This window comes from Eleutherodactylus coqui, chromosome 7, assembly GCF_035609145.1.
Source record: "Eleutherodactylus coqui strain aEleCoq1 chromosome 7, aEleCoq1.hap1, whole genome shotgun sequence".
NCBI classification, from domain to species: Eukaryota; Metazoa; Chordata; class Amphibia; order Anura; family Eleutherodactylidae; genus Eleutherodactylus; species Eleutherodactylus coqui.
Window position 1 is genome coordinate 76,373,299 of NC_089843.1, and position 120,933 is coordinate 76,494,231.

Here is a 120,933-nt window from a genome sequence, read left to right on the forward strand (position 1 = left end):
CTGGCTTGTAACTGTAAAGTCTTTAGCATATCAAAGTTCAAATTTTTATCAAAGTCCAAGTTTTTATCAAAGTCCAAGTTTTTATCAAATTCTTCTTTTCTTCTTTTCTTCCACGGCTTCAGGGCCGCTGCTTTTGCTGTGTGGTCTGTGATGGCGTTGCCTCTTGCTTCTCTGATGTAGGAATTGGTGTGAGCTCTCCACTTTGTCAGGTAGAAGTAGGGCTTCCAAGAGACTCTGCACCGCTGCACCATTCTTAATTGATTGTCCTACTGAGATAACAAGCTGTCTGGCCTTCCATATTGGGCCATAATCATGATCTATGCCAAATGCATACCGGGAGTCAGTGTAAATGGTTGCCGCCTTACCTTCTGCCACTCTACACGTCTCAGTGAGGGCCTCCAGTTCCGCTTCTAGTGCTGAGACATGCGGAGGCATTCTGCTTTTAGGACATCTTGTTGTGTGACCACTACATATCCAGTGTGGAGTTGTCCATCCTCACCCTGGGACCATCTAAAAAAAAAAAAACAACTCAAAATATGCATTTGTTAACAGGGGCTTCAGTAACCTTTATTATGGCCACCCGTTCTGGCAACATAATGGCTTCCATTAGTAAACTTACAGCTTTTCTATTCTTGATGGAGGAAACACAAAAGGCTTAGTGATGCATTGAGGCAATTATTTGGGTCAGGAGCACACAAAAGTAAGTCATCAACATATTACAAGAGGGCGGTGCCCTTGGGAATTGGCCAGGCGTCTAATACCAGCTTCATGCTTCTGGTAAACTGGTTGTGGGCTATTCTGTGCCCTTTATGGCAGCACTGTCCAACAGTACTGCTTTCCTCTGAAAATAAATGCAAAGCAAATACTGACAGTCTGGCTGGCCCTTTAAACTCTTTCTCTTTAACGGGGAACAAAATGGGTATTGGCTGGGAAGACACATTCCTTAAGGGCGTTAAGTTAACATAAAGAAGAGACAGTGTCTGCAATTGCATCTTCCTGGACATGTGCCAGGGGGTACTGATGGACCAAGGGGGCTAAGAGCTTGTTCCTCTGTGTGCATAAGAGTGAGGACAGGGAGAGGTGTCGCTTGGTCTGCTGCCATCCGACAGAGGGTCGGGTGACTTTCAGACCCGGGGTGTATACGAGCCTCACCGGACGGGTGAAGTTTGATACAACATCCCAAGGGTCCCATCACGTCAGTTCCCAATATGCTTTCAGGACCTTCCAGCACAAGGAAGTGTGTGAGGCATCGCGACCCTTTAAACATTACCTCAAGCGGTTCAGTTTCTGCCAGCTGAATTGGCACTCCTGAAACCCCTTGCACCGATTACTAGGCTGGTATTCTATTTCAAAAAGATCAGAACCTTGTTGCAAAAAAGAGAGAAAGAAAAAATAAATTTAAAAATAGCTGACCTGCAACACCTAGATCACCTATGTCTTCTCCTCCCCCCCTTTGAACTAGGGTACTTAATTGGAAGAGTAGCCAGGTTCAAGGTAGTAGCAACATTGAAAAGAATGACAAGAGCACATTGTAGCTGGATTTGATGGGCCAGAAATAAGTGCTTGAGTTGCACTTGCGTATATATGCTCCGGGTGTCATGGGGGGGGGTGAGGACCACTAGGGGTAGTTCAATACCAACTCCGAAGATTTGTCAACCATTGCCTGTACTGCTGCCACCACACAAACACATGAGGGAGCTCCTCGAGCCACTGGATCTTGCCTCATGGAGTAGTATCCAAGTGGCCGTGGTTGTCCCCCGTGCTTTTGTGTCAATACTGTCGTCATATGGCCAGAAAATTCAGTACAGAAAAGAATAAAGGATAAAGTGTAAAAGGGTGAGAAATGAGTAGTTGCATAAGAGAGGAAACAGAGTGGATCCATGGGCGGCAGTATGAAACAAGGCCCAGAAAGGTGCGGAGTTTGGCAGCAGGTGTAAGTACAGGTATGGCCGTTTGCGCGTTTCTTCTACAGAACATTCTCTCAGAGACAGTATAATTGTGGCTTGTTGGCAGGCTTCCAAATTATCAGCTCACAGCGCCTACATGCGGTGGGTGGCTGACTAACACCTCATCAGCACACAACACCTACATCACACATTTCACATTCATTACAGTCTGAACACGGGTCATTAAAGGGGTTGTCCCGCGAAACAAAGTGGGGTTATACACTTCTGTATGGCCATATTAATGCACTTTGTAATGTACATTGTGCATTAATTATGAGCCATACAGAAGTTATTCACTTACCTGTTCCGTTGCTAGCGTCCTCGTCTCCATGGTGCCGTCTAATCTCAGCGTCTAATCGCCCGATTAGACGCGCTTGCGCAGTCCGGTCTTCTCCCTTCTGAATGGGGCCGCTCGTGCCAGAGAGCGGCTCCTCGTAGCTCCGCCCCGTCACGTGTGCCGATTCCAGCCAATCAGGAGGCTGGAATCGGCAATGGACCGCACAGAAGACTTGCGGTCCACCGAGGGTGAAGATCCCGGCGGCCATCTTCACAAGGTAAGTAAGAAGTCACCGGAGCGCGGGGATTCGGGTAAGTACTACCCGTTTGTTTTTTTTTATCCCTGCATCGGGTTTGTCTCGTGCCGAACGGGGGGGCTATTGAAAAAAAAACCCGTTTCGGCGCGGGACAACCCCTTTAACTCTCATCCGTTCATGCGGTCAAGTCTCATTCAAATGTTGGTAAGAGTTCACACAGGACGTAACGCATATGATGCAACTGTCCTCATCTTGCAAACAAATGCATTCAATCACTCCCACTTCCCCCTGGAATCAGTCAAACCTTAACTATTTGTAACACTAGAGAAGTATACTGGATTCCACAACAACCACTTCATCACTGATATTTTCCAAAAAAAAAGGAACACGCATTTAGCAATCATGCACACGTCCAACCAATCACAGAACTGACATTTACATAAAGAGCAAAAATATACCTTAAAATCCATATATATTTTCTACTTTCAAGACAATTAATTCACATAATTCATTACAAGTTTCTTATTTTATCAATGTCTTTCTTTTTATGACCTTAAATTTTATATCTCTATGGAACAGAACAACAACTAAGATTTTTGGAAAACAGCCAGAACATTCAGACTTCAAACAACACCAATCATTAGCAACAACAAAGGTATATTTCTCTGCACAGACTATCAAACCCGGACGGCAGAGGAATAGTTAAACACATAGAAAAAAAAAAAAAACAACATGCTAAGCGCTTCTAACAGCGCAACATTCTCCGCATTTTTAACCCTTGTATTCTTAAAAGCTCCCACAGATATGAGTGGGGTATAACTTTCTTACACTTTGTTGTAGAAGACTAAGACGTATAACAAAGATTAGATTACATGACATCAAGACAAACAATAATGGTTATTTGTCACATAATTGTCCACAGATTCTGCATGAACTTGCTTTATGTCCCAAAGGAACACAAACTATAAAGGATTCCCTTTCTCTGATAACTGCCGTATCTACACTTGCCTCAATCCATCTATCTAACATACTTTTATTCAACCTTCCACTATCTCTGAATCTTTCCCAAACTTGCTAGTTGAAGACTCCCAGAATTCTAAAACACCTGCTTTTCCCAACAATTCGCTACATTCTTTCCCCACGGCTAACTTGCTTTCTCCCGTACTATTGCCAGAACTCATAGTTAAAGGTTCCCGCCATTTTACCTATCTGTTTATATATTTTATAGGTCTTGCCTACAGATGTCCTTCCCTTCCCCCAATCTTATTATCTCAATGGGTGTCAGGAAAGTCTGAGACCCCATTCTAACTATGGACTTATCTCTCGATTTACCACTATTGTCCCTACTGCCGAGTCCGCAACTGGAAGGATACTATGGACTTTTAAGTCCCTTCTGCCTACGTCCGCAACGGGGCAGGATATTTGAGGGCCCTCCTGCCAAGTATTGGCAGGATATTCTCTTCTGCGAGTCCGCAACTGCAGAAATACTTTGGACTTTTCAGTCCCTTCCGCCACGTCCGCAACGGGCAGGATATTTTGGACTTTTAAGTCCCTTCCGCCATGTCCGCAACGGGCAGGATATTTATTCACAATATATTACGAATATCTTACTACTATACTTACGGGGATAGAGGAAGGACCACGGCTTGCCTTGCTGGGTGGCTTTTAGTAACCTTATTACAAATTACAGCTAACATTATGAGTCTGGCAAAAAGCAATACTTTCTACAGCACACAGCAGACAGCATGGCAATATACACAAGGGTTCTTCCATCTAGCATGGTTATTAAGAACACCGTAAATAACAGGCAGAAGCGTCCTATAAATATGCAGCGACTCACCTTCCCGTCGACACATGACTGAAGTCAGGGGAACCCAGAGCTGAAGTGGTAAGTCAAGGGCTTACCTTACACCGGTGTTTTGTAGATCTGGGGTCCCGTGGCCTCTGGTCCGGCTGGTCGGCAGGTAGGGTCGTCAGGTATCGGCTGCAGGTAAGGTGTTAGCCTCTGTCCCTCGTTGGTGCGCCAAGTATTGTGGGGGGTCACAAGGGGACCCATCAGCTGATGCTGTCTGCTTCCGAATTAGTCTTAGATGTGAGTACTCAGACGACGCAAATGGACAGCCACATGCACCATGGGATTGTCATAAGCGAAGTGGAAGTTTATTCAACAGAGGTTACAGGTATAGAAGAAATTTGCTTAGGTAGTTATTTAATTACTGCGCATGCCCAAGGTCGCTGGACATCTGCAAATTTTAATGAACAATATATCTTTCAAAGACGTCTCCTACATAAACAATATATCAACGCTCGGTGACGGTTGTATCAAAGCAGAACATGTCCTTGGATAAGATTCTCGGAACATGAATAGGGAAACAGGATATCATATGTGAAAGGACAGATAAGGCAAGTTTCAGGGTCACATAACCGGAACAGGACAGATAAAGAGTAAGTTTGGAAGAGAAATTAAATGTATTTTTCTTATTTATTCTAAGACAAGGGAAAATCTAGAATTAACCCCTCACATCGCCATGTTGTGTTACTCCCATTTGTTGTGCTACTCTGTGATCACTATTACTATATTGGTGCTGTTACATACCGTAGTAACATAGTATGTTAGGCTGAAGGGAGACAATGTCCATCTAGTTCAGCCTGTTTTCGCCCCCCTTGTTGATCAAGAGGAAGGCAAAAAAAAACCAATGAGGCAGAAGCCAATTAGCCCATTCAGGGGAAAAATTCCTTCTTGACTCTATAATGGCAGTCAGAATAATCCCTGGATCAACCTTTAAAAGTTCCTACTAGAGATGAGCGAGTATACTCGGTAAGGCACATTACTCGAGCGAGTAGTGCCTTAGACGAGTATCTCCCCACTCGTCTCTAAAGATTCGGGGGCCGGCGCGGGTGACAGGTGAGTTGCGGCGGGGAGCGAGGGGAGAGCGGGGGAGAGAGAGGGAGAGAGAGATCTCCCCTTAGTTCCTCCCCGCTCTCCCCGCCGCTCTCTGTCCCTCGCCGGCCCCCGAATCTTTAGAGACGAGCCGGGAGATACTCGGATAAGGAACTACTCGCTCGAGTAATGTGCCTTACCGAGTATACTCGCTCATCTCTAGTTCCTACCTAAATGTAAGACCCGGATAAACAACCTGCTGGTCACCTAATATCCATATCCTGTATTATCATAGCACTCTAGAAAGACATCTAGTCCCCTCTTAAACTTTGCAATAGATTTTGCCATCACCCCATCCTCAGGCAGAGAGTTCCACAGTCTCACTGCTCTTACAGTAAAGAACCCCCTTTTGTGTTCGTGATGAAACCTTCATTCCTCTAGACGTAGAGGATGCCCTCTTGTTACAGTCACAGTCCTGGGTATAAACAGGTCATGGGAGAGATCATTGTATCGTCCCCTCATGTATTTATACATAGTTATTTGGTCGCCCCTTTACCGTCTTTTTTAGGGTGAATAATCCCAATTCTGATAGCCTCTCCGGGTATTCCAGTCCTCTCATTCCGTTTATTAATTTAGTTGCCCTTCTTTGAACCCCCTCAAGCACTGTGACATCTTTCCTGAGCACCGGTGTCCAGAACTGTACACAGTATTCCATGTGAGGCCTGACAAGTGCCTTGTATAGTGGAAGAATAAATTTCTCGTCCTTCGCCTCTATACCTCTTTAAGGCCTCCTTCCCACAAACGGATTTCCACCGCGTAATTCGCGGCGGAAATCCGCTGCGTTGCCCGCAGCTTTTAGGTTCTATTGAACCTAATAGCTCAGGGCTCACGGTGCGGAATTCCACCGCGGAATTCCGCACCGTGAATTCACCGGTCCTCACCCGCGGCATGCTCTATTTGCCGCGGGTTACGCGCGGACGGCTTCCATTGCAGCCAATGGAAGCCGTCCATTCACGCTATCTTCCGCTGTAGCACAGCGGAAGATAGCGTGAAAACGCTTCCCCGCCCACCGCCGCCGCGTCATATGATGCGGCCGGCGCGTCATATGACACGGCCGGCCGCGTCATGTGACGCGGTGGGCATGTCACATGACGCGGCGGAGGTGGGCGGGGAAGCCTCATGCAGGAGCGAGGACGCCGGATCCGCAGGTAAGTATGGGGTCTCCTGGGGGGCGCCGTGACAGGCTCCGCCGCGGAATTTCGCGGCGGAGCCCGTCACACTCGTGTGCAGCCAGCCTAATGCACCCCAAGACTTTATTTGTTTTTGCAGCAGCTGACTGACATTGATTGCTACAGTCAACTAGGTCTGTTGTTCCCCTTACCACCTTCTGCTGTGACATCATTGTGTGCAATATCCTCTAACTGTAATATCACTGCTGTGCTTATTATCCCTGTCATAAAATACTATTGCAGTTTTTTTTATCCCTGTACTATGACATCACTGTGTAGATACATAGATAGATATGAGATAGATGAGTAGAAGTCTCTGTACATCTCAGGATTACTAATCATATGTAACTGGTGAATTAGTGAAGACTCTATTGTTTCTGCTCTAGTGCTGTACTCAATTGGTGCTGGTTACTTCTGAGATCTCCTTTATGAAGTTCATACTCTACTCGAGTTTGTCACCCTCTATATAAAATTCAGTCAGTTGCTCCTTAAGGGCTCCTTCACACTTGCGATTGCGATATCACTGCATTTTTTTAACAAGAATGTCAATAGAACTTTCTAATGTTAAAAACGCATTGCACAAAAATCACAAAGCACAAACTAGTGAATTTTTGTGCAATGCTTTTTAATATTAGAAAGTCTTATTGGCATTCGCGTTAAAAAAACGCAGCAATATCATGATCACAAGTGTGAAGGCACTCTAAGGGAGTCATCCCACTTCTAGCTGTTTTTCTGTGGGAAGCAGACAGCTCTGTACATTGTATAATTGTCATGGTAGAGGGCAGGTGACACAGGGTACGATGCGGACACCAGGCTTTCAAAAATATATACTTTTATTTTAAGAAACAAACTTGGAGATGAAGTTGCCGTAGAAGCTTCTGTTAATAGACAAGTAATATGCAGTTATTCAGAAATGTTAGACAACCTAACTGGCCTTAGCTAAGAGTATGCTTAACTCTAACATGAGTGGGATATGGTAACAACGTGTTATAAATGACAAAGATCAGCAACACACTCCAACTGCAGAACACATGGTAGTGCCACCCAACGTTCATTTCTACCCAGCAATGCAGGTCACCCGCACACAGTCCGAAAGTAACGCAAATGTTGTCCAATAACTTGTCGGCAACTGGCGGATTAATATGTGCTCCTCTGGTGTCATCTTGAGCTTGTGTATTTTAACTGGCAGGCCTGTGTTTAAGTCACTACCAGAGGGCCAGCCTCACTTACGTATCCCCAGCATGTTCAGTACCACAATGCGGGTGATGCGTCCTTGGATATCTGTTGGGGGTACCCTGATTTTCAGAGCTGCATTATGATTTGAATTGTTTGCAGCAGTTACTCTAACTGTAGTTACTCAGCAACATTATTTCTGGCACGTTATGGAGCTGTGCTTCTCAAACACCAATTGTCTCCTTCATGCCACTGTTTTTCTCTAACAGGCACAGATTGTCCAGGAAGAGTCGTTTGCAGACTCCCAAGCCAGCTCCTCACTCCTTTGGCAGCTCTCTCTCCTGGCAATGCAGTCTTTCTGAAGGCTCAGCAGCATTGGAATTGTTCTTTTGCTTGCAGCTCTCTATGATCTCAAGTCCTCCAGATCTCTGACCTCACCTCTGCAGCCAATGGGAAGTTACATACAAAACTCCAAAGAGAAATACACAAACTGCAGTAATGCATGACGGCAGGTAGAGGTTGGCCTTATACCATCCAACTTACATAGCTATAGGAATAGGGGATAGCTTGTTGATCAGTAGTGGTTCAAGCAATGGGACCCCCACTTATCCCAAGAACAGGGGTCCAACCGGTTCAAAAGAATTAACGTAAAGTTGGTGTGCAAGTGTGCCACTGCTCCATTCATTTCAATGGGAGTGCCAAAAATACAGTGTAGGTTCCAGCATTCAAACTCCCACTGATCAGCAAGCTATCCCCTAACTTGGGTATAGCGGATAACTTGTGATTTTGGGTAATCCCGTTTAATACCAGGGTATAAATTCGTCACTTATCTAGTAAGAGTACATTCTGACAAAGTAGTAGTTTGCAGCATCATGCAAAAAAGTAGTGATGGAATATGAAATGTCACAAAGGAATTCTCAACTGGTCTGTGCTTAAAACACACAATACTAACTACCAGGGGCTTAACTAAAGGCTCAGGGGCCCTGATGCAAAATGTGAGCTGGGGCCCCCCTCTATCTGTTTCTGTACCCGTACCCATACCTAAACCATGCTGCGCAGAGACATAACTTGAAGCTTCTGGGCCCCAATGCAAAACTTGTAACAGGGCCCCCAACTATAATGCTTTATTCATAGTACTGGGCTCCCTATATGGAGAAAAGAGGCCTTATGGGCCTCCTAAGGCTCCCGGGCCCGGGTGCAATCGCATCCCCTGCACCCTCTATAGTTACGCCCCTGCTAACTACCATGCAGATGGACACTTGCGGCCATGGCTGGCAGGATATGATGGGAGTTGTAGTTTCGCAACAGCTGGAAAGCCACAGGTTGTGGGGCTATTTCCTAGACTCATGAGTCTGACCTGTTTAGGTCGTACGCTTGATATTATAAACAACTACTCTATATCTTCAGACCAAAATATGTGATGATGGATGGTGGAGAAAAACACGGATATACCAAGTGATAGTTCCCTTTATTGTTCTTGTTTATGACCCATAGTGCTTGGCAGCATGGGTTGATGGTAACAACACCTTAATAAACTATGCTTTTATAATACAAGAGGTATACCATAAATACCATAAAATAAAGTAATACGTAATGTTGTTAGGTGAATGTTATAATGTACAGCAGAATGTTAAGACGTTTGCTGAATCCCTTGGAGTGTACTGCGGTCATAACTTGCAAGAAAATGTCTGCTATTCTTAGCATAATTAAAAGTTAATTGTTATTATTGTAAGCAGTAATGGAAACAGTAAGTGCTTTAAAGAGAGGATATAAAAACACAAAACGCATCGCAATGAAAATGATCGGCTAGCTGATTCAGCTGACAGGTAAATGGTATGCAAAAGATGCTTCGAAATAAAGGCAATGATATGTAACAGTGTAATCACTCAGGACTTGTATGTCATCAACATTTCCTTCTGTACAAGATCACGTCTTTCTTCACTAATATACTTAGAGTCTTAACAGGGGTTCTGTCCCCTGAAGATAGGCTGATTGCATGGTGTTTTGCTACTGTGGCCTCAACCACCAGCTGTAATTTGATGGAAAACTGGAAGAATGTGGTCCATTTCTTGGGGTACTTTTACATGGACTCGAGTAATTGCTCAAAAGAGCGAGTACGGGCGACTATCGTCCCATGTAAGCATTAGACGCAACAGGGCAAGTGAGCGACAATTGCTTACTTGTCGGAGTTGTTTGGTTTTCAGCTCACCTAAAAACTAAGTGACTGCCTGCCCATGTAAACAGGCAGTCGTTCATTTATGAATGACTGCCTGTTTACTCTTAATGGAGATGGGTGGTCGGAAGAGATCTCCAATGCTCTCCACTTCCAGTGAATGACTGAGTGATAACTGTTGGGTTAGCTGTAGGGCGCTTAAGCTTCCCACAGTTGTCCTGTGCAAGAGTACCTCTACAGTACCACTGCAGGAGAAATAAAGGATCACACAGAGACCATTGTGCTGGAAATATTGTGTGTAGCCTGCATATTATGGGTCTGTTTTTGTCCCTCTCCAGATTTTTGTAAATGTACTTTTATGTTGCTTTTTTTGAATATTTGCTGCCTGGGTTGGCTCTTCCTGTTGTGATGTCAGAGCAGTGCTGTGTGCTTGGAGCCAATCAGAAATCTGCCTCTTGTTTCTCCCCCATCTCTTCTAATAGCATGCAGTCTCACATACACTGAGGAAGAGATACTGCATCTGCATCCCCTCCTTCCTGACTCCTATTTATTGTTTTACACTAATAAGATGTTTAAGGCCTCAAGTCCACGGGCGGGTCGGATTCTACCCGCGGTAGCCCGCAGCGGGATCTGACACAGCCTATGGCCATTTTTTTACCTGTCCAGATCCTATGCGGGTCTTCTCTGTCCCGGCCAAATCTTTTTTTCTTCTGCACAGTGAATGAGTGGGGGGCCCCCGTCTGGCGCGCGGCGCACATGCACAGTATATTTTTGTTTTAAATCTCCTGCTTCCCTGCAGATCTGCGGGACTTCTGCAGAGTCAGCTGCGGGTGTCCTACATTCCGCGGATCGGATGGCTTCCATTGATTTCAATGGAAGCCATCCGTGTGGGATCTGCAAAAAATGGAGCATGCTGCCCTGATGTCCTCCGTGCCTGCAGAGCATTTCTTTTTGGAAGCGGGGCTTGAATTCCCTGCCTACAGCAAAGATACTGCTCTGATTGGCTAGCCAGCACCGCCGTCAGCCAGTGCAAGCCGGCGCTGGGGTAACCAATCACAGCCATTCAATTAAGTCATTGAATGGCTGTGATTGGTTAACCCAACGCCTGCTTCTAATTGGCTGACGCCGGCGCTGGCTAGCCAATTATATACTTTTTCATTAATCAGACACATATCTTAAATGTTGCACTTCAGTACAGAGGCAATATTTTGTAAGTTTACAGCAAAACAGTCTCTTAACACTTTAATGCAGATGGAGACAGAGGCATACAGATTGACACAGTCAACTTCTAGTAAGTGTTTTATTTCATGTCAGTACTAGATTCACAGCTACACTGCTCAGTATTGCTGTATGGTGCCCTCTGTGCTGCTGTTGCTGCTTCTGTGTGTGTAAGCTAGGATAGAAGAGAAGGATCTCCTCTTCTCTGTGTGCTGGGCATGGGAGACATCATAGCAGTTAGTTTACACGCACTAGCTTAGAGACAGAAGATACAGAGCCTGCAAAGAGAAAACTGTTGAAAAGTTCAGGATACAAGTCATATAATGGGAAGGTATAGTGTTATGCCTCATGTACTGATACTGTTATTAATCAAAGGAGGAATTAATAACTGAGATTATGGGATATCCAGAGGATCAAGCCCATCAGTGGTTATATTTTCGGAAAATCGACTCTACTGCGGACCCAGTGCATTCACTCCCGACACTGTGCAATCCTTATAACCTATGGAACCGCATACCTACACAGCTAATCATCTGTTACATATCATGTCTGGTATCCACTTATAGGTAAGTTTATGATATGAAATATGGCGTCTATAAATTCCCACCCCAGCGCCTCCTGGGGTATTATGGCCAAAATATTAGATTGGGTTTCCATCCGAAAGATCTGTGTGTATACTTATTCATGCCTTTGATGGTGTCACAAGGGGACAGTGGTGGTGTGAGTCAAAGAAGGCTTTAAAACTAAGGGGGATTCCCTCCCTGAACCGTCAGAACCAGGAGTTGCATCTAATGCAGGACTGTTCACCTTTCCACGCATGCCTCACACCAGGACTATTTCAACGAACTCCATAGACTGATATTTTCTATTATTTTATTTATTTTCCTGCTATTTTGTAGGTATTTGTATGCTCCTTAACCCTTTGTAAATATCTTCTTTTGTATATTTTTACCTAAAACTCTATAAGCCAGTCCTTGACTTTTTAAGTGATCCATAATCTCGAAGTGTGTTAATTGTGTGTCAGCAGGTGGAGACCGAGGAGGCTCCTATCCACGCAGTCAGCAGAACTGAGGTGGCTGACCTACCTTTCAGAAACGGTCAGTGGTGGCAGCAAACTGTGTTGGGGAGTGGTAGGCCATTCAATTTGGGCTCCACCTTGCATGAGTGCAGAATCCAGGGAGCTAGAAATAAGTTAACCCTGGCTGCCATACGTCACAGGTTGGTGACTGTCAGACCCGTTAACCCCGTTACCATGACAGGAATCATATTTTTTGCAGATGGTATCTCTGCTGTCTATGTCCCCCCCTGCATTCGACTCAGCTGTTCAATTGGGATGGCACTAAGAGATACGGAAGAGGCTTGGTTGCACTTCTGTCATTCCCTATCTGGGCTTCTAGTATCAATCATAGTTTTTTAATAATAAATGTATACTTAAACCTCTTTAAATCTCAGTAACTCAAACCAATTATAACTCCATTCCATATACTATCACATCACAATCAAAGTGCCAAACCGCCAGCTGCACTAGTTGTATTACAACTTCAATGTCTCTCCATGATTTAGTCTGCAAATTAATAGCAGCTTTTGTTTGAACATTTCTATATTTGTCAAATCGTTTGCTTGAATAATTTATGTTGTTAAACTAATAATATTCCAGAGAGAACTTACATTTATCCTGATGTCATTTCCTTTCCATTTTTTTTGCAGTTGAAGCTGTAAAACCGCTAACAGAATTTCTTGATGTGTCTACAATTAGCAGTCTGGAAGGGACAGTGTTAAATACAGAAATTGTACCCGTGAGCAGCACACTATCTATAGAAATGGGGAAGCTGCAGAAACCTCTTATCTGCAGAATCAGAGATGCAGCACAGATGAAAACATGGAATATCGTGTTCCAGAGTTCTGTAGCGTCAGGATACTTACAGGACGTCGTACTTTCATAATTAACTGCTTATATGTTCTTAGGGTCCACATGGAGAAATGAAAGGGGTTTTACCAGAATTTCAAGTAATCATGGGATATCCTGTGGATAGGGGATAACTTGCTGATCAGCGGGGTCTCACTGCTGAGACCCCCGCCTATCTCGAGAATGGAACTCCCATGTCTGGCTCTCCTGTCACTGCAGGGGTTGCTCTTCCCCCTGCAGTGTCATCGCTCTAAGGCCTCATTCACATGAGCGTTGCCAATTTACACCGGCCGCATCGCAGCTGAAAATCTATCAATGAAGAATAGCCGGAATCGAGTCCTAAGATTACTTAGCGCATTCTTGTCCACTCATAAGTATGTATCACGTGAAAAATACGCTGCAGCGCGGAATTCAGTTGGTTGGCAGAAATCCTTGGAATGACTTCTGTTTAAATAGAGCCAGCTGTCTTAATTTCTGAGCGCAAGTAAACTCCCTCACCCTCCCTCTTTTTTCAGCCCTTAGAGGAATCTATGGGAGCTTCCGGAGATTTTCGTAAAAAATAGGTCAAGACCTATCTTTTGACGCAACAAAAATGAGCGCCGATTTGGCGTTTTAACGGTGTGATTTTTTCACATGCCTGAAAATCACCCATGTGAATGGATGCATTGAAATCCAATGCTTGACATGGTCACGATTTTTGGCCAATGGTTTATTTCGGCTAAATACTCGTGTAAAATCACCCGTGTGATAAAAGACCTAAATGAAGCGCTGACCAAAATATTTGAGAAGTTGCTTCTCATCTTGGCAGTCCCATTAAAACGGAATAAAGTGTTGGTCTGCTTGCACAACCAGGGCCTCCTTCAGTTTCCTCCTGCGGAGAAGACAGTAACCCTGCAATTAGGACAGGGAACATGGGACCCCCGTTCTTGGGTTTGATGAGGGTCTCAGCAATGAGATCCCCACCGATCAGCAAGTTATCCCCTATCCTGTGGAAAGGGAATAACTTGCAATTGTGATTCAACCCCTTTAAATAGCAAGGTCCTTAAGTAAATGCAGTCATAATCGAGGGACGCACAGTCATAACTCGATGACAGTTTAAATCTAGAGATGAGCGAGCACCAAAATGCTCGGGTGCTCATTACTCGGGACGAAATTTTCGCGATGCTCGAGGGTTCGTTTCGAGTAACGAACCCCATTGAAGGCAATGGGCGACCCGAGCATTTTTGTATATCGCCGATGCTCGCTAAGGTTTCCATTTGTGAAAATCTGGGCAATTCAAGAAAGTGATGGGAACGACACAGAAACGGATAGGGCAGGTGAGGGGCTACATGTTGGGCTGCATCTCAAGTTCCCAGGTCCCACTATTAAGCCACAATAGCGGCAAGAGTGGGCAACCCCCCCCCCCCTCCCAACAATTTTTACTTCTAAAAAGCCCTCATTAGCAATGCATACCTTAGCTAAGCACCACACTACCTCCAACAAAGCACAATCACTACCTGCATGACACTCCGCTGCCACTTCTCCTGGGTTACATGCTGCCCAACCCCCCCCCCCCCCTGCACGACCCAGTGTCCACAGCGCACACCAAATTGTCCCTGCGCAGCCTTCAGCTGCCCTCATGCCACACCACCCTCATGTCTATTTATAAGTGCGTCTGCCATGAGGAGGAACCGCAGGCACACACTGCAAAGGGTTGGCACGGCTAGACAGCGACCCTCTTTAAAAGGGGCGGGGCGATAGCCCACAATGCTGTACAGAAGCAATGAGAAATCCAATCCTGTGCCACCTCCATCTGGAGCTGCACACGTAGGCATAGCAATGGGGAACCTATGTGCCACACACTATTCATTATGTCAAGGTGTCTGCATGCCCCAGTCAGACCGCGTTTTTTTTATAAACAGTCACAGGCAGGTACAACTCCGCAATGGGAATTCCGTGTGCACCCACAGCATGGGTGGCTCCTTGGAACCCACCGGCTGTACATAAATGTATCACATTGCAGTGCCCTGGACAGCAGAGCTAACGTCAGATTAAATGCAGGTGGGCTTCGGCCCACACTGCATGCCCCAGTCAGACTGGGGTTCTTTATAAGTAGACACATGCAGTTACAACTCCGTGTGGACCGACAGCATGGGTGGGTGCCAGGAAGCCACCGGCGGTACATAAATATATCCCATTGCATTGCCCATCACAGCTGGGGTAATGTCATGTTAAATGCAGGTGGGCTTCGGCCCACACTGCATGCCCCAGTCAGACTGGGGTTCTTTAGAAGTGGACACATGCAGTTACAACTCTGTGTGGACCGACAGCATGGGTGGCTCCCTGGAACCCACCGGCGGTACATAAATATATCCCATTGCATTGCCCATCACAGCTGAGGTAATGTCATGTTAAATGCAGGTGGGCTTCGACCCACACTGCATGCCCCAGTCAGACTGGGGTTCTTTAGAAGTGGACACATGCAGTTACAACTCCGTGTGGACCGACAACATGGGTGGGTGCCAGGAAGCCACCGGCGGTACATAAATATATCCCATTGCATTGCCCACCACAGCTGAGGTAATGTCATGTTAAATGCAGGTGGGCTTCGGCCCACACTGCATGCCCCAGTCAGACTGGGGTTCTTTAGAAGTGGACACATGCAGTTACAACTCCGTGTGGACCGACAGCATGGGCGGGTGCCAGGAAGCCACCGGCGGTACATAAAGATATCCCATTGCATTGCCCATCACAGCTGAGGAAATGTCATGTTAAATGCAGGTGGGCTTTGGCCCACACTGCATGCCCCAGTCAGACTGGGGTTCTTTAGAAGTGGACACATGCAGTTACAACTCCGTGTGGACCGACAGCATGGGTAGCTCCCTGGAACCCACCGGCGGTACATAAATATATCCCATTGCAGTGCCCAGCATAGCTGAGGTAATGTCATGTTTAATGCAGGTGGGCTTCGGCCCACACTGCATGCCCCAGTCAGACTGGGGTTCTTTAGAAGTAGACACATGCAGTTACAACTCCCTGTGGACCCACAGCATGGGTGGCTCCCTGGAACCCACCGGCGGTACATAAATATATCCCATTGCAGTGCCCAACACAGCTGATGTAACGTCAGCTTTAATGCAGGTGGGCAAAAAATTAATTGGATTACACTGTAGGCGAGGGCCCCAAAAAATTGGTGTACCAACAGTACTAATGTACGTCAGAAAAATTACCCAACCAAGAGGGCAGGTGAAACCCATTAATCGCTTTGGTTAATGTGGCTTAATTTGTAACTAGGCCTGGAGGCAGCCCAGTTAAAATAAAAATTGGTTCAGGTGAAAGTTTCAACACTTTAATGAGCATTGAAACGTATAAAAATTGTTTACAAAAATTATATGACTGAGCCTTGTGGGCCTAAGAAAAATTGCCCGTTCGGCGTGATTACGTCAGGTTTCAGGAGGAGGAACAGGAGGAGGAGGATGAATATTATACACAGATTGATGAAGCTAAAAGGTCCCCCTTTTTGATGGTGATAGAGAACGATCCTTCCATCCGCGGGTGCAGCCTACGTATTGTTTAGGTATCGCTGCTGTCCGCTGGTGGAGAAGAGAAGTCTGGGGAAATCCAGGCTTTGTTCATCTTGATGAGTGTAAGCCTGTCGGCACTGTCGGTTGACAGGTGGGTACGCTTATCCGTGATGATTCCCCCAGCCGCACTAAACACCCTCTCTGACAAGACGCTAGCGGCAGGACAAGCAAGCACCTCCAGGGCATACAGCGCGAGTTCAGGCCACGTGTCCAGCTTCGAAACCCAGTAGTTGTAGGGGGCAGAGGCGTCATGGAGAATGGTCGTGCGATCGGCTACGTACTCCCTCACCCTCCTTTTACAGTGCTCCCGCCGACTCAGCCTTGACTGGGGAGCGGTGACACAGTTTTGCTGGGGAGCCAGAAAGCTGTCAAAGGCCTTAGAGAGTGTTCCCCTGCCTGTGCTGTACATGCTGCCTGATCTCCGCGCCTCCCCTGCTACCTGGCCCTCGGAACTGCGCCTTCGGCCACTAGAGCTGTCGGATGGGAATTTTACCATCAGTTTGTCCGCCAGGGTCCTGTGGTATAGCATCACTCTCGAACCCCTTTCCTCTTTGGGTATGAGAGTGGAAAGGTTCTCCTTATACCGTGGGTCGAACAGTGTGTACACCCAGTAATCCGTAGTGGCCAGAATGCGTGTACCGCGAGGGTCACGAGAAAGGCATCCTAACATGAAGTCAGCCATGTGTGCCAGGGTACCTGTATGCAACACATGGCTGTCCTCACTAGGAAGATCACTTTCAGGATCCTCCTCCTCCTCAGGCCATACACGCTGAAAGGATGACAGGCAAGCAGCATGGGTACCCTCAGCAGTGGGCCAAGCTGTCTCTTCCCCCTCCTCCTCATGCTTCTCCTCCTCCTCAACGCGCTGAGATATAGACAGGAGGGTGCTCTGACTATCCAGCGACATACTGTCTTCCCCCGGCTCTGTTTCCGAGCGCAAAGCGTCTGCCTTTATGCTTTGCAGGAAACTTCTCAAGAGGCATAGCAGAGGAATGGTGACGCTAATGATTGCAGCATCCCCGCTCACCATCTGGGTAGACTCCTCAAAGTTTCCAAGGACCTGGCAGATGTCTGCCAACCAGGCCCACTCTTCTGTAAAGAATTGAGGAGGCTGACTCCCACTGCGCCGCCCATGTTGGAGTTGGTTTTCCACTATAGCTCTACGCTGCTCATAGAGCCTGGCCAACATGTGGAGCGTAGAGTTCCACCGTATGGGCACGTCACACAGCAGTCGGTGCACTGGCAGATGAAACTGATGTTGCAGGGTGCGCAGGGTGGCAGCGTCCGTGTGGAACTTGCGGAAATGTGCGCAGAGCCGGCGCACCTTTCCGAGCAGGTCTGACAAGCGTGGGTAGCTTTTCAGAAAGCGCTGAACCACCAAATTAAAGACGTGAGCCAGGCATGGCACGTGCGTGAGGCTGCCGAGCTGCAGAGCCGCCACCAGGTTACGGCCGTTGTCACACATGACCATGCCCGGTTGGAGGCTCAGCGGCGCAAGCCACCGGTCGGTCTGCTCTGTCAGACCCTGCAGCAGTTCGTGGGCCATGTGCCTCTTCTCTCCTAAGCTGAGTAGTTTCAGCACGGCCTGCTGACGCTTGCCCACCGCTGTGCTGCCACGCCGCGTGACACCGACTGCTGGCGACGTGCTGCTGCTGACACATCTTGATTGCGAGACAGAGGTTGCGTAGGAGGAGGAGGAGGGTGGTTTAGTGGAGGAAGCATACACCGCCGCAGATACCACCACCAAGCTGGGGCCCGCAATTCTGGGGGTGGGTAGGACGTGAGCGGTCACAGGCTCTGACTCTGTCCCAGCCTCCACTAAATTCACCCAATGTGCCGTCAGGGAGATATAGTGGCCCTGCCCGCCTGTGCTTGTCCACGGGTCCGTTGTTAAGTGAACCTTGGCAGTAACCGCGTTGGTGAGGGCGCGTACAATGTTGCGGGAGACGTGGTCGTGCAGGGCTGGGACGGCACATCGGGAAAAGTAGTGGCGACTGGGAACCGAGTAGCGCGGGGCCGCAGCAGCCATCATGCTTTTGAAAGCCTCCGTTTCCACAAGCCTATACGGCAGCATCTCAAGGCTGATCAATTTGGCTATGTGCACGTTTAACGCTTGAGCGTGCGGGTGCGTGGCGGCGTACTTGCGCTTGCGCTCAAACACTTGCGCTAGCGACGGCTGGACGCTGCGCTGAGAGACATTGGTGGATGGGGCCGAGGACAGCGGAGGTGAGGGTGTGGGTGCAGGCCAGGAGACGGTAGTGCCTGTGTCCTGAGAGGGGGGTTGGATCTCAGTGGCAGGTTGGGGCACAGGGAGAGAGGCAGCAGTGCAAACCGGAGGCGGCGAATGGCCTTCGTCCCACCTTGTGGGGTGCTTGGCCATCATATGTCTGCGCATGCTGGTGGTGGTGAGGCTGGTGGTGGTGGCTCCCCGGCTGATCTTGGTGCGACAAAGGTTGCACACCACTGTTCGTCGGTCGTCTGCACTCTCAGTGAAAAACTGCCAGACCTTTGAGCACCTCGGCCTCTGCAGGGTGGCATGGCGCGAGGGGGCGCTTTGGGAAACAGTTGGTGGATTATTCGGTCTGGCCCTGCCTCTACCCCTGGCCATCGCACTGGCTCTTCCAATCTGCCCTGCTGCTGCACTTGCCTCCCCCTCTGAAGACCTGTCCTCAGTAGGCTTAGCAAACCAGGTGGGGTCAGTCACCTCATCGTCCTGCTGCTCTTCCTCCGAATCCTCTGTGCGCTCCTCCCTCGGACTTACTCCAATTACTACTACCTGAGTGATAGACAACTGTGTCTCATCGTCATCGTCCTCTTCACCCACTGAAAGCTCTTGAGACAGTTGCCGGAAGTCCCCAGCCTCATCCCCCGGACCCCGGGAACTTTCCAAAGGTTAGGCATCGGTCACGACAAACTCCTCCAGTGGGAGAGGATTCGGAACCATTGCTGCCCATTCTGGGCAGGGGCCCAAGAACAGTTTCTGGGAGTCTGCCTGCTCCTCAGAATGTGTCATTGTAATGGAGTGAGGAGGCTGGGAGGAAGGAGGAGCAGCAGCCAGAGGATTCAGAGTTGCAGCAGCGGACGGCGCAGAACTCTGGGTGGTCGATAGATTGCTGGATGCACTTTCTGCCATCCACGACAGGACCTGCTCACACTGCTCATTTTCTAATAAAGGTCTACCGCGTGGACCCATTAATTGTGAGATTAATCTGGGGACGCCAGAAACGTGCCTCTCTCCTAATCCCGCAGCAGTCGGCTGCGATACACCTGGATCAGGAGCTCGGCCTGTGCCCACACCCTGACTTGGGCCTCCGCGTCCTCGCCCACGTCCACGTCCTCTAGGCCTACCCTTACCCCTCAGCATGGTGTATTACCAGTAGTGCAGAAACAGAACGCTGTAATTAAATGTGCCGCTTATTGGCCTGTGGTTGGAGGCTGACTTCGCTTACGGAACGCACAGCAGAGCCAGGAAAGAATTTTGCGCAACCCTGCTGTAACACTTAGCTGGCTGCGTATTAATTAGGACTACTACCCCCAGCAGAGACGCAGTACACTCAGGACGGTCACAGGCAGCCCAAATATATTTTTTTGTCCCAAATTTTTTTGGAAAAGCCCACTGCCTATATAGACAGTATATGTCTTTCACCTTTTTCACTGTCCCTGCTTCAGCACTACTGGCCCTATACTATGTAAAATTACTGCAGACTGTTTCCCTCTGGACAGGATGACAGCGGTGATGTAACGGCCAACGCAGAGCCAGGAAAGAATTTTGCGCAAGCCTGCTGTAACACTTAGCTGGCTGCGTATTAATTAGGACTACTACCCCCAGCAGAGACGCAGTACACTCAGGACGGTCACAGGCAGCCCAAATATATTTTTTTGTCCCATATTTTTTTGGAAAAGCCCACTGCCTATATAGACAGTATACGTCTTTCACCTTTTTCAATGTCCCTGCCTCACCACTACTGGCCCTATACTATGTAAAACTACTGCAGACTGATTCCCACTGGACAGGATGACAGCGGTGATGTAACGGCTAACGCAGAGCCAGGAAAGAATTTTGCGCAAGCCTGCTGTAACACTTAGCTGGCTGCGTATTAATTAGGACTACTATCCCAGCAGAGATGCAGTACGCTCAGGACGGTCACAGGCAGCCCAAATAGAATGTTTTTTCTCAAATTTTTTTGGAAAAGCCCTCTGCCTATATAGACAGTATATCGCTTTCACTGTCCCTGCCTCACCACTACTGGCCCTGGACTATGTAAAATTACTGCAGACTGTTTCCCTCTGGACAGGATGACAGCGGTGATGTAACGGCCAACGCAGAGCCAGGAAAGAATTTTGCGCAAGCCTGCTGTAACACTTAGCTGGCTGCGTATTAATTAGGACTACTACCCCCAGCAGAGACGCAGTACACTCAGGACGGTCACAGGCAGCCCAAATAGAATGTTTTTTCCCAAATTTTTTTGGAAAAGCCCACTGCCTATATAGACAGTATACGTCTTTCACCGTTTTCACTGTCCCTGCCTTTGCACTACTGGCCCTATACTATGTAAAATGACTGCAGACTGAGGACGCAATGCTCTGCACGGCCGATATACAAAAAAAAAAAAAAAAAGTGCAACACTGCAAAAAGCAGCCTCAACAGTACTGCACACGGTCAGATGTGGCCCTAAGAAGGACCGTTGGGGTTCTTGAAGCCTAAAATAACTCCTAACACTCTCCCTATAGCAACTCCAGCAAGACAGCACTTTCCCTGAACTATGTCAGAATGCATCTGTGGCGAGCCGCGGGAGGGGCCGATTTATATACTCGGGTGACACCTGATCTCGCCAGCCACTCACTGCAGAGGGGTGGTATAGGGCTTGAACGTCGCAGGGGGAAGTTGTAATGCCTTCCCTGTCTTTCAATTGGCCAGAAAAGCGCACTAACGTCTCAGAGATGAAAGTGAACGTAACTCGAACATCGCGTGGTACTCGCCTCTAGTAACGAGCATCCCGAACACGCTAATACTCAAACAAGTATCAAGCTCGGACGAGTACGTTCGCTCATCTCTATTTAAATCCAGAGTTTTGGGGTTACTCTGTTTACTTTTGTCAAACATGATATTTTGGTTAAAGATCAGAAACCGTATAGTTTAGCAGATATGCAATAGCAGCCGACTTCTAAAAAGGGGGCAAATTCTATATTTTATAGCACTCTACTGGCATCTCTCTATAAGCGGCGGCATCTATTGACCTGTTAACTACTTTAATGATTCCCTTTAAAATTAACGTTTGCCATTTTTTAGACTTCATCGATTACCGGTGGAGGATGGCATTTTAAAAACTGCGGAATAATTTTAATCACAGTTAACGATGAGCTGCAGAATTCGACTGCAATACATGGATTATATGTCAGCCTCACGTATGCTTTTTTTGTGCGTTATCGGTAAATTCTGTGAGGTCTGAACACATGGCAGATCAATGGCATTGAACAATCTGAACGGATTTTGAATAATACGTAAATAGATGTTAAATATAAAGTATAGTACACTGCCAGATCAATCCCGTCCTCGGAATCCGAGCTGCAGAAAGCGCTGACTGTGCATTTACATAATCTAAAACTTATAATTAATCATCTGCTTCCACAATTTGCATTAATCTAATGTAATAGTTGAAAAGAAATTACTGTCCGATAAACATAGATTGAATCACCAGTGTGATTTATTTTGTCTTTTCATGTGAATTCTGGCTCTAGCGCTAGTATAAGGCTTTTACGGCTTTTAGAAGGAAACATGATTTGAATATTACAAATAATTGCTGTGGATTTTATATTTAGTTATGGGGATTTCAACGGTAAATACATAGCTATTAACTCTCCCTTATACGAGCGCTTTCAATGGGGCTCAGAATTTATTTAACCCGTTAAGGACCAAGTGCCATCAATATATAGCACTTGGTCCTGGGCTTTAATTCTGTCTGATAGTAAAACTATGGTACTGGTTTAAAGCACCTGCAATCTAGCAGGTTGGGTGCTTGGCTGTCAGAGACAGCGGGGACCCCCAGGAGTTTATAATCACTCATACCTTCTTTTTTTCAGACTACATAGTGATCAATGAGACAGGGGCATAGCTAAAGGCTCATGGGCCAAAGCGCAAAGGTTTATCTTAGCCCCCCCCCCCCCCCCCCCAATTTCTCTTAACCCCTAAACTCAGAGGCATAACTTGATACTGCTGGGCCCCAATGCAAAACCTGTAACACGGGCCCCAATTATAATACTTTATTCATAGTACTGGGCTCCCTATATGGAGAAGAGAGGTCTTATGGTCCCCCTAAGGCTCCTAGGCCTGGGTGCAACCACATTACCTATAGTTGCAGTGTGTAGAGAATAGAGGAAGCGTCAGTGCCATTTCCTCTATTGGACGTGATCACCCGCAACTCCCAACATAGCAGAGCTGCTGGGTATTAGCAGACCCCAACCTAGCTCTGCCAGTAACTATTCTCTCACTAGGGGAGTGTTTTCCCCTGTAACTTGTGCTCCTATTAATGCTGCTGCTATGGATGACGTAGATATAGTTGAAAATGGTGAAAAAAAAATTGTGATTATCCCCTAGATGTCTTAAATGACATCATGGGGGACATAGATGTTAAAAAATAGTTACAAAAATAAGTAAAAAGAATGTCCAGAATAAAATACAAATATATTAGAGGAGAAAAAAAAGAAAACCGCCCACACCAACCTAAACTATCACTACATCTGCCCTGTAACCTATAAAATTATATATCAAATATTTGAAACAAAATGGAAAACCCATTCCTGTACTTACGTATGTATGCGTGCTTTGTACTGCATATTTGTGCTTCGTATTTGCGCAATGGGCATTGCGTTTTTGTACGCATGTGTGCGTATTTCAGGGGCGTAGCTAAAGGCTCATGGGCCCGGGAGCAAAAGTTTATCTTGGGGCCCCCCAACTACTCTTAACCCCTCAATACAGAGGCATAACTTGAAGCTTCTGGACCCCAATGCAAAGCCTGTAACAGGCCTTCAACAGAGTGACGATCACACTATCGTGGCATGGTACAGTTGTAGGATACCGCAAGGCAATTGATGGCTTCAATTGATGTTGGTTATGTTGGAGTGTGAATGGCAAGACTTTTATATTATTTTAAGCTGTTGTAGCAGGTGGGCAAGATGAGTGGTGCAGCAAAGTGCTCTCACGAGAGTCAGATGGGAAGGCATTAAAGGGGTGTTCTGATAATGGACAATTATTCCATATTCCTATGGTATACCATATTAAACAGTCAAGCACACAAGCAAAAAAGTTCAATCACCTTTTTTTTTTGCAATCCAGTGGAATTAGCTTAAAAAAAATGGCTGTTTTCCTCCAGATGCAGTACCACACATGTCCACAGGTGGCGTGTGGTATTGCAGTTTTGCCTAATTTAGTGCTTGAGTGCTGAACTGTAATACCAGACACAACCCATGGACAAGTATGGTCCTTTTTTTTAGGAAAAAAACACTTTTTCTTCTCCGGTGCAACTACTTTGAGGTAAATAGTTACTTTTTTATATAAATATTAATCTTAGGTAAAACTCCTTTAGGGACGGCCATGTAGTTGATGTTGATGGACCCATAGATACAGATAGAAAAGAGAAGCTGCAGATGTTCTCTATAACATATCTTTATGAGGTTATCTTAAAAAGATCTCCCTATATTAATGTGTCTGGTGATACCATAAAGCACAATAAATGTACTTTTATAACCCTATAACCATTTGTATTTAATGTCACTCAGCATATTAAAAATCATGGTTTAACTCAGAAAGTAGACTAGAAGAAATCAATTGGAAGCTATTAATTCTGACTCAATAAAAAATTTGGCTGAAAAGCAGCAAATTTATAATAAAGTGCTTTGTAATAGTCTTTATTTTTACTGTCAGTTTAGTGAGTCTTACTCGGGCTCCTCACATCTGGGATGAGAATGGTGATTTCTGGTCAGATTTTGGCTTGGCTCCAACAGCAAGAACTGATGGATTGTATAAAAGCCTGAGTCTTTATCAGGCAACTCAATATTTTTTCCATCAGATGAGTATGTGGGTAATATTTCATGTCTAATTGTGATAAACTATATCATGTTGGCTTGATAATTCTCTCTTTATTGGCATAGCAGTACAAATGGGTCATTTGTGTGGTAGAATTGTAGAGTTTTTTTTATACTACTGCTTTCAAATAGAAAACTAAAAGATTCCTTCATTTTTTTTGGAAACATAGTTCTCAAAATGATTATCTAGCAGCAAGTGTTACAGGAAGTGAGTGACAACACTGGATCTCCTTGCTTTATTGGAAGGCATAGTATCACCTAGTAGACTGCCAAAGTATTGGTGATACATGACTGGCCAAGTAAAAGGGGTCGAAGTTGGGCCCTCTAGCAGGTTCGGCGTTGTGGCGCTGGTGACCACAGAAGACTCCAGATTCGAACACACTGCTAGTGGTGGGGTAGAGATTACCAGTCGCAGACCAGACTCTGGGCAATGGCTGGCATAACATTCCCTACCGCAGGAGTGCCTTAAAATAGAGAGTGGCTTCTGATAAATGATGTGCTGGAGGCCCGCCATCTTGCTTCTCGATTTAAATAAACGTAAAACAAGTAACTAAAACAGTTTCTGAATTTTTCTAGTGGTGGTAGGGCATGAATTGACAGCAGGTATTGAGCTCCTCAAGCAATTCAGTGTTTATCTGTTCGGGGTTCCCCACTAGGCAACCACTCCTTCTGCAGAGCTCACAGGCCGGATACCAGCTCTGGTATGAAGGCCGTACCAGAGAGTCTGGTACAGAACCCAGGTGGAAGCCGTTTCTTCCTCTCTCTGCAGCATGCAAGGCCATGCCAGGGGACCTGGTACAGAATCCCTACCAGCGGTCGCTTCTTCTCACATCTCCACTGGAGTACTCTGCCCTAACACTGCATAAAATCACTTTATCTAGTGCCCCTTGGGATTTTTTTAACGAATTTCCCAACAGCCTATCACAAAATAGTATACATTTACATTGCAAAAGGAGCCAAAAGCAGTAACACTGAAGGACCAGTAGAGGTTGGCATTTGCCCAACACGAATATACACATACAATATCAGAAAATAAGAAAACAAGATAATAACAAATATGGCAAGTTTCTTCACAACCACCCCTTTACATAAGGATATGACAGGTTGTCTTTAAAGGAAAACTCCAGTCAGAAATTAAAAATCAACTTCAGACCTTTTAACAGGCCTTATAACAATGGTGACTAGGTATATAAACCAAAACCTTCTCCAAAAGGAAAAGATTACCATGTACAGACAGACTGTTTCTGGGGTTTTGCCCCTCATCAGTGTACTGTAAGTTGCTGGCGGTACTGGTGTATCTTGTCGACACCAGAAGCTAAGGGTGTGACAGGTGTTAGCAAGAGTGAACGCCCCTGTCATGCCCCTAGATGCCGATTGGGAGACAAGATGCAGCAGTAACAGCCAGGGGGCCAAGTAGCACACTCTGTATCCCAACACATAGTGAGAGCACTGCGAGGCAGACGGGGACAGTGAGCAGCTGCGACTCTTCAGGCTAATGGCAGCAGCAGTGCTTGGAGTGGTGGTCGGGCCCTCGCCCACCACCACTGCCGGAGGCCGCTGTCAGCTTCCATGCTGGCTGCAGCATCCCTTCCGCCATCCCATCAGGACTGGAGTCCCCCACTACAGAACACGCTGTGAGTCTCCATGGCGACCGCAGGATCCCTGCCGCCGTCCCATCATCGCAGGAGCCCCAAGCCACCACTGCCGCACCTGGGGTCAGCCTTCATGCCGCCCATGTATCCGGCATCCCTTGCCAATGCTGTCCGTCTCTGGCTACGTACACTTTCATCAGCGCTACCGTGGGCCGCAGGGTGATACACAGGCGGGGCTCACGTGTAGGCGCTACAGCCCCTGGCACTACTGCTGCTGGGATCATGAAAGCTGGATAACCAGAGGGATAACGGAGCCCATAGCCCACTGCATCCGCTGCCATGTCTCTGAGGTTGGAGGAGGCTGGCCACCGCAGGAAAGGTATGTCTGTGGCAGTCAATCACCACCTTTGCCTGTCACATAGCCACTCCCTGAACTCACTAGGTCTCCACCCACAGTTATGGTGGAGACAAAATACACCAGTACCATTGCTGGCTTGACTAGTGAGAGGCCTATGATGTGGGTCAGCAAGGGTATGGATTCTCCTTAGGGAGAGCACCTAGTGAGTGTTAAGGTTGTGTGACTGGGACCTTTGTTTCTACAGGCTTCCTTGTGCACACCTTCATAGGCAGGGGTTAATTGAGCTGGCTGGGTGTGGTATTCTCCACCAGCCAATCCCTCTCATCTGCGGGAGATAAATACCAGCAAACTCTTCTGATAGATTGCTGGTCATTTTAGTGCTTTACTGTTGTACCCTATGTTTAGCTCACTCAGAGCTGGTGTTTGCATGCTTTGTCTGAAGTGTCTCTCTCCTTCCCTAAAGATGGTTTGGACACCTGCTGCCCCTCCCCTCCTTGCATTCTGGGGTGTGTGCATTGTGTAGTGTGTGGCACGGTGACTGCACAGGTGCATACATCCACAGGTTTCTCCCTACCCCTGGGCAGGTGCGGCCTCCAGACGTCTTATATCTTTTGTGTGTCAGATTTGTGATGTCTGACACTGTTCCCAGCAAGGTGGCTGACTTTCTATTCCTCTGGTGTGAGGACACTTGGACTGGCAATGTTTAATCTGTATGCATGTGAGCTGTGGGTGGGGTTCTTGTTATATGTTACATGCACAACCTGGAATGTTGGTGTGAATAGTGACAAGTGCGGTATGTCTGTGCAAGTGGCTAGACATATGCTTTATGTGCAGTCCTGTTCTGTGTTCCATGTGTGTGAACAGTGTCGTGTCCTATGTGTGTTTTGTGCACTTCTGCAGGTTCCTGATCTGGGATAGCTAGGTCCCAGGATGAAGACAATGGGGCTGACCTTATCAGGACAATTACTCTGCTTTTAGGCAGGGGTGCCCCATTTTCATTGATTAGTAAGTCCTTTCATCTTAGCCTGGAGAGGTGCAATTGGTCCTTGCCAACACAATGTAGGTGTTTGCGGTTTTAAATGGACACGTTTGTGTCCGTTCTGTGCCAGGCAGATGTAGCAGTCAGAAGACTTAGAAGGCCATGCATAGAAACACAAATCAACTCAGGCAACGCTCCAGGGGTATGGTAGAGAGCACCATATGGAGTTCTCCAGAACTTTCAAAATATAAGGGGGTGAGAAGTAAGTTCTAAACTCACCCTAGCGTGTCCGGACTCGCTCTCCAGGGACAGTCCAGCACATCTCCAATCCCAGTGGGCAATACAGAAGATTAGTCAGCCCTGGTCATCCAGACATCCGAACGAGGAGAGCTTCAGTGGGGGTTCCGAATAAGTGCAATTGGAGAGCAGATACAAAGACTAGGCAATGGTCAGATCATAAAAAAGCCACTCCATGTAATGAATAAAATGTATGTAAAGGTATAATATAAATGAAGAACTTACTTCACAGGGGCGTCTCAACAGGCAGCACCCCTAATCCTGATGCGCAGAATAGTCCTCTTAGGGACTTCAAATCCCAGGTAGAATCCAACCAAAAGTACATATTATGTCAGTCTTATATTATACCTTTACAGAAGTTTTATTCATTACCTGGAGCGCTGGCGCTTTTTTATGGTCTGACCATTGCCTATTATTTGTATAAGGCCATGCATGCTCCTCTAGGAAATTTATGCAAATTGAAAGATGATACAATGCCTCTACAGCACCACCTAATGTAAAGCAGCATTCCTACAAGTTAATGTCTGAACTTTTAACAAGTCTTGTAACAATGACTAGAAATATAAGCCACAGCCATAGTCTTCTCTAGAACGCATACAGACATAACACTACTGTGTTACCCAATTAACAGTCTCAACATTGCAACTAAAGCCCCATTTACACAGAGCGATGATCGCTCAAAGATCACTCTGAGTGATCATTTAGCATAAACTATTAAGTAGCTACTCAGCTACTTAAGAGCAATTAAGTGTGTAAATGAAGCCTTCGCTGAAAGCAGGTAATTGTCTGAGGGCTCTTATCAGCTTTCAGTTCTTTTGTTTTCCATCGGGAAACAATGTTATCAGCGCTACCCGTGGAGAACTCCTGATAAGGCTGAATGATGATTTTTAGGTTGGACTGAATTTAACGATCAGCTAGCAGTGCACAAAAAATGCATGATGGCCACGTGTTTAGACGCAACGATTATAGCTCAAACGATCGCTTTTTAGCGATTTTTTTTTAATGATCATCACTTTAAGCAAGTGCCTTAAAGGGGTTGTTCCGCGAAACAAAGTGGGTCTATACACTTCTGTATGGCCATATTAATGCACTTTGTAATCTACATTGTGCATTAATTATGAGCCATACAGAAGTTATCAGAAATTTTTCACTTACCTGCTCCGTTGCTAGCGTCCTCGTTTCCATGGAGCCGTCTAATTTTCAGCGTCTAATCGCCAAATTAGACGCGCTTGCGCAGTCCGGGTCTTCTTCTTTTCTCAATGGGGCTCCGTGTAGCTCCGTGTAGCTCCGCCCTGTCACGTGCCGATTCCAGCCAATCAGGAGGCTGGAATCGGCAATGGACCGCACAGAAGCCCTGCGGTCCACCGAGGGAGAAGATCCCGGTGGCCATCTTCAGCAGGTAAGTAAGAAGTCACCGGAGCGCGGGGATTCAGGTAAGCGCTGTCCGGTGTTCTTGTTTAACCCCTGCATCGGGGTTGTCTCGCGCCGAACGGGGGGGCTGTTGAAAAAAAACAAAACCCGTTTCGGCGCGGGACAACCCCTTTAAGCAAGTGCAAGATAAAAAAATGTCTCTGACCAGTCAGATATACCTCACTATTATATAATTAATCTTGTCAATCTAATCCTGACAGCTACACAAATATTAATATTACAGGGCCATGTCTATAATCACTAAATAAAGACATAGCCTTTATGCAGGTGACAGCTATCCTTTAAATCTGCTTTCTTTCCGCCCTACCCCTTCAACAAATTGTTAAGAAGAGAGGTGCTACAGGCTATACAAATAATACCATTTTTGTATATTTTGAGCAAAAGGCAATAAACAGAAAAATCACTAAATTAGAGTCCAGAGATCGAAAGGCAAGCTACTGTTTTTATGTCATTCATCTTAAATCTAATTGACTAACTTAATAAGGTTTGACAAACATATCCATCCTGGGCCTCTCTGAAGTACATGCTTGAATAGGTAATTGTGTTGCACTTAGGAAGGGCGTTACTTTGCATGCTATCAGTGCACAATGACAGGAACTCCTCTACGAAAATTTTATTCCGTCATGTTTCTTTTGAGGCCGCTGGACAGCAAAGAGTTGCATTAAAAATGATTTTCTGTCAAAGTTGGAAAGTGATCGTCCAGAGCAACATCGTAATACATAAGAGTTCTTAATATTTTACAGAAGGAGAAAAAGTAAAGGGGAAACAAAACAACTCCAGACAGTGGTAATTGGATTTGCTACTTAATTATAATCCTGCCACAACAATGTTGTCATTCAATATGAGAGGAAAGTTACCAAGAAAATTGTACCATCTGATATTGCACATAAACTCAGGAAAGTGGCAGAACATTCTTTACAAGAATACAATAATATAATTGTGAGGATAAATCCAAGAAAATGTAATAAAACTGTACAACTAAATCATTATTGGCTTACTTTATCGACTTGTTTCCGTAATATTGTGTCAAGTATTTTGGCAAAATGACACAAAGGACTTACTCAGTACCTTCTCACTCCCATCATCATTCAACTACATCAGGGACAATTATAATCATGTAGTGTGACAGTTCATCGTGAGCTCTCCATAAATTTACCCAGTTAAAATAGTTTTCTGTTACTATGCAACAAACTGTAACAAAATCTGCAGCTTTCTAATATATTTTGTTTCAGTGTCTTAACAGTTTCAAGACTTCTTCTGCTTGCTGACAGTGAATGGTTGAAAAAAAACATGGCATGATAAGGTTTAACTGACACAGGCAGAGGGCTAGTTACAAGAGAGCACTTAAATGTGCCATTTGCCAACTATATCCTTTTAGTTGTTTCCGACTTTTGGATACTGTGTAGGTCAGTCCTCTCCATGCTTCTCTACAGCTGCTTTCAATTGTCCATTCCCGTGTCCTTCTTGATGGTGTCCAGACAATGTGTCTTTTGTCTTCCCTGTTTCCCTTTACCACTGACCATTCCAAGTAGCATCTCTTTCTCTAGCGAAGTAAGTTAGTCTCTGTCTCCTGATCTTGCTTTCCAGAAACACCTCTGGGTTGATATGGTCCAGGGCAGGTTTGTTGGTGAGTTTAGCTGTTCAGGGGATTCGTAGAAGTTTTCTCCAACATCACAGCTTGAAAGCGTCAATTTTTCTTTAGTCTTCTATCCTCAATGTCCATGTCTCATAGCCATATGTTGCAATGGGGAAGACGCTGGTTGTGATTAACCTTCATTTGATGGTGACTGCGACATCCTTCCACGTCCACTTTGGATCCTGTTAGGGCTCTGGGTGTGGACTCACTGTGCATTTAGACCAGACCTGATTTGGCTGGCAGCTGACCGCAGTGGGCAGAGGTACCAAAGCAGGAAAAACTCAGATGGGTAATTAGGCCTTAGCTAAGCACCGAAAAGCACTGCTTATGAGCAGTGTAGGCATCCTGCCCCATGCTGGAACCTTGGGACTAACTGTCCCTGACAGGAAAACAGGGACAGTATACACAAAGCACAGAACAGGACTGACTACCTCAGAAACAGGAATGATGCACAGATTAAACAGAAATGGACAAATGCACACAGGCTAAAGTATAAGGCAAAGAACATACAAAATAATACAAATACAGATACTGGCTGAAAAGACAGAACAGTCTTAAGACAGACGACCTAGATGTGCTGGGTGTCTGAAGCAAACACATATCAATTCTGAAGCAAAGAGGGAGGGTTCCCAGCTCACTTAAATAGGAGTGCAATTGCTATTTAAGCTGCAGCTGGCCTGTGAGCACTGAAAGGGGTTAACTCCTTCATTGCTGGTAGAAAATAGAACAAAGAGTACATTCAAACAGAAAAAGCAGAGCGATGCCCCCCGTCTGTCTGCAATAACAAGGGAGCGACAGACACAGATAGCAGACCTAACAGATCCATACTCACCATGGCTGTATGCCCCAGTGCTAATTGACACTTTATTACGCCTGTCGAGCTGCTACTATGATCGATGAGGGACCCAAGTACTACGAAACTATAAACCACTTTGATTTCCGCATTGTTGACCGTTATGTGGACTTCCATGTTGGCAGCAGTCATGATCTTGATCTTCTTGATGTTCAGCTGAAGTCCCATCTTCACATTTTCTTCTTTTACCTTCAGTATAAAATGAGCACTGCACTTTAAATAAGCTTGTGCTTATGATAGCCAACGTAATAACTTGCAAAAGGGCAAACCACTTTATTTACTTACAATTATGTTTTTCTGCTGAAAAATCTCCCTAAAGTGCTTGGGGCTAGGGGTCTCCCTTCTTTCAAATATACTGTCCACTGCCTGTTGTTAAAAGGAGTATGTCAGCTTGAACATACTGTCCAAACTGCAGGCATGATGTTATACAGCGGGAGGAGCTGCGCCGACTGATATATAGTTTTATGGGGAAAGATGCCGTATAACTTGCTTTATTCATTCCCATCTCTGATCATTCTGAGCTGAAGCGTCCAATGGGCGGTTCTATCAGTGATTGATAGCCTTCCCCATATGTACTGTCACACACACATAGCTGTCAATAACTGATATGGATCTGTTACTTCAAGCTTTATTGTAGACAGGTTTAACCCCGAAACGGCCACTCATGCGTCTTTTGACAGTGACTATTAAGGAGCTTTATTCTGCAGCGCCATTTTCTGTATAAATTACAGATTCTGTATAAAATACAGGCTTCGTCACTAAGGGGTTAAAATTTATAGTCACAAACTGGAGCAGTAACGCACAGAGTTCTTCGTCACCCTTCCAAAAAAAGTGATGCTCAAGAATGTTCCAGTTACCCCACCATCGCCCTCATATCTCACGCGAGCAAAATTCTTTTAAAGATCATACATAAACGCATTGCGAGGATTGTTGAAATGGAACTTCCAGACAACCAAGCTTGCTTCCGCAAAGGATGCGGCACCAGAGACCAAATCGCGAACCTGAGCTGCATCATTGAGAAGACCTGGGAGTATCAATAGTTTTTGACGGTGTCGAACATGACAAGCTTTGGAAGTGTCTGAAGCAAATGGGCGTCCCAGAACATATTGAGCAGCTTATAAGGTCCCTTTACAACAAGAAAGAAGCAACAGTCAGGACAGCTTATGGAAACACGGATTGGTTTGGAATCGAGAAAGGCGTACGGTAGAAATTATCATAAGGCGATGAAATCTGGACAAATTAGAAATAGGAGTCAAAATTGGTGGCAGGAATGTCAACAACTTTCAATATGCAGATGACACCACCCTGCTTGTGGAAGGTGAAAGGGACCTGGAATACCTTATCCAATGAGTGCAAAAGGAAAGCGAATGCATGGGACTGTATCTCAACAGCACGAAAGTCATGACCACGGTAGGCAACGGTACAGTGAACATAAAGATTAACAACGAAGAAGTCGAGTCGGTTTAAGATGTCATCTTCCTTGGATCCAAAATCGATTGCAATGGGCATCCTGGACCTGACATCAATAGATAGGATTGCAAAGCAAGGAATGGAAAAGATCTGAAAATGCAGGGATATTTGCATTACAACAAAAGCCAGACTGGTCAATGCAATCGTCTTTCCCATAACGACCTATGGTTGTGAAAGTTGGACGCTCAGGAAAACAGACAGAAGGAAAATAGATGCATTTGAACTATGGTGCTGGAAGAGAATGCTATGGATACCTTGGACTGCCATGACAGTGAACAAGGTAGTGTTAGATCGCTTCAGACCGAAAATATCACTAGAGGGCAAAATCACCAAATAGCGTCTCTCTTTTTTTGGCCACATGATGCGCGCCAACTCACTGGAAGCAGTACTGATGCTTGGCAAGGTCAGTGGAAAGAAAAGATCAGGACGACAAGGAACAAGATGGCTAGATACAATCAAGGCCACAATGAACATGTCAATCGCCGAATTGAAAGAAGCCGTGAAAAACAGAAATGCGTGGAGAACATTGATCCATAGAGTGACCGAAGGTCGGATGCAACTGACCGGATAATCATCATCATCCACATCAACGCACAGCACTTACGTGTTTTGTGCTAAAGTACAGTCCTTGAATTTCTGACAAAGGACTGTACATCACTCCTAAATGTTGTGCGGTAATGCTGCAGTTTGTGACTATGGATTTTAAACCTGTCTACAATAACGCTTGAAATAACAGAATCCTATGTGTTAGTGCAGCGAGGCCAGACGCCATCATCAGGGACAGAAGCGGAACTGCCATACCGGGTTTCATTCCTCTTGAAATCAATCAGAGCTGAAGTGGCTGTTACACTTCCATGTCTGACCCTGTCATTGGAGGTGAAAATGCCGGAAGTGTAATAGTCACTTCAGCTTCCATTGATTTCAATAGGATTGAAACCAGTCATGGCACTTCTACTCTGTCCCCCCATGTTGAGCCCTGCTGCACTAACAGTAAATAATAACAGGCCAGGTTAACAGCTGATCGCTAGGGATTCCGAGAAGTTGGTCCGATTAATGCTTGATGATCTATCCTGAGGATAGGTCATCAATAGTTTTTACCTGGAAAACCCCTTTAAAGCATCTTCTCAGATATGACTTTGACTTGTATGAAAACATCAATGATGGGGAACTATGCTCCTGTATAAGTAGAATGACAGGGCTACTGTGCTACTTGAGTACTGTGCACTTGTATTTTCTCATTTCAGTATGTGGAAATCTCCTATTCCCTGCATTAGGATAGTAATACACATGCAAACCTAGTGCGAACAAAAAATTCAGACTGCAGACACAGATATCAATGCTCAGGTGAGAGTTGTGGTCTTTTTAAGGGGTTTTCCAGGACTAAACTGCACTAAAGTGCTAATAACATGAATAAACTGTTGATGACCTATCGTAAAGATAGGTCAACAGTTGCCTGATAGGGTCTGTTGCTCTGGTGAGCACCGTGGCCTCTTCTCAAACATGTCATGCTCTGCCCATCGTCACGTGGCTTGAGAGCAGCTCAGTCTCATTCAAGTAAATGGCAATGAACTGCTATACCAGGCACAGCCACTATACAATGCATGGTGCTGTGCCTGGTATAAACTGAAGTGGCCAAGGTCCTCACTCAGGTGCCGCTGTCACTTCAGCCAGCTGATCAACGGGGATCCTGAGTGGTGAACCTCTGCCAATCAACTATTGATGACCTATTCTGAGGATAGTTCATCAATAGTTTAGTGCTGGAATAAGATGTTATATAAGGGGAAGCATGAGAGGTGAAGACAGTTGATTGCTGACACACAAGGGGTTATCTAACCTTTTAGTATAGTGGATCCGCCACACAAGGTGAATAGCCAGTATGCATAGGACAATGCTGCAGTCAACCAGGTACACATGATCACTAATAGGGAAGGATAATTAGTGAAAGCGGAGAACCTCATCTGAGCAATTACTATTGTAAGATGAGCAAGGTTGCACTATATCGTATACTGAATAAGACAGTAATGGTCACTTCTGAAATGGACAAACAGGCCGGCCTAAAACTGCTGCTCCATACTTGCTATTTTTATAATTTTCTGTGCTAGCAACACTTCTAGGACCATAGTGTCACTCCAAAGCCATTTCATTTCTCTTTGTTCCCAATCTGTTAAGATGTATCCAGGCAGCAGCACGTTCCTGACTTTGCTGATCTGCTCATTTCCTTAACCTTCGCCTGTGCTGACTACAACACCTACTGTCCCAGCCTGTGCCTGACTTTTGTTATATTACCAAGTGGCACATCTGCATATGTTCCTAAATGTGTCTTCATCTTTTTATAGATGAAACCAGGAGTCAGCATCCTTATCCAATAAGACAATTCAAGCATCTTCCCTTTTCTTTCTGTCATGTGAAAATTGCACTTTCATAAAGGAGACAGAAATGTGAAAAGAAATATTTGTTCCAACAATACAGTATATTCGTCACGTATACTTAGACTTGTCGCTGAAACCAAAGCTGATACCCTCTGAAACAAAGCACCAAGACAAACTGGGCAATGAGATAAAGGGGTAACAAAGGTTAAAAGTAGGGAACTAACATGTACTAAGATAAAGGACCGTTGTAATTGCGATAAGGGATAAGGTACCACCCTTACCATACCAGCAACTCAAGTGGAGCTCCCGCCCTGAAAAGGGCAATCCGGAGAGTGGCTTAGAGTCCTAAGTCAAAAAAAAAAAATGACTCTGGCCGCTAAATGCCAAACACAGTACTTGAGAACAAACCACGGAATACAGTAAACTGAGCACAGAACCTCCGAAAAATGACCAGAACATGACGTATAAAAAGAGCTGGCTGAAATACAGTCACAGATAAGTTGATAGGCTGACTAGGCTGCTAGTCTGCTTCATGACGTCACCCAAGACAGTGGCAGTAATCAGTAAGTTACAGCACAATATCAAAATTACTGAGGGTAGAACAATAGATGAAACCTGGACACAGCCGGATACCACTGCGGGATCCTGCATGTGGGATACAGTTCATCTGTGTGCAGCCATCTTCAAAGTGACCCTGCGGGGCTGGAGAATCAAAGATGGCCAGACCGCTTCTCTGACTACCTTATGCACACTCTACATTAGTATGCATAAGTAGTCTAAAACAGGGGTCCCCAACTCCAGTCCTCAGGGACCACCAACAGGTCATGTTTTCTGGATATCCTATGGTAAGAACACCTGTGGCAATGTCTGAGGCACCAACAATAATTACATCACCTGTGCAATACTGAGGGAATCCAGAAAACATGACCTGTTGGCGGTCCCTGAGGACCGGAGTTTGGGAATCCTGGTCTAAAACACTACATGCTCCTCTGACTGGTCAGTACTGCTCATATTAAGCAAAATTGGTGTAGAGTCTTAAACTAATGATGCATACTAATGCAAAAGTGTGCATCACGCAGTCAGAGAAGTGGTGCGGCCATCTTTGTTTTTGCAGGCCTAAAGAGTTGCTATATTGAAGTCCCATAGAAACTGCCAGCAGAATTCAGTCTGCTTGGAAAAAAAGGACCTAAGAGCAAATCAGCTGAATGTCTGCTAACAGGGGAGCTATTCCCCAAACCAAGTATATTAACGAACTTCTGTTCAAGTGTATCATAAATATACATTATTGTCCATAATGAAGTTAGCCCAGCAGGACATTCTTGTTTCCATATTTAATTAATGGTAAATAGTTGTAATAATATAAAGCCGCCTTGTAACGCACTGACCACCGTACACATATCTGCTATGAAGCACTTACATCCCATCAATAAGGCATCAAATCCTATTTGCTTTACCATTGACAAGCTATTTCTTTTTCAATTGCTAATATGATTAATTAAGAATAAAATGAACTGAAATACTGCAGGGACTGTTGGTTTTTATTATTTTAACCTCATGGCAGCATTAATTTATAGCACTAATTACTGGACTGTCCTTTGTATTATAAATCTTTGGCAGGAAAAGCTAGCTTTAAACAACTTACACTGATACAGATGGCCAATTTCTTGCAGTATCTCGGCATGCTGCTATCACAAATATATCATATACTACAACCAACTAATAAATAGGGATTGCTTTAAAATATGCATTTGGGGTTCACTTAAATTGGATCTACACGAGCTGCTATATTGAGGCTGACTTACATTATGTGCTCATTTTAAGATTGTGGACTGGGAATATGCTTTAGGAAATTACCTTATGTGTACCATTGAAGAGTATGATCATACATGTTGAGTACATTTTCCTTTCTGGCTGCTATCATTTGCAAAATCTGTAACTTGTCACTGTGTAACCGTTCCAGAACCAGGGCTGTGGAGTCGGAGTCAGGGTCTCATTTTGGTGCAGTCGGAGTCAGTAGGCATGTACCAACTCCGACTTATAAAAATATATTATAAATATAGTATAATTAATTTAATGCAGAATTTGTTGCATATTTTCTTTCATAGGACTTTAGAAAAGTTTTGAAATGTCATATAAATGTATGCTCTATTCATCTAACCCAGAGTTCCCAAACTCCAGTCCTCAGGGACCGCCAACAGGTCATGTTTTCTGGATTTCCCCAGTATTGCACAGGTGATGTAATTATTGTCAGTGTCTCAGACATTGCTACAGGTGTTCTTACCATAGGAGATCCTGAAAACATGACCTGTTGGTTGTCCCTGAGAACCGGAGTTGGGGACCCCTGATCTAACCCATATTTATCAAAAACATTAATATCTAGGATGTAGAAAGGGCAACAGCAAATTGTTATTGCCTTTCCTCTCCATTAGACTAATTATCCTTATGCTGATCCTTCAAGGCTTTTATTTGGGATCAACCTGTACTGCACTATCTGCACATGCTCAGTAGTGAAGCTTCTTCCTTACAGACCAGAGAAAGAAGGCTCTGGGCAGTGGGTATGCCTGCACTCATCTCAGAACTGCCAGAGTGAGCAAGAAGACATTCATCAAACTACTAACGAGCACTTGTCTGCATGTTTGTGTGTGAGTGCTTCTTATGCTCCGCCCCTGGTAACATTATCGCTCCTCCCCCTAGTGACATCATTGAAGGTCCTACAACATATATAAAACACAGAGTCTGACTGACAGACGACCAACACAGTTAGGGCTCTTGGAAGGGGAGGATAAAAATAACAAAATGAGAATACAACTAAGCCGCTATTATCTCAGAAGACACAACTCAGCGGTTGTGACAGAAGACAACAACCTACCACCACCACAGAGATCCGGTGGGCTGAAAGTCCTGTGGTGATGTTACTGCTGTTGGAGGAGGCAAGCTGTGTTTGTCTTTTGTGGTAATCAAGCTACTGTGTGTGTGATGTGCCACCAGAAACACTGGCACTATAAAGTTCTAATAATTGCTAGTCAAAGTACTAATGATGACCTGTCCGTCTGTGTGCGAGAAGGTTGTGAGTGACTTACATGCTCTGCCTCGAATCACATGATGGTAATGTCATCAAAGGTCCTTCATCCCCAGTGAGGGAGTTACATGCCCCGCCCCTGATCACATGACAGTGACATCATCACAGGTCATGTACACACACAGCTGCTGTCCCGCTAGGTGTTTGTTAGTATTCCATAGCAACTGAGGCTGCAGGGGGTTTATAGTCAATCCATAATCTGCATAAAGATGCAGGCTCTGTGATAATGTCACTGTCATGTGATAAGGGGCACAGCATGTAACTCCCTCACTGGGGATAAAGGACCTTTCATGACGGCACCGTCATGTGATCAGTGGCGGAGCATTTAAGCATTCACTCAGGATGAGCATGACCGTCATGTGATCAGAGGTGGAGCATGTCAGTGACATCATCACAAGTCCTTCATCCCCAGTGCTTTGCTGCTTCTGATCCCTGTTGTATGGGACGATCAATTTATGTAGGAGCGCGGTGTGTGTGATGTGTGGCGCATTGAAAATTGAAGAGTTGTAGTTGGAGGTTTGGCTTACCGACTCCACAGCCCTATCCAGAACCAAAACTCCTAGCATACTCTGATGGTCACTGATAGTGGCTGCCAGAGCAGCTTGAAGTTATGCAACAGTTGGTAAGCCAGAAGTACTTGACCACTGCTGGACATTATAGTTTATATATAACATATATTGGCTAATGATGGGTGCAGGTTGTTCCTCTCTACCACTCTGAGGCCATCTCTAGATTTGAGATCAGCAGTATAACACGTTTTCAATACCAGCTAGGTTTTTTTTAGGTTTGAGCTGTATGAGTTTTCATACATGGAGATGTCAGTGAATAGCAACATCAATGCATGTACTGCGTTATTGTGGTTTGAACAATCTAGAGAAAATGAGACAGCCTCTATTTATATAACCCATCAGGATATATGATTGTTAGAGAGGTTGAGAGCCTCTGGTGAATCCTGCTTGTATCTATCTGTGCGTTACACAAATGACCCATTAATTGCAATTGGCATCATGTAGTGCTTTGTGCGCACTAAAGGATATGTCATTGACGTACTGAATTTTACTATTCTAATGTATATTCACACTGAAACTGATCCATGGAAAACCTACTCACTTGATTCTATGCATTTTCCTAATTTCCATACAGGGAAGATCCAATCATGAAAGGGCTGGTGTCGCTAATAAATTGGTTTTTCAGTATATATGTTAAGATAGGCTCTGTGAACAGGCTTGTCTTAATGAGATACCATCTTTAATTACTATTATTTTATATATCATAAATGTAGAAATAGCAAAATTTTTTATGCTTGAGAAAGTCGCCATAGGAGCGACGAAACGCGTTGCATATTTGCATAATTTGCTTTTGGCATTTTGCTATTTGCCATTATTTTAGGTTTCCTTGTAATAAATTTAGCAGGAATTTCCTGCGTTCATATTCAATGTGTATGTTCCTTTAGAGCGCCTAAAATATTTTTGCATATTTTTTGCATATTTCTACATTTGTGTTCCTTTTGAGGAGTTGTATCCCCTTGTTTTTGGGAGATACAACTAATTTTTGGGCAAGCTCCTCCCCGAACCCACAGGGGGTCTTTGAAGGAATACACATTTTTTCGTTCCATCTGGATCCTGCGGACATTTGTCCTCTGTTACTACGTGCAGACCAGGACTTGGAGGTGTAGAGTGGATGGGTTCTCCCCTCATGGGAAGCATCCTCCACCTACACCGGGTAAGTCATTTTTTATCTTCTAATCTACACTTTTCAATAATGCTTGGCTGTCTCGGATATTCGTAAGAGGAGCGCTGTCCTTATTGTTTTTCATTTTATATATCATAATCATTATGACTGTACACCCCATTATAAGATTCACTATGCTTCGTCTATCGGGTAGGTCTGATCAATCTTCACCCACCAAAAACTCTACAGATGTCTGGGTGACAACACTGGTCACTAAGGGCTCATTCACATGGGCTACAAAATCACGCAGGTGTTAGCTGCAGAAAAAAATGATGGTTAACTCGCGAGAAAATCGTATGAATGGATGATTTTCCACTATCGAGTCCAGAGTAAATTGTGGTGAGCTGCTTTTTGCCTTAAAAAAGCACTGCTGCTTTGAGGATTTCCTTCATCGCTGGGGACTCCCTTCATCTTAGCGGGATGGAGGGATTCCCCATAATGGAGATCGAGGGGTTCCCCTGCAGTAGAGCTGGAGGGATATCCCCATAGCAGGGAGAGAGGAATTCCTGAGCAACAGAGCTAGAAGGATATCCCCACTGTAGGGATGGAGGAATTTCCCCATAGCAGTAAAGAAGGAGGGCTTCCTTCCCCCATAGTGGGGAGAGAAGGTTTCCATAAGAAACCATTGGTTCAATTAGACATGATTTTCTGACACATGTAACTTTGCTGCAGAAAATCGTCCATGTGAAGGAGGCCTAAGAGGTAGGGTGTGTGGCCATTGATTTCTGGCTCTACCTCTTTTTAGGCAGTGACCCAAAAAGATTAATAAAAAGCATATTGAGGATTTTCTATTGATCAGCAGTCCCGACTTTGAAATGAAACTGACTACACTGTGAATTGACACATCATTTATTTTTCTTCATTAGGAATGTATTTCTGGAAATATGCTGTTACATTGCATTGTCTTCTTAACACAGATGACACAAATGTAGTAGTGTGTTTTTCAATATACAAAAAGAAAAACAAAAACATCCTAGTACGAGGATGTTGGCACAAATGCTGCTTCTAAATCAATTCATTTCCTTTTACTATTTTGGCATACTCAATCGCTGAAAAGTACGGTGTTCTTGGAAGATTTGGCTGGTTATGATCCACATGGAACAATCCAAACCGAACACTGAAGCCAGAAATCCACTCAAAGTTGTCAAGTAGGGACCAAGCAAAATAACCTTTAACCTTCACCCCATCTTGTGTGATAGCTGCCAAGAAAACAGATGCAGTGTGTTAGATATAATGAATTATTATATTATTATTGTACACATCAGTCTATTTTTCCTAGTTGTAAAATTCAAAAAGAGTATAAAAGTATATCGGCGGTTTCACACAGAACTGTTTTTTTTTTTTTTTTAAATACAATTGAAGTTTTTGATGCAGTTTCTTAAGCCAAAGCCAGAAGTTTATCCAACAAGAAGCAACAGTAGAAGTCCTTCATTTTCATAAATTTGTCTTTAAAATCTACTTCTGGGTGTGGTTCAAAAAACTGCCCTAAAAATGTTGTGTGAAACTTCCTCACGGCATATAACAATGAGTAGGTAATGCAAATCTGTAAGTTTTCATGATGGCCTTTGAATAGTATAGTAACATAGCCATTAATAATAATAATAATAATCTTTATTAATATAGTGCCAACATATTCCGCAGCGCTTACAAGACAGGGGAAACAGAAACAAAACCACGGTTACATGTAGTAATCAGTTGATGGAAACAGTAGGGGTGAGGGTCCTGCTCCAACGAGCTTACATACTACAAATAATGGGGTGATACAGAAGGTAAAGGGGCTGGAGATGTGCACGGTATGGCGAGGTGGAGAGTGTGGGATGCTATACACATAGACAACAGTTAGACTGAAGCCGCATAGTGGCTGAATCGGTATGATTGCAGGGAGCGGTTGATTACGGTTAGCAGGGATTGCAGTCGGTAGGACAGGTCACTAGGGCAGAAAGAGACTATAGTAAATTAAAGTAGAAGCCCTTCACAGTTATAGACGACCTAAAACAGTATTTTATTGATTCTCATTAAAATAGGGCTGACAAAGACAGACACCAAAAACAAAAATTCTCGGCACTGTTTTGGTATTGATCCGGAACTGATCCGTTAGGGATTGGGCTCTTTATTATAGCTGTTTGGTTAATACCTTATCAGAATAGACCGTTAGCTAAAAAGGAAAAAAAAGCGGTTAACGCTCCATTTTTTGAGACTTACTTTGAGGAAAGAAGGTCTAGTAATTAATCAGTAAGATCACTGATTGCTGTGACACTATATGAATAGAGACTATTGTCAGCTTTTGTTCTGGCAGGCCTCTGCTACATATCTATTATTACATCTGGGGTCATAATAAGAGAGATTAGGTTGAGAGTTGTCTACAGCTATATAGCGCTCCAGTGGTTCAGTTATCATCACACAAAAAAGCACATACAGTACGTATCAGTACACTACCTGTACTAGTATACTGTATGGTTGGTGAAAATGTACTCAAGTTCCTGATGAAGTGCCTACACTTGGCATGGAAACGCATTAAACCAACTGAAAGTGTATAAATCATTGAACCAACTGAAAGTGTATAAATCATTGAACCAACTGAATGTACATAAAATAAAATATTATAAAGCATTAATCAAAATTGTATATAAATCATCATAAATACAATTTTGATGGACCAAGTATTAATTAATAACTGACGAATCATCATAACTACAACTCTGATGATTACAATTTTTAGTAACAAGTACAGTTATTACATGAGCAGTAGAGATGAGCGAGCGTACTCGTTTAGGACGATTTCGCAATCGAGCAGCGCTTTTTTCGAGTAACTGACTACTCGGGCGAAAAGATTCGGGGGGCGCCAGGGGGCGGCGTGGTGGAGTGGGGGGTAGCAGTGGGGAACAGGGGGGAGCTCTCTCTCTCCCCCCACTCCCCTCTGCAACCCCCCGCTCACCCCTGGTGCCCCCCAAATCTTTTCGCCCGAGTAGTCAGTTACTCGAAAAAAGCGATGCTCGATTGCGAAATCGCCCTAAACGAGTACGCTCGCACATCTCTAATGAGCAGGAATAGAGGGATTCCTGCAATCTTCTCTGTCACTGTGCATCTTAGATGCTTTCATATTAGGTATTGATGATTAATGATTTCTACATTTATTGTCTGATAAGTCAGACTAAGTGTGCCATCCAATAATGTTCTGAGAAAAATTGGCACACTACTCAATTTCATTAATGCTCATTCCAACCCAACAAGGATTGATTAACTATATAATTTGTGAGCAAGAAATCTTCATCAATACCAAAACAGTGCCGAGACTTTTTGTTTTTGGTGTCTGTCTTTGTCAGCCCTATTTTAATGAGAATCAATAAAATACTGTTTTAGGTCGTCTATAACTGTGAAGGGCAGTTGGTAGGACAGGGAGCATGTTATCAGGGGAGTAAAGAGGGGTTTGGTTTAGGAGATACGGTATGCCTCCCTGAAGAGGTGCGTTTTTAGAGCACGCCTGACGTTGTCTGAGTCATGGATTGCTCGGATAGTTTTGGGTAGCGCGTTCCAGAGGACTGGTGCTGCTCTGGAGAAGTCCAACTATTTATTTATCTGACTTACAGTCCCGTTGAAGTCAGCATCATGACACCTATTTGTACTCATTCTAAATTACAACCTATTTTATAATCCAGAGCTGAATTCATCATTCTACTACTTGCTATTAGAATCAGTCAATAAGCTTGTTGACAAAAGGCTTAGTTAAGCTCATATAACGTTTTCCTACATCAAGATCATCAGATTGTCGTAGAATACTTCACATAAATAATACAAATAATCAGAACAAGCTTTGTGCAAATGCTGAATAATTAAGGATTGCTGGTAGATTTCTGCTCTGAAGCCTACAGAATGCAGCTATGTGCTATAATGCCGGATGTAATTCAGATTCAATACAAGATAATACAATAATGTTGCGATTTTCTATGTAAATGAATTCCAGGCGTAAAATGGTGTTGTCATTGTGTAACATAAATGATACAATAAGTGGAGTTACTGTAACTTTATGTAAATTCTTTTCGAGAAAAATGTTTATCCAACAAATAAAAGTACAAATACTCCACATTTCCAAATACTGTAGAAAAAACACATCCAGTAGAACTTTTATAATCCATCCAAAGAAACCAAGAAAAAAGGCAAAGAAATGTAATAGCGTGATATGCCAATATGATTTATGAAGCACTGAAGCAGTGAAAGTAAAGTAAAAAGCAACCTTTGTGCGCTCAACTTCTCCTTAAAACTGAGTGGAATTTTAAGATAACAGACAGAATGGAATGACTGTGGATCCAAGGAAACTGGAACAAATGCGATAAGCGCCGCTCTTCTTAAGTTTCAAGAACATTCACTCGTACCTGAAGACTATATTAAGAAGAAAAGAGCAGGAGCAAACAGGCAAGATGTATTGCGCTATTCTTAAGGCGTCTCACTAGCTACACATTACTTAAGGCATTTGAACACTTTACAAGAACCCCGGCTATAATTACAGCATGATTTAGAGTATTCAGAGATCGCTGCTCTGGAGGTGCTCAAAACCCCATTCAATGAAATACATAATATAGCTGTGACAATGCAGTCTACCTGTCACCAGCAACCAGAGGGCTTGACCAATATGCCTTGAGAATTGCCTCAAAAGATTAGCTACTTTCTCATAAATTAAAGAGGTATTCCATTCTTCCCATGTCAAGTTAAAGAGGATGTCCAGGATGGCATAAAATGGCCATTGTCAATACACTCTGTAGAAACCCGGAATAATGCATGTGTAGACCGGAGGGGGAAAAAGAGGAATAGCCAAATTGTACACTGTGCTGAACAGTGCGCCACAAGGGTCCCTGTTTGTGGTCTCGCCCCTTTCACCTCTAGAGATAATAATTCATGTGCAGACCGGATGGGGAATGGGACAGGGCCCGTACCTATACTGCTTAAAGCACTGTAGTGTTAGGTTTTGCCCCCGCCCACTTGATCTGCAAGTGCGGAAATGAAAGGCTTTACACCAGTCGGGTGAACAAATAATGATTTACAGAATGTACCATAAAGAATAATATAACACTAACACCAAACAATATTATTTGGATGCAATGCAAACAATTTACGAATGTTCAATTAATGCTATAACTTGGTCTGTACCCTACAAATAGTCTTCACTGGATTGACCATTGTGTTCAATATTCAATAATTACCTATCCTCATATATCCAAAAGGAGAACAGGGTTACTCAGTTAATTAATGAGAGAACCACAAAGGGAATACCGTGACATAAGCTTCTTCAACCAGTGATTTTAATTACTCATGTTCGGTGAATCAATGAAACACCAAAATGCAATTCCATTTGGTTGGAGAGCTATAGTGTTCCCCATTAATTGTATTCTTCAACCATGAGTGTATTAGACATGTGGATGATGTGTTAGCACTGTATTCAAGTCCATTAAGTTTTCCTCATAGGGATAAAAACACCCATAGATCTGGACTCATTCATACAAATAGGGTTCCGCTTATGTTAGTAGGTGGCATGCACCAGATTCCGGAAACATATTAGCCTTTTACCCCCCAACTCCACACCATTCGCAACCTGATTGGTTGTTTGGATTTACTCATTCATGGTGATTGGTTATTTGGGTTGGCTGATTCACGGTGATTGGTTATTTGAGTTGGCTGATTCACGATGATTGGCTGTTTAGGTTGGCTCATGTAGAAGTGGGGAGTAAAAGGCTAATATGCATTCCGGACACCCCTTTGAAAGGTCCGATTCATTCCCAAGCCGCGGGTGATGGACTAATGCTTTAGACTGATCCAGACCTCTGTTTCCGCCTTAGCTCTTTATAGAACATACTAACATCAGGCACTCATGTTCTATAGTACCCTTCCTTACCTAAAATTTCTCTTAGTAGTGTATCTAACTAACATAACCGGAACCCTATTTGTATAAGTGAGTCCAGATCTATGGGTATGTTTATCCCTATGAGGAAAACGTAAAGGAATTGAATACAGTGCTAACACATCACCCACATGTCCAATACACTCATGGTTGAAGAATACAATTAATGGGTAACACTATAGCGCTCTAACCGAATGGAATTGCGTTTAGGTGTTTCATTGGTTCACCAAACATGAGTCATTGATATCCCTGGTTGAAAAAGCTTGTGTCACGGAATTCCCTTGGTGGTTCTCTCATTAATTAAATGAGTTACCCTGTTCTCCTTTTGGATATATAAGGATATGGAATCATTGAATATTGAACCAATACATAACAGTGGGTGTTGTGGTTCTCATGGAATAACAGACTTGCCAGTGTTAAGTGGGAACCACTGAATATCACATAGGAATGGTGGGAGTTCTATACCACTAATTTATGAAACAATGATTTATGTTCATTTGTCTTGAAGCTTCAAATTTTAGATGAATTAAAGAAAAAAAAGTTACGTTTTAGGAGTCAATCCAGTGAAGAGTAATTATAGCTAGTAGAGATGAGCGAATATACTCGTTTCGAGTAATTACTTGATCGAGCACCGCGATTTTCCAGTACTTCCGTACTCGGGTGAAAAGATTCGGGGGGCGCCGGGGGGAGGCGTGGCGGTGCGGGGGGTAGCAGCAGGGAACAGGGGGGAGCTCTCTCTCTCTCCCCCCCACTCCCCGCTGCAACCCCCCACTCACCCACAGCGCCCCCCGAATCTTTTCACCCAAGTACGGAAGTACTCGAAAATCGTGGCGCTCGGGCGAAAAAGGGGCATGTGCGAGTAGGTTCGCCCATCTCTAATAGCTAGTCTTTGATTCCTCTGCCTCGGTGACATCTCTTTGTACTCTACAAATGGGGTGCACTTAATATTGCGCACACAGTGTAGAATTATCACAGCCAATTTAGAGGGGTAAATAGTTCCACAGATGCTGGCTGAAAATAAAGATCTGTGAAGAGGCTGAGGGATGGTACTCCCGATTTCACACCATAGAAATTTGAATATCCAGATACTGACTGTCAGTCTATCTGCTCTTATTGGTTGGTCTCTCTCCTGGTGACAGCTCGGCACATGCAGTTGGTAAGTGCAGCCAATGTTTTCTTGGACGGTTGGCAGATCTCCCTCTGGCACTTACGTTGAAACAGACACTCTAGGAATCTAGGTAGCATTTCTCTGGCACAGAAAAACCAAGCTCTCCAGAGGAATTGGGGCAGCTTACTCCTCATAAGACTCTCTGCGAAAAGTGCTGAGTCACATACCACAGGCAGGAAACAAGACCTGCTTTTTATACCAAGCCCATCAGCCATTTAGCAAGCAGCTCAGGTCCTATTAGTCCACAGCAGCAAAGCCAGAGTAAACTGGCTAAACTGGTAAAAAAAAGTCATCTGACCTCTTGCTGAGGGTTATTACAGCAGTAATATTCACAGATATACATATGGGCGTTTAAGCCCTTATATGCACATGAATTCTCCCATCCAAGGACAGGTTTCCACAGGCTGCACTGACAGGAGTTATTTTATGCTATTCCTGTAAATAAAATAAATAAATAAATCTTGGTATTTGTATAGCGCCAACTTATTCCACAGCGCTTTCAGGTAATAATTACTTATTACCCCCCACCAAGCTGGGTTCTCATTTTACCGACCTCGGAAGGATGGAAGGCTGAGTCAACCTAGGTAGGTTACCTGAGTCAACCGGCTACCTGAATCATGCGGGGATCGAACTTGCAGCCTTCAGGTCGTAGGCGAGAGTTTACACTCTGCACCACACGAGGCTCAGTACAACTGCTTTAATAGAGGACATGCCTGTAACTATAGGGATGACTAAGCCATTCAGAGTTTGTAGACAGCCTGATGACAACTCCTATCCTATGGTCACTAGAATGGCAACAGTGGTACTAGAGCTGATGCACACGGCCATATTACTGCTCCTATAGAAGTCTATAGGACCATACTACACTTCCTTATGTATTTGTATTCCAAATTAAGGTTTGTTTCTTTTTAAAGTTACATTTATATGGAATCTGAGTAAAATAGTGCCAGGGTATGCTATGTTATAGGGTATTCTCTTTCCAAGGAAGGACACTTTAATGATATGATGCTATATAGAGGCATCATATGGAGTACCTACAAGTCTGTATCCATCATACAGGATCTGTGCACTTGAGCTATAAGAACAAGATAACTAAAAAGCAAATGAAATGAATATTACTATACGAAGCATGAAGTGGACACACACCCGTTGTTTTATTTTGTGGGAAATGCCCTTTCAATCCATAATGGGATTTTGAGCGCATTTTTATTTTTTTGCAAAAATGTGAATCTATGGAGAACAGTGACACCTGATGGCTTTAGAAGAATGCTACTCTACGCCATAACTATAGACATCATAAACAGATAAATACACTGCACTGGTTAATGTCTCGGCTGTGAAGGGCTATATAAATGTTGCTGTATAGTAGGGAATGGCCTGTAGTCCAACCGTATCAGATTTAGCAAGGCAGTCATGACTTAGGAAATGTGCAAAGGATTGCTAGAGTATGATTATGATCTTATATATTATGCCAAGGCTGCCTGGGAAATTGTTTCAACAAACCCACTGACAGATTTGGGAGGAGGATCAATAGATGAATCCCTTCCCCCTGTGGCATACCGTTAGTCAGTGGTGGGTGCAGGATAAATACTCAGCCACTGCTGTCTGACAGTGTGGTTCTGTACATAGCCAGACTCTACTTTCTCCACCTGTTCTCGTGTTTCAGTATGTAAAGGACATGGGGAAGGAGTCAGGCTATGTACAGAACCGCGTTGTGTCTGACAACAGCGGCTGAGTGAGTGATAAGTTTGTTCTGCACCCGCCACTGGGAGTAGGGAGGGACAGGCACTATTACTTTGAAGGCACTGAGGGGACACCATTATTTTGGGAGACTCATTTCAGCAAAATTACTTTGGGGTAATATCACTTTTCAAGGACACAAAGTAGGCATTATTACCTTGTGGGGGACACAAATGGCTTCTGCCTCATTGTTTTGTTTTTGCCTTCCTCTGAATCAACAAGGAGGGGTGGAAACAGGCTGAACTGGATAGACCTTGTCTCCCTTCAGCCTAACATATTACTATGTATGTTACAAAGGAGAATTAGTACTATGTGGGGCATTAGGGATGCATTGTTTATTATAGTGAGCATTATGGAGGAATTATTACTGTGTGGGAGCACTGGTATAGTGTAGATGGAACTATGGCACTGGAAGCAATGGCGATAGCAGCAGGTTGTGGAATTTGTGCAGAGAGATGAGTAGTGGCTTGAAGAAGTCTTTATGGCAGTCTGGACCCAGATACAAAAGAAAAGGGAAAGTAAGTAATAATGATTAGAGAAGACATCACTTGTGATCACTGGTGGTAACTGCACTGCAATCATTATCACTGTGTAGATCTGATATCTGATCATTGTCCGGAGAACATATTAGTAGAAGTATATTAGCATCGGGTGGCACATCTGGTATCTCAATGGCATGCCACAGTGGTCCAACTGATCAGACAGTACAACAGTGGGAAATTTAGACAAACTTGTCCCAGAACTGGACACAGTATTCCAGATGAGGTCTGACTAAGGAAGAATAGAGGGGGATAATTACCTCACATGATCTAGACTCTATACTTCTCTTAATACATCCCAGAATTGTGTTTGCCTTTTTGGCTGCACATTGTTCACTCATGTTCAGTCTATGATCTATTAGTATACCCAAGACTTTTTCATATGTGCTGCTGCTTAGCCCAATTCCTCCCATTCTGTATGTGTTTTTTTCCTTTTTCATGCCCAGATGTAGGACTTTGCATTTCTCCTTGTTAAATACCATTCTGTTAGTCGCTGCCCACTGTGCAAGCTTTTCTAGATCTTTTTGAATACTCTCCCTCTCTTCCCTAGTGTTAGCTATCCCTCCTAGCTTTGTGTCATCAGCAAATTTGATCAGTTTCCCATCAATTCCCTCCTCCAGATCATTTATAAAAATGTTGAACAACACTGGGCCTAGGACAGAGCCCTGTGGTACCCCACTTGATACATTCTTCCACTTGGATGTGCAGTCACTTATGACCACTCTTTGAGTACGATCACTCAGCCAGTTCTGAATCCACTTAACAGTTGCCTTGTCAATCCCATAATTGGTTATTTTTTTAATAAGTATGGTATGAGATACTTTGTCAAATGCTTTACTAAGGTCAAGAAAAACTATATCCACCGCATTTCCCTGATCAACCCAGTCAGTGATACTATCATAGAAGGAAATTATATTCGTCTGGCATGACTTGTTTGTTACAAACCCATGCTGGCTCTGATTACTCCATTTTCATCCAAGTACTTGCATACATGCGGTCATCACCAACAATACCTCACCAAGTCATGACCAACAATACCTCACATGGACCTTCAACACATGACAGAAGGTCATCTGGAGTGATGAATCCTGTTTCTTGCTGAAGCATATGGATGGTTGGGTCCGCATCTGTTGTAAACAGCATGAAGCCATATCCTATGGGTGTACCGTTGGGGTTTATCAGCCCCATGGTGGTTGTGTAATGGTCTGTGGAGCATTTCCCTGGCATGACCTAGGATTGTTGCTCATCATACCACAATCCATAAATGGTGAACATTACAGGGACCTGTTAGCTGACCATCTGCACCTATACATTAGCAAGTGTGATTGGAAACCACACAATAAATTCTCCACACTGTCTTGGCCCTCAAATGTATCAGACTGTAACCCTATTTAATACGCTGGAAAGGGCTGTAAGATCTGCTCCGACGTATCTGCAAAGTCTACACCAACTGAAAGAGCGGCTGCAGTGCGTATGAAAGATGTTCACCAGTTTGTGGAATCTGTTCCCTGATGTTTAAAAGCTGTTATCGCCAAGAAGGTGGACCAACGTGTTATTGAGTAGGTGTTCCTACTGCAGTGATCGTTCAGTATGTATCCTACATTTACAAGACTCCCCACTAGCTTTATCTCTGCAACGAGAATCAGTTCATAATGTGAGGCAGTACACACAGTGTTTCACACAGATAATGGGGTTGTTCAACGTTTCATTGTTCTGCTCTGTTATAGATGTGAATGAAACCTAACCAAGACCCTACTCTGAAATGATGAGTGGCAATAACTCCAAAACATTGCTGTCTACAGATGAAGATCTCTGGTTTTGTAGATAACTTGATGGAGTCAGAAACTTAGTTTCTACCAAAGAACAGGTCCATACATACAACATCAGAGACATAGGGAGGAAGAGTAAGGCTATAGGTCAAGAGCACCCAAAAAGTGTGTGGAGACACCTATGGGGTGAGTGGGTTGGGAACTGGTATAGTCTGTCCCCAAGGAGAACACCCAGAGGAGGTGTGAGAAAACACCTGAGAGGTGAGTGAGGAGACTTGCCATGCATGTTCCTCTGGGTAATTTATGCAAATAAGGAAGATGGAACAGTAACTCTGTAGCACCACCTACTGGATGGCAGCCATCCAATAGGTGACGCTGCAGAGCTAGTGTTCCATATTCCTTATTTGCAGTAAGGCAATATGCACATCTATGGGAACCTTTTAATAGCACCATACAAAATAGAGCTGTAATATAGCTGTGTGCATGAAACCTAAGGCCTTATTCACATGGGCATAAATCACATCTGTGTGCCGTCCGTTTATTCCACATACAATGAGGCTAATCACACATTAGATTTTTTTATACGGAGAGGTTAACCATGTGAGAAGAAAAAAAGCAGTATGCCCTATTCTCATCTGTTTTCATGGATGGAATAAGTCAAGCAAAGTGTGGGTTTCCGTGAAAATCAGACAGCAAATGTACGGCTCTCTGATGATTCTTGCACCCTATTTTTATGGGTGCGTCTACATTAATTCACCCTAAAGGCAAGTTCACACAAAGTGGAATTGCTGCAGAATTTCAGCTGCAGACGGCGACTCGAAATTCTGCAGTAATATACAGTACGATGTAAATCAATGGAGTTTTATAAAACCTCTTTCACTTACAGCAGATCCTTTTCTGATTTTGGTGAGCATTTACTCCCCAATGTGCGATCATACTCTTAAGCTGGAGCTCCTTGGTAACTAATGGTATATGATTTTACATGAAATTTTCTGTAATTCAGCAGAGGAGTCTATTGCACACGCTTAAAGAGGTTGTCTCGCGCCGAAATGGTTTTTTTTTTTTCAATAGGCCCCCCGTTCGGCACGAGACAAACCCAAGGGATGGGAAAAAAAAAATGTATATTACTTACCCGAATCCCCGCTCTGCGACGACTTCTTTCTTCCTTCTCCAAGATGGCCGCCGGGATCTTCACCCACGATGCACCGCGGGTCTTCTCCCACGGTGCACCGTGGGCTCTGTGTGGTCCATTGCCGATTCCAGCCTCCTGATTGGCTGGAATCGGCACACGAGACGGGGCGGAGCTACGATGACGACGCGGGACCAGCTCTCCGGCACGAGCGGCCCCATTCACCAGGCAGAAGACCGGACTGCGCAAGCGCGTCTAAAAACGCCAGAAGACAGCGAATTTAGACGGATCCATGGCGACGGGGACGCCAGCAACGGAGCAGGTAAGTGAATAACGTCTGTATGGCTCATAATTAATGCACGATGTACATTACAAAGTGCATTAATATGGCCATACAGAAGTGTATAGACCCACTTGCTGCCGCGAGACAACCCCTTTAACTGTGGCATTCTGATCAGGCTGATGTGAAATTGCAGAGCCTCCCAGTCTGATTGGCCTAAAGGCGCCAAATAGTCGCAGCTGCAACTCTTTTTGACACACACGAGAATAGGAAATTGAAAAAACTCTCCCATGTGCCACATCAACCAAAAATAACCACTAACCAGTGGTAATAAATTGATCAAAAGACAACCCATCGGGCGTGTGGCATCGGAGGATGCCACACTCTATCCACTAAGATCCAAACCAATTAGTAGTCACTGATACAACTCCTCAAGGGTCAGCAGCCACTCCGGTCAAACATGCCCAATGGCAATTCCATGAAGACCTTTAAGGACACACTATAAAAACCACAATCCACTGTGAGGTTAAGAAGTAGGCAGATTTTCAATAACATGTATTTGATAAACAAAAATAAGCATTTCGACACATTTTGAGGCATTCCAAGGATAAATTCTTGAAGCGCGTTGAGATATTTGTGCGAGCTTCGCCCCCCCCCCCCCCCCCTCCTACAGTAAAGTACACATCCTTCCTTGATTGGATCATTGATATGGACACTTTTTACATTATCCTTTAAAGCGCCTCTTTTTTTTTGTGTAATATATGTTTCTTTTTGACACAGAGATCTGTATAATGTAAAAACATACAGGGAGACTTGCTGACAGGACCGGAGGTGCTAATGCATCTGTCACATGTCGGTAAGGACTGTCAGAACAGTAAATGCTAGAAATGTAATGATTTTCCTCTGCTGCATGTCGTGACTTTTAAGTGTATAAATACTTTGTAATACTTTGGCGTTATTAAGAAGTTTTCGGGATCATTTAGCTGAAGTACAGTTGTCCTGAATTCTCCTGCCACTCCAGCGCATTAGCTAAATCATCCTTGGCTGTAATTCAAATTCTCCAAATTCTAAACTTATTACATTGTAGCTGGGTGACAGCGAGCGGCGGAGCTCCTTGTGACTCAGCACTTCCTGAGCCTCAAATGTCTCTTTTTCGGATTCCCAGTTCCAGTACATGTTCTGTTCCCATCCGCAGAAAGTAGGAGCTGTGTGTCTGTCTCCGATTGTAGCCAGGGTTCGTGCCGTACGATCTATGCATCTCCGGGATTTAAAAGGATTCCATGAACAAAGCTGTCCTTGCTGAATGCAGAGGAGCTCCCATCGCGTATTTTAACCTTCATTTATATACACTGGCTATGTTAATAAATAGAAAGTTCTGGGGAAAAAAAGCTTTTTATTTAAGTGAAGACATTTTTCATATCAACTTAATCTTCGTTTCCTAGAACAACTTTTGAACAGGTGTACATGCTTAGCATCCAGAAGTTGGGAGAATTCTGTAGGAATCTCAAAGACGTTGGGTTAAATCATTTAACTATAGTGTTACAGATGTGGAAGAACACTGCCCTCTCCAGTCTATGCTGAGGCAAGTCCAGAGATGTAACGGGAGATAATCACACTACATCACAGCTTTAGATTACTGTATGGTTAATGATGATGTGAACATAATGGGTTACAGTGTGTCTGGCAGGTCATGCTGAGATATATAGTTCCACAGCTGACTTGGTCACAAGATTCCTGTGTTATACTAAAGCTCAAACATTGTACAGTTGCAATCAAAACTATTCAACTCCCTATTACAAATTAAGTTTATTTGCCAAATTTACAAACTTTTATCTGTTTGCAAAAAAAACAAAATCAAACAAAAACAATTTACGCCCCTACCGTTTAGGAGAAGCTCAGTACAAGAAAATGGCATTACGATTTTGGACAAACTCATCTAGTTCTACTTCAAATGGCTGTAGCTCCAGTTCTGTCAGTGCTACCGATGTGCTTTCGGGGTCATGTTAAAGCCAGGAGTCTTACAGAATCAGAGTTACAGCTGTTTGAAGTAGGGGTTGGGAATGCTGAATTTACAGCTATCACTTTTCAGTGGGTGGGTGTGCAGAGCAGAGAGGAAGGGAGAGGGGAGACAAGCAGCAATAGAGAAGCTCTCTGATTCTCTTGTATATCTCCCTGTCCCAGGGAAGGAATAGGATAAATTTCTGTTCATGTTATCACCCCCGCCCCTCAGAGATCATATTTGCTCTCTAACTGTCACATATGGGGTTTTTCCCAGGAAAGGAGTAAAAAAAAAGTAAAGACTTGCTCATCTAATCACTCCTCTACATCATTTGTGGAAGTGTACAGATAGCCTGTATACCTACTGAACTCTGTGGCTAGTTTGCATAGGATGGGTTTCTAGGAGGAATTTTAGAGAGATTGGACCTGTGGGAATGAGCTTGTGTTGGCTGAGAAAAGCCACGAACGTGACGGGTAGACGGCCCCTAGGTTGACGCCCTGGATGGGTACAATGGTCATGGACTTGTCTTTAATGCTTTGTGTTTAAGCCACTAGACCTATGATAGAGTAAAGAATGTTTTCTGTATCAGCCAGGTGGCCAGGATCTTGTATATATTATGTGTTCACTGTGACATATGACAACAGTGTGAAGATTGTATGATGCTGTCCATTGATATGCCAAAATAAGGGATGGATTTGTTAAGTTTTACCAAACTTCTGGCCTAGACATGGGTTACTGATGTGCGGCCAGTCATCTAGGTGGAGGAAAGATGGTGATTCATTTAGCAAGCAATCCCCAAGTTGCCACACAATATTAACCCCTTAAGGACATGGCCTATTTTGGGCTTAAGGACGCAATGATTTTTGGCGGATTTTCTTCTCCATTTTTCAAAAGTCATAACTTTTTTTATTTTTCCGTCGATGCGGCCGTATGAGGGCTTGTTTTGTGCATGTCGAACTGTAGTTTTTATCAGTGCCACTTTTGGGTACATAGACTATATTGTAAAACTTTTATAATTTTTTTTTTAATAGCAGGGAGAGAAAACGCATCAATTCTGCCATAGATTTTTTTTTGCAGCGTTAATCATGCAGCATAAATGACACAATCCATTTTTGCTGCAGGTCAGTACGGTTACAACAATACCAAAATTCTTACATTTTTTTTAGGTTTTTCCCTTTTTCTGCAATAAAAAACCTTTTTTTAGAAATCTTTTTTTGTTCTAAATCGCTGCATTTTTGTGAGACGAGCTGTAGTTTTTATTGGTACCATTTTGGGGTACATACGGCTTTTTTGATCACTTTTATTGTGTTTTTAGGGAGGCAAAATGCTAAAAATTAGCATTTTGCCTCCGTTTTTTTAGTGTTTTTTTAAACCCTTTTTTTCTTGCACAGTCAAAAGCATGTGCAACTTATTGTATGCGTCGTTACAGATGCGTCAATACCAAATATGTGGGATTTAAATTATTTTTTAACCTTTTTTTTATGCTAATATAAGAAAAATCATTAAAAAAGCGCTCCCTTTCTGAACCCATCCCATGCCGCGATCTACATCACGGCAGGGAAGGGGTTAACAGTGGGATGCACCCCCGCTGTTGCAGCAGGAGGCCGACTATGACTGACAGCCAGCTCCTGCTGTGGGATAGCGCGAGATCATAAGTGATCTCGCGCTATCCCCAGGACGTAAGTTTACGCCCTGTTGCGGGAAGTACCCCGCTGCCAGGACGTAACTTACGCCCTGGAGCGGGAAGGGGTTAAATCCAAAATGAGTTATATCATTAAGGGGTTAAAAATGCATGTAATGCAACCAAATTCTGCGTCAAATATATTTATCTGAGACATAAATTGGAATCATCGTCATTTTACCATCTCAGTGAGTTAAAGGGGAATTGCGCCGTATGAACAGTTTCATGTGAAAAAAAGAATTTACATGTCAATTCCTGATGCAGAATTTGCACTACATGAGGCTAATCTGTGCGGATTTGTCAAATGGAAATCTGCATCAGAGAACATCGGTATCCACACAAAGTTCTGACACGGATTCCTATTGAAGTGCCTCCTGATGGTTTTCTACAATATATCAGTGCAGGTAAAATGTATCAATCTGGATTCCACGCTGTCTAGTTGACAGAATATTGACCAGACTGGAGCAGTTTTTGATCACATGGCTTTTACAGGTGAAGCATATGGTTTTAATGTACTTCATCTATACGGATGAAAACAGCATTGCAAAATGATGACAGTTTTCTCTTGCGGTATCTGGTGACGTGGCAGAATTCATAATGTAAACGGGAATCCTAATACAGAATGCATTTTAACTATTAATGAGTTAAATATTTCTCAGATACAGCATATGTTATAGCCTGTGCAATGTATTGTTATTCACTAAGGCATTTTTTTTATCCATATAGTCTCAGACTGATCTGTTATATGGTGCCCATAGATTGTTATGAGCCCATAGAGTGCACATATGATTGTATCCACATTAGAGATGAGCGAGCATACTCGTTAAGGCGATTTACCCGAGAGAGCATCGCCTTTTTTGAGTACCTGCTGGCTCGTCCCTGAAGATTCGGGGGGCTGCGGGGGTGGCGGAGGGGATCGGGAGGGAGAGAGAGAGATCAGGAGACAGGATGACACCTCCATCTGCTAGACCTAACAGCTGCATTCTATCCCCAGCCCTGTTCAACTTGTATGCCAAAATGACCCTAAGGCAATGTGGATGAATCCCCAATTGGAGTGAAAAATTGGTGGAAGAAATATAAACAATCTTCGATATGCTGACGACACAACTCCACTTGCTGAAAATGAAAATGACCTTGAACACCTAATTTGAAGAGTCAAAGTACGCGAACACATGAGCCTGTATCTGAATACTAAGAAAAGAAAGTGCTGACATCAGCAAGCAGTGTTGTACAACACAAAACAATCGGCAATGAAGAAATTGAATCAGTCCAAGATTTCAATTTTCTTGATCGACCATAGTGATGAATTGGGGCCTGAAGTCAAACGAAGTCTCTGCCTTGGCCCTAGTGCAATGCACGGAATGGCGAAGATATGGAAGAGCAAAGACATCAGCATTACAACAAAGATCTGAATAATGAATGCAATCATTTCCCCAATAACTACATATGCATGCGAAAGCTGGACACTCAAGAAAGTAGATAGAAGAAGGATGGAGGCCTTTAAACTGTGGTGCTGGCAGTGTAGGCTGTCCATATCATGGACAGAGATGGTCACAAAGACCGTGTCAGACCAAAAGTATCACTAGAAAACAAAATCACCAAACAACGTCTTCCATACTTTGGTCATGTCATATGAGCCAATTCTCTGGAAACAAAATTAATGCTCGGCACAGTCAGCGGGTCTAGAAGAAGAGGACGCCAAAGACCACGCTGGCGAGACACAATCAAGGTTGACACGAACATGACTGTGGAAAATCTGAAGGAAGCGGCCAAAGACAAGGAAGCATGGTGTATGCTGATCCACAAGGTGACCGAAAGTCGGCAACCACTGAACGGATAAATCATCATCTTATCTTTGAAGGGTTTTTTTTGTCTCTTTCAAGTATATTTATACATACTTACCCAACACTATGATAATCTAAAATATCTGCTAATTTGACAACTATCAAGTGCAATTGATTGAAGGAGTTTTATTATTATATACCTACGAACAATATTTGGCCAAAAGTATTTGGACACCTAACCATCATCCATATACAGATGGGTTACTCCTTAAGCCCTATTTACATGCAACGATTATGGATTCACTCAAATGATGGCTTTTGAGTGATAATTGTCATGTGTAAATGCTTCCATCTTTCACTCTTCAACTGAACGATGATTTTTAGGTGAGCATAACATCCATCGTTCAGCAGGAGAGAAGATAACACAGAGAGCACGCTGTGTTCTGCACTGAGCAGCTGATTACATTATATTCAACTGACAGCCCCATGTGAGACAAAAGAGCTGTATGCAGCTCCTGGAGGCTCATTTACATGCAAATGATGCTGATAAAGTGCTAATGGGTATTAGTGATGGTGAAGGTCTCACAATCATTTTTTTTCATGGAATTGGCGTCAGGGCACTGTTCCTCCACTCCAAACTTAGCATCCCGTGTATTTATAGCCCGCACTTTGTGCACAAGAATTGTAGTCATGTCGAAACAAAAAAGCAACTTCTCCAAACTGTTCCCACAAAGCTGGAAATGACATTTATCTAAAATGTCTGTATATGCCGTAGAAGATCATACCCTGAAATCCGCCCAGACCATTATCCCACCTCCATTTATCATTAACAGTCCTATAGTATGTGGCCTATGGCCCAACACGTCTGTCCCATTTCTTTGTCAATGGTCACCACAAGAACACGATTAGCTGGCATATAAAAAGTTTTTTTATACAGTACATACATCTACTAACTTTAGAATGATTTCTGAATCATTTGAACAATTCTAAAGATCTAGAAATACCGTTAGCATTTTATATGTTTTGTCAGGTTGCATTTAACTTAGTCACCAGACCAATTTTTACACTTTTTACGTCAGTCATTATGCCAAAAACCTGATTGAAATACATCCAGGTAATAGCTAAAGTGCTTGCAATGTTATGTGGTAACGGGTAATTACACTCAAATGTTCCAGAAAGGACAATACAAGGGATGATGATGCTATGTTTAGGGATTAGCAAAAGTGTTTTTCTGCATAAAGCATAAACTACATAACCAGCCTTATTAGCTCAGTATCACATGGCTTGAATACGGTCACATTTTACCCATATCACCCACAGTTCAACGGAACATACAGTAGATAAACTGTAAAAAGTTGAGTGTAAGATCCCTTGTTTTACAGAATCTGAAGGATTCACTTCAATTTACTTCCTAAATGTGGTAATTTACATAAAAAACTTATGAAATTGCTTTTTTTTTAACTGATCACATAGGGCATGTAAACCCAAAGTTTGAAAAGTCTGATGTACTAGAAATCACAGATTTGTAAAGGAGGTTATTGGTTATTCCAGTCCCAGATAACAAAGAGTATACTTTGTGTAATTTAAAGTCATGTGTTGTGGAGCGTTGGTCACAATCAGGAAGTGAAGCCGGGGTTTTGCATGCTACAAATAGTCTTCAGGCATATTGCTGCTGCTACTATACAATGTACCTGCAAGTTCTTCTCATCAACTATTATATTGTAACGAAATATGAAAATGTTTCACCTTTCCAAACTTCCGCCAACGTTTCTTGAAAATATCCCCATCTGTGTGTGTCCTGGAGGACCGGAGGTTCACTCTGAGCAAATCCATTCTCGGTAATGTAGATATCTGGGTCACCAAACGTGTCCTAGAAAAATACATGACAACCATGAATTTCCAATGCTTTACTGCATAACCTTAAATGCTAAATGAATAGTATAACAATTGGAAATGACACAGTCCATTAAACACACCAAGGTGGCATCAGGTAATGCCTGTATGGAATTGTGTGACACTTGTGTATCTCAAGTGGTGCAAGAAGATCAGAAAACAGTGGAATGAATGCAGCGATTACGTGGATGAAAGAAGTGGAAATTTACCGGAGCACGACCAATCAAGTGGCAGGAGATTTAACAGGTAATGTCTTTATTTTTATTTTTTCATTTTCTAATATTTCCTGCCGGCAGTATCATTTCTTGACCTCTCTAACTACTCCTTTAATGGTAGTCTTACAACTTACAAGTACAGTGAAACTTCTTCCAAACATCACCTCTTTGAGAAGACCATTATGATCTAGATCAGATTTTTCTGTGATAGATTTTTAATTCCCTTTATCGTAGAGGGAACCTGTCAGCAGGTTACGTGGGTCAGTTACAATGTGAATCCAGATTACAGAGAGGCCTGGTCATCGGTATTAGGCTATCTGTGGTAGCGAATGTACAACTCGTCGTTCCTTAGCACAGATGAACTGTAACAGCAGACTGCCGGTTTGAATGCCATTGCTATCTAAGAAAAAAAGACTAGACTCCAATGGGCAAAAAAAGAACAAAAATTGGGTCAATGAACAGTGGAAAAACATTGCCTGGTCAGATGAATCCAGATTTCTGTTGCACCGTGCTGATGGGAGGGTCAGAATTTGGTGCAAGCAGCATGAATCAATGAACCCGTCCGGTCAGCTGTTCAGAGCATGTCTGTTCATCCATTTAATCTACAGCTACTGTCTAGATTGGCCAATATTCCTGAAGAACAACATCATCTAGTGGAATCTATGCCACAAAAATTGCTGTGGTTTTGCAGGTAGATAGATATGAGATAGATAGATAGATAGATAGATAGATAGATAGATAGATAGATAGATAGATAGATAGATAGATAGATAGATAGATAGATAGATAGATAGATATGAGATAGATAGATATGAGCTAGATAGATAGATAGATAGATACCGCAGATAGATAGATACCGTAGATAGATAGATAGATAGATAGATAGATAGATAGATAGATAGATAGATAGGAGATAGATAGTTAGATAGATAGATACCGAAGATAGATAGATAGATATGAGATAGATAGTTAGATAGATAGATACCGCAGATAGATAGATACCGTAGATAGATATGAGATAGATAGATAGATAGATATGAGATAGATAGATTTATAGATAGTTAGATAGATATGAGATAGATAGATAGATAGATAGATAGATAGATAGAGAGATATGAGATAGATAGATAGATACCGCAGATAGATACCGTAGATAGATAGATAGATAGATAGATAGATATGAGATAGATAGATAGTTAGATAGATATGAGATAGATAGATAGTTAGATAGATATGAGATAGATAGATAGTAGGGATGAGCGAACGTGTCCGTTACGGACACATCCGCACCCGGACACCGGCTTTGCCGAACACTGCAGTGTTCGCGCGTAAGTGTCCGGGTGCCGCCGGGGGGCGGGGAGATGCGCGGCGGCGCGGGCGGCAGTAGCGGGGAACAGGGGGGAGCCCTCTCTCTCTCCCTCTCCCCCCCACTCCCCGCCGCACCCCCCCGCGCTGCCACGGCGGCCCCCGAACTTTTTCGCCCGAACACTGAAGTGTTCGCAAAGTTCGGTGTTCGGGCGAAAAAGGGGCGGAGCCGAACGTGTTCGCTCATCTCTAATAGATAGATAGATAGATAGATAGATAGATATGAGATAGATAGTTAGATAGATATGAAATACATATAGATAGATAGATATGAGATAGATAGATATGAGATAGATACTGCAGATAGATAGAAACCGTAGATAGACAGATAGATAGATATGAGATAGATAGATAGATACCGCAGATAGATAGATACCGTAGATAGATAGATATGAGATAGATAGATATAGATAGATAGATAGATAGATATGAGATAGATAGATACCGTAGATAGACAGATAGAGAGATAGATATGAGATAGATAAATACCGTAGATAGATACCGTAGATAGATAGATAGATAGATATGAGATAGATAGTTAGATAGATAGATACCGAAGATAGATAGATAGATAGATAGATAGATATGAGATAGATAGTTAGATAGATAGATACCGCAGATAGATAGATACCGTAGATAGATATGAGATAGATAGATAGATAGATAGATATGAGATAGATAGATTTATAGATAGTTAGAGAGATATGAGATAGATAGATAGATATGAGATAGATAGATAGATAGATAGATAGATATGAGATAGATAGATAGATATGAGATGGATAGTTAGATAGATATGAAATACATATAGATAGATAGATATGAGATAGATAGATATGAGATAGATACTGCAGATAGATAGATACCGTAGATAGACAGATAGATAGATATGAGATAGATAGATAGATACCGCAGATAGATAGATACCGTAGATAGATAGATATGAGATAGATAGATAGATAAATAGATAGATAGATAGATATAGATAGATAGATATGAGATAGATAGATACTGTAGATAGACAGATAGAGAGATAGATAAATACCGTAGATAGATAGATAGATAGATAGATAGATAGATAGATAGATAGATATGAGATAGATAGATACCGCAGATAGATAGATACCGTAGATAGATAGATATGAGATAGATAGTTAGATAGATAGATATGAGATAGATATAGATAGATAGATATGAGATAGATAGATAGATACCGCAGATAGATAGATAGATACCGTAGATAGACAGATAGAGAGATAAATATGAGATAGATAAATACCGTAGATAGATACCGTAGATAGATAGATAGATAGATAGATAGATAGATAGATAGATAGATAGATAGATAGATAGATATGAGATAGATACCGTAGATAGATAGATAAATAGATATGAGATAGATACCATAGATAGATAGATAGATAGATAGATAGATAGATAGATAGATAGATAGATATGAGATAGATACCGTAGATAGATAGATAGATAGATAGGATACCGTAGATAGATATAAGATAGATAGATACCGTAGATAAATAGATACCATAGATAGATAGATATGATAGATAGATAGATAGATAGATAGATAGATATGAGATAGATATTAGATAGATTGATACTGTAGATAGATACTGTAGATAGATAGATAGATAGATATGAGATAGATAGATATGAGATAGATACCGTAGATAGATAGATAGATAGATAGATAGATAGATAGATAGATAGATAGATAGATAGATTGGATACCGTAGATAGATATGAGATAGACAGATAAATAGATAGATTGATATGATAGATAGATATGAGATAGATAGATAGATAGATAGATAGATAGATAGATAGATAGATAGATAGATAGATAGATATGAGATAGATAGATATTAGATAGATAGATAGATAGATACCACAGATAGATAGATAGATAGATAGATAGATATGAGATAGATAGATAGATAGATAGATAGATAGATAGATAGATATTGCACTAAACCTTGTAGCTAAATGTTACTATTCAGTTTTTAATACTTTTTCCAAACAGATTGATTTTGTTCCATCTACTGTAACCTATTAAGCCAATGTCTTGCATAAGATGCCCATCTCGGCTATTTTCAGTATATAAAGCGCTAGCATATCAGGTTAGTTCAATAGCCGTCTTTTGGCTGCCACCCTTGCCAATTAGACCAGTACATTTTTAGATATGAATCCTAAAATAATGACAATTATTAGCAATATATGGTATTTTACAAGACGGCAAGTTGAATATTACGTCTTAATAGAACCACAAATAGTCTCGGCTATTGATGCTCATCTTATAAACCTGCAATTTTCTGGACATCCTTTGGTCCACGTTGTAAATGATGCAGAAACAGCATTTATACTTTTGGAGTAAAAATCTTCTAACAATGGAGTCTGGATCATTAGGAGCAATACACAGAAGAGCATCATTAACATTTGTGAAGTACAGTCCTTATCTGCGGCAGCTAGAAGCCATAGTAGATGGGCTTACAACTTGCATTCGTTATTTTATAATTATTTTGCCATTGTGTGTATGGCCTGTTCTTATCCTTATCCAAAATGTGGTGGCATAGCAGTAATTAGAAGATGGAGAATCTGGTCTGTCTTAGGGATCATTACAGTCACATTCCCCATTCAGTAAGTTGATGTAGCTTTTTATAATTAAAGATCGAATATACAGATAAAGGAAATGTTATCTTGCACAGTGTATTTAAGTGTCAAGATAACGCCCGCTACATATGTATACAGAGTCTTTATAAAATCTGCACATCTACGATATGATTCTTGCTAAAGAGCTTTTCCCATTAAAGACATTTATTCCCTATTCACAAGAGAGAGGGTAAATGTCTGATCTCTGGGGGTCCAACACCTGGTGCTCCTAGCGATCCCAAAACTGTGTCCTTGAATGCTTCTGTGAATGCTTGACCGCCACTTCTATGGGACAGGCGGAGATTAATGAGCTCAGCAATTGCTGTACATCCCATAGAAATGAATTGAGTGGTGGGCATGTATGCAGATCGCTGCTCAATTCAAAGTGGTCAGATCTCCAGGGATCAGATGATTATCACTTATCCTCTGGATCAGCATAAATGTCTTTGGTGGTGAAACCCCTTTAATCCGACAGAATAGTGAATTCTAAGACTCAGGAGCCAACATAGGCACAATGACTTCAGGGTTGTGGGCTTTGGTCTAGGGTGACGTCATCACATCATCCCTGGATCATGAAACATATCAATATAGAGTCATTCTTCTCTGGAAAACCAAAGAAGTAACATCTCCCTTCGGTTCCAGTGCTGACAGGCTGTCTGGGTTGTCTGTCGGTCCAGTCAGCCTACCAGTTGTCAGTAAGGACACTTAAATCGGCCCCTCTGTATTAATGATGCCAGTTAAACTTCCTGTATACTGACTATACTCTAAGCCAGTGTTTTCTGCGCTCTGTGATCATAGTGCTCAGTAGACTTGTGCTTCAAGTTTTGTCTAATGTTCAACTCTCACTTCTAAACACAAATAGTCTGGGATTGGGTGAAAAGAGATCAGTATCACCAGTTCATTTCGGACCGGGTTCTGGCTTATCTATCACAGTGGGGTCGCCCTTTTTAGGGGTGGATGCTCCATCTGAGAGCTTGGTCCAGTTTGGGAAGTTCTGGTATACTTGTTTGCCGTTTTCACAATAGTCCATTGAAGTCTCTTATGTTAGACCATAAATATTCAGTTTATTTGTTCACCGACTAGACTCCGCATTCAACTATAGAATTTTCCACCATCGGTTGTATTATCTAGTCGTATCAGACGTGACAAAGGTATAGATTATGCTTTCCATAAAATTCCATTGCAGAACAGTTGACTGGGGGCTCGTAGTGGTAAGATCCCCAGTAATTAGCTTCTCGGAGCAGGACTGACAATTTAGAGGTTAATAATTTACTTTTCCACTTAGCAGTGCATAAACCAGGATACAAGTGGACATTTCCAAACCTATCCATATTCCCTTATAAAGAGAATACATGGTTACAGCTATTACGTGCCTCAACTAATCTAGTTGGTCAAGTCTACCTAGAGTAAAGCTAAACATTCAGTAGGCACCGGCTGATTCTGTCAATTTCAGCAGGATGGTCAGCCATCTAAACATGTACAGAGGTGTTCTGACTCCCCCTATGGCAGATATGAGGGAAAAGTAGGATCGAGCACGTTGAGTGTCTAAATGCCCAATCCTTTGCTCTGATTGGAAATAAGGAACTGCTAGCTTCTGGCAGTGACTTTTTCACCTCTCCCCATTAAGAGCACATGCATGCTCACACGGCCCAAGCATACATGTGTATGGAAGGGTCAGGAGAAATAACTGTTGGTCAAGAGTTATCTATGATGATTGGCCACCTTTAGTACTCAACATTTTATTAAGGCCTCATGTCCACGGGGAAAATCAGGCCCGCTACGGATTCTACATGGAAATCATGTCCACGCTGAAAATCAGAATTATCTCACCCGCAGCGGACCGGCAAATCTTCTCCTCTTCACGGCCGGATCTTCTTTCTTCGGCCGGCGGATGTGCTCGGCACGCCGGCTGCGTGTCGCGCGCATGCGCCGGGCACATCCGCCGGGCCGAAGAAAGAAGATCCGGCCGTGAAGAAGAGAAGAACTTTCCCGGTCCGCTGCGGGTGAGTTATTCTTATTTTAGGTCTCCCGTGGATCCGGACGGCTTCCATAGGCTTCAATAGAAGCCTGCGGGAGCTGTCCGCGCGGGAGACCCGCATGAAAATGGAGCATGTCCATTTTTTTTCATGCTCCATTTTTTTTAAATTTACTTTTATTGACCATCCGCGGGTATTTATCTACCCGCGGGGGGTCAATGCATTCCCATGGGGTGCGGATCTGCATGCGGGCGATCCGCTGCGGATCTAAAATCTTAATTGCCCGTGGACATGAGGCCTAAATGTTATAGAATTTGGTTGTATCAAGGTGTATAAAGTCAGTGGTTCCAATCAAGGTTTCTCCAGAAGAAGCCAACAGGAAGAGCTATCACTTTTACATTAGGTGTGAGATGATTGTTAGTGTTTCCAAAGAGGCCAAAAGAATTGCAGAGGTTTCCCCACGGTAAAGAGGTTGGAAACTACGAGTGTATGTTGTGGAAGGCATAACTCATTAGTTGACTAAAACTACGGTAAGAGGTCCGTTAGTGAGATGTTATACTGGCACATTAAAACTGTTGATCCTGAAATCTCAAGCGCTTGGGTTCTCAACCTGTAGTATGTGTACCCCAGGGAGCACAAGTCATTTCTCTGGGGGTGTACTAACACAATGTATGATCATTGCCCTGGCAGGTAATTTAATGTAATTTTTCAGAGCAGAGGAGACTTGGTTGATGAACAATGATAAAAAGTACTGTAGAGCATATTGCAGTTGTGGACTGTAACTGAGTTTAGCGACTAGTTTCTAAAATGACAGGGCTTTTTGTCAAATGCCCAGAAACAGTGGACTGTTTGTCTATCTATTTATTTGATAAAACCATCTTAAACCATATCGTTCCAGTCTGTGTCATAAGAATATGAGCAGAGCATATGTGTACATATGTACTTTTCTCTACATCAGTGGTTCTAAACTTTTTTTAGGCATGGAGTCCTTTTTGACACAAAAGTTTCTCGTGAAGCCCCACAGAGGGTGTGGTCGAGGGAGGGGTTAGGTGCGTGGCTTATCACAACATATGATTTTTACCTCCATAAAAAGGACAGGGGCGTTAAAAAAAAAAAAAAAAAAACAGGGAGGAACGCTTAAGATTAACATGCTGAGGAATTAAATCCCACACCACATGTCAATATCCGAACAGATTTTGTGCAGATTTTTTCCACAACTTTGTTGCTGCAGCTACTGTAACTTCCGCAGCAAATCCGCCCTGTGTAGTAATAATAGTGACCCCCTATATTGGTGGCCCCAGTAGTAATAGTGTCCTCTATATTGTCCCCAGTTGTAATAGCATTCTTTATATTTGCCCCAGTAGTAATAGTGTCCCCTATATTGGCCCCAGTTTAATAGAGTCCCTTATATTGGCCCCAGTAGTAATAGAGCCCCTTATATTGGCCCCAATAGTAACAGTGTCCCCCATATTGTCCCTAGTAGTAATAAAGTCGCCTATATTAGCCCCAGTTGGAATTGTGTGCCTTATATTGGCCCCAGTAGTAACAGTGTCCCTGATATTGGCTCCAGTATTAATAGGCTCCCCCATTGTGGCCCCAGTAGTAATAGCGTCCCCCACAGTGGCCTCAGTAGTAATAATGCCCCCCCACAGTGGCCTCAGTAGTAATAGTATTCCGCATATTGGTGGTCACAGTAGTAATAATGTCCCCTATATTGGCGGCCCCAAAAGTAATAGTGTCCCCTATGTTGGCCCCGTAGTAATAGTGTCCCCTATGTTGGCCACAGTAGTAATAGGCTCCCCAATGTGGCCCCAGTAGTGATAGCTTACCCTATATTGGCCCAATAGTAATAGTGATATATAGTGCACCCCCAGTAATAATAGGCTCCCCCATTGCGACCCCAGAAGTAATAGTGTCCCCTATATTGGCCACAGTAGTAATAGTGTTCCCTTATATTGGCCCCAGTAGTAATAATGACCCCTATATTGGGTCCAGCAGTAACAGTGTTCCCTATATTGGCCCCAATATAAATAGTGTCCCCTATATTGGCGGCCCCAAAAGTAATAGTGTCCCCTATGTTGGCCCCGTAGTAATAGTGTCCCCTATGTTGGCCACAGTAGTAATAGGCTCCCCAATGTGGCCCCAGTAGTGATAGCTTACCCTATATTGGCCCAATAGTAATAGTGATATATAGTGCACCCCCAGTAATAATAGGCTCCCCCATTGCGACCCCAGAAGTAATAGTGTCCCCTATATTGGCCACAGTAGTAATAGTGTTCCCTTATATTGGCCCCAGTAGTAAAAGTGTCCCCCATTGTGGCCCCAGTAGCAATAGCGTCCCCTATATTGGCCCCAGTAGTATTAGTGTCCCCTATATTGGCCCCAATAGTAATATTGACCCCTATAATGGCCCCAGTAGTAATAGTGTCCCCTTTATTGGCCCCAGTAGTAATAGTGATCCCTATATTGGCCCCAGTAATAATAGTGTCCCCTATTGCAGCCCCAGTAGTAATAGGCTCCCCCATTGCAGCCCCAGTAGTGATACCGCCCCTATACACTTGCAATATAGTTTGTGCTAATTTCTAGAGCAACTTAAAGTGAATCTGTTTGGACACTGGAAGCCCCCCCCCCCCCCCCCCCTGCTAAACTTCACCAACTTTTTGCAAACCCGTGCCCTTTTCTAGCTACTTTTGAAAAGTTGTGAGTGGCTTAAAAAGTTGCAAATATGGTGTGTTTCAAAATTTTCAATTTTCTATGCCATATAAGTGACATAAAGCCTTTTATAAATTCCCCCATTATATCCTCTTATGTAGCTGAATTATAATATTACTCAATATCAACATCCAAAGTCTTAAAGGGATTTTGTCACCAGGTTCATGAAGTTTGACTTGTAGCTGAACCCTGAGTCATGGAGACGGGCTGCAGCAGTCTCTCCCTACCTGCAGCATGCAGATTGACAGCTCTTTCCCTATACACAAAAGGGGAGAGAGCTGTCAGTCTGCAAGATATGGGAGTGAAAAATCGGCACAGCCCACCTATGTGACTTGGAGCTCTGCTCAGAGTTAAACTTCATGAACCTGGTGACAGAATCCCTTTAAAGGGGTTGTGTGACAATAAGAATTTTTTGAAGGCTGGACATGCGTTAAAATTAAAAATGAACGCATCCTTACCTACTTTTGGTTCCCTGGGGCACCACTAAATGGCTCCTGCTGCTCCATCCCTGTCATCCGCTGCACAAAGTCACGTTACTGCTGCAGCCAATCAGAGGCCACAGCAAACTCATTGCATCATAGCGCCCAGAATGTGAACACTGATGCCAGGAGTTCAGATGGTGATGCTCTGGCCTCTGATTGGCCACAGTGCTCACTTGACTTCTGGTGGCCATCTGCAGATGAAGAAGAGGATGATGCAGCAGGTGTGGCTCACCTAGGCCCTGAAGACTGGTGAGTATATTGTCTTTTTTTAGTTTATCCTCTGCTCATCCTTTAAAAAAAATGTCTTATTGTCAACCCCTTTAAAGAAACTAGCTAATACTGAACAATGCTCATATAACTGTTGTCTTTTATTTTGGAAAGCAAGTTGCAAGAAAATCTCCATACCTTTATATAAGCCAGCAGTTTACGGAGACCCCAAGGAACGACAGCTAGCCATTCCACTCCAGCCTCAGGCCATTCTGGATCCTTTATTTGTTCTGCTCCCATGTCAGAATCAAAACTTGGCCCTCCCTGCTTTATATGGAGAGGTTTGATTTTTCGAGTAGTATAATAGTTCAGGCAGAAGAAATCGGCGGTGCCTTTTATCATCTTTTTCTCTTCGACTGTGAATTCTGGGAGTCTAGATGTCATCAATCCTTCCTCTTTACTCTTCCTGGAAATTTCTGATTTCATCACTGCAGGATAATCCCCATCAATATAGATAGGTTCTGCAAACCAATTGAGGCGAAACTTTAAATATCGTTCGCATGCTTCTTTATCATCCATAGAATTGGGGTCGAAAGGCTCTGCCCAATCAGAATCCAGAGCAATAGAGACAGCTCCTTTTTGCTTTTCTTTGAAAAAGTTGTTGTATGCATGCCAAGCTTTGGCATGGGCTTTTATCATGTTATGAGCAGACCGATATCCACCAAAACCTGGTTCTCCGTTTCCTGGGGCAATTATACCTTTTTCATAGCCAAGCTTGGCCATAATATGTGGCTCATTAATGGTAATCCACATTTTAACTCTGTCGCCAAATGTAGAGTAGCAAAACTTTGCATACTGTTCAAAGACGTTTATCGTCTTCTCAGAGTACCATCCACCTTGGTCTTCTAAGGCTTGAGGTAGGTCAAAGTGATAAAGCGTCACCAAGGGAGTTACATTTATGGCAAGTAGCTCGTTGATCAACTTGTTGTAATAGTCAACTCCTGATGTAAGAACAGCATTCCGTTAATAAATTATGCAATATCATTGTATAACAATAGTATTATTCTACTATTTAAAAGACATTTTTGGTAACAGGAATGCAGATCATTGACCGAATAAAGGGAGTCCTTCAACTTGCAGCAGAAATGGCCAGATTGACACTATCCTACTAGTAGGAAGGAAGAAGGGTGAAGCAAACCCGATGGTATCCACATCCCTTCAGTCCCAGAAGTGATGTCCCACCCAGCTTGACTGATGAAGGGGATCATCCTGAAATGCATCTCCTATGCCGGTTTTTAAAATGTCTAAGAAGTTGGATATTACGTCCTACCATCCCACTACCTTTTTGGGAGAGTTGTGCCTATTCCCCAGTCTTTCTTCCTTTAGCTTTTCACATTATTGTACTAATGACATATTGCATTCAATATGACATATTATGGGGATATGCATAAGGCTGCTCATACAGTTTAGATGACTATCGGTCTTGCACTACACCCCTGTACAGATGCACACTCCGGTCAACCGAACGTGCATGTGTTGTGAATGTAGGGAGGAGAGAATGCTGCTGTCAACACCTCTGGTGGTGACTTATCATTTAAGAGCAAATAATCAGGCAGTTGAAATCCATCTGCTAGATCCCTAGCTTCCTTGATGTTTAGCAGTGGGGGAGATTCAGGAGGACACAATCCGAATTAGCTGAGGATAGAGTCCTGCTGAAATTGGTGGATTCAGCCAATCTAGATTTAATATGTATGGCCACCCTAAGGGCTAATTCCCACGGACGGATCTCTGCCGCATTGCCCACGGCGTAAATCCACGGCGGAATAATGCAGCTAATAGGTTCTATTGAACCTAATGGCTCAGTCCTCACGTTTTTCCGCGATCACCAGCGGGGCCTTTTTTTATTAACCCCGCGGCATTCCCGTGGCATAAAACCGCGGGCATATTCCACTCTGTCCGTGAGCAGGAGGCCTTAGTTTAGAGAAAGAAAAGCGAGTAGAGTTGTCCATGTTGCTCATTTTTTAACCTTTAATCTGATTGAAATCCATTTTCCTAGTTTTAATACATGACCATACCATGTTCATATTCTACAGTTCCAGCCAACTCCTATATATTGAATACTCTCCCACAAACATGCCTGACCAAATCTAAGATCAGTATATTAAAAAAGTACAGCTTGTCAAAAGAACTGCTAATATCATTCACACAACCATTACATTTCCAAAAATATGCTATCTTCTAACTAGTGGGTTTGGCCATTTTGTCTACAACCAATGCCAATAGGTGCAACCACTGAAGAGTTTATTGGGATGTAGGATGTTGCCTTTTCAACAAGCTGCCCAGTTCAATTGTATATGAATAAATTTGAAGAGTAAAAAAATATTTTACCAAGTTTAGCATGGAAGGTTAAAAAGAATGTGACCACTCTCCACGGACCATATCCTCAACTCCACTGAACACCCTCAGCATGTAGCCTGAAACAGAGGTTCCTACACAGCTCTTCAAACTCCTGAATACCAAATGTGTCTAGTTATGCATATACTCTGAATTGTCACTTTATTAGAGAAGCTGCCCCTTTCACAATTGGAGGTTTCTCGTATGGAAATTAGACACATGGCCCCGGGGTGCGGCATAAAATCATGTGACCTAGTTTTCCATGGATCACCTTCAGTCTCAGTGTGGATCCACATTAGACTCTGAAAATCCAGCAATCTGAGCAATGTTCAACAAGTCCTGGTCATTAGTTCTAGACTAGCCATTACCGTCTAAGAGAAACAGAAAAGTGAGACTCCCGTGGGCAAAAAACTGTGAAAATTGGATCACTGAGCATTGGAAAAACATCACCTGATTAGATGGATCCATATTTCTTTTGCATCATGCTGATGTGAGTGTCAGAATTTGGTGCAAGGAGCATGAATCGATCAACTCTTACTGTCAAGTGTCAACAGTTCAGGCTGAACAGCACTTGGCAAGGCTACCCTTTCTTCCCTTTTATCTTTGCACTAGGTGCAGATTCTTTGGTAGCAAAGATACACCAGTGCCCTGACATTAGAGAGGTCTTGGTTAGAGACCATGAATTCAAAATTTTCCTCTTTGCAGATGATGTTCAGTTTATCTTAACGAGCTTACATACTGCTCTCCCTAATCTACAAGCCAGAACCCATGCACAGACAGCTGCTTCGGGGTGTCTGCCCCTCATCAGTGTGCTGCAGGTTTCTGGCTTGGCTAGTGAGAGGCCTGTGACATGAATCAGGAGGGGTATTGTCTCTCCTTGAGGAGAGCACCTAGAAGGTGGGTGAGGAGACTTATAAGACATGCATGCTCCTCTGGGTAATATGCAAATAAGGAAGACGGAACAATGCCTCTGCAGTGCCACCTATTTATTGGCAGCATTCCTTCAAATCAATGTACAACCCTTTATACAGGTCGTAATTAGAGATGAGCGAGCGTACTCGGTTTGGGAGTTTTTGAACTCAAGCACCGCTTTTTCCGAGTAAGTCACTACTCAGACGAAAAGATTCGGGGGCGCCGGGGGTGAGCAGGGGGTTGCAGAGGGGAGTGGGGGGGGGGGAGAGAGAGAGCTCCCCCCTGTTCCCCGCTGCTACCTCCGCTCCACCACGCCGCCCCCGCCCCCCGAATCTTTTCGTCCGAGTAGTGAGTTACTCGGAAAAAGCGGTGCTTGAGATCAAAAACACCCGAACCGAGTAGATTCGCTCATCTCTAGTCGTAATCCTTATCTGAATGTTTTCTTGCCACACCCTGGGCCTAATATTTTCCTGCAGAACGAATTCAACATCTAGCGGAATGTATTCCACGATGAACTCCTGCAGATCTGAAGCCAAAGGAGGTCCAATGTGCCACTAGATGGGTGTCTCTAATAGAACGCCCATTCATATATTTGCATCCTAGCAGCACTATCCCTATTATTATGCTTTCCTTATTTTGCTACGTCTGTACATAGTCGTCCCTGATTTATAAATCCATATGTCCTTGCATTGAGGTGTAATTATCATACAATTTTGATTGAAATGTGGCTACACAGACAACACAGCAGTTGAGCTAAGTCAATAGATGACATATAATTCTAATTAGGGCATGTTACTAATAGACAGGAAATATACCATAGAGCATTTATTGGATGTGTCGCATGTACCCATACTTGGATTGATGCTGGTGAACACCCAGAATTAATTATGCCAGACAATAGCAATAACCTTGATTAAAGCTTCAACCTTGTATCCGTAAGAAACAATTACCTTTCTGGTTGATAAAACCTGTCGTCCCATCAGGTAACAGACGTGACCAGGAAAGAGAGAAGCGGTAATGAGTCAATCCAAGCTGTTTGATGCATTTCAAATCTTCTTCCCACAGTGTGTAGCTGCCACAAGCTACATCTCCAGTCTGGTTCTTAAAAACTCGATCTCCTCCCTGATGAGTGAAAGTATCCCAGACATTGAGGCCTTTCCCATCTGCATCCCATCCTCCTGGCGAAAGGCAAACAGGCAGTGCTTTATTATAGGTCTTTGTGTAGACTAGAAATGCAGAATAGCCACTACGGCTAGACACAACCCGTTACATAGCAGATAGCTTTATACTTACTTACCAAACAGGTTTAATGGATTTTGAAAGACTACAGAGCTAATACAAGATTATTTTCCAATATATGGTTTCTATATAGACCAAAAAAAAGCTACTCGGCACTTAGAATTATAGGGACGCTACATAAAGGGAAACCATCATCACAAAATGACTTTATTATGGTTATAACAGGCAGGATTAAAATGAAATAGAACACTCGTAAAGCTGGAAAATAATAACACAGGATCACATAATTTACAATAGTTGATGGCCACAGCTCACCCCCTCCCCTTCCATGCACAATGACCTCTGCACAGGTCACAGAGCATGCCCACAGTACTCTCCTAAATAACTTGCTCTCTTTGACTGAAGTTTCTGTCCAGGAGACTGCTGTAAGGCCTTGTTCACACGGGCAACAAAGTCAATCACAGACATTCATTGAGTGCTGGCTGTGATTGGCTAATCGTCAGCCAATCACAGCCAGTGCTTTCAGGAGGCAAGGATTTTTCAATCCCCGGCCAGAAGATGATGAAGAGAAACAGTGCCGGGGACTGAGAAGAAGCTGTGGCGGTGCCCCAGACAGCGCGGGAGAGATGATGTATATTTATTTTTTTCTGCAGCCTCATCTTATTTTTGGGGAGGGATTATATTTCAAACCCCCCTAAACCCCCACCCGAAAATCCTCGCATGTGGTGCTACAAAATCGCGTGAGTTTGCAGCACCACATGTGACTTTGTAGCGCTACAAAGTCGCAGTTTCACTGCGAGAAACCACAGTAATATTGCATGTATCAGCGATGTGATATCACTGCAAGTTTCTAGCAGCGATGCCATGTCGCTCATGTGAACGAGGCCTAAAGCAAATCTCTGAACTACTATTAAATGGTCAAAGCTGTCGTTCACGTAAGAAGATATAATAAAACAATATACATTTAGAAAATAAAAACAGATTGGAAAATAAGTAGAGATGAGCGAGCTTACTCGTTAAGGACAAATACACGAGCGAGTATCGTCCTTTTCGAGTAGCTGCCTGCTCGCCCGCAAAGATTCGGGTGGCGGCATGGGGGAACTGGGGGGAAGACCTCTCTCTCCCCCCCCCCACGCCCGCTCCCCCCTGCTCACTCCCGCAACCCACCGCTCTCCCCCACCAGCACCCGAATCTTTGCAGGCAAGCAGGCAGATACTGGAAAAGGACGATACTCGCTCGAGTACTTGTCCTTAACGAGTAAGCTCGCTCATCTCTAAAAATAAGAATGTGTTTTATTATTTGGTTTTGATTAGTAACATTAAAAAACATTAGCAACCGTTATGATACCCTGTCCTCCTTTAACGCTTTCAAGACCTGAGATTTTTTGACTTTTCATTTTTTCCTTCAAGGGCCATAGATTTTTATTTCTCTGTCGACATAGCTATATGACTTCTCGTTCTTTGAGTGGTGAGTTATATTTTCAATGACGTCATCTAATATACCATATGAGGTAGAGAGAAATTTATAAGTGGGGTGAAACGCAAAAACAGTAGCACCATTTTTGGGGGGAGTTTTCGTTTTTACATTGCGGACAGTGCACTAATATTGAGGCGCTCATTTTATTCTGCAGGGCAATGATACCAAATGTATCCAGTTTTTCATGTTGTAGCACTCGAAAAAATTCCTACTAAAAAAATTGCTTTTGTTGCCTGCTCATAGCTGTTTTTGCTTTTCCGTTCATTAGGCTGTATGAGGGCTTGTTTTTTGTTGGGGGGAGTTGTAGTATTTACTGGTATCATTTTGGGATATGTATGACTTTTTGATCACTTTTTATTCAGAGACGGGGCACCCCCACCCCCGAAACAACTAAATCATGGTGTTGTGTTCTTACAGTGTTCACCGTGCAGGACAAACAGCGCAATACTTTAATACTCCAGAATCTTAGGGATGTGACAATGGCTTGCATGGCCGTATACGGAATCTGCTGTGGGCCTCCCACAGCGGATTCCGGTTGTGAGCCTCGCATGACCCTGTGTACGCCTCTGTAATTGTACCGCCCATGACCGTGTACTCACACAGGCGGTCATGCGCCATACACTTTTTTCTTTATATTACCCAAGCTGTCACTTAGCGTTGACGCAGATACCTGTAGCCCATGCACAATGTAATTGCGCATGGGCTGCGGGTATATCCGTGACCATAGAGAACAATGGGCTCTGTGTCGTGGATATCTGCAGTAAACTAGAAGATGCTGCGTTCTATTTTCCGCGAGTGGAATGAGCAATTTCAAAATGCTAATGTGAGCGGAACTGTGCAATTCAAAGCATTTGATTGATCCGCTTATTACGGCGGATCAAATGCTCACGGAAGCTGCAGTTAGAATCTAGTTGTGTGAGACCGGTCTTTCTATTACAAAGACAACGACTTTTTTAGTGTTATAAATCTGCTGCTCTGTGGCGATCTGATGCAACTGCAACTAATTAAGAGATCAGGAACTGCAGTTTACAAACACCCTGAATACCTTCAGCCAGCAACACTTCCATGGCGGCTGCCCACATTTCATTGATATCCTAAATACACTACGCATTGGGGAAATGAGACCTGAGCATTTCAACACGCTGATGGAATAAAATATAATAAAAACATTTTTTTTAATTAGATGATTTTATTGAATTTGATCACTAATGCATTAAAAGGTACGAAATTACTTATACCTGTAACATATATAAACTTTCCATCATGTCTCCCCATCTCCCTTCTTTCCTCCAGGCTGTACAAATTAAGTACCTTAGCTCTTTCCTGGTAAGTTTGGTTCTGGTGATCGTCCACCATTTTTGTAGCCCGTCTTTGGACTTGTTTTGTTTTATCAATGTCTTTCTGTAGGGGAGGTCTCCACAACTGAACACAGTATTCCAGATGTGACCTCACTAGACCTCCATACAACGGGATCACAATCTCCCTCTTTCTACTGGTTATACCTCTAGCTATGCAGCACAGCATCTTGCTTGCTTTCCCTACTGCCTGACCTCACTGTGGACTTATTTTGAGGCAGTCAGAAATCAGAATCCCTAAATCCTTCCCTTCTGAAGTCCTGGGTAACACAGAACAGCCAATATGATACTCAGTCCAAGGATTTCTTCTCCCAAAGTGCCTTATTTCACATTTGGAAACACTAAACTACAATATCAAATGTTTTGACGATTTCTTCAGTAAGGGTGCCTACTAGTGATGAGCGAGCGTACTCGGTTTGGGTGTTTTTGCACTCGAGCACCGCTTTTTTTGAGTAACTGACTACTCGGACGAAAAGATTCGGGGGTCGCCGGGGGTGAGCTGGGGGTTGCAGAGGGGAGTGGAGGGGGAGAGAGAGAGAAAGCTCCCCCCTGTTCCCCACTGCTACCCCCCGCTCCACCACGCCGCCCCCCGAATCTTTTCGTCCGAGTAGTCAGTTACTCGGAAAAAGCGGTGCTCGAGTGCAAAAACACCCGAACCGAGTACGCTCGCTCATCTCTAGTGCCTACCCACTAGCATTTTTTGTTTCCACTGCAAATCGCTGCGTTTTTTTTTCCAATTGTCAATGGGACTTTCTAATGTTAAAAACGCCACGCAACACTACTTGCATTTTTGGTGCGTTGCGTTTTTAACATTAGAAAGTCCAATTGGCAACAGAAAAAAAAACGCAGTGATATCGCAGCGGAAAAAAAAAAGCTAGGGGGTAGTCACCCTAAAGCTGAATTGTTTTCCGTGTTCAACACGTTACCAGGAGTATCAACTTTATTGTACACTTTTGCGTCAACAGCAAATATCACCAACATTTCAAAAAATAGGACCCAGGACAGACCCTTGTGGTGACCTCTTGTAAAGCATCCCTATTCAGAATATTCTCCGTTACCAACAAATAAAGAACACTCTGATATCTATATTCTAACCAATTGTGAATCCATCGGACTATCAAAGGATTAAGTCCAGTTGTCAATAACTTATCTATGAACTCTTTATGTGGAGCTGCAGCACAGGCTTTACTGAAATCCAGATAAGAGATATCCACAGTGCCAACTTAATCCACCACTTTTTTGACATAGTGAAAGAAATAAATGAGAAAACCATGCTGTCTAGGGTCCAACGGGTTGTTTGTTTTTAAGTGGTCAAATATCCTCTTTTTCAGGAGAGTTTTCATTAGTTTAACTACTACAGATGTCAAACTAACTGGTCTGTAGTTCACGGCTTTTTCTCTACTACCCTTCTACTAATCATTTTATAGTATAACCATGACAAAAACTGCATGCACTTACATACGGTTGGCCGTGGTTCAGTAATGGTGCAGCTCTCTATTGTTGCACTACTGCTCCATCGGAATGCGTCCTAACGGTACCTTTACACAGGCCAATAGTTGTCTGAATAAGCATTTCAAAGAGTGATTATGGACGACTGTTGGCCCGTATACACACAGCTCACAACAGGTTACTGTAACGGAATGACTACTGAGCCGCTTCTCTCTCAGTGTAAACAGAAGTCGCTCAATCTTTGAACAAGTCCAGTTTACTATGAATGGGGGCCGGCGGTGGGAAGGGATCTTCGGCCACTCCACCTTCATTATCATACTATCGCTTCTATGTAAAAGTGTATGCGCCTGACAGTCGCACCGTGTAAAGGTACCTTTAGGCTGGGGTCATATGGGACGCATTCCCGGCGGAAATCTTGCAGTCTTGCCGCAGCAAAAAAGATTTCCGCCGGGAAAGCGCTGCTTCAAAACCTACGGCACTTTTCCATTGCGGCCGGCACTCCCTTTAAAAAATAGACATGCTGCAGCAAGGGAATCCGCGCTGCATCTCCGGATTGGCCATCCCATGACAAATCTCATCCACATGGCTGGGTAATCACGGGATTAGCAGCCGCAGGTGGACTTGCTGCAGTGAAATACCGGACTAAATTTCCACGGCTGGCCGATATACGCTACGTTGGGGGGAGAAAAAACTGGTGAACGGGCGCACAAATCAAACATTTGTGCGCCCATTCATGTGGCCCGGTGAGTCCGGAGCAAATGCGCCAAGCTCACCAGGTCATCACCCATTTCCCCTCCCTCCCCATCGCAGGCTCACCTCTCATTCCTCGACGCTTGTTCTGCGTTCTGCGCTATATTGGCTTGGCCGGGCGTCTTTACGTCTCAGAAATACGCCCATGTGATCTGATGCATTGGAATCCAATGCATCAGATCACAGCACATATGGGGCAGCCGTGAAAACGCCGGCCTATATGCACTCGTGTGAAAGAAGCCTTAGGCAACCTTATGAAGCGGAAGCCTTCCTCCAGCAGAAACCTTCCTCCATTGTTCAGTCAACACTACTGACATGGCAAACTAGACTTTAGTTAAACACCCCTCCCTTCTTACTTCCAATCCAAAGGCAAAGTAGACCAAAGACAATTAGGCCCTCCTAATTGAGAATGATAAATAAGCAATATGTTTCTTTTCTACTTATTTCTAGATTTAGTGTCCCTTTAAGTGTATTAACGAAATGCTTCATCTGCACTAAATACAGATGAGATCCACAATCGTTCTTTAAATTATTTATTTCCCAGCAGAGGGAAGATTTACATATGTCAGAAAACTAATTGTGTGTGCAGCGGTTGATTAGAAAATGATATTTTTGGACAGGATGGACATGAAATGAGTAGCTGAGGGATATTCCTGTTAAAAGTCAGTAAATGACCTTCATCAGTAGAAGTACAGTTTTCTATAAAATGCGGCTCCTTATAGAATCCTTCTCACTTTTGCTGTGATTGCTCTCATCTTTCCCCCAGGCTTTGCGCCTCTGTATTAATGGCTAACTAATGTTTTCCCTATATTGGCAAGAAAGGTTTCATTAAAACAGGAGGTCACAAAAAAAAATAAAAAGGAATTTTTTAATGACTTAATTATGAACTGATACAAATAATGTTCAGCTTGCAGCACAAGAACAAGTCTTGTTTCAACTGTTTCTCAAATGTACTTTCCATATAACATGGTAGTGATATTATTAGTGTACATGATACAAAGGAAACCTTTAGATAATGGTAAAAAATGCTTACAAATGACACAGCTTGTAGAGGGGAAATCTATGAAATGTTTGGGCCTTGGGTTATGGAAAGGACTGTTCAGCAGTTACCCATCCCATAGAGAAATGTGGACACATCACATCTATTGAAAGTTACCATTATACATAGATAATGACATATTGTAAGCAGGATGTTGGACCTAAGACACAGGAGAGGCTGGAGACTGTGCCCTGTGCAGCAGCATGCATGTCACAAGCAGTGAGCAAACTCCAGTGCACTGCAAAGAGGGACAAAGATAATTGGTTGGTAATAGCTGTACATCATCAACAGGAAGCAGCAAGGAGGATAAACAGTGGCAACAGCAAAACACTAAAAGATCTGCCCTTGCCACATTCTTGAACTGTTCCCCTGCCACATCTCTAGAACATTCTGCCTGATGATTTCACAGCGGAAAGTTGCTACAAAAAGAGCGACTCTTGCTCTAGATTGTTCGGCGTGGCCATGTATTTTATGAGCAACCGTTACATTCAATGGGATCATATTAAAGGGAATCTTTCACAATTTTTTCACTGCTGGTGGAAGCATAAGATAGTGACAGTTATGCTGCTTACAGTAAAAAAAACTTTCATTTTATTAGTAGCAGTGACACATAGAGGACTACAGGAAGTAGTCCTCTATATTCATGAGCTCCGGTTACCCTGACCCACCTGTGGGGCTAGTCATGCCACCTCAAGGTGCATTTACACACAGAGATGATCGCTCAAAATTCGTTGGAAACTGACAGTTTAGAGCGATCATTTTGCATGTGTAGTAATGCGCGAAATCAGCCCTTTAGTACTTAATTGCATGTGTTTAGAGAACAGTGGGCGGTCTGTTCTCTAAATACATCGCTATTGTTCTCCAGTGGGACAGCAGCTGTTAACAGCTGTTAAAGAATGTTATCAGCGCTACCTGCAGAGAACACAGCGTGCAGTCTGTCCTATTTTGTCATTCTGAGGGACAAGGATTTCATGCGCACCTGAAGTTAGCAATGGACGAAAAGTGCACAGTAAATGCTTGATGGGCGCACATTTACACACAATGATTAATGCTCAAAAGATGGCTTTTGAGCAAATTTTGAGCAATCCTTTATTTTGTAAAAGGGCCTTCACCCTCCAGCCACTGATTAACAGCTGTCTCTCTATTAGTATTTCAACTTGTTTTTATTAAACATTTTTACACAAAACATGTCTCTCTATTAGTATACATACAGATGGGGGTGATAGCCAAGTGGATGGGCAGGGGTTTACTGTAGCATATGACTATCAAGAATTAGTCCCTTAGGTGTGACTGCTGTTACTAAAATGCAAGTTTCTCCCAATCCACTGTACATATACATACAGCAGACATATCACAGTAATCAGTGAGTCTGTCACAACCTAATGCCGCCCTTAGAGAAAGCAGCAAAGAGATGGTAACAGATTCTGATTAAGGGTGCATTCATACATTATGTAAACACTGCGGAAAAACCAAAGTGGAAAAGTTTACTATTCAAGTGAATGGGATTAAAGCAAATCCTGTTCACACATAGCGGGAAAAAAATGCTGCCGATTTTCTGCTGTAACTGTACTGTAATTCTAACGTGCAGTTTTGCTGCATTTCCGTTGCAGAAAATCCTCAGTGGAACTGCAGCATTTTTGCAACATGTGAATGTACCCTAAATATGGATGTGCCAGCAAACAGACTCCTACTGTGAGCAGTTCATACCCTTTAAAAGTAAAATAACTACATGTAGAAGGAAACCAATGTGGCTTGACAAGACTGTAAGGGGGGCAATAACTGAAAAAAGAAAAAGTTTAAATTATTAAAACAAGAAAGCAGTGAAGAAGCACTAAAAACCAACATGTAAAAGAACAAATTATGTAAAGAAAAGATAAAAACTGCCAAGGAGGAGGCAGAAAGACTGATTGCTATAGAGAGCAAAAATAACCCTGAACTGTTTTTCAATTATGTAAACGGTAAAGGAATTTGCATTGAAAGCACTGGCCCTCTAACTAATATTGCAGGAGAAATCATACAAGATGATGGGGGAAAGGCAAATCTATTAAATTGTTTTTTTTTTCAAGTGTATTTACAAAAGGAAAAAGAAATGTCACACGAGATGCAGGGGGATAAAACAAATCCCCCACAAAATATCACCTGTCTAACTCAGGAGGAAATGCAGAGCTGGTTAAAAAAGATTAAAATCAACAAATCACCGTGCCTAGATGGAATACACCAAAGGGTTCTAAGGGAACTGAGTGACATGATAGACAGACCGCTATTTCTTATATTTAAGGACACTATAGAGACAGGGATTGTACCACTGAATTGGCGTATTGCCAGTGTGGTTCCAATATACAAAAAGGTGTCAAGAAGGGAGCCTGGTAACTACAGGCTTGTAAGCCTTTCTTCAAAAATTGGAAAAATATTCGAGGGGTTTCTGAGAGATGCCATGCTGGAATACCTCAAGGAGAGCAACAGTATAACCCCTCATCAACACGGGTTCATGAGGGGTCGATCATGTCACGCCAATTTGATCAGTTTCTACAATGAAGTAAGTTCTATGCTAGACCTGGGAGAGTCCATTGATCTCGTATATCTGGATTTCTCTAAAGCATTTGACACCGTGCCGCATAATAGTCTGATATATAAAATGAGACAGCTCGGATTGGGTGAAAATGTGTGTAGTTGGGTAAAGAATTGGCTCAGCGATAGAAAGCAGAGGGTGGTAATAAATGGTTTGTACTCTGATTGGGCCACCGTTGCTAGTGGGGTGCCACAGGGCTCAGTATTAGGCCCCATTCTGTTCAATATATTTATCAACGACCTGATAGAGGGACTGCACAGCAAAATATCAATATTTGCAGACGATACAAAATTATCCAAGGTATTTAATACAACGGAGGACAATGTACGGCTACAAATGGACCTAGATAAGCTGGGGGCTTGGGCAGGAAAATGGCAAATGAAGTGTAATGTTGATAAATGTAAGGTTATGCACATGGGCAGCAAGAATGGATGTTACCAATATTCACTTAATGGGCCACCGCTAGGGAAAAGTGGTATGAAAAAAGACCTGGGGGTACTAGTGGAGTGAAGTTTTGGGGTGCATTAACCCCTTAATGATGCAGCCCCCCCTTTTTTTCTATTTTCGTTTTTTCCTCCCGCCTTTAAAAAAAAATCATAACTCCTTTAGTTATCCATCGATGTCGCTGTATGAGGGCTTGTTTTTTGCGGGACGAGTTGTATTTTTCAATGCTGCTATTTAATGTACCATATAATGTACTGAAAAACTTTTAAAAAATTCTAAATGGAGTAAAATGGAAAAAAAAAACGACATTCCGCCAACTTTCAGTGCATCTTATTTCTACGGCGCACAAAGTGCAACAAAAACGACATGATAACTTTATTCTATGCGTCAGTACAATTACTACGGTACCAAACTTGTATAGTTTTATTTTTACTGTACTATTCTTTTTTTTTTCAAAGACATTTAATTTTTTAAAGCTATTTTCTGGCGCCATCTTCTGCGCGCAATAACTTTTTAAAATTTTTCCGTTGACGTAGTAGCATTACGTCATACTTCTTTTTGACAGGCAGTCTATCAAGCCACCCCACAGGGATGGCTTGATAGGCAGTCTCCAAAGGCAGCCCTGGGGCCTTTCAGAAGGCCCCCGACTGCCATGACACCTGCACGGCTCCCATGATCTCACCTATGTTCTGACACACTTATAAGACCTTGACACAAAGCTCATGAGGTTCAATATTAAGAACCCAAAAGACAAATGACCTCTTATATTGTCTGTCACTTTTAAAAATTATTTTTAAAATCAGCTATTACTTCTTCCTGCTGATATGGTCTGTGCTGGGTACCAGGGTGCGTGTGTATATAGTAATGCCAGGGGTATTCTGACCTGCAGCAATTATCACTCATCCACAGTATAGGTGATGAATTCTAGAACGGTAGAGGTCTGACCCCACTGATCGCCAGGACAGTAGAACCCGATTCCCTGCTATTCCAGCTGCAAGACTGCAATGCTCCCCTATGTTCGTCAGTGCTATAGACTTTAAATGGCTCAGCAGGACACATGCTCAACCACTGCTTCATTCAAAACCCTCTTAGATGTGGTCCTATGGCCTGGTGGGATGGGGTCCCTCAGTCTTGCAGTTGAGGAGTGTCCTAGTGTTCAGAACCCACCAATATAGCACTTGTGTAGTTGAAAGTGTGAAACCTGTGTTTGTCCTGCTGTAATGATGGCCTATATGAGTGGCCTAGATAATCTGGGGTGGGCTTAGAATAATCAGGGGTGGGGTAAGGGTGGAGCTAACATTAGGAAAATTGATAACAGTTGAAATAGCAGACTGGACATATGAGGAGACTCAAAATGAAGAAGGAGGGCAACAAGAAAGAAATGGGTAACTGTGTAAGCTACCATTAGAATAGGAAGCAACCTGCACTCACTAAGTATTATGTATAAATGACTCGTTCTGATATAGGAAGATGCATTATTTTCTATAATCAGCTATTGTATACATACATGTCAATCGTCCATAAAAAAATTAAACAGATTTTTTTTTAATACCATGTATTATTTTATGTCCAAATGCTCATACTGTAAAACCTGTGCTGACAAACTACACGATGTGCTTGAACTCCTAAGCGCTCTTTCGTCTTCTATCATCTTGCCTGGTCATTGCTGTGAACAGCTGTGGTAGCAAAGTGATTCAATCAGTAAGTGAATGGAGGGCTAAGTGTTCCCAATATGTTGAGAAGTCCTAAGGGCCATTCTCAATTGTTCATGCAGATGTAAATGACTCACAGTCCTCGCCAATTAGTTCTTTAATATGTCTGCTTACTCTGCAGTCTTGATGGGAACATGTTGAAAAGAACTGGAAACATAAAATACTTTTATTCACATACTGGAAGAATTTTCTTAAATATTTCACTCTGTCCAAAGACGTTCTGCTTCCTAAATCAGCTTCCTGTATAAGCAGGAATGATTTGGGCAACAAGGGAAATTGTAAGCCATCACGGCTACTGGCCAACGTGCCAACCTGCCAACCTGCTGAATGCTGGTGCTGCTTACTGCGCTGTATTGGAGAAGGATGAGCCAATAGTCATCAGAACAATCCCAGATGGGCAGAGCAGTCCTGGATTTCAGCTGCTGTCCCAACAGTCCTTTTTCTGGTTCCATCAAGTCTCAAAGGTTCCAACAGCAGCAAGGACCTTTAGGACTGGGAAACCTTCTGCATAATGTCATAAGAGACATTAGTAGCTTTATCAGCTTCTTCCAACAGAGGGCAGCATGACTCCTGCCTAGGAACAGCACAGGGCAAAGCCATGGCTGCTTGGTAATAGCGCGATTCGGCCTCGCTGGGGACTGTGGTCACTGGGTGCACTACCTGGATAATTTATGGCATTCTTTAGGCATGACTGGGCTCTATGTGGGCAAAGTATGGCACGCTCTGTGGGCTGCTTGATGCTATGCGGCACAGTATAGCTCTATGGGCACACTGTAATCTGTAGTCTAGACCAAGTATGGCATTCTAGGCAGTAAAGTATGTATTATATTCTGGGCAATGGTACTAACTGGGTAAATTATAGTTTGACCATGATGGGTTTATGTTTCTAGTCTTTTACCTGTGTAAGAGAGGGAAAATTTGGCCTCCAGTTTTATATACATAACTTGTTGTTTTACCTTCACAAGTCTGAGCTGCTTCATTTTGTATCATATGTGTAAGGCTGGGTTCACACGGGGCCGAATTTCTGTGCGGACTTTCTGCATGGCTATTCCGCCCACGGCTTTTAATCCTGGGATTAGCCAGCAAAGTGGATGAGATTTGCAAAAATCTCATCCACACGTTGCAGCCAATCCGTTGCGGCCAAGCTGCACGAAAACTGACTTGCGGCGCGGAATTCAAAGCCGCGACATGTCAAATCTTTCCTCGTTTCCGCAGTGGCCTCTCCTGCCTATGAGGAGAGATAGCCGCAGCGGAATGCCGATGGCGAAGCCGCTCCAAAACCCGTGTTCAAAGGCCGCAGGTTTTGAAGCTGCACTTATCCCGTGAAAATCTCACGGTTTTTCATTGTGTGGTCATTCCGCGAGATTTCCATCCCGTGCGACCCCAGGCTAAGGGTTTGCACGGGCTGATTTAGCGTGTTTACCACTTTATTGTCTACATTATCCTATCAAAAGTAATCAAACACCTGAACAAGAATCAAAAGTAGTATATATTTTCCTATGTTAATACCAAATGGCATTGGATACTGTATGTGGCATACTTTCTACTAGTCTAATACATTTCAACTGGTATTTCCCTCCATTTATCCTGCAAACATCTGGTGAGTTCTATTTAAGAAAAAGGATGCTGTTTATATTTCCTGACACGACGTTCCAGTGCAAAGCTGCTCAGTCGGGACAGCCAGTCCAATCGTGGAACATCCATATCCTCAAACCAACATAAAACAGAGTTGGATTTGTGACATGCCGCGTTGTGTTGTTGGAAGCATTACTGACCATTCCCAGAGTATTGCCATATTGTCGGCAGCACATTATTGTCTAGAACGTCAAAATACACCTCTGTGCTCATGGTTCTTGCCAGTACAACCAACGGACAAAAACCATGACATATAAAACATCCCCAGATTATAACGGAACCTCCACTTAACTGTTGGCAAAACACGCTCAGGTAAAAGGTATTCCCCAGGCATTCTCCACACCCAGGTACGTCCCTCTGATTTGAAGATAGAGTAGTGTGATTCATCACTCCATAGAATGACTCAACTGTTCAATGACAACGCTCCTTGTACCACTGTAGACGGGCCAATGCATCTTCTTTGAGAGAACTCACCAGACGTTTGCAGGATGAATGGAGGGAAACACCAGCTGAAGTGCATCAGATGTTAGTAGAAAGTATACCATGGAGAGTATACAGATATAATACAACATTAAGCAGCACAGAGTTGTGCACTTAGTGTATATGAAGCAGAATGTCGGCTTCATTTTTATTGGGACTACAAATGTCTCAGGTTGGAATATAGAGTTTATTATAAATTCTTCAGTGTTGTACTATTAGAGAATGTGACTAATGGCGCACAGCGCTGTATTGCAGGGCCGTCGGCACGTATGAGAAGGAGTGGCTGCTCTATGCTAATGGCAGAGTGCCTTATATTGGGGTTTTCCGGCACAGTTCTGCTGACCTGTGCTCCCCTATGTGATGTGCGGATGTACTGTAGCCGGTACAGTGGCTTCATCCCATCAGAGTGCAAAGCCGCCCATCTTTTGAGCAAGCCTGACTTCTGCTGGAAAGAGTTTGTCTAGGGAGTGTGATTACTAAAGACTGTTAATCTCATTTACAATACGATAGACCGCTGCCACCAACCAGAGACCGCCTGTATCGCTGTGCTGCCGAAACCGTTTATTGCTATGGTTGAAATTCTTCAATAAAGACCAATTCAAGCGTCACCCCACAAGCTAACGACCGTCACGGCTTCATGAAGTCAGGGTTGTCTGCAGATGCCATGAGTAGGCCAGACAAGGCAGCCTACTCCCGGTTCAGCCCCTCTTGAGTTTGGTTACATATTTACATCACCGTTCTAGTTTTGTTTTTCTGATATAAGCCACCTGCATAACCAAAGCATTGAAGGGCCACTCTGGCCGAAACACATTTTTCCATCCCTGCCCCCTCACCTGACTGCCTGTCACTCTCTAAAGGTTTCCTCTATGGATTGCAGTCACTTTCCTGCAGTGCAGGCCCCTGTCTTATTTTTATCAGGTACCATCGTGAGTTTTTTTTTTTCGTTTCACTTTCACATTAATCCCACAATGCATCAGCACAGCAGTAGCTAGAGGCTGTACAATTCTGCCTGCTGGGAGGCCAGTTTAATAATTACCATTCCCTTACATATTCATCAAAATAAGCTACAGATCATAAGTTAACAGTCAGGAGGATGAGCTGTGATTTCCTCTATTATACCTGTGTGACAGGAGCTGTGTGATCACCATAAGTAACTGTGAAAGGAGTGACTGAGTCCTCCTCTAGGCAGTTTCTGTTGCAGTATTCATGCAATAGCATAATACAGACTAGTTTCAGACATCATAAGCCCAAGTAGATCTGAGCAGGTCAGAATTAAGATCACTTGAACATCTAAGGAGAAGGAGGCTGGGAGTTTCAGATAGAAATGAATTACTAACCAAGGTAACACTAGATCACTTATATATACTGGGGGAATAGTTGCATAATGAATGAAGAAAAAAAATTACCGGAGTGGCCCTTTAAATGATAAACTGTCACCTCTAGAGGGAGCTCACTGCATGCTGTACTTGATTGCGTTCAGTGTAAAAATGGTATGTAGTCAGCTCATAGGCTCCCTCTAGTGGTGGTCAAAATGCTAAAGGAAATCAGTCAACTACTTTTGCTCTATAAGCAAAGCTTATGGGCTGAAAGTGGGTGACCCGCCAAGTCCGGGTGTAAGTGTTATACTTACCTCCCCATTTTTCCCCCGGTGTTAGCAATGAAAGTCATCGCTCAACGCATTGAGGGGTACGCTAAGCAATCCACCCGTTTTAATTTTATAATGGGTGGACTCCTTAGCAGTACTGCTCAATGCACTGAGTAGCGGACTTCAGCGCTCACACTGTGGGAACAACAAAGGAGGTAAGTATAACACTTACATCCCGCGACTCAGCGGGTCAGCGACTTTCAAGCTATTAGCATAGATTCTAGGATTAGAATTAAGTGACAGATTCCCCTTAGATACTATAGTTAGGGAATCTGAAGCTTTCAATAGCAGCTGATGTGTTTGTGGATCCGCTATCAATGTCAGATCTTACACTTACTATGCATTTAACTGTAATTTACCAGCCATACATAAAGCAGTGAATGAGATGTGATGAGTCAAGAACAGCAGGATGACCAGGGCCTAATGTATAGTCAGACCATGTTCTTCTTTCATTAGATGTTGTCTCCCTCTAGTGACCAAAATGTGTCATTACAGTTTATAGTAAAGATGAAACCTTATACAGTACAGTATCTAGAAAAGCAAGGTGCTTGTGACAACCCGGGTCATGGATTTATTACAAATGAAATCTAATCTGATTCATCCCATTGTAGCCTTATTTGTATAAATAAATCCTCTTTTATTAGTTTTGTGATAGGTTCCGAAAATCCATAGCTATAATAATAATCTTTAAAGTTTACAGCGTGTAATATTGGTATAGTTCAGAATTTATTCTATTGATTTCCTAGTATAAAAGGGCTGAAAGTGAATTTTCCCATATTGATTTCTGACTGAATTAATTCAAAGTCCCCTCTTCCTCCGAAATGCACTTTTTTGTTTCTACGTTCATCTTTAACCTTCAGTAAAATGAACACGTAATGACATTTCAGACACAAATCTTCATAATATAGTGCTGCGATGTCAGGGCCTCTGACAGCTATACCGCTATTTACCCTATCATATATATATTTATGCTATATATATATTACACACACATACACAGGGGTTGGACAAAAATATGGAAACACCATTCGAAATGCATGGGATTTTAATCATTAAAATAAAAATCTTGGTATTTGTATAGCGTCAACTTATTCTGCAGCGCTTTCAGGTAATTATTACTTATTACCCCCCACCAAGTTGGGTTCTCATTTTACCGACCTTGGAAGGATGAGTCAACCTTGAGCCGGCTACCTGAATCAAGCGGGGATTGAACTTGCAACCTTCAGGTTGGAGGTGAGAGCTTAAACTCTGCACCACACGAGTCTCAGTCATTAGCATTGACCTGCTTGGCTCAGAGCTTTCTTGCCAAATTTGTGTTTACTTCACCTCTTGCCTTGCTCTGGGTGGTTTTGGGAGCTAGCTGGTAACAGCAGCTTAAATCCCTGACCAATGGAAACCTGTTGCTCGGGCAGATGTCCACTTCTGCCTGGCAGCATCTGTGTCATATTACCTCCTCTTAAAATTGGTCTCAAATATATCTTATTGAAATAGGATTTATAATTCCATGTAACTTAAAACGTGTATTCTGTACGATGTTTCCATATTTTTGTCCACCTCCTGTATATATACAAACATACACTAATGGGGTTCAGAAAAATGTTAGTCTCTATTCAGATGCTGGAATTTCCGTCAGAAAGATCGGACACAGCTTTCAAAGAAAATCCGATCTCCAACTGATAGGACCGCCCACTGGACCTCTAAGCCCAGGACCATCAGACATTGAAATAAATGAAACACAAGTTATACCGACTCCTTCCCCATAAACCTATATATCAATCTGCTCAGCTTCTCTAGGACTGCATGGTCAATTAGCTGATATACACGGCTTTGCCCGAGTTAATTTAGTACAGGTGTTTAGGTGTTGTTCGCACAACAACAAAATTTTATGAAGTCGTCGTTACTTCAGAGGAACCAGGGAATAAAATATGTATATACATAGAGGAGCGTTAGATTCTCCTCAGACCGATGTCCCTCTGCAGAATGTGCCACCCCTCTCATTCTCCACATTTAGGATCAAAGAATGCTTGCGCCAAATTTCACGCTAGTACGACGCCGGGAAGTTACATCACATAGAGATGCACTTAAGTTTACACTTAACATTAAATAATCGAGTATTGACTCCTTTACTTTTGCTATTTAGGACCTAAATAATGGTTGTGCCAAATTTCATGCTTGTACAACACCAGTAAGTTACATTACTCAGGGGTGCCAATACTTTTGCACTTAGCATTGAATAATCAAGTTGTGACCCCTTTACTTTTCAACTTTGTATGACATTGGGAAGTTAGAGAATTAGTGGTGAGTCAGTGAGTGAGTCAGTGAGGGCTTTCACCTTTATACATATAGATGTGACAGATTCCCTTTAACCATGATATAAAACAAACATCCATTTACAGCTGTATTGAAAATCTCTATGCGGAGCTTCCATATTCATTGCTGCAGAGTCTACTTCATGGTATTTACATGTCTCCATTCCTCTTCCTTCTGACCTGCTATCTCTTTGATCCACATTAGATTTTATGATATAGGCCACATGCACACGGCAGGTCCAGATTCCGGCAGCAGAATTCCGCACGTAATCTGGCCCTGACGGCAGCCAATGACCCCGAGTACCTGTATTTCTTCTTCTATATCTGCACATGGTCCGACGTTCGCGCTACCGCACATGCACAGTACAGTTTTCCCCGCGACGTTGTTAGGCGATGACACAGATCCCGCAGCCGTTCTGGAATGGCCTCAGGTCGGATGGCTTCCACTGACTTCAATGGAAGCCGTCCGTGTGGGTCCTACACGAAAATAGAGCATGCTGCGATTTTTCCTCCACTAGCAGGAATCGCTATTGATTTCCACTCATGGGCATGAAAAATCACTTTGCCATAGCATGCTATGGAGGGTTGTTGCTGCAGAATCTGGGGGGTAGATGCCCGCCCCGGAATTTGCGGCAAAAATCCGCCTGTGTGCGTGAGGCCATACAAAGAACAGAAACTTTGCTTTCCTCTGCTTAGTAATGTCTACCTCCTGATGGCCAACTCTAACGAAGATCTCTCTGCAGCATTTGGCATTATAGATTACTAACCCCTCCTCAGTAGGCTTCACTTCTGACCTTAGGCATAGTGCTCTTCTGGTTCTCCTCCTACCCCTCTGGCTACTCCTTCAGAGTATCATCTGCGGGCTCTACTTCTTCTTCCTCTGCTTCTTGCAGTTGGGGTTCCTCAAGGTTTGGTCCTAGGTCCTCTGACCTAAACCTGATATCTCCATTTCAGTCAGTAGTGCTACCATAACTCCTAGGAGGCACACCTACTGTCATATTTATCAAGTCACTCGCATGGTTAGATCACCTGCACAACAACCTCTCCAGAACCCACCATTCTTTCACTGTGGAAACATCCAAAACTCTTATTCTTGTGTTGATCCATTTCTGTCGTGATCACCGGAACTTCCTACTGATTGGTCTTCCCTTCACTAAACTCTTCAATATATACTGAAGGCAGCTGCCAGGCTCATCTTTCTGTCGTTGTGCTACACTGATGCATCTACCCTGTGCCCGTCACTACACTGATGCATCTACCCTGTGCCAATCACTACACTGATGCATCTACCCTGTGCCCGTCACTACACTGATGCATCTACACTGTGCCAGTCATTGCACTGATGCCTCCACCCTGTGCCAGTCACTACACTAATGCATCCAGCCAGTGCCAGTCACTACACTGATGCCTCCACCCTGTGTCAGTCACTACACTGATGCCCTTGACCTGTGCCAGTCACTACACTGATGCCTCCACCCTGTGCCAGTCACTACAATGATGCCCTCGACCTCTGCCAGCCATTACATTGATGCCTCCACCTTGTGCCAGTCATTGCATTGATGCTTCCACCCACTGCCAGTCACTACAATGATGCCTCTACCCTGTGCTAGTCACTACACTGATGCCTCTACCCATGGTCAGTCACTACACTGATGCCTCCACCCTATGCCAGTCACTAAACTGACGCCTCCACCCTATGCCAGTCACTACACCAATGCATCCACCCTGTGCCAGTCACTACACTGATGCCTTCAATCTTGTGCCCGTCACAACACTGATGCCTCCACCTTGTGCCAGTCACTACACTGATGCCTCCACCTTGTGCCAGTCACTACACTGATGCTTCCAGCTTGTGCCAGTCACTACACTGATGCTTCTACCCTGTCAGTCACTACACTGATGCCTCTACCCTGGGCCAGTCACTACACTGATGCTTCCATCCTGTGCCAGTCACTACACTGATGCTTACATCCTGTGCCAGTCACTACACTGATGCTTACATCCTGTGCCAGTCACTGCACTGATGCTTACATCCTGTGCCAGTCACTACACTGACACCTCCACCCTATGTCAGTCACTAAACTGACGCCTCCAACCTATGCCTTTCACTACACCGATGCCTCCACCCTGTGCTAGTCACTGCACTGATGCCTTTAATCTTGTGCCCGTCACTACACTGATGCCTCTACCCTGTGCCCGTCACTACACTGATGCCTCCACCCTGTGTTCGTCACTACACTGATGCCTTCACCCTGTGCCCGTCACTACACTGATGCCTCCACCCTGTGTTCGTCACTACACTGATGCCTCCACCCTGTGCCAGTCACTACACCGATGCCTCCACCCTGTGCCAGTCACTACACCGATGCCTCCACCCTGTGCCAGTCACTACACTGATGCCTCCACCCTGTGCCAGTCACTACACCGATGCCTCCACCCTGTGCTAGTCACTACACTGGTTGCGCATCCACAATAGAATACAACTTAAACTCATCAACAGCTCTCCACGGTGCTGCACCGCCCTACATCCCCCCTCATCGGTCTACCACCCCACACATGCTCTCTGCTCTGCCAATTGCACATGCAAAAAATATACTTCGATGCTCCCAGCCATAATTAGTCTAATAAGTTCCAGATGTGTTCTTTTACTTGCGCAATTACATAGTGTTTCCCACATCTCCTAGGGTATTGCGCATTTGCTGTGGACATTGCTGTGGACCTGGTATGGAAAGGCCTCAGATGCGTCACGAATATCCCCCTCCCCCCTCGTTTGAAGTGGTGAAATCCACAATGAAATCAGCAGCATTAATTGCCATGTTGCAAGTTTAAAATCCGGAGTGCGTGTCAATTTACGCTGCAGAAGATTTCCGCAGCCTGTGGATAAAGTCTTTTCTAAACCTCATCCATATTGCTGGTACTGTAAATTGGCACATTATTATCATCAGTGAGTGAACCAAACTCTAACCTATGGAAATTCAAAACAAATGGAAGGATAAAAAAATGTGGCAGATCATTTCCAGTTTTACCTTCAATCTGATAGGCCGCCGTTGAAGCTCCCCAAGCAAATGATTCAGGAAACTTTAAACTTGCCATATCTTCTCATATATTGTGGAGCCCGTGTTATTCCGTATTACGCTGTCCTGTTGTCCAACTATATCCTTGATCTGCAAAATAAAAATCATTCAGCTTGTAAATCATCATTCGCTTTCACAAAACGGAGCATAAGAATGTATAACGAATGACAGAAAGGTAGAAACAGACGTACATGTAATGCTGCTATAAGTCAAATGTACACTAGATGGCGCCCTTGTACGTTTCATGAAACTTTATCTGAACTTTAGAAGTGACATCCTTGTACCTGGCAGTCGGCATTTCTTTATATTACACAGGATCAAAGGAAAATTATGTATCTGTACTGATTATGTAAGAGAGTGACCAGCAAAAGGTTATAGAAAGTAAGTCACGTCCGTCTCCATTGCCATGGGATAACAGCTTATATCCTGGATGCCCCTTCACAAAGCAAAATGTTGGTTGCCCACCAATGTCAGGGTGTTCATACACAGCACAGCATTACACCATGCATTTGCTACTTATGTTTTTCTATTTAATGAAAGCTAAAAAGGTTTTTCATCTCTTTTGTCTTTTTAGATCCCATGACATATTTGGCAAATACACTAAGAAAAACCAAAATGTGGCAGATGGGCACACAGAAAAATCATAGGACCCCATAGGGGGTCTATTTCTGAATGAAAGCTCTGCCAAATATTCAATACTACATCTTAAAGCGGTTGTACTAGAATTACACGTTATTCCCTATCCGAAGGACAGGGCATGGTTTGCTGATTGGAGGGGGTCCCACCGCTGAGTCCACCACCGATTCTGCAAATGGGGGTCCTGTGTTGCCCCTGCAGGCTTACTGTACCCCCCACAGTGAAGAGGAGAATAAATGGAGAGACGGTCCTTCCAGCACGCTGCTGCTTCATTCATTTGCAATGGGACTGCCAGAGATAGCTGAGCTACAAGCACTAAGGTATTTCCATCAGCCCCATTGATATGAATGGAGCGCCAACCATGCATGCTCAACTAGCGCTCCATTTAGTGTGAGGTTTCTGTGGGTGGAAGAAGTATTTCCCGCAGTGAGGAGAACGGGAGACCCCCATCAACCAACAAGTTATCCGCTCTCCTTTTATTACAGTACATTTATAGAAGGGGACAACAAGGTATTGTGTCAAGGACTAATGTAAATGAGTAGGAATCTGCTTTTCTGTTGCATCATAGGAGCAGAAACCTGGAATTCAGGCTGTGATGGATCTGTCACACGAACCTGGTGCCTGCCATTATAAGTCAGCTGACTTAAAATGGGGTGGGTCAAGCTCCATCAAGGTGTCTATCATTTTAACAAAATAAAAAATGGGTTTTCCAGGAAAAATACTTTTGGCGACCTTTACTTAGCATAAGTCTCAATAGTTGACTGGCTGGGGTCTGTCACTCGAGCCCCCGACCAATCAGCTGATTGTGAGCCTGCTGACAGTGCCGCAATCACAGGGGTCGGAGTGAAGGTCTCCTCCAGGCGCTTGTAACTGCAGGCCTGGCTTCTACTGATTTCAGTGATATCTGCGCTTGCAATTACAAGTGCCGGCCACTAGCAGTTTTTTTCTGCCGCGAATTCGCTGCGTTTTTTTTTTCAATTGTCAATGGGACTTTCTAATGTTAAAAACGCAACGCACCAAAAATGCAAGTTGCGTTGCGCTGTGTTTTTAACATTAGAAAGTCCCATTGACAATTGGAAAAAAAAAAAAGCAGCGAATTCACAGCGGGAAAAAAAAACGCTAGTGGGTGGGCACCCTAATTGCGGCGCTATTAGCAGGTGCACAATCAGCCACGGTCCTGACAATTAACTATTGATGACCTATCTTAAATCCTGAGTAACTTTGTCTCCAGCTGATGGGTCATCAATAGTAATTTTCCCAGAAAACCCCTTTAAAGAGGTTGTGCCAATTTATAAAGTTATCCCCTATCCACTCTATGACTGGTGGGGGCCCAACTGCTGGGACCACCACTAATGCTGAGAATGGGGACCGGAAAATATGAGCGCGTTATTTTAGCATCCGAAATTTCTTTCTGTGTCAAAAGATAGGTCTTGCCGTATCTTTGAACTGCACAGCGCAAGAGGCTCCAGAGACTCCCATAGGAGTCTATGGGAGCTGTCAGAAGAGGGAGTTTGGTAGCGGCTGGCGCTTCTAAACACTGACAGGTGCCTCTAGTGAAGCATTTAAATAGTAGTCCTGTCGACCAAGAGATTTGGGGCTCCAGCATTATTTCACTGCAGCCAGCTGCGTGAATGGACGGAAAAATCGTGAATAATAGCCGCGACTTGGTTGCGCCTATTCTTCGTTCACACGATTTACAGTCTCAATGGTTGCAATTTTGTAGCGCGGCTAACTCAGTGCAGAAATAACTCTCGTTTGAAAGAGGTCTTAAATCCTGAGTAACTTTGTCTCCAGCTGAGTTTTCTATACTGCATCCAAATGTTATACAATAGCTGTCAGCAGATTACTGGAGTGATGGGTGATGACAGCCGGGGGGAGCGCTGCTCCACCGCAGTACAACTGCAGAAGCTTCACCGCAAAAAAGACACATCATTCATGACTAGAGATGATTGAGCCTACTCGGTAAGGCAAGTTACTCGAGCGAGCATCGGTATTCTCGAGTAACTGCTTAGTGATCCGAGCAGGCTCGGGTGGGGGGAGCGGGTAGAAGACAGAGAGATCTCTCTCTCACTGTTCCTCCCGCTCCGCTCTGCTCACCCCCCCCCCCCACCCGAGCCTGCTCGGGACACTAAGCAGTTACTCGAGAAGACTGATGCTCACTCGAGTAACTGCCTTACCGAGTAGGCTCGCTCATCTCTAGTCATAATAATAGTCATCAATGGGAAATTCTTAAACTTAGTATGGGATTTGTTACTTCTGTGCGGCCGTGGAAGGGAAGAAGGCTTTTGTGTAGGATACTAAGATTTCCAACAACATCGCTAATTAAAAGTGACTTGTTATAAAACATTCACATAAACTTAAGATGGGAAACCCTTCATTATACCTTCCGTCATGTTGAGTTAAAGTGTCTGTCTGTAATGGGGCATACGGACATCCAAGAGTTGGGTTCTCGATCTCTGTGATCTAGAGTGACTCTTGCTTTAGCAGACTTGGATCATCCATGCATCATATGGAAGGCTATTAATTAGAATGGCTGCCATGTAATGCTACATCTCCGCTGCTGTAGATTCTTTAAGGAAATTGAACTGGAGCTGGCCAAGTGCTAATCATCTGATCACAATGATGGCTTTCATATAAACCCTTTAATGACTAGGGGTCATTGATTCGCCTTGTGACTGAGCCCTGAATTCATGAATGGGTGAGTGCTGCCTCTGATTGGCTGAGCGCAGGGACCAATCACAGGCAGCTCTCAGCTGTCATTCAATAGCTGAGAACTGCCTGTGATTGGTCACAGTGCTCAGCCAATCAGAGCCAGCCCTTTCAGCAGGCGGGGATTTTAAAGCTCTTCATAACAGTGCAGGAGAAGAGCCGTCTGCACTCACCTGAGCCCCGGCAGCTGCAGAGAGGTGAGTATAGATTTTTTTTTTTACACATTTTTGGGATGCTTTTCAGGGAAGGGCTTATATTTTAAGCCCTTCCCCGAAAATCACTGCAGGGCTTGCCGGCATCCCATTGCTTTCAATTGAGCTGATTGTATTGCCGGCTCCATTGAATTCAATGGGAGAACATCACGCTTCTCTGCCACAGCTGTGATAGAGGATTGCGATGTTCACTATATGTTCTCAATGGGGTCAGCGCTGCTGCCGCCGGCCCCGCTGAGCGCAAGGTGAAACCCCTGGATGCGAAAGCATCCAAGGGTTTCACATACACAAAACACCGGTTTATTGCAGTTACATGCGTTCTGCGAACCGGTGTCCTACAATTTTCACCGCAGGCGTTTTTCTGCATGTAAAATTCACACGTGATTGGTTCTTTCTAGTGCGATTATTTTTTACATGCGGAAAAACACACATTAAAACGCCTGTGTGACTGAGCCCTTATGCTGTATTTTAACAAGCTGCCTATTAAACACGTACCATAGGTAGTCCCTAATAGGCAAATGATCATGGCAGCCCTGGGGGTCTTCAGAAGGCCTCCAACTGACATGAAACCCGGACGGCACCCCAGCAATCTTATCATGGAGGGTCGTTCAGGACATTTAAATGCGACTATTAGAACTCACAGTGGTATTTAAAGGATTATCAGTCACAATTAAAGTTATCTTCAATCACAGCTATTGTGAGTCGGGAGTTTGCTGTCAAAGGCAGAAGATACCTTCCATGTATGAAGCGGGTTCAGCTCCTGAATCTGCTTCATACACAACATATGCTGTGGACGGCTATAGACGTCTAACCTGCATTAGGTATGTATAATTAGGACACATAAAGCCATATACAAGATGCAAAGGGGATAAACAGGACTCTTCAGGACTTAACATTGACGACCTTTCCCCCGAGCGTTGATAAATGGTGGTCCAACCTCTCAGGCCCGTCCATACAGCCTACAGGTGATCGCTCTGTTAGAGGAGCCCCCATGGGCATCTAATGATGCGTTATATTTTCCTCTGTGTATCGCTTATTGTCAGGTGGAGCCCAGCAGAAGCATTTTAGGTGTAGAACTTATTTTTTTCTCTTGTCGCAATCGTATGCGACAGGAACCCATATTGGATTGCGAGGTGCAGTGCCTTGTTACCCAAATGAACCTGTGGCACAGGTATACATAGGGGTAGTTTCCCGTCAACAGGTGGTTGTGGTTGTTGAGAAGTAGTGCTTGCAGTTGACAATTGACAAGACAATGTGAAGACTGTGACATACAAAGATCCTGGAAGGTTGGTTGGTGTTGAAGCCATCATCCATCATACACCTTGGATAGTAGCACCCTTCCCTCGGAGAAGTGGTGCAACCTAAAGGGTCAGACAAGAGACTATGACTGAAAGAGGGTCAGTAATAGTTGAGAAGTCCAACTTGCCAGGACAAGATCTGCGGGCAGTGCTTCTTAGGGGATGAAGAGACCACTGACTGGGCACCAAGTGGAGATGAAGAGGTTAGATTGCATTGAGCCATCACCCTGAGGACCCCTGCACTATACAGCCTGTTGTATCCCAAGTGTTGCGCCTCTCCTAATAATACTTATCGTTCTACAGTGCCCACATATTCCGCAGCACTTTACAAATCCTGCTGGAGAGAAACAACATGTGTTTGCACTCAATACTATTACATTAAGAGACTGTCCCTAAGTGGCCGAAGCAGACCTTGGACTTCTTCCCAGTGTTGGCCGATTTTGTTGAATTGCTACAGTAAAGAAACTTGAAAGTGATCTGCCCTTTTTCTTGTACAGCTCACACTTCATAACTGTCCTGGAGGGAACTTGCTCTACCCTCGTGGGCATCAGTATTAACTTCTCATGCTGCCCAAACAACAGGTAGCATGAACCCAGGGCAGATATGCCCATTGCCTCCATGTAGGTTTTATTCTGAAATGTGTTGTAGAATACATGCGCTTTGAAATTTGACTCAGAATGGAGCCCCAAGTCTAAGAGGTGGGCTGCACCAGCCTCTACCCGCCCGCAGCATGTTTACTGGCAGTTCCTTTTGTGTATAAGGAGAGAGCTGTCAGTCATCATGCTGCAAGCCGGTAGAGACGGCGCGGCTCACCTCTTTGACTTGGAGCTCCATTCTGAGTCCAACTTCAATGTGTGTTCATTCTGAAACTCCGCCGTGTTTTAGTGTAACACATACACAGGGGCAATGGTCATACCTGTCCTGGGTTCATGCCACCCGTATTCAGAAAGCTGATAACAGATTCACTTTGAAGGTGCAAAGCCTGAGGCTGCACTACCATAAATTGGTAATATGTCCTAGAGAGCTTGTGTGGGTTTCTATCAATATGCATACCATATACCCATATTGTCCACTATGCATGCCAACTTGGATGTCATCATCCATATATGTCCTGATATGAATCCAGAGAAGATCTCCATGACACCAATGGACATGATACAAGTCCGATGGGGACATGGTATCACCTGAATCTCTTTGTAGTGCAGCCTCAGAGTTTGGACCTGTAACGGCAAGAACAAATCCTATTTCATCGTAGAGAATAATAAAAATAGCAGTTTCTGCACTTCATTACATTGTGAAGGAGACGTGGCTTGATAGGTGGGACAAGTAAAAACAAGCTTTCCTTATCGAGTCCTTCTCTCTGTCCCTCTACAGGGTCCATGGTTAACACTGGAGAATTTTTCCAAGATAACCCTGTCTATGGGCCTTTTTAGGTAATATGGACAACACAAATGGGAAATTAAAACAAGGTATGCCCCTTTATTGACCAAAGTAAAAAAAATGACACTGCAAAGAGCAGCTACCACTATTCAGATCAAAACACGACCATGTATTACGTCATTGCCTATTCATGTGAATGGGAGCCATGTAATACCACACAATACTATCCATCTCCTGTGCAGGTATCAGTGGTGATCAGCTGATTGCCAGCAGGTCCCATACTGTCCTATGCGGTCCTTCAATATCACATTTGTATCTAATTGCACAAGTATTTAGGTCTTATGTCCACGGGATAAAAATCCGCAGCGTTTTTCCCGAACGCGGATCCCCGCCCCTTAGGGATGCATTGGACACCCACCCGCAGGTAGTTAAATACCTGCGGATGTCATTTCTCCCCTTCAGGCGTGGATACGCGTGCGGGAAAAAAAACGCGACATGCTCCATTTTCATGCGGGTCTCCCGCGGGGACGGCTCCCGCAGGCTTCTATTGAAGCCTGTGGAAGCTGTGCACGGAACATCCGTACATGAATTAAAACTTACATGCCTGGACGCTGCGGATCTTCCCTCCGTCGCAGCCGGATCTTCTTTCTTCAGCCCGGCGGATGTGCCCGGCACGCTGCCGGCATGCCGAGCAAATCGGCCGGGCCGAAGAAAGAAGATCCGTCCGCGACGAAGGGAAGATCCGCAGCGTCCCTGTCCGTGAGTTTAATTTTATTTTCAGCCTCATGTCCCCGGGAAAGGAGGGACCTGCTGCGGGATTCTGCATGGAGAATCCACGGCGAGCCTGATTTTCCCTGTGGACATGAGGCCTAATGCCTCCTGCACACGGGTGGGTCAGACCCCGCATGTGGGATTCCCGTAGCAGAGTTTGACTCAGTGCCTGACCGGTGTCTTCTGTTCAGCGCTGCTCATGTGCCAGCCGGCACTCCATTGTGCATGCGCAGTAGGCACCGGCGCTCTGCGATGATGCGGATCCCACGATACTCCCGCAGTGCTCACTGCAGAAGTGCCGTGGGACGTACAGCTTCCATTGACTTCAATGGAAGCCGGCCGTGTGACATTGAGGACGGGCTGTGGATTTCGTGGGAAAGCAGGAGTTTAAAAAAACAAACCTGTACTGCGCCTCCACACACATCCGAAGTACAAAGATCCTGGAAGGTTAGTTGGTGTTGAAGCCATCATACACCTTGGACAGTAGCACCCTTCTCTCATAGAAGTGGTGCAACCGAGAGGACCCGGACAGGTATGCAGGATCCTCGGCCACGGGCTCCCACGTGCAGAATCTGACCAGCTTGTGGACATGAAGGCTTAGGCTATGGCAGTATGGCTTATTTTTGGTTACTCCCCTCCCAACAGAGGAATAACACCCCCTACACAGCAAAATGGTACCACTGAAAACTACATCTTGTACAAGCCCTCATACAGCATGGCCACCATAAAAAAAATTATGGCTTCAGAATATGACGACACAAAAATATTTTTTTTTTGTAATAAAAAAGTGTATTTCAGTATCATAAAGGGGTAAAACAAAGGAAAATTTGATCCTGCCGTTATCGTACTGCTCCGCAGAGTACAATCATCACATTCATTATACTGCACAGTGAGTGTCGGCTCAACTTTTGCCTGAGCGCTGACGTCAGCACTAAGGTCATTGGCGCTGGCGCAGAACCTTTATACTGACAAGACTTCACCGCTGGAGGCAGTGATCATGCTATCCTTGAATTTTGGATAAAAAGGGGAGGAAGACCTGAGAAAACTCAGACCTCAAGGTTGGATTTCAGAAAGGCAGATTTCAATGAACTCAGAAAGAGGGTGGGAAGAATCCAATGGCTGGATGTTCTTAAGGACAGAAATGTCCCAGAAGGTTGGGAAACATTGCGAAATGAGATTCTCAAGATGCAAATGTTAACAATCCCTTGCATCGCACTTGCATGCACCTTGCACGCCGTGCGGTGTGTTTTTCGGCTCCATTGAAAACAATGGGCGAGGCGTTCCAAACGCCCAAAAGGTAGGACATGACACAAATTTTTGCTGCACCGCGATGAGGGTAAAAAAAAAAAAAGCTTGTGTATATGACCCATTTCAAAAGAACGGGGTTCATATTAGTGAGACTTGTGTGTCTCGCAATGCACAGATCTCACGCAATTTTCTCAGCCATGTGTAAGAGGCCTAAAAGAAGTTGGAATGGGCAGCATTTAAAGAGCCAGGATGTATGAACATAGAACTTACACACATGTTAAGGGCTCCATCACACTGTGAGGGCAATATCAGGCTGTGAATCACATATTGCACTTGCCACCATGTAAAAAGCCCTGTGGATGCTAGGCATTTTCACGTGAAAACAGCCTCGCATCACTGCTGGCATGAAAGGAATCCTCGCCGTGGCTGTAACAGCCGTGGAAGAGGATCGCAGAGTTCTATCATTACTTTCAATAGGGCAGGCTCTGCTGTCACCAGCCCCATTGTAAACAATGGGCGATCCAAAAAAAAGAAACATGAGGTGCCATGCAGGAAAACATCACTAATGAGCCCATTCAAAAGAATGGGTTCGATATTCGTGCGAGATCTGTGCATCTCGCAACACACAAATATGGTGTGAAGGCAGCCTATAAAGGAAGAAAACTATGTTTATCAAATGGAAAGAGGGGGGAATATCTAAAGAAGAATATAATGCAGTCTGCAGAAACTATAGGGCAAGTGTCAGAAAAGCTAAAGCTAATAAATTGAGGCCTGCAACAGAGGCCAAAAGCAATAAAAAAGGATTTTTGCAGTCAAAAGCAAAGAGAAGTCAGATGCTATAAGATGTTTACAGGATGAAAATTTGGTATCTGTTTTCTTTCAGAAAGTAGATGGAACATCAGCTGATTTTTCCTGTACTATTGGGGGGATAAAAGAATGCAGGCTATCTATAAGCAAAGATGTGGTAAGTAGAGAAAAGTATGGCAGCAAACCAGGTGCAGATAAATGATGCAGAGCTTTATTCCTCCTCAAGTCACAGATACATGACGTTTCGACTCAAAGTTTTTTCAAATGCAATGACTGAGTCGAAACGTCATGTATCTGTGACTTGAGGAGGAATAAAGCTCTGCATCATTTATCTGCACCTGGTTTGCTACCATACTTTTCTCTACATACTTGGACTACTTTGGAAATTATTTGGATCAATTTCCTTGTGGCGATTGCAATTTACAGGTCATCCCTTATTGGGTTAAGGTTGTGCTGTCTGCAACTCTGCTTGTCTTTATTCAAAGATGTGGTAAGGGAACACTTAGATTACTTTAATGAATTCAAGTCTCAAGGTCCAGATGAATTACATCCTAGGATACTAAAGGAAGCAGCGGAGGTAATTGCTGAACCACTTGCCGTATGTCTTGAAAATTCCAGGAGAACAGGAAAAGTCCCAGAAGCCTGGAGAAGGACAAATGTTGTCACTATCTTCAAAAAGGGAAGAGGGTGAATCCAGTAAACTACAAGCCTGTGAGCCTGACTTCTATATTAGGAAAGATCCAAGTACTTGGATGAGAATAGAGTAATTAACCAGAGCAAGCATGGGTTTGTAACAAACAAGCCATGCCAGCCAAATCTAATTTTCTTCTATGACAGAATAACCGACTGGGTTGATAAGGGAAAGGCAGCAGATATAGTACATCTTGACTTTAGTAAAGCGTTTGACAAAGTATCTCATACTATCCTTATTGAAAAAAATGACCAAATATGGGATTGACAAGGCAACTGAAGAGAGAGAGTATTCAAAAAGATCTAGGAAAGCTTGAACAGTGAGCGGTGACAAACAGAATCGTATTTAACAAGGAGAAATGCAAAGTCCTACATCTGGGCAAGAAAATAGAAAAAACGCATACAGAATGGGAGGAATTGGGCTAAGCAGCAGCATATGTGAAAAAGACTTGGGTATACTAATAGATCATAGACTGAACATGAGTAAACAATGTGATGCAGCAGCCAAAAAGGCAAACACAATTCTGGGATGTATTAGGAGAAGAATAGAGTCTAGATCACGTGAGGTCATTATACCCCTGTACTCTTCCTTAGGGTTTATTTAGACGACCGTATATCGGCTGCGTTTTCACGCCGAGCCGATATACAATGTTCTTGTCTGCAGGGGGGAAGGATGGCAGAGCCAGCAGCAGGAACTGAGCTCCCGCCCCTCGCCACTATTTGCAATGGGAGGGGCGGGACTAAGCGCAGGTACTTAGCTCCACCCCCGTCTCGCTCCCTCCTATTGCAAATAGTGGCAAGGGGCAGAGAGGAGAGGGAGCTCAGTTCCTGCTCCTGGCTTTTCCATCCTCCTCCCCCTGCAGACAAGGACACCGTATATCGGCCAGGCGTGAAAACCCATGGAGGCAAGTGCGATATAACACTAGAGTAGTTCTGTATCTATTAGGCGGTACTATATATACTGTATTACACTGCATATAACATACTGCAGTAGTTTTGTATGTAGCATACGGTATACTGTATTACACTATGTATAACACTATAGTAGTTTTGTATCTAGCATATGGTCCAACTATATATATATATATATATATATATATATATATATATATACTAGCTGATATACCCGACTTCGCCCGAGTTAATTTGGTACTGGTGTTTATCTGGTGTTCACACGGAAAATCTTATGAAGTCGTGGTTACTTTAGAGATACTGAGGAAAAACATATGTTCACCATTTTGCATAGTTCTCTGCGTTACCCAGGAAACACCACGTGGAGGTAACCATGCGACGTTTCCTTCATATAAAATGACATCAGGAAGTGAGAGAATTAGATTATGTACATAAAATTTGGACACTAATTCTTTTGCGCTTAGAATTGAATAATCGAGTTGGGACCTATTAACTTTTCAAATTTATGACACAATCAATGCTTGTGCCAAATTTCATGTTTCTATGACATTGGGAAGTGAGAGATTTGGATTATGTGCGTAAAATTTGGACGTTAATTCTTTTGCGCATAGAATTGAATAATGGAGTTGGGACCCATTAGCTTTCCCTATTTATGACATAATCAATGCTCGTGCCAAATTTCCCGTTTCTATGACACCGGAAATTGAGAGAATTACATTCCGCACGTAAAATTTGGACGCTAATTCTTTTGCGCATAGAATTGAATAATGGAGTTGGGACCCATTAGCTGTTCCTATTTATGACATAATCAATGCTCGTGCCAAATTTCCCGTTTCTATGACACCGGAGAGTGAGAAAATTACATTCCGCACGTAAAATTGGGACGTTAATTCTTTTGCGCATAGAATTGAATAATCGAGTTGGGACCCATTAGCTTTTCCTATTTATGACATAATCAATGCTCGTGCCAAATTTCCCATTTCTTTGACACCGGAAAGTGAGAAAATTAGATTCCGTACGTAAAATTTGGACGTTAATTCTTTTGCGCATAGAATTGAATAATCGAGTTGGGACCCATTAGCTTTTCCTATATATGACATAATCAATGCTCGTGCCAAATTTCCTGTTTCTATGACACCGGAAAGTGAAAAAATTACATTCCGCACGTAAAATTTGGACGCTAATTCTTTTGCGCATAGAATTGAATAATGGAGTTGGGACCCATTAGCTTTTCCTATTTATGACATAATCAATGCTCGTGCCAAATTTCCCGTTTCTATGACACCGGAAAATGGGAAAATTGGATTCCGCACGTAAAATTTGGACGCTAATTCTTTTGCGCTAGAATTGAATAATCGAGTTGGGACCCATTAGCTTTTACTATTTATGACATAATCAATGCTTGTGCCAAATTTCCTGTTTCTATGACACTGGAAAGTGAAGAAATTACATTCCGCACGTAAAATTTCGACGCCAATTCTTTTGCGCTAGAATTGATTAATGGAGTTGGGACCTATTAACTTTTCCTATTTATGACATAATCAATGCTCGTGCCAAATTTCATGTTTCTATGACACCAGAAAGTGAGAAAATTAGATTCCGTACGTAAAATTTGGACGCTAATTCTTTTGCGCATATAATTGAATAATCGAGTTGGGACCCATCAGCTTTTCCTATTTATGACATAATCAATGCTCGTGCCAAATTTCATGTTTCTATGACACCAGAAAGTGAGAAAATTAGATTCCGTACGTAAAATTTGGACGCTAATTCTTTTGCGCATAGAATTGAATAATCGAGTTGGGACCCATTAGCTTTTCCTATTTATGACATAATCAATGCTCGTGCCAAATTTCCTGTTTCTATGACACCGGAAAGTGAAGAAATTACATTCCGCACGTAAAATTTGGACGCTAATTCTTTTGCGCATAGAATTGAATAATCGAGTTGGGACCCCATTAGCTTTTCCTACTTATGACATAATCAATGCTCGTGCCAAATTTCCCGTTTCTATGACACCGAAAAGTGAGAAAATTACATTCCGCACGTAAAATTTGAACGCTAATTCTTCTGCGCTAGAATTGAATAATCGAGTTGGGACCCATTCGCTTTTCCTATTTATGACATAATCAATGCCCGTGCCAAATTTCACGTTTCTATGACACCGGAAAGTGAGAAAATTACATTCCGCACGTAAAATTTGGACGCTAATTCTTTTGCGCATAGAATTGAATAATCGAGTTGGGACCTATTAACTTTTCCTATTTATGACATAATCAATGCTCGTGCCAAATTTCCCGTTTCTATGACATTGGGAAGTGAGTGATTTAGATTATGTATGTTAAATTTCGACGCCAATTCTTTTGCGCTAGAATTGAATAATCGAGTTGGGACCCAATTTCTTTTCCTATTTTGGAGATAATCTATGCTTGTGCCAAATTTGATGTTTCTACGACATCGGGAAGTTGGAGAACGTTTGGCGAGTCAGTCAGTCAGTCAGTGAGTCAGTGAGTGAGTGAGTCAGTGAGGGCTTTCAGCTTTATATATATAGATATATATACACTATATTACACTGTATATAACGTTCTGTAGTAGTTTTGTATGCAGCATAAGATACTACTTTGTACTGTATATAACACTATAGTAGTTTTGTATCTATTATACAGTACTATATATACTGTATTGCACTGTAAAAATAATAATATTAATCTTTATTTGTATATCATCAAGCTATTCTGCAGCATAACATATGGTACTATATGTACAGTATCGCACTGTATATAACACTATAGTAGTTTTGTAAACAGAATACGGTAATATATATACTGTATATAACAGTGAAGTAGTTTCTGTGTATACTATTTTGCACTATATATAACACACTGTAGTAGTTTCGTACATACGGTACTATTTATACTGTATAAAACACTGTAGTAGTTTCGTACATAGGTTACTATATATACTGTATATAACACTATAGTAGTTTCTGTATATACTGTATAAAGCACTGTAGTACTTTTGTACATATGTTACTATATATACTGTATATAACACTATAGTAGTTTCTGTGTATACTGTATATAACACACTGTAGTAGTTTCATACATACGGTACTAGATATACTGTATATAACACTATAGTAGTTTCTGTATATACTGTTTTGCACTATATATAACACTGTAGTAGTTTTGTACATACGGTGCTATATATACTGTATATAACACTATAGTAGTTTCTGTATATACTGTTTTGCACTATATATAACACACTGTAGTAGTTTCGTACATACGGTACTAGATATACTGTATATAACACTGTAGTAGTTTCTGTATATACTGTTTTGCACTATATATAGCACACTGTAGTAGTTTCGTACATACGGTGCTATATATACTGTATATAACACTATAGTAGTTTCTATATATACTTTTAGCACTATATATAACACACTGTAGTAGTTTCGTACATGGGTTACTATGTATACTGTATATAACACACTGTAGTAGTTTTGTACATACGGTACTATATATACTATATATAACACACTGTTGTAGTTTCGTACATACGGTGCTATATATACTGTATATAACACTGCAGTATTTTGGACATAGGTTACTATATATACTGTATATTACACACTGTAGTAGTTTCGTACATACGGTGCTATATATACTGTACTAGCTGATATACCCGACTTCGCCCGAGTTAATTTGGTACTGGTGTTTATCTGGTGTTCACATGGAAAATCTTATGAAGTCGTGGTTACTTTAGAGATACTGAGGAAAAAAAATATGTTCACCATTTTGCATAGTTCTCTGCGTTACCCAGGAAATACCACGGGGAGGTAACCATGCGACGTTTCCTTCATATAAAATGACATCAGGAAGTGAGAGAATTAGATTACGTACATAAAATTTGGACGCTAATTCTTTTGCGCTTAGAATTTAATAATTGAGTTGCGACCCATTAACTTTTCCTATTTATGACATCAATGCTCGTGCCAAATTTCCCATTTCTATGACACCGGAAAGTGAAAAAATTACATTCCGCACGTAAAATTTTGACGCCAATTCTTTTGAGCTAGAATTGAATAATGGAGTTGGGACCCATTAGCTTTTCCTATTTATGACATAATCAATGCTCGTGACAAATTTCCCGTTTCTATGACACCGGAAAGTGAAAAAATTACCTTCCGCACGTAAAATTTGGACGCTAATTCTTTTGCGCATAGAATTGAATAATGGAGTTGGGACCCATTAGCTTTTCCTATTTATGACATAATCAATGCTCGTGCCAAATTTCCTGTTTCTATGACACCGGAAAGGGAAGAAATTACATTCCATACGTAAAATTTGGACGCTAATTCTTTTGCGCATAGAATTAAATAATCGAGTTGGGACCCATTAGCTTTTCCTATTTATGTCATAATCAATGCCCGTGCCAAATTTTAAGTTTCTGAGGCATTGGGAAGTGACAGATTTAGATTATGTACGTAAAATTTCGACGCCAATTCTTTTGCGCTAGAATTGAATAATCGAGTTGGGACCCAATTACTTTTCCTATTTTGGAGATATTCTATGCTTGCACCAAATTTCATGTTTCTACGATATCGGGAAGTTGGAGAACTTTTGGCGAGTCAGTCAGTGAGTCAGTGAGGGCTTTCAGCTTTTATATATATAGATATAACACTGTAGTAGTTTCGTACATACGGTACTAGATATGTTGTATATAACACTATAGTAGTTTCTGTATATACTGTTTTGCACTATATATAACACACTGTAGTAGTTTTATACATACGGTACTATATATACTGTATATTACACACTGTAGTAGTTTCGTACACAGGTTACAATATATACTGTATATTACACACTGTAGTAGTGTGATATGTATATATTGCCATATGTTTTTTATGCTTTTATACCTATATGCAAGTTCTATTCAAAGTTAAAATGAGAAAAACTTATATGTCGCCTTACATCAGATATTCCAAAAGTTTGCAAGACTGAGAGAGATGCGTCCAGAAATTCAGAGATGATACAGAACCGAACACGAAGGCCGCGTGCTTGGCTGTTTTCCCAGGAGCGCCGTATCTAGATAACGACTGTTTAACTATGTATGACTATCAGTGCCTCAGCCGGAAATCCGGACTTCCCATATATGGTTATGCGGTGAATTTGAGCCAATGAGCCCATCACCCATTCCTAGTGATGAGACCAAAGGGTATAAGATCCCATGTAATCTGTAATAAAGTGCGCAGTCATGTCCCCATGTGAGGAACTATACCAGACCTCCGTGTGTGGTGTCTCTTCTTTACCGCCGGCAGCGGGGCATTGGGGTGGGCCTGATTGGTGCTGTACGCAGAATTTCCCTGACAAATAGCGCCCAAAGGTGGGGCAGTAAAACCAGAGCCGTGCAGCGCAGTCCACCCGGATCCACGCCACGGGGAAGCCGTCCTGCTGCAAACCGAGCCTGATCAACTCACAGAACTCCAGGTAAGACCAGCATATATTTATGTTGTGTTTTACACTGAGAGTCTTGCAGCAGGAGGGACTATCTGTGTTTTGTGACCGGACGGGTTGGGTTAAGAGTTCTACACGGTAACTCGTGGGCTTCGGGTTTGCCGTCACGGACCACTGACTGTGATAAGCGCACCAATCGCTCACCCAGAAACTGGTCTGTAGTCTATTTGTACTTTGAAGTCCGCAGCGTTTTAGCAATAGTGGAGGTTGTTTGTTGTATCTGCAGAATTTTTTTCTCTTACTTTTCATTTTGTCTCATAGAAGAAGGGACCCTCGATTTTAGTTTAGTTAGTTGTTAACGGTTTAGCAGAGAGGGATGCATTTTGTGAGACAGGCTTCATAGAAGGGACCCTCGATTTTAGTTTAGTTAGTTGTTAACGGTTTAGCAGAGAGGGATACACTCTGTGAGATAGGTCCCACAGAAGAAGAGACCCTCGGTTTTAGTTTAGTTAGTTGTTGATGGTTTAGCTGAGGAGGAGACGCACTCTATGAGACTGGTTCCATAGAAGGAGATGCCTTCGGTTGTTTTGCCAGTATATAAGGGGCTAACAATTCGGGTCAGAAGGATGCACTCTATGGAGCGTGTTATTATTATTATTGTTGTTTTAATATGCGTAAGACCTTATTAAAGAAGACGGATCCCTTTATGGGCCGCCGCCGTGCGGATGAATTGGTGGAGGAGAGACAAGGGTCACAATTTGTAAAATGTAAGAAAACTCTTATGAAAATGTGTAACAAGGACCCGCACGGTAGATTACAGTATGGTGACTGGGAGGAGGTCTTTAGGACCAAGAAGGGCGCCTTGAAAGACCAAGGGTTGCTAGAAAGTGCTAAAGTGAGAAGCAGAGAGACAGTCAGAATGTACACATTATTTGTTTAACCCCTTAACGACCAGCCCATAGTGTTTTTATGTCCTCCCGAAGTGGGCTCTATTCTCTGAGGACGTAAAAACATGCTTCCTGCAGAGAATAGTGCCCCTCGGGCTGTGGACGTGACAGCTCCATGCTGTCGGTGTCCGCAGGTAGCTGACAGCATGGAGCTGTCATCCCGGGCTGTTCGGAGCCCCCCCCGGCATTGCGATCGGCGCTATGCAATGGATAGCGCCGATCGCAAAAAAAGTAAATAAAAGTACATAAAAGTTAAAGATTCAGCTGCTCCGATGGATCGGATCCATCGGAGCAGCTGAAATTACTCACCGAGGTCTGGCACGCTGCTCCCCGCTCTCCTGCCGCTCCGGGGCCCGAAGCCGGTCTTCTGCGCATGCGCGCCAGGCGGCATTACGTCAGCCGCATGCGCAGAAGGCCCGGCGGCGCGGGAGATTTAAAATCTCCTGGCTCCCGACTCCTGTAGGTAGCCGGGAGGCAGGAGATGTCAGCGGGGACTGCGGTGAGCGGTCCCCGGTACCGCGATCGCCGTTATCCAATGGTTAGCGGCGATCGCGAAAAAGTTAAAAAAAAGTTTTAAAAAAGTCAGTTTCACCTCCCCTCATGGATCGGATCCATGAGGGGAGGTGAAAATACTCACCCCCAGTCCTCAGCGGTGTCCCGATGTCCCGGGACCCGAATCCCCGTCTGCGCATGCGCGCCCGATGATTGACATCGGGCGCGTGCACAGACGGGCTCGAGCCCCGGGGAATTTAAAATCCCTCTGCTTCTGGCTGCCATGTGTAGCTAGGAGCAGAGAGATTATACCGGGGACATGATCACTGTCATCCAATGGATGACAGTGATCATGTAAAGTGAAAAAAAAGTGTAAAAAAGTTAAAAAAAAAAAAAGTAAAAAAAAGTTTTTAAAAGTTTAAAAAGCGTACGTTTCATCTCCCCTCATGGATCATATCCGTGAGGGAGGATGAAAGTACGTACCTAAGGCCCCCAGATTTATCCGCGGACCTTACCACAGCTTCTGCACACGCGCCCGTCGCCAAAATGGCGGGCGCATGCGCAAAAGCTGTGGATTTGCCAGGATAATTTAAATTCTCCCTGCTCCTGGCTACAAAACGTAGCCAAGAGCATGGAGATTTAATGGGGGTCCGCGGTGAGCGGTTCCTGGTCACGTGTTCGCCATTATCCAATAATGGCGATCACGTAAAAGTAAAAAAAAAAATTTGAAGTTTCATCTCCCCTCACTGATGCGATCGGTGAGAGGAGATGAATCTTTTTACCGGAGGCCTGCGTATTTGAATCCCGACCCGATCTTCCTCCGTGGACCTTCCAGGATTCTGCACATGCGATTGCCGGCAAAAAGCCGGACACATGCGCAGGAGTCAGGGAGCCCAGGAAATTTAAAATCTCCTTGCTCCCAGCGACCAACGGTCACAGAGAGCCTGGAGCAGTGACGGGTGGCCTCGTTGAGCGGTCCCCGGTCACGTGATAAAAAGGTAGCGATCTACCTTTGGCCGGTCTCACATGACCGCATAGGAATGACGGATTCCGCATGCGTCTGATCCGTGGTAATACGCAGATCAATCGCATTGGATTACACAATTCCGCTCACATTAGCGGGTCAGAATTGCGTAATCCACTCGCAGAAAAGAGAACGCAGCAGGTTCTATTTTACTGCGGATATCGGCAACATAGAGCCCATTGTGCTCCATGGTCGCGGATATACCCGCAGTCCATACGCAACTACATTGTATACGGGCTGCGGGTACCCCCGTCATTGCTAAGCGATGGTGCGGGAAATACAAACAAAGGTGTACTGTGCATGACCGCCTGTGTGAGTAGGCAGTTATGCGCAGTACATTACGCAGCCGTACGCAGGGTCACAGCCGGGCTCACAGATGGGATCCGCTGTGGGCCTCCGCAAGCGGATTCCACCTACGGCTGCGTGAGCCCAGCGTTATTCAGACCGCTACCTGTGATACGTATTTTACAAGAAGCCCCTGGAACGCTCGCTTTCCTGCAGTTCCAGGAGCACCTTGTTGAGCGCCTTCTGTGTGAGACCGCCGCACCTCATCAAGCTTACGGAGACTCACGGAACGCCACTTTTTACACCCCATACCCGCCACTGAGGTCATGAAATACCCCCAAAAAGCATGAGAGGAGGGGGGGGGGGATACCCGGTTTTATTGCCCCATGGGCCCATTCCAACCAGCCTCCGTAATTACCCCTGTCTTCGGAAATACTACACAGTTCACATTTTTACTTTTATCTAAGATTTGCGAACGCCAAAAAGGGCGTGGAGGGGGAGGGGGGGGAATTTTTAGGGAGTCAATCTTTATTCTGTACAAATAAGCAATGGGGCCTGGAATTTATTCAGTTGTGCCCTAAAATCCAACAGGTGTTCCGTCCTTTATAGGCCTTGCCATGCGTCCTGTAAGTAGATTAGGGCCACAATGGGTATGTTTCTGAACTCGGGACAAACGGGGGTATCCATTTTGGGGTGAACGTCTTCATTCCTATGTGCACTGTACAAAAAAACTGTTTTTAAATTGAAAAAATTGCCAAAAAAATTGAAAATCGTAACTTTTTCCTTCTGCTTTGCTTAGATTCATTCAAATACTGTGGGGTCAAAATACGCAGTACACCCCTAGATGAATTCGTTAAGGGGTCTAGTTTTCAAAATGGGGTCATTTGAGGGGGTTCTTTATAGTTTTGGCCGCTCAATGGCTCTATAAGTGGGCAATGGGGCCTGAAATTTATTCAGTGGTACCCTGAAATCCAACGGGTATTCCTTTCATTGTAGGCCTAGCCATGGGTCCTGTAAGTCTATTAGGGCCACAATGGGTATGTTTCTGAACACGGGACAAACAGGGGTATCCATTTTGGGGTGAAAGCCTTCATTTATATGTGTGCTGTACAAAAAAAACTGTTTTTAAATTGACACAATAGCCCAAAAAATGAAAATCCTATTTTTTTCCTTTTGCTTTGCTTGAATTTATTCAAAAACTGTGGGGTCAAAATATGCAGTACATCCCTAGATAAATTCGTTAAGGGGTCTAGTTTTCAAAATGGGGTCATTTGTGGGGGTTCTATATGGTTTTGGGCGCTCAAGAACTCTACAAGTGGGCAATGGGGCCTAAAAGTACTTCAAGCAAAATCTATGTTCTGAAAGCCACCGATTACTCCTTTTATTTTGGGCCCCGTTGTGCATGCGGACATAAGATTAGGGCCACAATGGGTATATTTCTGAAAACAGCACAAACAGGGGTATCCATTTTGGGGTGTAAGTCTTCCTTCATATGTGTGCTGTACAAAAAAAGCTGTTTTTAAAATGACAGAATTGCCAAAAAAACAAAAATCCAAATTTTTTCCTTTTGCTTTGCTTGAATTTATTCAAAAACTGTGGGGTCAAAATGCGCAGTACACCCCTAGATAAATTCGTTAAGGAGTCTAGTTTTCAAAATGGGGTCATTTGTGGGGGTTCTCTATGGTTTTGGGCGCTCAAGAACTCTACAAGTGGGCAATGGGGCCTAAAAGGACTTCAAGCAAAATTTGTGTTCCGAAAGCCACCGGTCGCTCCTTTCATTTTGGGCTCCGTTGTGTATCCAGACATAAGATTAGGGCCACAATGGGTATGTCTCTGAACACGGGACAAACAGGGGTATCCATTTTTGGGTGCAAGTCTTCCTTCATATGTGTGCTGTACAAAAAAAGCTGTTTTTAAAATGACAGAATTGCCGAAAAAACGAAAATCACAATTTTTTCCTTTTGCTTGGTTTGAATTCATTCAAAAACTGTGGGGTCAAAATATGCAGTACACCCCTAGATAAATTCGTTAAGGGGTCTAGTTTTCAAAATGGGGTCATTTGTGGGGGTTTTCTATGGTTTTGGGCGCTCAAGAACTCTACATGTGTGCTATGGGGCCTAAAAGGACTTCAAGCAAAATTTCTGTTTTGAAAGACACTGACTACTCCTTTCATTTTGGGCCCCGTTGTGGACTCAGATATAACAATAGGGCCACAATGGGTATATTTCTGAACACGGGAGAAATAGGGGTATCCATTTTGGGGTGTAAATCCTGATTTTCATGTAAACTATAGGAAAAAAATATGTCTTTAAAATGACAGATTTGCAAAAATATGAAATTTTACTTTTTCTCCTCTAAATTGAATTAATTCCTGAAAAAAAACTGTGGGGTCAAAATACTCATGACACCCCTCAGTGAATACATTAAGGGGTGTAGTTTTTAAAATGAGGTCATTTGGGGGGGTATCTATTATTCTGACACTCATGAGCCTTTCCAATCTCGGCTTGGTATAGGAAAACAAAGTGTTCCTCAAAATGCTAAAAAGTAATGTTAAATTTGTACGTCTCCTAAATAGTTAAAAAAAACGAAAGTTTTTCCAATGTGCGCCCAAAATAAAGTAAACGGGTGGAAATATAAATCTTAGCAAAAATTTCTATATTATGTTTGCACATATTTAAGATATTGCAGTTGGAAATGTGAAAAAATGACGATTTTTTCAAAATTTTCCCAATTTTGGCGCTTTTAATAAATAAACACAATTTCTATCGGTCTATTTTTTTCGCCTAAATGAAGCACAACATGTGGCGAAAAAACAATGTCAGAATCGCTTGGATATGCAAAACCTTTCTGGTGTTTTTCCATGTTAAAGTGACACATGTCAGATTTGCAAAATTTGGCCTGGTCATTAAGGCGCAAACAGGCTTGGTCACTAAGGGGTTAAGAAAGTATCCGTAAGTGAAATGTTGGAAAGTACAGTAAGTGATCAAGAGGGTGTCGGGAGAGTGTTTATTGAAGGTTACATTGGCAGTTAGGTAGGGAGAGAAATATGGGGAACAAGCAAAGTCGAGAGGAAAGTTACAAAGCATGTGATTCGTTGGCAGAGAGAGAGAGAGGAAAAGGTGTATAATACTAGGTGGATATATATATAGATATAGATGTATGTGTATATATGTATATATGTGTGCAAATGGTTAACTGAGCTTGCTTTTAGAGGAGAAGGATTGTTTACTTGAAGCTGCAGCTTGTGTCTAGCTTTCAAGGTCAAGCGATAACAAAGCGAGAGAAAATGCAATACTAACCCTGGAAAGTAGCCTTGCTTGCTGTAATGGAATGAATCTAATACTGTCTTAAGAAGGCAGGAAATATAGCAATTTCTAAGGTATATTCTTACTGGGTTCTGAGGTCACAAATGGACACGTCTTGGTCTCTTTCATACAGGTGTAAGCTGTCAGAAGGTCCCAGCATATGTGTTATTTATGAGTTCAAATGCAGGGAATAGTTAAACTAAAACAACTCTGTTCAGTTGGTTTTGCATATTCGTAGAGAGATAACAGTTATTTTGCAAAGGTGGAGGCTTTCAGATTCACTCTAAGCTCAGGGTCACAGAAACTAAAATATATCAGTGTTTAATATAGCATATAATAGCTTCAGTAGATAAGAAATATAGAATGTCTCAGTCACTCAGAAAATTTTTTCCCCATAATTTGTCAAAGATAGCGCTCATTCACAATCTTATCTCAATAGAATCATGTACTTTATAACATTATAGCACTCACCTCGGTGTTTTTCAACTGATGTATGTATGTTTGTCACACTTTTTGTCTGTGCATCTGTATGTACTGGTACACCTTCAATAGGGGGTGACGAAGCAGACTTGAGCGCATGGATGGATGAGAGTTAATGACCCGTGTTCAGGCTGTGATGAATGTAAAATGTGTGATGCAGGTATTGACTGGGGATAAAAGTCCCCCCCTTCCCATGCATAAGACTTTACTTGGTTGTGATATGGACGTGCGGACTGTAAAGCTTAAATGAAGTTGTGAAAAAATACGCAAGCGGCCAGTATCGAAGGGGTGGAGCTAGATGATGTAAAGGACATAATGTTTCATCCCTCTTGTCCACAAGGGAGGGGGTGAGGATCTTGAGCAGCTAGTAAAAGTTTTTTTTTTCTCTCTCAAATTTGTTAAGACATTGCAGGTAGGATCAGATTAATAATGAATTTGCTTAAAGGATATCACATTTCAAATATTAATACATGTTTGTAGATTATTCTGCCCCGATGTAACTCACGTCTCTGTTATTGGCGCTAGCATTTTACAGGCCTTATCTGCATCCATCAAAACTTTTTACAATGTTATACTACCTTGAAACCGGGTACTCTTGTTCCAATTGAGTACCCTGGTTCAAAGGGGAGGAGGAGAAGGCATAGGTGATCTAGGTATTGCAAATCAGCCATTTAAAAAAAATTTTTGCAACAAGATTCTGATCTTTTTGAAATAGAATATCAGCCTGATTGTCAGGCATTGATGCAACAAGAAAATTTAAGTTTTAAAAAGTTACTGAAAGCCCTTGTTAACAATGCATATTTTGAGTTGTTTTTTATAGATGGTCCCAGGGTGATTGACGGCTCCACACTGGATATGCAGTGGTCACACAACAAGATGTCCTAAAAGCAGAATGCCTCCGCATGTCTCAGTACAAGAAGCGGAACTGAAGGCCCTCACTGAGGCGAGTAGAGTGGTGGAAGGTAAGACGGCAAACATTTACACTGACTCCCGGTATGCATTTGGCATAGCTCATGATTACGGCCCAACATGGAAGGCCAGACAGTTTTTTACCTCAGCAGGACAACCAATTAAGAATGATGCAGCGGGCAGAGTCTCACGGAGGCCCTACTTCTACCTAACAAAGTGGAGAGCTCACACCAATTCCTACACCGGAGAAACAAGAGGCAACGCCATCACAGACCACACAGCAAAGGCAGCGGCCCTCAAGCCGTGGAAGAAAAGAAGAATTTAACAATAACTTTGGACTTTGACAATAACTTTGGACTTTGATAAAAACTTGGACTATGCTAAAGACTTTACAGTTACAAGCCAGCAAGGAAGAAAAGGAAAAAAGGACTAAAAAAGGGAAGGCGTATGGCGAACAGTCAACAGAACTTGCCTACCACAGTCCCTGTGCCCCATGATGGCCCAGCTGACGCACGGAAAGACGCACCTCTCAAAGCAGCAATGATGTCGACGCTTGAACAAGGACGGGTGGCTGCTGGGTTTTCTGTAGCTGCTGCATCATTTGTCCAATTTTGCATGATCTTTGCCGTAAGCAACAGGGCAGAAGTAAATTTGCCACATAACACTTGCCGGGGCCACTCTACCCATTTCAGGGATTGCAAATTGGCTACACTCAGCTCCCACTTGTTGGGAAGCATGAATATGTGCTTGTTGTTGATTTCTTTTCAGGTTGGAGGCCTACCCTGTTACCAAAGTAAATAAGCAGGTAACCGCACAGAAGCTCATGAATGAGGTAATCTGCAGATACGGGGTACCGGAAGTGATTGAGTCAAACAAAGGTACACACTTCACAGGTGAAATAATACAACACATCATGTCTGATCTCGGTATCTTCCAGGCTTTTCACACACCCTACCATCCATGGAGTAGGGGGAAAGTAGATACAAAAGGCAATGAAGGAAATGGGCAAATTTTGAATTGAGTGTCTCCCATTAGTTGTTTCCCAGGAGGGTACATGCCACAGTATCAGAGTTTGGGGAATGATTTTCTTGTTAATTTTGTCATAGGTCTCTCCAAGGAATTGTCAATAACGCATTCTGTAGTCTCTGCTTTTCTCCCAGGTCCTACAGACGAGTGTCACAATCTGAAACCAGGTGACAGGGTCTATGTGAAAAAATTTGAGAGAGAAAACCGGTTTAAAAGGTCCTTACCAGATGTTGTTCACCACCCCAACTGCAGTCAAGCTCGAAGGAAAGCCCACTTGGATCCACACTTCGCACTGAAAGAACTCATGATCCTGCATATCCTTTACATGCTATAATGTGGTACAATTCCTCTAACACACACCTTTGACTACTGTACACTAGCCCCCTGTTACAGAACAAATTAATACAATCAAATGTGCAATCAATAAGAGTACACTGAGGGTGAGAATCCAACACCGCATCGTGCTAAGAGAGAAGTTGACGCTCCAGGTGGTAACTTTGATCCACATGGATACATAGATGCAATAGGAGTGCCAAGGGGGGTGCCAGATGAATTTAATTCTAGTGATCAGGTTAAAGCAGGTTTTGAGTCCTTATTTGCTTTTGTCACTGTTAATAATAATGTAGATTGGATGAATTATATCTATTACAATCAGCAGAGGTTTGTAAACTACACCAGAGATGCTTTGCAAGGGTTAGCTGACCAGTTAGGGCCTACTGCATCCATGTCGTTCCAAAATAGAGTGGCCGTGGATATGATTTTAGCAGAAAGAGGTGGGGTATGTAACTTCCTGTACGTGTATTATCCCTTTGATCAAAAAGAGTATGAGTAAGGGACTGGATAATGTGACCAACGTTTCCCTTGTTTGAAAAAGATGAAGAGCCAGTTCCGATAATGCCAACCAGATACGTTACCAGAAGAATGGAGAGATGGACTAGTACTGTGTCTGCCCCGGTCTCATAAGATGGATTGTCAGTGGACTTCCCATTTGCCTAGGGTTAGTGCAGAAGACCTTAGGTTCGAGCGAGGGCACACCCTGCGGGGTGTTAACTTGTACAGATAGAGGGTATGGATGCCCGGAAATAAGCCCTGGGAATCCATGGCCTCCTTCTGAGGTGAGGTAGGGATCCCCCGTCCTAGGAGTAGGGACTTACGGGCAGTGGGAAAACCCTGACGCAAGGGAGAGGCGACCGAGGAAGAGTGCAAGGTCTGGTGCTTGATCTCCATATAAGTTTTTAGGGGGGTTTGTGAGGGTATATGTATATATTGCCAAATGTTTTTTATGCTTTTATACCTGTATGCAAGTTCTATTCAAAGTTAAAATGAGAAAAACTTAATCTGTCGCCTTACATCAGATATTCCAAAAGTTTGCAAGGCTGAGAGAGATGCGTCCAGAAATTCAGAGATAATACAGAACCGAACACGAAGGCCGCGTGCTTGGCTGTTTTCCCAGAGGCGCCGTATCAAGATAACGACTGTTTAACTACGTATGACTATCAGTGCCTCAGCCGGAAATCCGGACTTCCCATATATGGTTATGCGGTGAATTTGAGCCAATGAGCCCATCACCCATTCCTAGTGATGAGACCAAAGGGTATAAGATCCCATGTAATCTGTAATAAAGGGCAGCGCAGTCATGTCCCCGTGTGAGGAACTATACCAGACCTCCGGGTGTGGTGTCTCTTCTTTACCGCCGGCAGCGGGCATTGGGGTGGGCCTGATTGGTGCTGTACGCAGAATTTCCCTGACAGTAGTTTTGTACATAGGTTACTATATATACTGCATATAACACTGTAGTAGTTTCGTACATACGTTACTATATATTATACACTGTAGTAGTTTCGTACATACGTTACTATA

The 120,933-nt window shown here is 43.3% G+C and overlaps 1 protein-coding gene across 1 annotated transcript; it reads right to left on the minus strand.

Moving 5' to 3' along the window:
- Positions 1 to 41,430: 41,430 nt before the first annotated feature.
- On the minus strand, positions 41,431 to 94,546 carry LOC136573341 (cytosolic beta-glucosidase-like). Its single transcript, XM_066574631.1, has 5 exons — positions 94,430 to 94,546; positions 74,252 to 74,479; positions 70,194 to 70,996; positions 60,225 to 60,348; positions 41,431 to 41,698 (listed from the first exon to the last, which is right to left on the minus strand). Exons 1-5 carry the CDS (start codon positions 94,494 to 94,496, stop codon positions 41,505 to 41,507), a joined length of 1,416 nt encoding a protein of 471 aa, XP_066430728.1. The 5' UTR covers positions 94,497 to 94,546; the 3' UTR covers positions 41,431 to 41,504.
- Positions 94,547 to 120,933: the final 26,387 nt, after the last annotated feature.

Coding starts and splice junctions, on each gene's coding strand:
- LOC136573341 (XM_066574631.1), bottom strand. CDS start 94,496: ATGGCAAGTTTAAAGTTTCCTGAATCATTTGCTTGGGGAGCTTCAACG. Junction 74,480..94,429: donor GGCGGCCTATCAGATTGAAG/GTAAAACTGGAA, acceptor GCCTTTCGCCAG/GAGGATGGGATGCAGATGGG. Junction 60,349..70,193: donor AACTGCTGGCTTATATAAAG/GTATGGAGATTT, acceptor GTATTTTTCTAG/GACACGTTTGGTGACCCAGA.